We start from the raw sequence: 137,157 nt of genomic DNA, 5'->3' as shown, positions 1-137,157 counted from the left end.
TCCGCACACTGCTGCCAAGCTGGATCCTCTGCCCTCCCCCCATCCTGTGCTTGTGCCTCTGACTTCATGTTTGTCTCTGGTGAATTGCCATCTTGTTGGTTATGGGTCCACTGGGAGAGCCTGCCAGGATCCTTTTGTGTCCTAATTCAGCCTTCCACAGTGCTAGCTGTAGCCCCCAGCTTGGTGTCAGCTGCAGATTTGATTTAATGTTCCCCTCCCCCACCCCTCTTTCAGGTCATTTAAAGATGTGGAACAGCAGCAGGCCGGAGACAGCCCTGCAAGCAGTCTGCTCCAATCCAGGCTGCTGCAGACCCATTTAGTGGCACTTGCTGAGTATGGTTTGAATCCCCTCACAATGGAAACATCGAGCCCACATTTTGCCATCTTATCCACAAGGATGTTATGGAAGACGTTGTCAGATGCTTTGCAGAGGGCCAGGCACACTCTGTCCACGGTGTTCCTATGACTGTGCGGGTCAGATGTTCCATCAGAGGTGGCCATGCGATTGGCCTGGCAGGGCTAGTTCTCCACAAAGCCAGGTTGGCTCCTAGAAATTACCCCATTGTTTCATAGATGCTTGCAGGCCTTCCACTTAATGCAGTGGCATAGCTAAGGGGGTTCAGGGGGTAGCTGTTGCACTGGGCAACAAGCTTTAGGGGGGCAACAAGCTGAACTTGACGCTAGTGGCCAAAATTGTGAAAATCTTGGTATGTACGAATAATTCCATCATGTTGTATATCATTGGAAAGGTAATTTAGTGCAGAATGCAATGAAACAAACCACATTAGAATATCTGTATTCTATCAAACATTATGGCCAATTAACCAGAAAATGAAAACACAACTCCCTTAAGGAACAAAAAGTAAATTTCTTTGTAACTCAAAACTGACTTACGAGACTGATTTATGAGAGCCAATGAGATGTTATTATGAATACAGCCTGGAACCAATAAGGTGTTAATATGTGTCCGCTCTCATTTCCATGTATCATAATACAGTTACCCCTGCTAACTGGGTAAAGAGGTGTTTTCAAGTGGTGCTCCTCTTATATTTAGCAGTGGGAGAATAACTGTCCCTCTTCACCCCAGAACAGTGTCTAACCAATAAGGGGGCAACGTTTTATTTATTTAGTTAATTAAATTTAATTTTGTTGTGGGTGGGCTACAAAATCTTCTTTGACCCCAGATAGCAGGTAGATGCCTTAGCTATGCCACTGGCTGGGGGGGGGGAGGCAGCAGAGCAAGTGCGTGGTGAGCTTCTGGGTGGGAGGAGGCAAGTTTTCCCCCAATTTGCACTTTTTAAAAAGCCCGAGCGTGATGTCCCTTCCGTTGTGACATCAGTTCCAGGGCATCATTTTAAACTCTGCATTGGACTATACATTCATTAGCTACACCACTGGCTTAATGATCTTTCTGGATTTTGGCAACAGACTGACCTGTCTGGTTTCCCGGATCCTCCTTTCCCCTTTGGAAAGATGGAGATGATCCAAATTTGCAGTGGGTGGTAGTGCTTTTCCAGAGGGCATTTATTTAGTGCAGGAATGAACAGTCTGCCTTTCTCAAAGTTCAATTTGACCTTCAACAACCAGTACTTTAATAATAAAAAAAGCAAACAAACAACAATCAAAGAAAAGGTGGGGGGGAACCCCAAATGCAAATACAGGCGAGTAGACTGCAGTACAAACGGGGGGGACGGGACAGGAGGTGTTGCCAGCAGAGATGTATTGAAGTCCTGAACCTCAAGTCTCGAGTCCTACCTCAAGTCTCTGAGCCAAATTTAGCAGAACATAAGAACAGCCCCACTGGATCAGGCTATAGGCCCATCTAGTCCAGCTCCCTGTATCTCACAGCGGCCCACCAAACGCCCCAGCGAGCACACCAGATAACAAGAGACCTCATCCTGGTGCCCTCCCTTGCGTCTGACATAGCCTATTTCTAAAATCAGGAGGTTGCACATACACGTCATGGCTTGTAACCTGCGATGGATTTTTCCTCTAGAAATTTGTCCAATCCCCTTTTAAAGGCATCCAGGCCAGATGCTGTCACCACATCCTGTGGCAAGGAGTTCCACAGACCAACCACACACTGAGTAAAGAAATATTTTATTTTGTCCTAACTCTCCCAGAAGGTGGTGGGGGTGGAGTTTTAAACACCTGCAATGTTCCTGTTGGCACCTCACTGAGTGAAGCAGCGCTGAAGGCCTTTCCTTCACTCACGACGCATATAAATGAAGCTGTGCTGTTTGTTGTTTGAGTGTATCAAGACTACACTTGAAAAACGATTTGGAACCTGGCCTGCAGCAGAAAAGCCCACCCTTTCTTGGCCTGAGTAAAGCGAGTCCCACTCCCAGTGTGCTGGAGGCTGCCCTGAACATGCGTGCAGTTCTCGGCCCAGGCAGCGCCTCCCCCCTGCAGGAAAAGAGAGCAGCCCTTCAACTGCACAGACGGAGAAGGTGGCCCACTGTCTGGGGAGGGGATGCAAATGACGGCTAGGCAGGGCAGGCGCCCCCTCACTTTTGGAGGACCCCCCACCAGTGCTGTATTCAAGATGTTGCCTCCTCCCTGGAGTGCATGTCACCCATGAAGCCATAAGCAACCCCTCCCCCCACCCTTGTCTGTTCCTCCAACCAGTGATGTGTGCTGAGTGGGAAGGCAGAGCCTCTCCACCGGAGTCCTTCGTACATGGGTTGTGGATGCTTGGGCGCCTCAGGGCGGCAGCTTTTCAAAGGACTCCAGTGGGGAGGCTCTGCCTCTCCACCCACCACACATCCCTGCCTCCCAAGGCCTTCTTCCCCATGGTTAGCAACCTTCAGTCTCAAAAGACTATAATCCAGGGGTGCCCAAACCCTGGCCCTGGAGCCCACGATGGCCCGGCACAACTGCTCTCAGTGTGAGGGTGATTTTTTGACCTATCACATGAGATGTGGGATGAGGGCTCCCTTCACTGCTTATTGTTTCATGTCTGTGATGCAGTAGCAGGAGCAAAGGAAAGGCCAGCCTTGCTTTGTGCAAGGCCTTTTATAGGCCTTGAGCTATTGCAAGACCTTCATTCATTCATACAAGTTCATCTTTAATATATTCATGTATGTAAACTTATGCAAATTTATTCAAATTTTAAATGTAAATTAATTCTTTTTTCCCCTGGCCCCCGACGCAGTGTCAGAGAGACAATGTGGCCCTCCTGCCAAAAACTTTGGAAACCCCTGGTGTAAGCCTACAGCACCTGTATTCCCAGGCGGTCTCCCATCCAAGTACTAACCAGGCCTGACCCTGCCTAGCTTCTGAGATCAGACGAGATCAGGCATGTCCCCACCTCCTTGAAGCGACTCACTGCTTCTGCTGCCCTCCATCAAAGCTGCCTCCATGGAGATGCTGCTTCTGGATCACCCAGCAGGTCTCATGGCACAGCACAGACACTCAGTGCCTTGGATACAGCCTTTGAGTCCCACGTCATTTGGGACAGATGCTCACTGGCATACCTGAAGGGGGCAGAAGCAGTAGCCTGCAGGCAGCACGCCTGGACCATCGTCCCCATGATTATTGCCCCCTGCATCCTCCTGCCCCCCTCCCAGCTACTTTCTGGCCCACTTTCACTTTGGGAAAAAAAAGCAAAAGAAGCAGGCAGCCACTCAGAGCGGTGCAGAACTGCTCCAAGTGGCTGTGAGGAGGTTTGACCTGCTCCTTGGTAAGCCAGGTGAGGCACTGGTCACTCCGCCACTGCCCAGCCTGCTCCTAAGGCCAGCCCCCCCTGCAGACGACAACGGGCTAGTTCCCAGGCCGTCACTGCCTGGCATGAAGGGCCTGCAAGGGGGGCTTCAGCGGAGGCTCCGTGGTGGAGGCAACAGGCCTGGGAAGGCTCCAGTGCCTGCTTGCTGAGCCTGTAGGGCGGCCCAGCCTCAGGCCAGCACAGGTCACGGCCTCATGGCAGTCAGCAAGGGAATGTGCACCCTAACTTGCTGGGACCCCCCTTCTCCCTCTGCAAAGGGGATGTGGTGACAGCAACAGGCGGCCTCTGAGCAGAAGCTGCTCCGGAACAGGCAGGCCTTGCCAAGTGAGCTGTGTCAGTGGCGTCCAGAAGGGGAAGTCTCCCTGCTTTCACCTTCCCCCTTGCCCCGGGGACTGGAGCAGGTGTGCTGCTCACCCCACCCCCGGCACTGCAAGGCTTCAGCCCGCTGGGCTCTCTGCCTTTCCCTTTTGAAGCGCAGGCGGCTGACAGTTCAAACCAATCTTAAAATACAGTCACAACGAAGTCCTGCAAATGAACCACAGTCTTCGGAAACAGCCCAAGCAGGTCTCTGGCTGCAGGCAGCACAGACCAGGCAGGGGAAGGGGCCCTGCTGCACCCTGCCAGTCCAGGAGGAACAGAAATTATTAGCCTGACACCACAGATGTGCTGAGAGGCTGGGTGTGATTCTTGAAACCTTCAGCATCACCTGGCGGTGGACTTCACTCCCCCCTCTGCGTAGCTTAGTTTAAAGTTGGCAAGTGCCTGCCACTTGAATACATGTCACCCAACTGTAAGGATACTGCCCAGAGTAGCTTCACGAGGATTTTGAGAGACTAAGGCTCCAATCCTATTCAATTTTCCAGTGCCAGTGCAGCTGTGCCGATGAGGTGTGCACTGCATCCGGGGGGGGGGGGAGGCAGTCACAAAGGCCTCCTCAAAGTAGGGGAACATCTATTCCCTTACTTCAGGGCTGCATTGCGGCTCCCCCGGAGCTCCCCCGGAGTTGGATAGGATTGGGCCCTAAGAGGCTCTGGGGGAGGAAGGGAAGAAGTTGGGGGCACAACTGAAGCTTTCACTGTTCTTGTTGCAAGAGGAGGCAGGGTACTGGCAAGTGAACAGCTTGGCCACAGAGTGGGCAGCACCAGAAACACTTTGGCATCTTGGATTGTGGCCCTCACTATGTAGGACTCCTGGCAAGAGTGGAGTGCACCTCACGAGGAGGACTGGAGACAAGACAGTGAGAGACAAAGGAAGACAGTGGCTTGCAGAGGGGTGATCAGAGACTTGCCAGAAACTGAATCAGGGAAGACAACAGAAGGCAATGCTCTTCGAACAGGACAAACTTGAAATCCAAATCTAGAAAGCCAAATCCTACCTGAGAGGCATCAGGGAAACCCAGTGGGGTAAGACTCACAAGGGAATTGGCACATGGAAGCTGGACAGACAGAAGGTGTCTGTGAGGAATGGGAAGAGAGAGCATAAGAACATAAGAATATAAGAACAGCCCCACTGGATCAGGCCATAGGCCCATCTAGCCCAGCTTCCTGTATCTCACAGCGGCCCACCAAATGCCCCAGGGAGAACACAAGGCAACAAGAGACCTCATCCTGGTGCCCTCCCCTGCATCTGACATAGCCCATTTCTAAAATCAGGAGGTTGCACATACACATCATGGCTTGTAACCCGTAATGGATTTTTCCTCCAGAAACTTGCCCAGTCCCCTTTTAATGGCATCCAGGCCAGATGCCGTCACCACATCCTATGGCAAGGAGTTCCACAGGCCAACCACATGCTGAGTAAAGAAATATTTTCTTTTGTCTGTACTAACCCGCCCAACACTCAATTTTAGTGGATGTCCCCTGGTTCTGGTGTTATGTGAGAGTGTAAAGAGCACCTCTCTAGCCACTTTATCCTTCCCATGCATAATTTTGTATGACTCAATCATGTCCCTCCTCAGGCGTCTCTTTTCTAGGCTGAAAAGACCCAAACGCTATAGCCTTTCCTCATAAGGAAGGTGCCCCAGCCCCGTAATCATCTTCGTCGCTCTCTTTTGCACCTTTTCCATCTCCACTATGTCTTTTTTGAGATGTGGTGACCAGAACTGTACACAATACTCCAGGTGTGGCCTTACCATAGATTTGTACAACAGCATTATAATACTAGCCATCTTATTTTCAATACCTTTTCTAATGATCCCAAGCGTAGAATTGGCCTTCTTCACTGCCGCCGCACATTGGGTCAAATCTTTCATCGACTTGTCCACCACCACCCCAAGATCTCTCTCCTGATCTGTCACAGACAGTTCAGAACCCATCAGCCTATATGTGAAGTTTTGATTTTTTGCCCCAATGTGCATGACTTTGCACTTGCTTACATTGAAACGCATCTGGCATTTTGCTGCCCATTCTGCCAGTCTGGAGAGATCCTTCTGGAGCTCCTCACAATCACTTCTGGTCTTCACCACTCGGAAAAGTTTGGTGTCATCTGCAAACTTTGCCACCTCACTGCTCAACCCTGTCTCCAGGTCATTTATGAAGAGGTTGAAAAGCACCGGTCCCAGGACAGATCCTTGGGGCACACCGCTTTTCACTTCTCTCCATTGTGAAAATTGCCCATTGACATCCACTCTCTGTTTCCTGGTCTTCAACCAGGTCTCAATCCAGGAGACAACCTGCCCTCTAATTCCCTGACTGTGGAGTTTTTTCAGTAGCCTTTGGTGAGGGACCGTGTCAAACGACTTCTGAACGTCCAGATATATAATGTCCATGGGTTCTCCCGCGTCCACATGCCTGTTGACCTTTTCAAAGAATTCTGAAAGGTTTGTGAGGCAAGACTTACCCTTACAGAATCCAGGCTGGTTCTCCCTCAGCAAGGCTTGTTCGTCTATGTGTTTTGAGATCCTATCTCTGATGAGGCATTTCACCATCTTACCTGGTACAGATGTTAGGCTAACCAGCCTATAGTTTCCCGGGTCCCCCCTCTTTCCCTTTTTAAAAATCGGTGTGACATTTGCTGTCCTCCAATCCTCTGGCACTGTGGCCACTCTGGCACAAGTTGCATATTTTAGTCAAGAGATCAGCAACTTCATTCTTCAGTTCCTTAATAACTCTTGGGTGGATGCCATCAGGGCCCGGTGACTTATTGATCTTTAATTTATCAATTAGGACTAAACATCTTCTCTTTTAACCTCTATCTGACATAATTCCTTGGTCAGGAGGGGCAGCGGTATCTGCCCGAGGTCTTCTGCCGTGAAGACAGATGCAAAGAACTCATTTAATTTCTCTGCCATCTCCAAGTCTCCTTTTATCTCCCCTTTCCCTCCCTCACCATCCAGAGGGCCAACCGCTTCTCTGGCGGGTTTCCTGCTTCTAACATATTTGAAGAAGCTTTTATTATTCCCCTTAATGTTGCCGGCCATGCATTCCTCATAGTCTCGCTTGGCCTCCCGTATCACCTTCTTACATTTCTTTTGCCACAGTTTATGTTCCTTTTTATTCTTCTCATTAGGGCAAGACTTCCATTGACGGAAGGAAGCTTCCTTGCCCTTCACAGCCTCTCTAACTTGGCTGCTTAGCCATGCGGGCACCCTCCTGGATTTAGAAAGAACCCTTCTTTCTTTGCGGTATACACTTCCGCTGGGCCTCTATTACTGTTGTTTTAAGCAGCCTCCATGCACTCTGGAGAGATTGGAGTCTTCTTACCTTCCCTTTCAACCTCCTTCTAAACAGCCTCCTCATTTGAGGGAAGTTCACCCTTCAGAAGCCAAGGGTTTTTGTGAGAGATTTGCCTGGTATTCTTCCCCCAACCTGCATGTCGAAACGGATTGCAGCCTGGTCACTGTTCCTCAATGGCTCAGTAACATTGACATCTCTGACCAGGTCCTGAGTACTGCACAATATTAAATCCAGAGTTACCTGTCCTCTGGTGGGCTCCATGACTAGCTGCTCTAAGGCACAGTCATTTAACCTGTCAAAACGATGAGGAAGAGGAAAGAGGAAGAGTAAGGGGAGCAATGCCAGCCTGGGAGTCCAGACCTCTGGCCAAGCAGCAGTGGTGCTTGTCTGAAGCAGATGACCAAGTACTCTGTGAGACTGGCCATGGAGAACTTGAGAATCCTGGCTTCCGCCAGCAGTCTCCCTAGGTGGGTGCTAGTGGGTGCTCCACTCCTCCTCCTCTGACGTTTGGACAGTGTCATCACCTAGAACAGTGATAGCAAACCTTTCAGAGACCGAGTGCCCAAACCGCAACCCAAAACCCACTTTTTAATGGCAAAGTGCCAACACGGCAATTTAACCTGAATACTGAGGTTTTAGTTTAGAAAAAACAACTCATACATTAACATCTTTTACCTACTATTACTTGTAACCCATAATGAACTTTTCCTCTAGAAATGTGTCCAATCCCTTCTTAAAGGCATCCAGGCAAGTTGTCATCACTGCTTCCTGTGGCAAAGAGTTCCACAGACTAATTACATGCTGGGTAAAGAAATAGTGGCAGGGAGGGGGTGGCTGCAAGACCTTGCCACTGCTCATTTTCTCAAACAAGGAATTTTTTTTTTTTTTAAAGCCCCACCCACAGAAGTGGGCTCTAAGGCTGCAATCCCAGCCACTCTTTCCTGGGAGTAAGCCTCATCCACTGTAATGGGGCTTACTTCTGAGTAGACACGCAGGATTTGTCTCTGGCTGCGCTGCTCACCCCCAGCTGCGCCTGTGCTGTGGAGGAAAAGCCTCTCCTGGCGCTGAGTGGGGAGCTGCTCAGGGAAAGGCGGGCTGCAAAGGCTGAGGAGGAGGGCGGCTCAGGATTGGCTGGTCTGCAGCCAGTGAAGGGCCCTGAGCCATTCCAACAGAAAAAGCCAGGAGCCTGCTGGATGCTGATTGGCTGAGCCTGCTGGAGAGTTGGGGAAAGGAAAACAGGGACCTTAAGCCTTCAGAGCGGGCAAAACCGAAAAGGGAAACAAATGTGGGGCAGGTGGGGGTGAAGGGAGAGGAGGGCAGTGAGCTCAGGGGGTGGAGGGAAGCAGCCCGCCCTCCCCACATAGGGAGTCTTGAAGAGAGCCTCCGTTTTCTTTAGAGCGACAGCAGCTTCAGTGCCCCTCTCCAGGCTGCCTGGCTCAGCGTGCGTGCCCACAGAGACGGCTCGGAGTGCCCTCTCTGGCATGTGTGCCGCAGGTTCACCAACATTGGCCTAGAAGGTGGGCGGGGAGGGAGCAAGGGGGCCACCTTCTCGGGTCACAGGTGATGTTCCCTTCTCTCTCAGTAGAGAGGAAGCAGAGCTGCTCTGGTCTCAGTCTGCGCCTCTCTCTTCCCTCAAGGAGGAAGCTGGCCCACCCTAACCACAGCTGCATTCAGGAGGGAGGGGAAGTCACTGCCTTGGCTAGGGAGAGAGGTGATTAGGGACCTCCTCGTTATTTCAGGGAATGCAAATCCCCAGGGCCAGACCATTGGAGGAGCTTGTGTGAGCTCAGAGCTTGTTGCCTTTCAGATCTCCTGGAGTTCAAGGGAGGTGCCAGAAGCCTGGAGACCAGCAAATGCAGCCCCCATCGTTTTAAAAAGAGAAGAAGGGCAATCTGGGAAACCACAGATGGCTCTCAGCCTGATGTCAATTCCTGGGACCAAAGATTAAGTGGTGAGTTAGAGCCGGCCTGAGGTCAGGTTCCACCTGTGGCACATCAAATTCACCGCCAGCCCCCACCATCACCTTGTCCACCCCATACCCTTACCTCCAAGGGAGGGTGATGGTGGCACTCCCACCACCCCCAAAAATGAACAGACTGGGACAAACAACTTCTACCTGTCACCAAAGGTATCACTGGGTTGTTGTGAGGATAAAGGGGGGGGGGGAGAGAGAGAGAGAATAATCTCTACCAGTTGGAGATCCTTACTCAAATTACTCAAACAGACCTTTATTGCCATATAATACAGATACAACAACAGCAGCTGCAGCAAATGCGGACCTAAGGTAATTAACATTAATAAACAGGCTGTATGATGATCAGGGAGGTTCAGAGTATTTACCTCAGAAAGATATACTGTCAGGTGTTAAGTTGGAGCTCCTTAGGAAAGAGCCTGGCTGCAAATGCCACAGCATCAAGTAATCACAGTCACCCACAATAACATTGGTGCCCACCTGTCCTCCCGGGGGAAGACATGGGGCTCTTTGGGAAGGGAGGCAAGTGGCCAATAGGCCCAGAGGCCTGGTCAGTATTCCTGGGCAATGGCAGATGTCCAATGCCTGCTTTGAAGCGTGGAAAGTCCGCCAGGGCTCTGGTGCCACCTCAAGGGCAGGGCGGATGTACAGAAAAAACCGGTTGCAGTTTTGGGGCGAGGCTGAGGGCAGAAGTTCCTTTGTGGTGTGCCTGGCTGGCCTTCCTCTGGGGTTGTGATATGGCCTTGGAGGGCGCACTTTGCCCTACCCAACGCTTCACTTGCATGTCTGTCAATGTTGGTCAGTGATGCACCAGAAAGACGCTGAGGCACCCCTGCCTGTCGCAAGCCAGGAGAGTGACCCGTCTTGCTGAGGGTGGGATGGATGGCTGCAGAGGTGAGAAAGCAGGTGGCCGACTGTGGTGGAGGCAGGAATGCCTGAGCATGGAGACCCCTTTTGGTTCCCATCTGCACGGGAAGGGCAGGGAGAAGGGCTGAGCACTGCGTCAGTCTTGGGGCTGGACTGCAGGAAGGGACCACCTGCCCCACCTTCCAGAGCAGCCTGGCCTGTTCTCCCCTCACCACTTACCTGGGCATCTCTGTCCAACTGCCTACTGATGGGGGCTGGGCGCGGCTGCTGCCTCACAGATGTATCGATGCTGTGCGCTACAGTAACTCAGTTCCAGGGCTCCTTGGCTCATCATCCCACAGTACTTCCGTGTGTTCTGAGAAGTTGCCGTCACTCTGGAAAGGAAATGAGAGAGCCTCCTAGGAGAGGCAGGCCCCGCATGCTTACATAAGAACATAAGAACAGCCTCACTGGATCAGGCCATAGGCCCATCTAGTCCAGCTTCCTGTATCTCACAGCGGCCCACCAAATGCCCAGGGAGCACACCAGATAACAAGAGACCTCATCCTGGTGCCCTCCCTTGCATCTGGCATTCTGACATAACCCATTTCTAAAATCAGGAGGTTGTGCATACACATCATGGCTTGTACCCCATAATGGATTTTTCCTCCAGAAACTTGTCCAATCCCCTTTTAAAGGCATCTAAGCTAGACGCCAGCACCATATCCTGTGGCAAGGAGTTCCACAGACCAACCACACGCTGAGTAAAGAAATATTTTCTTTTGTTTGTCCTAACCCGCCCAACACTCAATTTTAGTGGATGTCCCCTGGTTCTGGTGTTATGTGAGAGTGTAAAGAGCATCTCCCTATCCACTCTGTCCATTCCCTGCATAATTTTGTAAGTCTCAATCATGTCCCCCCTCAGGCGCCTCTTTTCTAGACTGAAGAGGCCCAAACACTGTAGCCTTTCCACATAAGGGAGGCACCCCAGCCCAGTAATCATCCTTTCTGAGATCTGGCTAGCAGAACTGGACGCAATACTCCAGGTGTGGCCTTACCATAGATTTGTACAACGGCATTATAATACTAGCCGTTTTGTTCTCAATACCTTTTCTAATGATCCCAAGCATAGAATTGGCCTTCTTCACTGCCGCTGCACATTGGGTCGACACTTTCATCGACCTGTCCACCACCACCCCAAGATCTCTCTCCTGATCGGTCATAGACAGCTCAGAACCCATCAGCCTATATCTAAAGTTTTGATTTACCATTTTGATGCTTCCCCCCAGCTGCCCATTCCCCAGTTACTCCACCCAGGATCAGTGATTCTGGAGCAGCCACGTGTGTGACACACACAGAGCTGTAGGTGAGGAGGAAACCTGGGTCTCTGGACTGGGGATGTGGCAGCTGAATGTTCTGTGTGTGCCTGCAAAGGGTGGGGGAGGCAACACTGTTCACTGCCAGCTGCTCTGCCCACGCTCGGTACTATCTTCAGACCATTAAAGATGCGCTTGTGGTGGAAACAGCTGGACTCCTGGCTGGTTTTGCACTCTGAGGTGCCAGTCAGCAGGTATTGTTAGCAAGTAGTGTGGCGAGAACAGAGTCTGCAGCCTGAGTGGCCCTGAGAAGGAAGGCCCTTCGACCTCACAAGGCACTGGATGTGAGAGTTCGGCCGGGAAGCGTGTGTGGGCATCCATTTTGTAAATTACCTGACTGAAGTAATCTGCAGCTGACCCAAAGCTGTGGGGCAGTTACCGCCCCAAAGAGCAAATCAGGATTCAACGTTATTCTGAAGGGCTCCACCAGTGGGCCCCAAACAACACAATGAATTTCAGTGCCGACAAATGGAAAGTTCTGCATCTTGGCCCAAAAAACCCAGAGGCACAAGTGCAGGATGAGGGAAACCTGGCTTGGCAGCGGCACGTGTGGAAGAGCCCTGGGGGTCTCGCAGTGGCCCATAGGCCGAGCATGAGCCAGCAGGGTGCGGCAGCTGCAGAAAGTGCAAGTGCATAGCTGGGCTGTGTCAGCAGAGACAAAGGATCCAAACTGCGAAGCCTCAGTTCCCTTCTGTTCTGCGCCTTACTTGGAACATTGCGCCCAGTTCTGGACACCGCCTTTTAAGAAGGACATGGACAAGCTAGAGCAGGTTCAGAGGCTGCAGACAAAATGGTGAGGGACCTAGGAAGAATGGTGTGAAGAATGTGGCTTATTTAACCAAAAGGATGCTAAGGGGATATATGAGAGCCATCCGCAAGGACTTGGGGAGGATGGAGGGGAGGACTTGCTCTCTGTGGCTCCTGAGGGCAGGACTAGAACCCAGGGCTTGAAACTGCAGGGAAGTCAAGTTAGGCTAGACATCAGAAAGAGTTGCCTAGCCATCAGCAAGAACTGTTTGGCATTGGCTGCCTTGTGCACTGGGGGGCTCCACCTCACTGGAGTTTTCCAAGCAGAGGCGGATGTATCAGCTACCTCTGCTGAGCAGTGGTTGGCCCAGATGACCTCCAAGTTCCCTTCCAAGTCTCACAGTCTATGAAAAGAGTGCAGGACAAGGCAGCGGATTTAATGGGTGGAAGAACTTACTCAGCATGGGAGCCATCAGCCCAAAACCACTTTAAATGTCTTCCGGACACACTTTCCTTTTTCAGTCCAATCCAGTATGTATTTGAGTCAAGATAATTCTAGAGTCAAAAATAAAGTGTTGGATAAATTGCATAAGAACATAAGAAGAGCCCCCTAGATCAGGCCAAAGGTCCATCTAGTCCAGTTTCCTGTATCTCACAGTGACTCACCAAATGCCCTAGGGAGCACACCTGATAACAAGAGACCTCATCCTGGTGCCCTCCCTTGCATCTGACTTAGTCCATTTCTAAAATATTGAGATTGCAAATAAAACATCATGGCTTGTAACCCAAAATAGATTTTTCCTCCAGAAACTTGTCCAATCCCCTTTTAAAGGTGTCCAGGCCAGATGCCATCACCACATCCTGTGGCAGGGAGTTCCACAGACTAACTACACACTGAGTAAGGGAATATGTTCTTTTGTCTGTTCTAACTCTTCCAACACTCAATTTTAGTAGATGTCTCCTGGTTCTGGTTAGAGCGGAAAGAGCATCTCTCAATCTATCCATATTCTGCATAATTTTGTAGGTCTCAATCATGTCCTCCCTCTGGCACCTCTTTTCTAGACTGAAGAGCCCCAAACACTGCAGCCTTTCCTCATAGGGGGAATGTGCCCCAGCCCAGTAATCATTTTGGTTGCTCTCTTTTGCACCTTTTCCATTTCCACTATGTCCTTTTTGAGATGTGTCAACCAGAACTGAACACAATACTCCAGGTGTGGCCTTACCGTCAGTTTGTACAATGGCATTATAATATTAGCCGTTTTGTTCTCAATACCTTTTCTAATGATCCCAAGCATAGAATTGGCCTTCTTCAATGCCGCTGTGCATTGGGTCGACACTTTCATCGACCTGTCCACCACTACCCCAAAATCTCTCTCCTGATCTGTCACAGACAGCTCAGAACACATTAGCCTATATGTGTAGTTTTGATTTTTTGCCCCAATGTGCATGACTTTACATTACTTTACTACATTACACTTTCTTACTCCTCATTCCTCCCAAGCACTCCTCATTGACCATGTCACCCCGCCTTTACAGAGCAAGCTTCGTGTTCTCTTCCCCACCACCTGTTTTCCCCAAGTTCAGCCTGTCGCCAAATTCTGCCTTCTCGCAGTGTCTCTCCTTCTTGGCATAGGGATGGGAATGCAAGTCAGGTGACTCGAGTCCGAGTTGTGGAGAGTTTTCTGTTGACTTGTGTCCACTTGAAACAGCTGTGCCAGTGACTAGGGAATCGACTCGAGTCTAAGGCCACTGACTTGGCACTCAGTCCCAAGCATGTAGATTCGAGTCTGTCTGGATGTGCTTGCTGACTTTTTTTGCAGTGCAAAAAAACCTTATGGGACCATCATTCACTTCAGGTGATTAGCAGGGTAGTTCCAGCCAGGAGGCAGGGAAGGGTTAATGTTTGCTTTTGCACCCAAGGAGGAGGGGAGGAGTAGCTCTCTTGCCCATCTCTGAGGGAACAGATGATCATTGATTGAAGTCTGATTTTTCCCTTTGGATGAGGGAGGGCAGGAGGAGGAGCCCAAGGGGGTTCTTGCCTTGGAATTGGCTGGAGAAGCCCAGCAGAAAAGGAGGTGGAAAAGCGGGGGGGGGGAGGTTTATAGAGATCATGCCTTCCAATTGCAGGGCTACTGTGAGCTGCGTTGTTACTTGGGAGGAGGAAGCCTCATTGAATGAGTGGTGCAAATGGGACCACTTCTGAGTAGAATTGCAAAGAATCGGGTCGTCCTGGTCAGCCTCGCAGCTGCTGCACGTGCCCCTCCTGCCTCTTGCCACTTCTGTGCCTGCTTTCCGCCTTATTTACAGATGGGACGGGCAGCAGGGGAATGTTTAAAGAGAACCCTACAAAACCCGGCAGCAGCCCTTTTTTTCCTGCATCCAATTTTTGTATCAAAAAGACTTGTGACTTGAGTCACAAAATGCTCCAGGTGACTCGGAAAACTTCCCTGTTATGACTCATTCTGAGTCGAGTCGTGGGGGGCGGAAACGAGTCAAGCGGCACCTGCTTCGGCCCATCGACAGTTCCAGGCACTTGGACCAGGACTTATTTCGTGGCCTCTCTGCAGCCTAAGGAGATGCCACAGCCCTCACGCGTGGTTTTCCTCAAGAAACTGAGGCCACACCTCGGTACTTGCTTACCTGAACCCAGTGGGACTTACTTTGGAGTAGTGGTGCCTAGGCTTGCACTGAGACCCTGTTCTCCTGTTTGGTAAGGCCTCTTGCAGCTGCCCTGGCACCTGGCACTTTTGCTTGGGGGAGGCGTATTAGGGCATTTTAACATTCTTATTGTTGACTGCTTTGATTTTTTAGAAAAGCGGCATTAAAATATCAAGTCAGTCCTTCCCAGGCCACCTGCCAGACACCTCTCTCCATGCTAATCTACCCTCAGGGCCCCCCTTTTTTCCTCTCTTGTGCCTCTTGGTTTGTTTCTAGATTGTGACCCCCCAGGGAAGGGACCTGCCCCCTGACCCCTAATAAGGCGCCATGTGCATGGGTGGCGTAATAGCATTCTCTGTTGCTCCTTCAGGCCACTGAAAATCAGTGACGTGCTTGGAGAAATCTGCCTGCAATGGGAGCAGCTCTTGGGGGGGGGGAGGCGCACCACAGCATCTCTTTCCTTGCTAAAGGGCTCCCTGTGGTGCCTCTGCAGCAGGAGAGCCTGGCTGGAGACAGATCCTGACTGACCAAGAAGATGCAGCGGTTCTCTACCAGGTCTACAGCAGCACGCCAGCCACCCCTTGCGGCCCTGGGGCCAACTCCTGTTGCCTTCCCCTTTGCTTTTAGTGTGGGGGCAGCTGGAAAAGAACCCTTGTCATCATCTCCTCCCCCCAACTTGTTCCTTGGGTAGCCAACAAAGTAAGATTGTGGCGTCCCCTCCCCAGCCACACCTCAGCCTCCCCACCGTGGACAGCCAGCTCTCATTACCTGCACAGCACCCCTTAGGACTAGAGCGCTGTGTAGTTCTTCTGCAGTCCAGTACTTCAGAGTGGCCAGCTGAGACTCTTGCTCTTTGCACTGCTTGCTGCTGCTGTCCCAAGAATGCTGGTCTGTGGAGATCCAGAAGCATTTCCACCTGAAGAGGCGCCATCCCTTGGGGCAGCAGCCTGGAGAGGGCGACACAAGGGTGAGAGAACGGCTCAGCACAGCCTGCTCTTCCTGTCCCACGCCCAGGGCATGTCCCATGGACTCCAGAGACGTCCCCAGGCACAGGTGTTCCAGAGAACAGCAAGGCCAAGAGACAATCTGTGTCCAGGCCAGGACAGACACCTCGGTGCGCTCGGGGGCCAGGCCAGCAAGTCTCATGGCTGCTTGCATCTGCCACTGTGCACAGGACACAGCAGGGGTTGGCTGGTGAATGGAGGGGAAGGACAGACGGACAGGCAGGCAGGCAGGCAGGCAGTTCTCCTGGACTTCCAAAGGGGCTCTGGGTGAGAGGTTGAGCAGCCCTGCTGGTGCCCGCTTGGGAGAACCGCCTTCCCAGGACTGGGTAAGGGCAGAACCAGAACGAGCCAGAACAGGCCACTGAAAAATGAAACAGACTGACCCACATGGCAGGATCTGTGAGAGACACCTGAGCCCCGCCCCACCCCAATATGGTGCTTTGAGTAACCGACCCCTCCCAGCCAAGACTCACTCGGAAGGGAGAACATTTTATATCACATTATCGGACAAAGCACGATATGCTGAGAGAAGGAGAAGAACAATACTTTGGGAACGGCACCCATGCAGTTCTGAAGCAGCATTGCCCCTTCTCGGCCTTGGCGGGGATTATATATATAGTGAGCCACAAAATTCCCCTGTGGACCCATCCCAGTACCTGCTCCAGGTTTGAAAAGGTTCTCAAAAAAAGGAACTAGCCACTGACTTACGAAATAGGTGGACCAACCACAATCGCAGGTCCTACTGGCCTGACTGCAAGTTCGCTGAATTTGGAAGGCATATCCCTCAGTGCCCTGGCGACCAGCAACACCCTATGAGGGTGCAGGCATGTTATATATCATTAGAAAGGTAATTTAATGCAGAATGCAATGCAACAAACAGTACTGGAATATCCGCATTCTATCAAAAGTTATGGCCAATTAACCAGAAAATGAAAACACAACTGCCTTGTGGAACAAAAAGTGGATTTGCTTAGCTCCAAACCGACCTATGAGACTGTTGTGAGTGCCAATGAGATGTTTTTATGATACAGCATGGAACCAATAACTTTTTATTTATTTAATTAACTAAATTTGATTTTGTCATGCAAGGTGGGGGCTACAAAATGTTCTTTGACCCCCAGGTTGTAGATAGATGCAATAAAATGGTTGGCAGCCTTCAGTCTTGAAAGACTATGGTATAAGCCTACAGCCCCCGGTATTCCCAGGCGGTCTCCCATCCAAGTACTAACCAGGCCTGACCCTGCTTAGCTTCCGAGATCAGACAAGATCAGGTCTGTGCAGGGTAACAGTTGCTGCAGGACTGTATCAAACACCTTCTGAAAAATCTGGATATATAAAACCACAGGTGAGCCCACATGACATGCCAGGCAACAACATGTGGTTTGGCCTGGGTTGATGGTCAGTGTGAAGAATTTGTGCTGCTTCTGCTTGGAGAGGCCACAGGTTCAGGTTGGACAAGGACAGCTCCACCTGCACAGTCAGACCCCTGAGAGCAACGGACAGTGAGGACGTACCAATCTCCTGGCAGGATGTGGCCTGCACCAGTCGCCGCTCCGCCTCCTCCCACTGCTGCTGCAGGCGTGCCAGGCTTGTGTTTGCCTGCGCCAGCTCCAGGGCCAGCCTCCTCTGGGTTCTGTTCTCGGCTTCCCAGCTCTCCCGAAGAGCTGACCTTGTCGAGCTGAGTTCCATCCTGCCCTCCTGCAGCAGCTGCTGGCAGTGGGCCAGGCTCCCCTCCTTGGCGCCAAGTCTCTGTGCCAGGGCACCACTCTCCACTGCGTGGTCTTGGGATGCCTGCTGGAGTTGCTGGAAGACCTGCCAGTCTGCAGAGGAGAGTCAGGGGAGTTGCGACCAGCATGTGTCTCTGGACTGCCTGGGGAAGAGCGGCCCAGGCACTCAGCTCCTCCCCCCCCCCCGTGTGGGCTCAGCTCTGTCTTGAAGTGTTCTCCAGGGTTGCCTGCTGCCAACAGGCTGTGCCCCTAGTTGAGCCTTGCAGCATCCATAGGAGGGCATCTGCTGCCACGTGGCTGCCACTGCCTCCTCCTTCCCCATCCAGCTGCTTGGGGAACTGACCGGCTAAGCAGGGGGAAGGGGCAGGCAAGGAGGCAGGCAGTGAGGTGCAGTGACCCTCACATGAGGTGGCCCAACAAGAGGCCATCATGTGGAGTGGCAAACAAATGAGCCCCCTCCACCCATCTGCCCACCGCCCTTCCCAGCCCACTGCTCCACTGGGTGCTCTACTCCTCTCCCGACTTGCTGGGAAAGGCCCACCTGCCCCATCCCGGCACTGACAAAGATGGCTGCCTGTGACTTCTCCCCCCCCATCCCAGCATCTCTTGTGCCTATGCACTTCCAACAGAAGAGGCGCAGACATGGGCCACATGGCGCACACATGGAGAATGAAGGGAAGGGGGACTGAAGGGTGTTCCCTTGTGCACCCACCTGCTCTCCAGGAGGGGCGCATGGGGGTATAGAGGCTGCAGCTGGCAGCAGCATCTGTTGGCACAGAGGCACGCGCAACCCCTCCCCGCAGGTCTCCTTTCTCTGCCCTCCCGCTCTGTCACCACCTTCCCATCTTGCTCCCACCACCCTGCCTGAAACAAACCAGACCCTGTGTCCACGGGCCTGGGCGGCACAAGCAGGAGAAGACCCTGATGGGCCTGCAGCTAAGAGACGCACTGAGGGATGCTTTCCACCTTTGCTTCGCCCCCGATCTTCCTGATGAGTGGAAAAGGAGAGGGAAGTGACACCAACTGGCCTGACCACTCAAGAAAGCAGGTGGTCAGGCCAGGGCCAAGCCAATAGTGGCCAGAGAAGGAGATGCCACCCCCACCCTGGCCCTTTTCCTGCTCGCTCCCAGTAGCCGAGAAGGTGACAGCCAACCAAAGCTGCTTGGTGGCAGACGGCAGAAGGGGGTTTGGGACACCCCAGATTGCTGCTGCTCCCCAACTTGCCATTTCCATTGGCCCCACGCTGGGCTAGCACAACAACTGGGTGCTGTTTCCAACCCCTGCCCACCTTGGATCAGTTTTCCCAGGGGGTGGGGGAGGAATGGGCTTGGGGTGGGTCACCTGGTACTCACATCTGACCCCGAGTCCTATGGCAGTGGCCAGGAGAAAGAGGCTGGAGCCCAGCAATATCCAGGTTGCAGACCAGACCTGATGGTTCCATTCTGCAAGAGAGACACACCAGGGGGGTAGCTGGTTGTGGGGGGACCCAGTGGGGTGATTCCAGGCCCTTAACACAGCCTGGCCGGGGATGAACCAAGGACAAGCACTGCAACCCAGAACACTGGAAAAAAGCTTCTTAACCTGAGGCTGTGAAGGACACGCACAGATACAAACCCTGCATTCCTGCGAGGAACGTGGCCTGCCTGGCTAGCTGGCCTCTGCAAAGTTTCCGGGTCCTCTCTCCAGCTGGTGGGGAGGGCCATGCTGAGAGGGGCCCAAGGAGGCCCTGCTTGGGCCTGGAGAAGTGAATGCTCTCGGACAAGCGACTACAGCCAGGCAGAGGGCTAGAGACCAGCCTGCCACTGGGCCACACTTCCAGCTCTGCCCCCCTTCCCTCCCTGACAGTATCAGTTGGCTGGGACAGCACCAGGCACTCACCGCTGCTGCCTGAGGGGTTGGGGGGGGCCTGGTCTTCCTGGGGCTTGTCCACCTGGACGTTCTCGTAAGCGAGGTCTTCTTCACTCATCTCTGGAAGAGGAGATGGGATGAGGCACAAGTGTGGATGTAGAGGAGAAACCTGTTAGGGGGGGGGGACTGTACCAGCCGGCTCTCTCTACCTTCCTGCTGGATCTGGGAGGGCCTGCTGTCCTCCAGAGGGGTCTTTGCAAACCGCAGGTCTGCATAGGTCACTCCCTGAGACATCCTGGGAGAGAGACTGCTGTGCCCACCAGAGATGCGTGTGCCTCTGCAGTGAGAAGGAGGAAGAGGGACGCAATGGGCTCTCTGCAGAAGGGGTGACGCTGAATGGCAGTGAAAGCAGAAGTGGGTCAGGAGCAGCTGAGGGCAGTCAGGCACAAGCCCAGGGCTTCCCCTACCAACCACCACATCCGTACGAGACTAGAAACAAAACTCTCCGCCTTCCCCTTCTGAGAAGTTGACCCCTTGTTTCTCTTGCAGAATGGCACACCAGCCCCGTGCTCCTGGAGGGGCAGAGTGTGCCTCCTCAGACCCCAGGGCCAGGCTCACTCACCGACATCTCAGGAGCAGGGCTCGGAAAGGTTTCTGCCTGGGGAGTTGCTGTCATCTCCAGCAGACAGCCCAGGGTGCGGCAGGCAGATGTGCCAGCAGCCCCGGTGATCAGCCTGTTGAGGAGCTTTGGGTGAACTGCCAGTCTCGTCTCCAGGCTGCTGGAGCGAGGACCCTGCTCAGTGCAGCTGACTATTCTGGCTAAAAACCTTTGCACATTGCCAGGGTTGTCAGTAATTGCCTTCTGATGGCCAGTGCAGATGAACGGCCACCAGCGGTGAATGGACTCCACTCCGGAGGGAAAGGAAGGGATCAAGTCAGTAGCCACTTTTTTCTCTGGGAGCAAGAGAGGTGCTCTTTTTTTTCTGGGAGCAAGGAGGTGCTCCCAGCCTCTAGGCAAGTTCACAGGGAAGGAGCAGGGCGAGCAGCACCCTAGCCTTCCTGAGAAGTGGTGCTTCCCATTGTCATCCCCACGAGCTGGGTCAGAAGTAGAGAGGTTGGCGCAGTCAGTCTCTAAGTGGGCTCAGACCTGGGCAGGAATCAGAACCAGGTTCTCCCCAGTTCAGCTTTGAAACTCTTGTCCACAAGACAAGGGGGCACTGGGAAATGTTGCTGTCCTCGGTGAAGTGAGAGTATATTATAAAGCAAACGGAATGAAATGTATTCTGACATGAGACATTGTACAGACCCCATCATGAACTTTAGTAAGTGCTGAAACTGCCAAAAGAACAAAGGGCTGGGAAGCAGGATAATCCCTTGATCCTTTGTCTTCCAGAGAAGGGTAAATAAGTAAATTCAGGAATGACTCCTGCTGCCTCAGCAGCAAACACAGACAGCGAGTAGACAAGGGAAACTTCAGGGAAGAGCTTTGTGTTGCAAGAAGATAAGGGGCCACAAGAAGGAACACGCTCAGTCCATCAAACAGTTAAGTGGGGGCATCGACTGACTGTACATAGGTATCCTTCCTGGGAGACCTCAGAAGGACCTCAGGTAACAGAGAAATGGAGATATTATTAGTATACCAAGGAAAAGACAGAAGATAACCTATAATCCCTCCTCCTAGAAGGAGGTAAAATAGTTAATAATTTATTTACTAGTCATAAGCAGCTATGTACAAACAACATGTTAAGAACGTGCTGCATGGACCTCCTGAATGTACGAAAAGCTGGTGAAAGAGATGGTTGGCAGGCAAGCTTTTTAGGCGCATGCCGACTTGCGTCCTTATATTGCAAGATAAGATTTTAAAACCCGGCGCTGGTGTTTTTATTTCTTCCCTCACACCTTTCTGCTCGGTTGCCCCAGCAGACCCGTTTTTCACAGCATAGATATCAGCCAGCAGAAGTGTGGCTGGGGAGGGGAGGGGTGGGGGAGGGGAGAAGGGAGCAGCAGGGGGGGGCCGAGCCGAGGCAGGAGGGAGCTGCCTCTAGCGCATGGGTTCCCAACCCGTGGTCCAGGAACCACAGATGGTACTCAGGACCCTACCAGGTGGTCTGCGAGGTCTCCTGAAGAAAGGGGGGGAAACTCCCAGTGCATCCCAGGAGGGGGGAAAACTTTGCAGCCCCAGCCACTGACCAGAGCTCGCCAGGGCCTTCTCATGGCTCCCCCCTCGCTGCTCTGCATCCGATTGGCTGGCTTGTCTCCAGTTCCAGGAGGATCAGCGGGCTTCTCTTCCACACGGTTCGGGCACACACTGACTTCTCACTCACACTCAGGCACAGCTGAGGCTGTGTTGGAGGCAGCGAGGTACTTGGTAGCTTACAGACTTGGCTGAGGCCAGGGGGATTGGTGAAGCAAGGGACAAAGAGCAGCCAGGGACTGTGTTCACCATCACTGCCTCCCCAAAGGAAAACTTTTTTCTGTCATGCCCCCCCCCCCGTTCTGTGACCCTCCCCCTGGTCACTCTCCACCCCATCCTCCACAGCTTGGGGGCTTGGAGGAGTGAGCTGGAGGGGGCAAGTGCAGTCCAAATCAGCCACTTGCAGCCCAGGAGAGGGGAAGAAAAGATCAGCCCCTGGAGCTAGTGGCGTAGCTCAGAATGATGCCCCAGAAGTGATGTCACATTCGGAAGTGACATCACAGCCTGGCTTTTAAAAAGTGCAAATTGGGGAAAACCTGTCTCCTCCACCCAGAAGTTCACCACCCACTTGCTCTGTTGCCTCCCCACCCCCAGCCACTGGCATAGCTAAGGCATCTATCTGCTACCTGGGGTCAAAGAAGATTTTCCAGCCCCCCCTCCCCCCCACACAACTAAATCAAATCTAATTAAGTAAATAAATAAAACGTTTGCCCCTTATTGGTTAGACACTGTTCTGGGGTGAAGAGGGACAGTTATTCTCCTGCTGCTAAATATAAGAGGACCACCACTAGAAAGCACCTCTTTACCCAGTTAACAGGGGTAATTGTATTATGATGCAGGGAAATGAGAACTGACACATATTAACACCTTATTGGTTCCAGGCTGTATTCATAATAACATCTCATTGGCTCTCATAAATCAGCCTCATAAGCCAGTTCTGAGTTAAAGAAATCCACTTTTTGTTCCTTAAGGGAGTTGTGTTTTCATTTTCTGGTTAATTGGTCATTCCTTTTAATAGAATACAGATATTCTAACATGGTTTGTTTCACTGCATTCTGCATTAAATTACCTTTCCAGTGATATATAACATGATGTAATTATTCGTACATACCAAGATTTTCACAATTTTGGCCACTAGTGTCAAGCTCAGCTTGTTGTCCCCCTAAAGCTTGTTGCCCGGTGCAACTGCTACCCCTGCACCCCCTTAGCTACGCCACTGCCCTGGAGAAGGGTCAGAACAGGGTCTGTCACAAGCACCAGGTGCTGCATTGGGGAGGGCAGGCTGCTTGGCTGGAGGACATGTGCCTCCCATTCTGCCTGGGAGTGGCAGGATCCACTTGGGTCCTTTGCAAGGAGCCCTTCCTCGAAGCCGGCAGGCACTCTGGTGGCTAAAAAAAGCAGCTCCAGATTCTTAGAAGGGCAAATGGGAGTGGGTGGGTGGGAGAGGGGTGAGTGGGGAAGCCACCTCTTGCTCCACCTGCTGCTTTGTCTCCGCCACCCACTTGTGTCAGGTCTTCATCTCTCTGTTGAGTGCAAAGCCTGTTGGGGGTGAAAGTGCAGAGGATAGAAAAGAATTCAGGGGTGTGGGGAAAGGAGCTCCTAGGTGGTGAGGGAAGACCAGGCTCACAGCCCAGCCAGCGAAGGGGGCTGAGAAGGCAAACTGCAACTGCCCCCCACCCCTGCATGTTAAACTGGTGTGCCTGCTGCTTGTCACCTGGAAAGACTCTTAAAGGGTCAGCAGCCACAGAAGGCAAGCAGAGCAAATTCCTGCTTGCTCAACCAGAGAGGAATGAAGCTAGGCAGCCTGGCCAGCCCAAGCAACAGCCGTTCTCTGCCCCATACCCTTCCTGGCAGCCAATGGGCTGTTTTGTTGCTGCTGCCACCACCACTTCTGCCCTTAAGAGCTTAAGAAGAACTCCGCTGGATCAGGCCAAAGGCCCTTCTAGTCCAGCTTCCTGAGCACTCAAGACAATAAGAGACCTGTATCCTGTTTCCACAACATCTGGCATTCTGAGGTAGCCTACTTCTAAAATCAGGAGCTTGCACATACCTATCGTGACTCGTAACCCGAGATAGGCTTTTCCTCCAGAAATTAGTCCAGTTCCCTTTTAAAGGCTTGGGCCAGACACCATCACCACATCCTGTGGCAAAGGGTTCAACAGACTAATGACAGAGGGGAGAGCAGGTGGCTTGGAATATGTTGGACACCAGTGAAGACATGTGCATAGCTTTGAGCAGCAGTATAAACCCAGGAATTTCACAGCTAGTGAAGCAAATGCAAGCACAACCACCACATTAATTCTAAATCATCTTCTCCATGTATTACAAATTTAATTGTGTTTTGTGTGCGGGTTGCATGTGGTCCTCGGCGTCTCCAAATTTTGCCTTAGCGGTCCCTGAGCTCCGAAAGGTTGGGAACCACTGCTCTAGTGGGACCTGGGCTTGTGGACCTCTCAGCCTTCACAGCAGGGCTCACTGCTGCCTCCACCCCCACTGTTCCAGGACTTTCTCTACTGTGTCAATAAAGGGGTCGATTCCACAAAACGCAGCCAGAGCAAACAGCCGCTTTTGCAAAACAGGAGAGGAGACAGCACTTTGCACATTTGAAGGCTCATCTGAATATTTTATGCAAAAATCCAAGAAGGGGACAGCAGTGGGAAATTCCTCCTTCCCTGGAACTTCCACTACTGGAACAAGCAGAAATAACCAGCCAGCCAATCATAAAATCATCTAATTTACATTTTATGCTGAAGGACTTTAGAAAGGAAGTTGGGGGCTGGATTAGCAAATACCTTTAAAGAATCCACTTTCTGCCCATGGTTTTGCTTGTCTCGGACCTCTTTTGTCACACATCAGAGCAACCATCACTAGTGAGATACCAAAGTCCAGAGTTATGCACTAGCTGAGCTATGAACTAGCTGAAGTCCCTGGTCTTGGTTAACCCATTTTTGTCCAGCCCACAAGTGTTCACATTTGGTCCCTGTCACGTATATGGGAAGAAATGGCTTTAAAAGTGACTGCTTTCTACCCTGTCTACTCTAAGCAAGAATTGCACAGCTATACTCAGTAGAGTACCAAGGAGCGGGTGAGGGGTGGTCCACGCTGGGTGTCAAGGGTGCCTCTGTGTCAGTGACTGGTAGACCTGGCCTTCCCCAAATCTTTGAGCAGCTGCTCAAACCCAAGGCGAGACCTAGCCTCCGCAAGGGGATCTTGAGGCAGAGGCCAGATTTACCTGTGACTTCAGAAGGCTGACCCTGGAGGTCCAATGCCCCAGGTATGCTACTGGCTACATGGCTAGTGCTACTCAGCCCAGCACATTTGCAGTTTTACTCTCCAGCACGAATGTCACTGACACTCCTGACTCTTGAACCAGCCTCCTAAAACTGCCCCTGAGAGAAGCCATCTTACCCAACCTCAAAGCCAGCCTGTTCTGAGGACGGTTCCTGGGATTTGCTCGTAGTCATCACCAAGCAGCACACTTGGAGTGGGAATTGCAGGCTCTTCCACTTGAGAGGGTGGTCTGGCAGGGCGATTGGGATGTGTGGAATAAAGGCAGTTCCCTTTCTGCATGTCCTGCAAAAACTGCAGCCTCGATGACTTGGTGCCTGTGGACCTCAATTTGGAGCCTGGTGCCACTGCAAGGTTTCAGGGGTTTGAAATACATTGCAACATCACAGGTGCACCCCCCTTCAAAGTAAGACGGTGGGGTGGCCTTCTGGAGAGATTCCTAGGATTGAACAAGGTAGTTAATTTGCATTTATCACTGTATCAACTGCACACTGCACAGGCAGCTCTACTGCCTTCTGCAAAAAACGCACTCCCTCACAAGGTTTTTATTGCCAATCCATAAACAACCACCCTGCCACATGACAGGGACTGGGAGATCCACTGATGAGTCCTTTCACTTTTATTTCTCCAGACTTGAGAACACTCTCTCTGGGGTTGATGTTGCTGTTGCCAGCGGTGCACCTAGCACTACGGGTACCCGGGGTGAACTGCTCCCCCCACCCCACCCTTGGCCACTGGAAGCAAAGGGCAGACCAGGCCTCTGCAGCGAGATCCCCTGGTGGAGGCCAGGTCTCCCTTGCATTTGAAGCAGGAGGAAGACCAGGCCTCCACCTGGAGATTCCTGACTCTCAGCCTAGCAGGTTTCCTGCTTCCGATGTGTTCAAACCATTTCTGGCCAGGGTTGCATATACGTAGCAGGGATCAAAGGTGCGCAGCTGTGGGCTGGGCAGAAATGGGCTGAACAAGTTTTGTTGACCACCTTGATATCAGCCCTGCACTCCTCATGTTCTCTGGCGGACCCTGCGAGCTGCAGGAAGTTGGAACGGATGGGCTTCTTCTGGCCTGAGCCAGCAGCCAGGCTCTTGCGAGGTCCTCTTTCTGCAGGTCTTCTTGCCCAGCCTTCCCTGCTGGGAAGGAGAGTTTGGCCCATGCCTGGACTGGCCCTGCCGGAGCTGCTCCAACGTTCCTCAGGGACTCCGCCCAGGCTCCGCCACTGGCCCCTCCACTGGGCGCAGGCCCTGCCTGTCCCTGGTGCTGAGACCAGGAGGGCCAACTCTTCCTACTCCTAATGCTGAGCAGGGACGTGCGGGGGGCGGGGGGCAGGGGAAGCAGGGCCTCCCCACCAGCCCTCTGAAAAGCTGCCAGCACCGTGTCCTTGAGAAGCGCCCCGCCCGCGGCAACGCGCAGGGGTTGAGCGGGCTTGTGGGGAGGCTCTGCCTCACCCGCCCACCGCACACCCAGACAGGGCAGAGGCGCACCCCGGGTGGAGCCTGAGGGCACGCCTGCGGCAGCCGCTTCGGTTCTCCCTAGAGGCGCTGGCGACTCCGGAGGCACCCGCGGGAGAAGGAAGTGACAGCACGATGCCGTGTGACGTCAGTGCCACACGTGACGTCACTGCCCGGCATCCTGCGCCCCCGCGGCAGCTGCGCGTTCCGGAGGAAGCCCTGCCGGAGCTGCGCCGGAGCGGGGCGGGGCCTTCGCGGCCACTGGGGGCGGGGCGGGGCGGGCTGCGCAGGAGCTCCCCCACTCGGCGAGCGCGCCGCCCCCTCCGGCCGAGCCCGCGCCCTGCCCGCTCGGGGGCGGCACCGCAGAGGCCTTCCGGGAGCAGCGCGGGGCAGGGAGCGCGATGGGGCTCCGGGCGGCGGCGCTGGGGCTGGTCGTGGCGCTGGCCCTGGCGGGCGCCTCCGGCCAGGCGGGCGGCCGGTACTCGCGGGCGGCCAACGAGGAAGCGCCTCCGCCGCCCTCCGAGTTCCGCCTGGTGCGGCTGGAGCAGGTCTGGGAAAAGGCGCGGCGGGTGAGTCGCGGGGCGCCCTCCTGGGGCCGGGGCGGGCCGGGGCGGGGGGCGAGGCGCCCCCTCCCGGCTGACGCCGCCCTCCCTCCCTCCGTGTCTCCAGCAGCCGCAGCTGTCGCCGGGGCGCCTGGCCGAGCTGCACAGCGACCTGCGCCTGCAGGAGAGGGACGAGCTCGCCTGGAAGAAGCTGAAGGCCGCCGGGCTGGACGAGGACGGCGAGCACGAGGCGCGGCTGCGGCGCCGCCTGGACGGTGGGGAGCCGCGCGGGAGGCCCTGCGGGGGGGCGAGGCGGGGCTGGGGAAGCGGCTGCGCGAGGGGCTCCGGCGCGCCCGGGCGGCGCCTGCATGTCCGCCTCGCTCCGTGTGCCCGCAGTGATCCTGGCCAAGTACGGAATGGGCGGCAAGAAGGAGCCCTTCCCGGGGGACGCCAACCGCCTGCAGGACGCCTGGGAGGAGGACGTCCTGGACGACCCGCGGCTGCTGAAGCTGTGGAGCAAGGTGGGCAGCGCCTGGCCCTGCGCGGCGGAGCGGAGCGGAAGCCTCTCCTTGCGGGGCTGCTGGCTGCGCGGGCTGCACCAGGCTCCCTCTCCAGGCAGCGCAGCTGAGCCTGCAGGCCCTGCCCGGCTCCACGCACCAAGGCCGGCTTTCCTTCCTGCAGCGACTCCCTGCTGAGCTTGTCACTGTTCCTGCCAGCAGTGCTTTTGCAGGTCCAGCTCGTTATGGGGGGAGGGGGTGTGCACTGAAGCAAGTCAATTGAAAAACTCAGTCTGCTCTGGTGATTTAAAGCAGCCTTGATGACCTTTGAAATGCTCACAGAGGCCATCAGCCTCTCTCCAGGCGCTGAGGCTTCACTAGGAGACAGCAATCCCTCCCTTCACCAAGAGCCCCAGCAAGGGGGAAAGAATGGAGAAGGTGATAATCGCTGCCATTGAGCCTTCTTTCAGTGCTCAGGGGGAGGGAGGAGTGAAGCCTGCAGAGAATGACTGATGGATTGTCAGCCGGCTGCCCTCTCTGGCATTATTAAATGACTTAATTTAAAGGGCCCTTCTCATCACTTGGAGACAGAAAGAACTATGGATACTTAGGTTATACCTGTAATCACTTGCATGACTGTCTCTTTGCAACAGTAAGAAACAGTTTTTAAACTGTGATTTTAAAAGGGTGCATTTTTCCCTTTCTCCAGGAATCAGCACATTCCTTCTCATTTTCAGGGACCATTCGTGTTGAGTCAAATCCGTGTAGGCTGGACCTGTACTGCTTTTCAACAAAAAGTTCACAAATCAGTTTGCAGAGAAAATCAAATAACTAAAAGCTCTACTCTGTGCACTGCTGCAAGCATAGTCGGTGGTAGGAACCGAAATAATGCAAGACAGCAATCCCAGTTAAAATGGATGCAGGGGTTGAATAGAGTGATGCTCTTTTCCCACACACACCAGAACCAGGGACATCTGCTAAAATTGAGTGTTGGGAGAGTTAGGACAGACAAAAGAAAATATTTCTTTACCTACCGTGTAATTAGCATGTGGAACTCCTTGCCATAGGATGTGGTGATGGAGTCTGACTTAGATGCCTTTAAGAGGGAACTGGACAAATTTCTGAAGGAAAAGTCCATTACAGGTTGCAAGTCATGATAGGTATGTGCAAGCTCCTGTTTTTAGAAGTAGGCTACCTCAGAATGCCAGATGTAAGGGAGGGCACCAGGGCACAGGTTGTGCCTGTTGTCTTGTGTGCTCCCTGAAGCATTTGGTGAACCACTGTGAGATACGGGAAGCTGGCCTAGATGGGCCTATGGCCTGATCCAGTGGGGCTGTTCTTACAATACTGAGAATGTTGTGCCCAAACTGGGTTTTCTTGTAAGAAGGAGAAGGGTTGAGGAGCAATGGTGTGGCTTCCAGGAGACCTGGAGCCTGCGGTAGTCAGTGTCTTCCCACAACATAGGATAGTCATGTGTGGTGTTTTGGTAGAATAACCTATGCTTTTGCTTCTGTGTGGATTTTTCTTCTAGGCCAAAACCTCAGGAAAGTTCTCTGAGGAAGAGCTGGATAAGCTCTGGCGGGAGTTCAAGCACCACAGGGAAAAAGTCCATGAATACAATATCCTGCTAGAGACCATAAGTCGGACAGAAGGTACTGGATTTCGTGTGTACTTGATGGGGTTTTGGGCCTAGAGTGGTGGGAAAGTCGAGGCATGTGTGCCCAAGAGGATGGGGCCCATTTTGGTTTGGAACAAACAGCCCAGGCACCTGTTTCAGGCCTCTGTGGTCTTGTTAGCAGTGAAATCTGAACACTCTGCATGAGCAAGAGTGCTGCGTAAGCCCAGATGGCCCTGCCAGCCAGCATCCGATCACTTTGTGTTGCAAGGACAGCTCTACTCCCCTGTGATCTCCTTCAAGCTGAGCGCAGTTGGAACAACCAGCCACATGGGTGTGACAGGCATGCAAACCGCGTGGGAAAGACTTTGGTCCCACTTCAGAGTCTCTTAAAGAGCTGTGTTGTCACACACCTGTGCTTCGCACCCCACTTGGTGTTCTTACCTGGACTGAATTCTTTCCAAAGTCTAAACTGGGCCTCTTAATTTGCCTCTTCAAATGAATTCAGGGTTTCTTTTTTTGGGGGGGGGGGTTACATTTCTCTCTCATCATCAGAGCCTCTTTGCCTGTTAAAGCGCCCATATCTCAGTGCAGCATAATTCAAGCCGCCTCCAGCTGACCTGTGCAGGTCTACCCTGAATTCAGTAGTGTGTGGTGGCCACACTTTGGAAATCTCATTGCTCAGAGCAGGCTTTAGAGTGGTGGGGGAGGGAGCGCACAAGGTGACTTGCTGCCTCGGCTACCATACCTACTGTGGCTATGCCAGGAGCCAACTGGTGCGGGCCATGGAAACCAGAGCTCCTGGTGGTGCTGGGATTGAGAGTGGGCCTGTGTGCAAGTGCTCCTTCCATGTTTGGGGGGGGGCAGGGAAAGCAGGAGCTGAAGGGGGAAAGTTCATACTTTAAGCAAGAGTTGGGGGAGATGGAAATGGAGGCAAAAGAAGATGGAGATGGGGGCTGATGGAGGAAGAGTGAAGGGGGTGGAAGCCTTGCCCAACCGGGGGGAAGAGGGGCCTGCTGTGGGGTCCTGGATAGAAGATCCAGAAGATCCCGCATGGCTTTGTGGGCTGCTTAGTGGGAAGTGCTTGTGTCCATGTGCTTCTGCATGTGTGGTCTGGGCCTTAGCCTTGCTTGCGCCCCTCGACTAGGCATTTCCACAGCGTTGCCTGAGTGGATCTGTGCTGCAAGGCCCAGCCAGAGAAGTGCCAACATGGGGCTTGTGTGTGCCTTGCAGACAGCCACAAGAATACTATCAGCTCGGCGGAAGAGGGTCCCTTCAAAGAAGAGCTGCTGCCCAAGAAGCACTCTGAGCTCCGAGAGAAGCTCCACAGCATCAACCACGGCTTTGAGCGCCTGCGCAGAGTTGCCCACCAGGGCTACGACTCCACCAGTGGTGAGGCTTCCTTCCTTCCTTGCCCACCTGCAGGTGGAGTGGGGGGGCTTCCTTGGGGGAGAGCTGGGGAGTGTTGCCTTTGTGCAGCATTCATCTGGTTTTGGCCAGGATGTGCATTTGCGTGTCCCATCTGACTCTGGAGGCAAAGGTATGTCTTCAGTCTGGAAAAGGCCAGTTACTGTCCTCTGGGGTGGGAGGTGGCAAAGAGCTGTGCCAAGATGGGGGGGGGGGAGCGTGCAACATGAGCTGGTACCAGACTGTGGAGAAGGGGAGCTACTGGTGGCCACAGTGGTGCTGGCGCAAGGTTTGTCCAGCAGGGGTCAGGAGCCACATGCCACTTTCTGGTCCAAGGAGACCTAGCTCCCAGGCTGCGGAAGATCTGGCTTGCGGCCTGGAGTCTGATGGGGTGGGGGTGGGCTGCCTTAACCCCCTTCTCTCTTGATCAGAAGCCTTACCCCGGGGCAATGCAGCCATATGGCCCTGGACTGCAGCATAAGGAACATGGCAGGTAGCATCCCAGGCAGGTGGCCCACCCGGCTGCTGCTTGAGAACCGCCAGTGAGGAGAGCCCACTGCTGCTCAGGGAGACTCTCCCAGTGCCCACTAGTTCTCTCCCCCCTCTAGTTTCAGCCCAGTGGTTCTGGCCCTCCTCTCAGGAGCTGCGGAGAGCAAGTCCCCCCTTCCGCTGATAGCCCTTTGGATACCGGGGTTAGTCCCGTCCCACCCGCCCCCCGCTTTCTCTTCCCCAGGCTGAAGCACACCAAGCGCTTCTGACTGGGCTAAGTTTCTGGATCCCTCCCTTTCCTGGCTGCTGTTCTCTGAACCTGCTCCGGCTTATCAATGTCCTGCTTGGAAGATGGTGCTGAAACCGGGATTGAGAGAATTCTGAGGGAGGTCTTCCTCTGGCAGTGTGGAAAGGACCCTGCTGCTGGCCGCTGAGGGCTCTTCACGCGGTGTATTGAACCAGGGGGAACAGCTGTCCCTCTTCACCCCAGCACTGCACAGTGCCCTTCTCAGTGGCTGCTGCTGGTGTCTCTGCTGCATCTCTTTTTAAACTCGGCTGTTTGGGGACAGGGAGCCACTGGGTGCTTTTGTTATCTAAACTACTTTGTGAGCTGCCTTTTGTTAAAGAGTGGAAGATAAATTAGGTGGAGACCCATCTCTGTCAGGACCCGATGGGAACGGGGATTCAGCCAGCCTTAAACTCGCCTGTGTTTTGCTCCTTGATCCAAAGGGAGACGTGGTGAGATGCTTGGCTGCGGGCCAGTCCCACGGTCTGTCGCAGGAGCTGAGATGCACCTGACACGGCTTTCTCTGGACAAGGCCAGGCTAGCTCCTAGGAAGTGCTTGGATCACTTCCAGAGTGCTCCCAGTGGTTCTACTTGAGGATCTGGGGCCTTGACTTCATTTAGACTGACCAGGGGTTTGCTGGCCCAGGTGAACCTGCAGCCAGCAGTACTCTCTCCTTGACCCGGGGGTGGGGGAGGCCTTTGGGCTTCTGAGGCTGGAGGAGAAAAGCACAGAGGCAGTGGTGAGATGCGGGGGGGAGGGGTCGTGGAAGGCTCTGGAGCAGGGCTGTCCAAACTTTTTGGCAGGAGGGCCACATCATCTCTCTGACACTAGTGGGGACCAGGAATAAAATTTGAATAAATTTACATAAATGAATATATTAGAGATGGAACTTATATGAATGAATGAATGAAGGTCTTGCAATAGCTCAAGGCCTATAAAACACCTTGCACAAAACAAAGCAGGTGTTTCCTTCGCTGCTGCTACTGCATCACAGATGTCAAACAGCAAGCAGCCCTTGTCGCACAGCTCACATGAGAGGTCGAACAGCCACCCTCACACTGAGAGCAGTTGCATCCGGCCAGCATGGGCTCCAGCAAATCTCTGGAGGGCCAGAGGCTCATTGGAGACTGGGGACTCCCTGCGGGCCGGATTGGGAGTCCCTGAGGGCCACAAGTGGCCCCCGGGCCGGGGTTTGGGCACCCCTGCTCTGGAGGTTCGGAGGAGACTGTGCTGGATCAGGAAGATGGTGGAAGCTCAGGCATGGAGGGAGTTGAGTGAGAGTGGCCTATCCCACCCTGTCCTGGCACCTAAGCCTTGGCTAAAACAGAACCAGAAGGCATCATCTCTGTGGACTGCATACCTGAGTTCTATACGTTAGCCGAGGAAATTCTCCCCCTTCCCCCTGCAGAGTTTGAAGAGCCCCGCGTGATCGATTTGTGGGACTTGGCTAAGTCAACCAATTTCACTGAGGAAGAGCTGGATTCCCTCCGAGTAAGTTGGGTGCTGCCTTTTTGCCTAAAAATCTTAGGCTGGTACCGAGAGTACTTCTGGGTGGGGATCGAGCCCTGTTGTTTCCTTCTCCACTTTTTCAAAGCCTGGTGTGGTAGGACCTGGGTTTCTTGCTGGACCTTCATGCAGTGTTGCAGGAAAGGGGTTTTCCTTGTGTGGCTGATGTTTTCAGACTGTTCTGTGACACTTGCCCTCCCAAGGGGGTCTGAACGGCTGGCTTCGGGAAGGGGGTGCAGCAGCTTCCCTTCTTGTATTCCGGGTATCTTGGCCTGCTATGTGGATCTAGCACGCAACGGGTGGTGAGTACAGACGAGAGGTGTTTGCTTGAAGATGTGTCCAGGAGATTTTACTATTGATCTAATGCAGCACCTCCTTCTGGGAGCTGTTTGCTAGTGCGTGTGAAGGCCAGTCCTGTACCTTCCGGTCTCAGCTCTGCCAACTGCTCCAGAAGGACATTGTGGACAACAGTGCTAAAAGCCACTGAGAGGTTCAGCTGGACCAGTGAGAACACAGCCCCCCCCCCCAATCTAGTCTCCTGTGCAGGCCCTCCACCAGGGTCATCTCCATCCTGAAGCTGGACTGAAAGGAATCTGGACAATCTGTTTTGTCCAGGAATGAGCCCCACCTCCTACTTGGTCAGAAAAGGGAGGCTTGAAACTGACCAGAAATTGTTCTGTGCAGTGGAGGGTGGGGGGCATCTTCAGGAAGGAGTGTGCTACCATTGTGTTCAATGCCCCCAGCAGCAGCCTATCCTCCAGGGATGCACTAACTACCCTTCTCAGCCAGACCTCCCCCCCCCCCCCCGCACAGATCTTACAAGGCTTATGCTTCAAAGGCCCCTGCCCGCGTATTCTGTTGTGCAGGCTACCTGAGGGGGGCTTGATCTGCAGAGTGCTGAGGAGCCACACATTCCTCCTGCAACCCTGTCAGGGTCTGGCAGAGCAGGCCAGCAGTTCAGTTTAGTGGAGTTCAGCGGGTGCCTCTTTGCCACTGCAGGAAGAGCTAAAACACTTTGAGGCCAAAGTGGAGAAGCACCATCATTACCAGAAGCAACTGGAGCTCTCCCACCAGAAGCTGAAGCACGTGGAGGGGATGGGCGACAAGGAGCACCTGAGCAGGAACAAGGAGAAGTATGCCCAGCTGGAGGAGAAAACAAAGGAGCTGGGCTACAAGGTGAGTGGCAGGAGGCCTGCGGGGGCCAGGGAGTCTGCATTCGTGCCTGGGAAAGCTTTACATAAGAACATAAGAACAGCCCCACTGGATCAGGCCATAGGCCCATCTAGTCCAGCTTCCTGTATCTCACAGCAGCCCACCAAATGCCCCAGGGAGCACACCAGATAACAAGAGACCTCATCCTGGTGCCCTCCCCTACATCTGGCATTCTGACTTAACCCATTTCTAAAATCAGGAGGTTGCGCATACACATCATGGCTTGTACCCCATAATGGATTTTTCCTCCAGAAACTTGTCCAATCCCCTTTTAAAGGCGTCTAGGCTAGACGCCAGCACCACATCCTGTGGCAAGGAGTTCCACAGACCAACCACACGCTGAGTAAAGAAATATTTTCTTTTGTTTGTCCTAACCCGCCCAACACTCAATTTTAGTGGATGTCCCCTGGTTCTGGTATTATGTGAGAGTGTAAAGAGCATCTCCCTATCCACTCTGTCCATTCCCTGCATAATTTTGTATGTCTCAATCATGTCCCCCCTCAGGCGTCTCTTTTCTAGGCTGAAGAGGCCCAAACGCCGTAGCCTTTCCACATAAGGAAGGTGCCCCAGCCCCGTAATCATCTTAGTCGCTCTCTTTTGCACCTTTTCCATTTCCACTATGTCTTTTTTGAGATGCGGCGACCAGAACTGGACACAATACTCCAGGTGTGGCCTTACCATCGATTTGTACAACGGCATTATAATACTAGCCGTTTTGTTCTCAATACCCTTCCTAATGATCCCAAGCATAGAATTGGCCTTCTTCACTGCCGCCACACATTGGGTCGACACTTTCATCGACCTGTCCACCACCACCCCAAGATCTCTCTCCTGTCACAGACAGCTCAGAACCCATCAGCCTATATCTAAAGTTTTGATTTTTTGTCCCAATGTGCATGACTTTACACTTACTGACATTGAAGCGCATCTGCCATTTTGCTGCCCATTCTGCCAGTCTGGAGAGATCCTTCTGGAGCTCCTCACAATCACTTCTGGTCTTTACCACTCGGAAAAGTTTGGTGTCGTCTGCAAACTTAGCCACTTCACTGCTCAACCCTGTCTCCAGGTCATTTATGAAGAGGTTGAAAAGCACCGGTCCCAGGACAGATCCTTGGGGCACACCGCTTTTCACCTCTCTCCATTGTGAAAATTGCCCATTGACACCCACTCTCTGCTTCCTGGCCTCCAACCAGTTCTCAATCCACGAGAGGACCTGTCCTCTAATTCCCTGACTGTGGAGCTTTTTCAGTAGCCTTTGGTGAGGGACCGTGTCAAACGCCTTCTGAAAGTCCAGATATATAATGTCCACGGGTTCTCCCGCATCCACATGCCTGTTGACCTTTTCAAAGAATTCTATAAGGTTCATGAGGCAAGACTTACCCTTACAGAAGCCATGCTGACTCTCCCTCAGCAAGGCCTGTTCGTCTATGTGTTTTGAGATCCTATCTTTGATTAGGCATTCCACCATCTTACCCGGTATGGATGTTAGGCTGACCGGCCTATAGTTTCCCGGGTCCCCCCTCTTTCCCTTTTTAAAAATAGGCGTGACATTTGCTATCCTCCAATCTTCTGGCACCATGGCCGTTTTGAGGGACAAGTTACATACCTTAGTCAAGAGATCTGCAACTTCATTCTTCAATTCCTTAATAACCCTTGGGTGGATGCCATCAGGGCCCGGTGACTTATTGATCTTTAATTTATCAATGAGGTCTGAAACATCTTCTCTTTTAACCTCTATCTGACTTAACTCCTCGGTCAGGAGGGGCCGTTCGGGCAGCGGTATCTGCCCGAGGTCTTCTGCCGTGAAGACAGATGCAAAGAACTCATTTAATTTCTCTGCCATCTCCAAGTCTCCTTTTATCTCCCCTTTCCCTCCCTCACCATCCAGAGGGCCAATCGCTTCTCTGGTGGGTTTCCTGCTTCTAACATATTTGAAAAAGCTTTTATTATTCCCCTTAATGTTGCTGGCCATGCGTTCCTCATAGTCTCGCTTGGCCTCCAGTATCACCTTCTTACATTTCTTTTGCCACAGTTTATGTTCCTTTTTATTCTCCTCATTAGGGCAAGACTTCCATTTACGGAAGGAAGCTTCCTTGCCCTTCACAGCCTCTCTAACTTGGCTGGTTAGCCATGCGGGCACCCTCCTGGATTTAGTGGAACCCTTCTTTCTTTGCGGTATACACCTCTGCTGGGCCTCTATTACTGTTGTTTTAAGCATCCTCCATGCACTCTGGAGAGACTGGACTCTTTTTACCCTCCCTTTCAACCTCCTTCTAACCAGCCTCCTCATTTGAGGGAAGTCCGCCCGTCGGAAGTTAAGGGTTTTTGTTAGAGACTTGCCTGGTATTCTTCCCCCAACGTGCACGTCAAAACGGATCGCAGCATGATCACTGTTCCCCAATGGCTCAGTAACATTTACATCTCTAACCAGGTCCTGCGTACCGCACAATATTAAATCCAGAGTCACCTGTCCTCTGGTGGGCTCCGTGACTAGCTGATCTAAGCCACAGTCATTTAGCACGTCAAGAAATCCGGTTTCCTTATCGTGACCAGAACACAAATTGACCCAGTCAATATGAGGATAATTGAAGTCCCCCACGATTACAACCCTGTCCCTCCTTGTCACCTCCCTGATCTGTTTCCTCATTTCAAGGTCCCCATCCGATTTCTGGTCTGGAGGACGATAGCACGCCCCCAGTATTACATCGCTGCACAAGCCTGGTAATTTAACCCACAGAGATTCTACGGTGGAGTCGGACCCACCTTCAATCTCTACTTTGCTGGATTCTATCCCTTCCTTAACATAAAGGGCCACCCCACCTCCAACACGCCCCTGCCTGTCCCTCCTGTAGAGTTTATAGCCCGGGATTGCGGTATCCCACTGATTCTCCGCATTCCACCAGGTTTCCGTTATGCCCACTATGTCAATATTTTCCCTTGTCACCAGACATTCCAGTTCTCCCACCTTTGCTCGTAGACTTCGGGCATTCGCATAAAAGCATTTGTACACAGAATGCCCCAGGATGGGCTGCTTTTTCGCTCCTTTGTCCCCGCATCCTCTCTGCAGGGGACAAGCTTTGCAGGGCTTCACGTCCGCATGGCAGGGCATCTCCTGCCCTTCCCTGAGGGGCGCAGGGTGGCACCACCGGCTCTCTGCTTACCCTTTTTCTTCTGGTGCCCGCCCTGTGGACGCAAGTGACGGCAGCCAGGCCGCATCGTGGCTGAGCAGGGAATGGGGACTCCTGGCCCTCATCAGATGTGTGAGCTGCTGCACCACACTGGCTTTCTGAGGATTGGAGCAGTGCTCTTCGGGGGGGGGGGCGAGCATGCAGGGGCCCTGAGTGGTGCCTCTGCAGCAGTCTGCTTGTCTGCAGGTGTCCTGGCAAAGAGGGTCCTTGGCAGGCTGTGGGGTCTTGGGGCAGCAACCTTCCAGCCCCCCAAGCTGCTGTGTCTCCTGCCAACTCCTTCTTTAGCAGCTGTGCCCTCCCCAGCACCAGACTAAACTGTCCCTGTGCAGCCACTGTGCACACCTGCCTCCTCCTCAAATCACATTTCAGATAAGCTTTCAGTCTCGTCCCCCCCGGGCCACCTGTCCCATTCCAGGAGGGCCCCATCCAGGAAGGCCTGTTGTAGCAAAACCGGCCAAGCATTTTGTGGTGCCTGGCAGTCTGTCGAGCGGAGTGTGGCGGAAGTGTCTGTGCGCCACACGTCTGGACGAGGACAGCGGGAGACCCAGGGAAGCAGTAGGTGTTCCTGGGCGAGTCTACCGGCAGGACACGAGGGCGAGAGCTCCCTCCTGTGCTGCTTGGCCTTGGGCGACTGCTACCAGAGACCACAGCCTCTTGAGCTCCTGTGGCAACTGCAGGGCCAGACCCCTGCAGAAGGAGAATGGTTTGCAGAGAGAAGGCAACAATGCTGTGTGTGTGTCCCTAGCACGCCTTGGGGCACAAACATGGCAGGGTTCTGCCTGGTACTCAGTGGTGGGTCGGGGAGGCCCCCTCCTGGCTCACAGCTGCTGGTGATTGATGGACACTGCTGGGAAGTCTTTCAGTGAGGGTCCTCCACACCTGGGGCTGGGGAGGGGGGTTGGCTTCTTTGTTGAGGGAGCTGCTTCCAGGAGTAGGGGGTGGGCTACTTGTCAGATGGTTGGGCTTCCAGCCGGAGTTCATGCCAGGACTGAGCTCTGTAGGGTTGCTGTGTTGTGTTGCTGAGGCTGCCAGTTGTGCATGGGGTTGCTGCCTCCTCTGCCCCCACTTGGATTTCCCAGGATCCTCCCTCGTGAGGGAAGGCTTAATGGGTGCATTGTGGTGGTCTGTCTGAGAGAACGGCAGTGGCTGCCGGCTGCAACCCTTCCTACCCCCCAGGACTGCCCAGATGTGTTCCTCTCCTCCCCATCGCCCCAGGCATTTTGCCTGCAGCTGAAGCCGTGAAACTCGGGGAGGGGGCACTGAAGCCCAGCAGCTGATGCCTAGCCAGTGTTTCTCAGTGTCTGCAGAGCCCGTCCTCTTTGGCCTCAGCAGGGGCTTTCTGCCAGGAAGTCTTTTTTGTCTAGCTCCAGCCCTGCTAGTGGAGAGGGCTGGAGCCTGCCTCGCTGGGAGTATCTTGTCCAGCGGTGCTCCTCCCTGTGTCTGGAGAGCAGCGGGCACCACTTCTCCTCGCATGGAATGCCTGGGCTTTGGGCTAGGTCCTTTGCCTTCCTGGGGAGAGCAGTCCTTTTCCTTGGCACGTGGGCCTTGTTTCTCCCGGCATTAGCAGCTGGGCAAGGAGGTGAGGGAAGGAGTTTGGCTGTAGCTGCTCCTGGTCCTCTTGTGCTGCCTGTGCAGGCCTCTCCACCCTTCAGGGCTCGTGTGCAGGAAGGAGAGCTCCAGCTAAGGGGCAAAGGGATGGGGGGCCAGGAGCACAGCTGATCTCGGTTTGCCCTCCTAGGTCAAGAAGCACCTGCAGGACTTGTCTGGCCGCATCTCCAGGGGCCTGCAGCACAATGAACTGTGAGGTGGCTTTTGTCCTGCTGCACTCTGCTCACAGCGCAGCTTGGAACCTACCCTGAGATATCTCTGGTAGAAAGTGGTTTGGGCCAGGAGCCCTCTGCTCTTCTCAAGGTGCCTGCCCACTGAGCCTGCAGTTCCTCTTTCGCCCTCCCTGTACGCCTGTCAGTCCTGCTTCTGTTCTCTGGGCCTCCTGTCGTCTTGCTGTCTTGGAGAAGCGTAAGCACAAGGGACCTTCCCTTGGGGTCCCATAGGGGAGGCTGGTTGGAGGCTTCTTAGGACTGTGAGCGTGTGCTGTTGAAGGACGAGTGACACCGCCCATCTTCTCCTTTTGGCTGTCCTGCTCCTTCCCCCAAGCAAGGGGCTGGCAACCCCTTCTGAAGCTGGTTTGACTCTAGGGAAGAGAGGGGGCCAGTGGACGGTACTGAGTGAGAGTTGCCTAACTAACAGGACCCCTGGCTCCCACAGAATTCCAGCCAAGGGTCTGGTAAGCATTCGGGGAGGGATTGCAGGAAGTTGTCACAGCACCAGGTACCATCCAGAAGAGCTCTCCCACACACCACTTCTTGCCTTCATGATTGAAGACTGGGGTGAGGAAGTAGGCTGTATTCCGCCTTCACTTCTCAGGTCTCCTGTGTTGTGGGGTGGGACTAAAGCAGGAGTGCTGCTCTACTCAGCAGCACAGGCCTGGCCCCACTCCCCCTCCCAACCCCTGCAGCTTTTGGCCCTGCTGGACAGCCTGGCTCCAGCTTCCCTTCATAAGAGTGGGAGTAGAGAGGGTTTTTTTTTGGGGGGGGGGCTCCTGTTCCCTCCAAAGTGGTCCTGGGCAAGCCCCATTGCATTGGATGTGAGAGGAATGCTGTGTGGCGCCACAAGCGGGCCTGGTGCTCGGCTTTCGTCCTTCCCATGGGGGAGAGAGGGCTGGGGCCAGAGGAGGACCTTCCTGTGTGTTTTGGACCTCTTTGGGTCTGAGCTGTTCTTTGGGGAAAAAGAAAATGCGTCGTGGAGGGGGTGTTCCTCTTGTCAGCCAATCTTCTGTTCTTTTCATATCAAGACTTTGATTAATTGTTGTGCAAATAGAAAAATAAAGACACAAGGGGGGTGTGTTCCTCCTGCTCTGTGCAAGCTGCAGTTCTGGTACCACTCCCCTGAGAATGGCTGTGCTCTGTTTTTTTTCTGGTGATTCGAAAGCACTGGGGCATTGCAGGGCCGAAGAGCGTTGGGGGGGCTGTGCTTTCTGTTCTCTGCTGTAGCGTGAGCTGGCTGGGGCCAGGCTGCCTCCGCCTTCCTTTTTCACAGTAGGGGATACTCGCCTGCTTCATGGGGATGGAGAGGGCAGCATCCCCTTGATACACGTTGAGCATTTTGTGCACTAGGAAAGCACCACCCCCCAGCACAGGTGGCGATGACAGCAGTTGCAGCAGGGAGTCTAGCAGGAGCTTTTCTTGCTGCAGCCTACAGCAGCCAAGTCGGGCCTTTCCTGGGTCAGGTGGGGTAGGCTGTGGGTTGTCACTCCAACACTCAGAGGGCAGATTCCCACTCCTTTTTCTGCCCTTGAAGCAAGCAGCAGTTTCCTCCCAGGGGGCAGCCCTGCTAAACAATCCACACTCTGCTTCTGGAGAGGAAGGGTCCTCGCAGGGAGGAGCGGTGCCTGCCCTTTGAGTGCAGGGCCCTGGGAGGAGCCTGCCCCTGTGGGAGTAGCGAGTCAGGAAGGGCCAGCGTGACACAGCTCTCAGAGGGGAGGCAGGATGGAGACTTTTTCAGAGGGGTCTGGGCATGGGCTGAAGGAGGAAAGTGACAGAAAGAAGGCGTGTTCCACACAGGTGGAGATTTGAAAAATAAATGTGTCTCAGGAAAAGCTGGATTCCAGGACTGCTCCAGTCCACATAATTAGGTGAACAACACACTCACCCAGCTAGCTGGATGATGGTCCCCCTCCCCTCCTGCAGCCAGTAGGTCAGAAATGCCCACCCTGTCTGGCTGCATTCAATGCATCCATCTAGTGACAGACAGTCCACCTTGAACAGGGACGCGCCCCCCACTTGGTGACAAAGAAGGTGGATTTGCCCCTCAGCCCAGCCAATTGGACCACTTGCTTCCAACGGGACCCCAGGCCTAAGCAAGCCCCATGCTAGGGACATCTAGTCTTGTTGAGCACACACAACGGCACTCATAGGCCTGCCAGTGTCTGCCTCAGTGGTCCAGACTCCTGAAGGTTGGAAGCGTTGCTCCTGTCACTCACCAGACATGCGCTTACTATGGTGTTGCCAGAGCTCATGTTCCCAGACCTGTGCCCTCCCACTGGACAGCTATGTTGCTTAGAAGCCAACTTGCTCATGCTGGTGTGGGGGAGGGGGTCTGCTCACCTGTCTGCAGTGCAGGGGAGGCCAGGCTGGACTTTTCTGCCAAGCCTGGTCGGGCTGAGAGGTGGCATGCTTGGTCTCGGCGTGCAGGGCTTGGTGGTGACCGCAGCTGCTCAGTCCTTCAGCTGACAAGAGAGTCTCCATGCAGGGCCTGGTGCACCAAGGTGGTCCCAGGAGTTCTGCTTTGCCTAAGTGCTCCAATGCCCCAGTTCGCCCGTCCATCCATTTCTCCATCCTATTAGGGCAGGGTCAAGTGCTTGGGGCCCTTGGACTGCCCCTCTCTGGCCATGTAGCCCAGCAGCTGCCCAGCCTCTCTGCTCAGCCTCCTTGGAAAGATGCCACCCTGTGTCCAGTCGTTGCCCTGAAAGGAGGTTACCCTCTGGTGTTCTTGGCCCCCCCCCCCCGTTTGAAGATGAGCTGACAGAAGAGGAGCTCGGAAGGTGGTGGCAGCAGCAGCTGAAAAACACAGAAGGGGCGGAATTGGGCTGGCTCAGGAAGTGATGGAGCTTCTACCTGTGGTCAGCTTTACGCATTTGGGCACCTGGAGAAATCTCACCCAAACCAATCTCCTGGAGTTTATTGGCTGTTTTATTCCATTAGTTTCAGTGTGTGGGTTACAAATCTAAACTGGAAATAAAAAACAGCCCCCACCGGTCTCCTCCCCCACTCCTGCCTGTGCTTGGGGAAGGACAACCAGACCCTGGGGGCAGGGAGGCCTCGCGGGCTCTTGCGTGGCGCTGCGCTGCTTCCCCGTCCCTTGGTGCTGCTGGAGAGGGACATGGCCGTGATGACAGCATGGTGGCTGCCCTCCGCAGCCCACCCACGGAGACCGTGTGTGCCGCTTCTCTGCTGCAAGGGGGAGGTGGTCTCTTGGGGGCTGAGAAGGTCCACTTCCCTCTGCCTGAGGCGTCGGAGCAGGTGAGCTTCTTGGGAGTGAGTGGAGGACAGCCTGACTGGCGTGCCTTGGAGTTACAGTGTGAATTCAAATTTCAATGTGAGTTAGACTGCCAACCTTAAGGACAGCGCTTTTTGGAGCCACAAAGTGAGACCCCCCCGAACCCCATCAGAAATGAAAGGAGTTTCTCCCTAAGGAGGGGAAGGTGGAATCCAACCCCCTACCGTCATTCTTGTCTCTTTTGCTCTCAGACTTCCCTTGGTTCAAAGTGAGCCTCAGTAGCTGTCAGGTGAGTGACTGCTACCGCATACTGAGGCAGGGAGTTCCACAGGCTGATAATGGGTTGTGTGGAGACTCCCCTTTGCCTGTCCTGCCCCTCATCCTCACTGGATGATGTAGCTTCATGCTGGAGCTGTGGGAGCGGGAGAGACACTCTGCTCCTATCGCCACGCTGTGCAATGCTTGAGAAGCTTCAGTCCAGCCCTGCCTCCATTCCAGGCACACCTCTTTTCTTAACTAAAGCATAAGAAGAGCCCTGTCAGGTCAGGCCCCAGCAGGGGTGGGGTGGGGGCTCCCAGCCCAGCAGCCTGCTTGCTGCATTGGCTGACTAGTGACCCAGCGGGGAAGCCCACCAGCAGGACAGGCAGGCATAGCCCCCCCCCCCCACAGGGCTCCTCTGCAGCTACAGCTCCCTGTTGCTGAGAATGGGGGCCGCAGGTCTCCTCCCCCACCAGCAGCCAGGGCCTGCCAGTCAGGGAAGCAGATGCCCTGCAGGGCTCCTTCCTTCCAGAGAAGCAGCCTTGCACCGCCCTGGCCTGGGAAGGTCTCTGCAGTCTTGCAGGGAGCCCCTCCTGAAGGAGGTGGCACCAGGGGCTGGTGGTTGTGCATCCAAAATACTTGAGACACCCTTGAGAGACCCTTCTGGCCTCTGCCTCACTGGTAGGACCATCTGCTTGCAGGGCGAGGGGTGCATGGCCTTGGTGCCCACCTTCAGATCACAAATTCATCACACTTCATCATCCCTGCTTGTTTGTGGCCCCCCCCCCAGGCCCTTGCACCAATATTCTGCTAGACTTAGCCCTGCCCCCAGTGAGCCCTGCACTGGCTCAGTCCCCTGCAGCTTCCCTCCCCCGTTCAACCCTGACTGGAGCACTCCCCCCCCCCCCCCACAAAAGCCTAGCCTCCACAGACACCTGGCTCAGCTCTGTCTCCAGCAGTGGCACGGGATGGGAAGAGGGTGCCGGAGTGATACCCACCTCTGCTTGGCCCCCCCCAGCACCTGGGAGGCAGCAGGTACAGGCCCTGCCACCATGTGGAGGAGGCACTTCTCACTGCCAAGTGGTGAGCGACAGGAGCGTCGCTGGGCCCACCAGCAGGGACCTCACAGATCTTGGTGAGTGGAAGAGGAAACTCACACAGCATCCCCTCCCTGGCTGTCTTTCACTGGCACATTGTGAGGTTCACTGCATAGCACCAGCACTAGCACTGGGATGGGTGGCGCCCTGGAGCACTTGCTCACGTGCAGGAGGGCTGCTGTTGAACGCTATGACACACACACACACACACACACACACACACACACACACACACACACACACACACACACACACACACAGGCTGCTTTGACAGCAGCTCTGCCAGGCAGATCCTCATCTCTGCATGGGAAAAACGCCACTATCCTGCTAGGCCTCATAAGAACATAAGAAAAGACCCGCTGGATCAGGCCAAGGGCCCATCCAGTCCAGCTTCCTGTAACAGCGGCCCACCAAATGCCTCAGGGAGCACACCAGATCACAAGAGACCTGAATCCTGGTGCCCTCCCGTGCATCTGGCATTCTGACATAGCCCATTTCTAAAATCAGGAGGTTGCACATACACATCCACTCTGTACATCCCGTGCATAATTTTGTATGTCTCAATCATGTCCCCCCTCAGGTGCCTCTTTTCTAGACTGAAGAGGCCCAAACTTTGTAGCCTTTCCTCATAAGGAAGGTGCCCCAGCCCAGTAATCATCTTGGTCGCTCTCTTTTGCACCTTTTCCATTTCCAGGATGTCCTTTTCGAGATGCGGCGACCAGAACTGGACGCAACACTCCAGGTGTGGCCTTACCATAGATTTGTACAACAGCATTATAATATTAGCTGTTTTGTTCTCAATACCTTTTCTAATGTTGGGGAAACCTCCAAGTTGGCTGGCTTCAAAGACCCTGGTGGAGGGTCTGTGCAGGTGCCCCATTGGGTTTGTGACACCCCAGCCCTCCTGCCTGGCCTTCCTCAGCCCACACCTCCCATCTCGGGCTGAAACCTCAATTACAGGAGAAAATCCTCGCCAGCAGCTGCCCTCTGGGTTGTGCCTGCACCTTGCAAAAGCCACCCTACGCAGCAGAATTTGGCAGCTGTTGGTGGGGGTGGCTGCTCCACGAAGCTTGTCCCACCTCTAGGGGTAACTCCACTTCCCTCAAGGTCAGGAGGAAGCTGAGGGGGGGCCTGGCAGCTGCCCATCTCCGCGGCTTCCTAGAGAGGTGCTCTAGGAAGGTGCTCAAACCATGGGATTCAAAGGAGCATTTTGCCCTCAGTGTCCAAGTCGCAAATCGGGCTCGTTTCTGCCGCCCCAGAATCTGTCCACACAGTGGGCTAACTCTGTTCCACTGTCCCCCGTCTCGGCCAATGGAGGAGGGGGAATGACAAGCAGCAGACCCCTGGAACCGACGGGAGCAGGAAGCGGGCACCCCCAACTCAGCAGAGATTGTGCCGTGGGGACCGCGGCCTTGCACAAGGATGTGGGGGGCTCCATAACGGGCAGCACAGGGTCTTGGAGGCTGGCCAGAATTCTTCTGCTGCACCCCTTGGGCTCCCAGTCCAGAGTGCCAGCCCCCAGAGAGCCCGGGCTGGGACGGTGTGCACCCAGGCCCGCTCTTCCTCTGCTCCTCCCGCACCAGTCCAGGCTTTCTTTGGGGCCCTTCCCAGCACAGCTTGCATATTGGAAAGGGAGCAGTGCTTGGGGAGGAGGGCTTGTGAGCAGGTCTCCCCCAGCAGAACCCTGAAGGCCTCTCTGCTGCCTGGCACAGAGGCGGGCAGTGCACATGGGCCGGGGGCCCTCAGAGGCCACTTGGGAAACGAAGCACAAGGGGGGGGGGTTGGCACAATGTCCCAGTGGTGGGTGCTTGGCTATAGGACTGCCCCCCCCAAGAGAAAAGAGCCCCAGTCTGTCCAAAGTCCCCACAAAGCAGTGCCCGCCTATCAGCTGGTGCAGACGCTGGTGACAGACGCCCCTGCCCCGGGGTCTACCAGGCCCAGCTCTTCCTGCTCGTTGATGCAGAGCTGGTAGCCGCAGCCCTTCCGGCGAGGCAGGGGGCTGGCCAGGCTGGCATCGGGCTTGGCGCGGGGGGGCAACAAGAAGCCCACGCTGCCCGCAATCAGCATGTGCCAGATGCTGTGGATGTAGAAGTAGTTCTCCTCGGTCTCCACGAAGGCGTAGAGCAGCACTGCGGAGGCTGCGATCAGCGCTCCAGGCAGAAGGCAGAACGTCCAGCGCTGCCACGTCGGCGGGTAGCAGTGTCGCCGGCGGATGCTGCGGGCGGCCTGTGGGCAGAGGGAGGAAGAGTGTTGGGGCCAGGAAGGATAGGGACCCTTCTCGAACTCCCTTCCGGGGCTGCATGTCCCAGACCCCTATCACCAGGCAGGGGGCCACGCCCTTCAACTCCCTTGCAAAGCTCTTTCTGTGCTCACTGCAGCCAACGGCCTCGTGACTGCCGACAGGGCCACTGAGGCACCACATAGGAGTTCTGTGACTGAAAACCCAGGAGACACTGAACACCCCCGCCCAATTCTTGAAGAAAGGGGTCAGAAGCCTCCACCCTCACCCTGGAACGGTGTCTCTTTCCTGAACTGCAGCTGCAGTTCCCGTCCTTGGACAGGCAAACGGACCAGAGGTCAGGGTTCAGCCAGTCGCTCAACTGGACTGCCTTCCACAGGCTGCTTTGCCCGCTCCTTCTGTGGGGGGGGGGGGCAGGGAGCCGAGACTGGACCCAGTGCCCTTACCCAAGCCACGGCCATGATCCCCAGAGCGAAGAGGCTGGGGCCCAGCAGGTTCCAGAGGCCGTGGCGATCCAGCTGCAGCGCCATGGAGAGCAGCATCGCACCCAGGAGGTACAGCACCTGCCCAAGGAAGCAGAGGAGATGGCAGGGTGAGCCCCCAGGGGTTCCTCCCTGGGGGAAGGTCTAGGCCTCAGGGGTGACCTGCGGGGTTGGAGCAGACAAGACCCTGGGCCAGTCCCTGCCTCTCGGGGGAGGGGCAGAATCCCAGGCCGCAGTGCTAATAGGGAGACTGACGCCCTTGGAACTGCAGGAGAGCAGAGCTGGCAGGCCGGACTCTCCCCTGCGCTCTCTTCCTGCCCTGGCTGGTGGCAGCCCAGCAACTCTCACTTCCTCGTCTCTCGGGCCTTCTTTTTTTGGACTCCAAAAGCACCTGCCACCTTCCTGGTTTCTGGCCCTGGGGTGCCCGAGGCCAAGGTCAGGTCTGAGGCGCCGCCCTGGGTTCAAATCTTCACTTGGTCACCAAGCTTCCTGGGTCAGGTACAGCCCTCTCGGCCACATTTTCCTTGGAGGTTAATGAGAAGGCCGAAGTGTCAGGGGACAGCCGCACAGGCTGGCTGGAGCTCCTCGGAGGAAGGATCGGATCTGAGCCACACACACAGAAACAGGCCAGCAGGCAGTGGAGGCCTGACCCCCACAAGAGCGTCCCGCCCCCACCCCTGACCTCCCAGGGGAGAGTTGCAGCAGAAGGCCAGAGCCGAGGAGACTCCTCTGCAGGGCTGGCTGCTGCAGCACAAGGGCCTGCCTAGTCCAGACTCCTCCAACTTCCGTGGTCCTGAAGCTGCACCTGCCAAGCTGCACTGCTGCACGCCCCCTCAGCTGAAGGCACACGTCATAGCCCCACTCCTCTGCAGGCTACAGGAGGTGCCGAGGAGCTGCAGCCCAGGACAGCAGCACTGCCTGTCCCCTGCCACCCCCACCCCATGTGTATGCTGACCGTTGGCCTTGTTCTCTGTGCTCCTGACTTCCCACCAGCTCCTCCTGCCTTGGCTTCCACCCCCATTTTGGGGAGGCTCCAGGTTCATCCTTGGCAGAACCCCAGGGGTGCTGGAAAAGGCTCTGCTTGGAGTCCACGTCCAGGACACTGCACCAGCCCCCTCCGCGCCTTGCCCAGGTCCTACATGGGCTTGCCAGTCAGCTCGGTGGGGCAGCACATGACTGGTGAGGCAACTCAGAGCTCAGTGGGGGGGGGGGGAGGATTATTCCTAACTGCCTTGGGAAACTTGGCTTTTAAGAGGAAAGGCAGCAAGAGCAGCTTTTTTGCTCATTACTCCTACTCCTACTACTATTTAAAAGATTTATATACCACCTGACCGATGCTCAAGACAATGTACAACAAATAATAATACAAAAAATAAAAACATTTTAAAAATACAAGATTGAACAACACGGATAAAACTATAAAAAACAGCTACAACAGCATAAAAGCCAAAAGCAGCAACTGGAGATGAAAAGCGTCCCCGGGAGGTTCCTCCCCAGAAGACAAGTTTAATAAGCAAGTTTTTAGACCCTGCCGGAAACCAAGAAAGAGGAGGCTGTCCTCAGATGTTCTGGCAGTTGGCTTCAGAGATAAGGTGCCACATCAGAGAAGGCCCTGCACCTCCCCACCAGCTCCTTGTAGCCCAAGCAGGGCCCTCTCTGATAACTGCACTTGATGAGCCAGATTATAAGGCCGTCTTTGGGGTATCCCAGCCCTATGCCGCAGAGGGCTTTGCAGGTCTTCACCAACACCCTGAATTGGGCTCAGCGGGTGTGGCTGCCGGAGCAACAGTGGGGCAAGCTCTGCCCACAGAGTCCAGCGACCAGCCGGGCAGCTCCCTCCGCCCCGCCTGGTTCCCTGACAGCTCCTGCTGGCCACAAGGCACATGCGTGTCTGACTGCACTGTTGTGCGGCTGATTGCGTCCCGCTGCCCCAAGCCTCACCTGCTTGACCACTGGCTGGAGTCGGGCCATGGCAATGACAGTGACCCAGACGGACATGAGGGACCCAAGGAAGTCGCAGAACTGCAGCACGTCGTAGTCCATGATGCAGAAGACCACGATGCCCGGCTGGTCGCAGGCGTGGTAGAACTGGTGGGGGAAGGCAGGGGTCAGCCTCCTGCTCAGCATGCCCAAGCCCCCAGTGCAGACTCCCAGGCAGGCCGCCCTGTGGATCCAGGGGAGACTGCGGAGCTCGTGCCAGGCCCGGCCAGCCTGCTCTCCAGGGTGCGGACTCTCAGCCTGACGTGGTGCCTTCTCTGGGCACAGGCAGGAGCTGTGAGGGTCCTCCCCCAGCCCACCCCTGCCCCACCACAGCTCCATTTCTAAAGGACCACTTTGCACAGCAGAGAGCAACAAAAAGCCCTCCAAGGACTGGTGCCGTTTGACTTGTTGGTCAATGATCTGAAATGGGGCAAGCAGTGGGGTGGCCTGCCAGCAGCCCACACGGAAACATTCAGGGGGTTGACACCCAGCGCAGATGGCGGAGGGCTCCAGAAGCACCCCTTCGACTGGGGCCCAATCCTACCCAGCTTTCCAGAACCGATGCAGCCGAGCCAATGGGGTGTGCACTGCATCATGCAATAGGGATAGCATTTGACTCTAAGTGCCCCCTGGGCCAACCTGCCCCATTCTCCAGTGGTTCCCCAGGATGGCTCTGCCTTTGCATGTGGAAGCCCCTCCATCTGGTAGCGGGCAGGATCACATGACTGAAGCACACCCTGGGGAGGGGCTCCCCCACCCCCAGACCACCCTTGCCTTGGTAGCCAGCATGAGGGAGCCCATGGCCGGGTTCCAGTTGAGTTGCTCCTCCCCTTCCCTGCCCATGGGTTGGGCTGTGGGGAGAGGAGCCTCTGTGGACCCACTTCAGGGAGAGGCCCAAACCACCTTTCCCAGAGAGGGGCAAAGAAGGCATACCAGACTCTGGTCCCCTAACCTGGCTGTTTCTGCCTCACCAGCAGCAGGAGAGACCACTGAGCTGCAAGGAGTGGCCTGTAAACCTCAGACCTTGCAAAGGCTCCAGGCAGCAGAAAACAGCAGAGGGCATTGCAGCCCAGCACCCAAAAAAGCACTCAAGAAAGGCTAGTGAGGAGGGGAGGAGCAAACCGCCCCTCTGCCTAGAACTCCCCCAGGAATCGGCAGAGGAAGCCCTGACCCCAGGTCTGAGGGCTCCCAGGAAGCCTACCTCCAAGCCCCCCCCCCAACAACCACCATGACCCCTTTGTCAACATGTTCTTATGCTTTGGGAAGCTGGTGGACTCCAGGGCCCAACCTGCAAGTCCCAAAAGCTCTTACCCAAGGACATGGCAAAACTGAAGACACCCCACCCCGCCCGTGAGCTCCCAGGAAAGCTCTCCCCCTCCCAACACAAGAACCAGGCTGGGTCATCCAATGAAATGGATGGGCAGGTGATTTATGATGGACAAGAGGGACTCCTTTGCCCATCACATTATTGAACATAAGAACAGCCCCACTGGATCAGGCCAGAGGCCCATCTAGTCCAGCTTCCTGTATCTCACAGCGGCCCACCAAATGCCCCAGAGAGCACACCAGATAACTAGAGACCTGCAAGGCTTCCTGGGAATTGTAGTTAAGAACATAAGAACAGCCCCACTGGATCAGGCCATAGAACCATCTGGTCCAGCTTCCTGTGTCTCACAGCAGCCCACCAAATGCCCCAGGGAGCACACCAGATAACAAGAGACCTGCATCCTGGTGCCCTCCCTTGCATCTGGCATTCTGACATAGCCCATTTCTAAAATCAGGAGGTTGCGCATACACATCATGGCTTGTAACCCGTACTATGCTGGGGAGGGCTTTGGCCCTGTCCCAGGCCTTGACTTAGGTGCACAGACTGTGGTGCCAGCCTGAAAGGATAGCAGAGGCCAAGCAGCACAGCAGATGGCACTTTTCGGGGGGGGGGGGGAGACCGCGCCTGGCCGAGTCCTGTGCAAGAGCAAAGGCTTGGCCCTGGGGTGTGTGAGCTCTTCCTTGAGACCTGCTTCTCCCTGCTCTTTCTGCCTCTGGGCTCCCCCAAAATGCTGACAGGTGTGGTGGGGAGAACTGCCATTGGATCCCCTCCCACCACCACTCACAGTGGAGAAGAACATTGTGAAGATGTAGACGGCGGCCTCCAGGAGATAGTTGCTGCGCATGGCGATCACCACTGGCGGGATGAACATGAGATTGCTCAGGCAGAGGAGGAGTGTGGAGAGCAGCTGGAACCCGTAGGAGAAGGCGGCTGCATTGTCGGTGCAGCCCCAGCCACTCCAGCCTGTGCGGGGGGGGGGGGAGAGGAAGTTGGAGGCTGACATCTGGGGGCCCTCGTTCTGCGCCCACGCATGGAACTGCCCCTCCCTCATAAGTGCTGCTCTGGCTTCACAGGTCCTCCTGGAGCAGGTGCTTGGGTGGGCCACACCTCTGAGCAACTCTGAAAAGGGGCCAGGATGCTCTCCTTACGGGGATGCAGGCCCACTGAAGAACCATCTGCAAGAAAGGCCTGCACAGGGCTCAGTTGGGACCCACTCTGGCCCCTGGAATGCACGAAGGAATGGTGCGTGCCTGTGAGCATGTGCAGAGCGCACCTTCCTCGTGGCTATCTAATAGAAACCAGCTCCTGCACATCTGGAAAAAGAAGGCCCGGCAGATGTGTGCTGAGACTTGGTGGGTCGGCCAGTGTGGCCGCAAGGGAGTGCGTGGCAGGGCAGGCGTCCGCTGCACTCACCAGCTTTGCATTCGCAGGCGGCGTACAGGTAGTTGTTGGTGCGCAGCAGCTTGCACTGGCCGTAAGGGCCACAGTCGTTGATGCAGGGCGAGAGGTACGTTCGAAGGTAGACCTCAGCTGTCATGTTCCCACATGGTTCTAGCCTGGAGGGGGGAAGACCGGCGGTCAGCGCCAGGCCAGGCAGGCGATCGCTGCACAGACAGGAACTTGGGCAGAGGCGAGTGCTTCTCTGCAGGCATCTGAATGTGAGGAAGGGCAGGTGCGGAGAAGTGCTGGTGATCCTGCTGTGTCCTCTGCCCCCACCTTCTGTCAACCCTCCCAAATCACTGTGCGCCCGCAGCAGCTCCCCATGTCCTCCCCGTGGCTCATGAAGATGCCCAGCTGGCACCTGGGCCAAGACTGGGTCCCTCCGCCCAGGACTTGGATCCCTGTGTTTTTGTGCCTGTGTGCAGACAGGACTTCCTATGTGCCTCCACTGACCATCTTGTTGATTTGCACCCACTGATCGCGAAGCCTGTCCAGATCCTTCGGAACCCTGACTCGGTCTTCCAAGGCGCCAGGTATTTCCCTCGCCCAGCCCCAGCTGCGCGTGATCTGCAAATGTCATGCGCAGCGGCTCTGCCTCCTCCTCAAGGGGTCTTTTATAAAGGCATTGAGCTGCGCAGGGCATGCAGCTGCTGAAGTAGGCTGCAGGCCCTGAAGGCTCGAGTCCTTGCTGCTTTGTAGACCTTGAACATTTCTCCTTGGCAGGGAACCCTCTGAGGAAGGAGGGCGAGCTGGTCCTGGCCTGGAATGGTGCCTCTGGCTTGGTTTGGTTGTGCTGCAAGCCAGGCCGGATGGGCCTCTGAGAGTCTCTCTTTGGGCCTTGCTGAGCTCCGGGGCTCCTGCAGTCCTCTAGAGAGGACTACATTCCGTGGGCATCCCTGCCCAGCCAGCAAGACTAGGGAGTACAGCCAGAAACGCAGTGTCCCCCACCCCTCTGTGCCTTCCCCCGCCTCTTTTTATGCTGCCTGGGACTCCTGTTTGTTTGATTGTGTCGGGTGGGGGCTCTCTCGACACCTGGCCCACCCTGTGCATGGAGACACCTCTGGCCAGAGAGTTTTGCAGGAGTATCCAGCTCACTCTGGGCAGCATCCAAGGGTGACACAAGCACACACCCGCCCCAGCACACCTGGAATGCTTTCCTCCAGGATCAGGCCCACCTCATTTCTGCCTGCAAGTGATGGGGGAGTGTACCCGGGTGATGAGGACGGCCTGAGGCAGGTCCTCAAGGGCACCCCTTTGCAGTGGTGGTGAGGGGGTGAATGGGCACAGAAGGAGCCAGGCTGGGTAGTTGGAGAAGGGACTCTTCAGAAGCTGGAAGCAAACAGCCAGGAGAGGTGGCCCAGCATCCCCAGTGACTGGTGTGGGGGCGCAGGGGGAGTCTTCCTTGTCCATTCCCATCCCTAACCACCTCAGTATCAACCAGGCAAACATAGAGAGCTGTGTCATGTGGGCTGCAGACTTCAGTGGGTTCTTTTCAACTGGGGAGGGGGCTGGGGGAGAGCCCTCCTTCCAGTGAGTGCCTGGTGGAGGGGAGGAGGAAGAGCCCAGGAGTAGCTGGCCTTACCCGCGGTCCGTGGTGCAGAGGGAACGAAGACTCAGGTACCAGTTGCCAGTCTGCGGGTAGGGAATCCGCAGCCGGTTGAGGGGGGCTGAGGCGTTGAGGGACAGAAGGAAACCAGCCAGCAGCTCTGCCAAGAAAAGGCAGAAGCTGGGTCGGGGGCTCAGGTCACCAGTGTCCCACCCACCACTTCACTCTCGGCACAGCCAGCAGCTCAAAAGTGAGACGCTCCCTCCTCTCTCGCCTGGCCTCACCTGTTTTGCAGGTGACAAAGGTGCGCTCCCCTGAGGCCAGAGGCACCTCGTGGTTCAGACAGGCGAAGACAGTGGCGTTCTCCCCGCGCAGAGAGGACTGCAGAGGCAACAGGGACCGGGTGTCAGGGGGCTGCTGCAAGGGTCACCCAGGACTGGCATGTGTGTGTGATGTCCCCCAGAGGGACCCTGCCTGCCTCCAGCCCCCCATCTTCATCCAACTATGAGGGCTGAACGCAAGCAGCCACTGCCTGCTGAGGAGCCAGCCCCGGCGCGCCTTGCCCAGCCCGGACAGACCACCGCCCTCTGAGGACGTGTCGGCACAGAGTGGCACCGCACACCGCCCTTCGTCCCCACAGCTGCTCTGCTGCCCCGGGATCCCCACCCACACTGGCCCACGGGACTCACCACGTTCAGCCGGAGCTCCAGGTTGAGGACCCCGCCGCTGTCCAGCACAGGCAAGAGGTGGACGGCGAAGACGGCTGGCCGGTCAGGGGGCACTGAGACGTTGGGGCCAAAGAAGATGTAGAAGTGCACTGAGAAGGTATCCAATTCGTTGCGCAGGGTGGGCCGGATGGGGGGCCAGCAGAGCTCCCCGGTCCCAGGAGGGGGGGTGGAGGGGGGCTCAGGGCTGTGGGGTGGGGTGCTGTTTGGGGGAGGGGGGGCTGGGCTGTCCGCCAGGGCCAGCCCCCCTGGGGCACCAAAGGAGTGCGGCATATTCAGACTGGAGCCAGGCAGCTGGAAGGGGGCACGGGTCAGGCCTGTCCGGGTGCAGTCTGTGGGCAGGAAGGAGCAGTCAGGCAGCAACCACTTCCCAGCAGCCCCGCACCACAACCACCCCCTCCAGTGGCGCAGCTCATCTGCATGCCATTCTGGGGCACAACTCGCACTGCCCCCAACCCGGAAGTGACTTAATGACATCTCCTCCAGCTGCGCAGAATCACAGCCAGTCTGAGTGGGACTGTGCGCCTCGCGCTGCCCACAGCTGTGCCGCCTGCTTGCTCAGAAGCGGGTCACGTTGCTGCAAGACCCAGGCGGGTTGCAGCCACTGCAGCCTGTCTGGGCAGGACAGTCACGCCGCCCACCTCTGAGAAAGTGGGCAGCATCACCCCCAGCGGCCACAGCCAGTCTCAGCACGGCCGCACAAGTGCAGAGTGGCACTCCTGCCAACCGTGGGTCCTGCGACCCCCGCAGCTGTGCAACTGTCCCCACGCACCCTCAGGGAGAAGGGCCTGCATTCCTGGAAGCGTGGCCCCCCACTCTTCACTGCCCTGCCAGAAGACCCGCCTCCATCCTCACCGCTGCCTCCAGCTCCCCTCTGCCTGCCTCCCCAGTAGATCCACTCCTAGACCTGGAAGACATGGAGGCTCAGCGGGGCTCCTGCAAGGCAGGGCCTCCCCCCCCAGGCCAGGGGTCTTCCCCTGGACCCCTGCTCTGGGATTGTCCATTGCCTGGGACTGGCTGGTATTTGCCAACAGTTGCATCTTCTGGGCACAGTCCCTGCCTGGCGCGGTGGCCAAGGAGAGACAGCCAGCGCCTGTCGGCAGACAAGCCACCCCTTCTTCATCCTGATAGCGGCCACCTCCCTGACAGCCCAGGCATCCGTTTCTAGGGCGTGAGAGTATGGAAGGGCTGTGGCCAGCCCTGCTGGGGGGTGTCTGGCACCAGCTATGCCAGCCTTGGCCTGGTCCACAAGGGCTGCTCCTCACGTTTTTCCCTGTTGTGTCCCTGATGGGTATTTTTGGCCTCTGCAGCGCCCTTGAGTGCCATTTGAACAGAAAAGTGGCCTGAGCAGGAGAGTCTCAAAAGCCCTCCCAGGGTCTCTGTCCTGCCTGGGCCTTCCTTCTCCGTGTATCTGCATTAACAGAAAACGAAACCCCCCCCCCATGGTCTGCTCTTTCTTGGGCTGAGTTTCCAGTTTGGGGGGACATCTCTAGATTCCCATGTGACACCCCGAGGCCCATGTGCCTGAAGCCTTGTGCCTCTTGGCTCTGCAGGCCCCCTACTCACCCTTCAGCTGAACCAGCAGCTGGAAGCCAACGTGGCTGGCCACCCCCGGGTGCTTCTCCACCAGCACGTAGTACCAGTTCTGCCAGAAGGGGAGCTCGAGGGCCAGGCGGCAGGCTGCACGTTCCCGGCAGTCCAGGGCAGTGGAGTTGTGCAGAGGGGGGGCCTTGCCCCTCACCTTCAACCACAGGGGGCAACCCTCCCCACTCCGGTTGGCACTCTGGCAGTTCCAAAGCTGCAGCAGCATCCGGGAGGTGTAGCTGGGGACGAAGACCCTGGTGGCAGAAAGAAAGGTGCGGGTCACGGGGGGCCACCAGCCCTGATGTTCCCCCAAGAGCTGAAGAGTCTGTCCCCAGAGCAGTGCTTGTGTGGGGAACCCACAGTTGACTGCACTGAGGGCCAGGGCAGAATTCTGCAACCGCAACATCTCAGCATTCTGTTGGCTTTTTCTTTTTCAAAAAGGGAGACCTTTCTGGCCCTCCGGGCTGCTACTTAGGTTGGGAAAGCCGAGCAAAGGTCAGGGGCCGGGAAGCTGAGGCTCCTGCAGCCTACCAAGGACGGAAGTGGGGGCGCACTACTTGCTACTGCGCCTCAGTGCCAGTGTTCCCGCTCCCATTCTGTGAACTCCTCGGCCTGCACTCCTCCTACCGGAGCCTCTCCGCCACTGGAGCTGCAGCGGCACAGGAGACCACAAGAAGTGGGAGCCTTTGCAGTCCTGTTCCCCCCCTTCCCACCTGTGCAGCACTCACTTGTACAACAGGGACCGGTTGTGGGGAGAGAGCACATGGTCAGTCACAAAGCCAGGATACAGCACCCCGATGCCCACCAGCCGCTGGACAATGAGTTGGGGCTGGAAGAGATACTGGCAGTCTTCAGCAAGGCCCTGTTAGTGGGAGAGAGGCAGACACAGTGAGAGCGATGCTCTGGCAAGCGACCAGGTCCACTGCCAGGCCTTTCCGTGCCATGCCCGGCCAGGGCCTGCTGGCATCCAGGTTTCTAGGCACGCTCTTCAACAATGCACACTGTTGTCTGGTGACAAGCCACCCAGGACCTCTCTGGGCAGTAAACAAGACAATTGCTATTCAGAACGGTGCTTCCCAAACATTTTAGCACTGGGGCCCACTTTTAAAAACAGCCATCTATCGCAATCCACTAGGCAAAAAAAGATCTAGAAAGAAATTATTTATTAATAATAATTAATAATCAATTAACAACCATCAGGGTCCTGTGCTCCTGCGGCTGCTAAAAACCTTACATACTGTATATGTGTGTAGACATTTGCTAGATTCTTCCTAGAAATGGAGTTCAAAGACTGTTCTCCCAAACCTTCACTGTCATTCCAGGACACCCAGCAGGTTGAACAAGATGCAAGATGTGCAATTAAGGACTTCCAGGCCAGAAAAAAGGTTGAAACTGGGTTCACATGTAATCTGTGGCACACCAGTTGCTAGTGAAAATTGGAAAATGTGACATCTTAATTTAGGGGTATGAAGATGACCTCATATCAGCTAACTATTTCCTACTACAAACTGGGTAAGAGTGCTTTTTTTAATGTTTCAAAAACTTTTTGCAACTCACCAAAAATCAGCTCACAACCCATTGGTGGGTCCTGGCCTACAGTTTGGGAAACACTGATTTAGAGGATTTCTATACTGCTTTCCAGCAAAAAGTGTTCACAAAGCAGTTTACAGATAAAATCAAATGGCCAAGTGGCTCCCTGAGCCAAAAGGAATCACACTCTATCCAGAGCAAGAGTCAAGTGTTGTTGTTTTGTTTTTTTTTGGGGGGGGGGGGGCTTTGCTCAGAGATGGCAGTAGAGCCAAGGAACTTCTTGGGGGGGGTGAGGAACTGGGCTGAGGGGGGATCATCACCCCCACAATGGGGAGAGAACACATGGTCAGTCACAAAGCCAGGATACAGTACCCTGATGCCCACAAGGGGCTGGACACCCAAAGTGCAAGGAGTAGCAGTCATGCCAGGGCTGACCTGCCCATGAGACAGACTGTGGTGGACAGTAGAAAGAGGGTCACGGAGCACTCTAGCCCTGCTGTCTGGAAGACAACTGCCTCCCTCGTTTGCCCCACATCTCACAAGTCTCTGACATGAGAACCCCCCCCCCCCCCGGTGCAGGGCTTGTGAATAAGAAAGCAGGAAAAGGAGACACCACCAGCCTCCATGACTCACACCACGGCCCCTGCGATGCCTGCAGTCAGGGGACTCCAGAGCCACCCCTGGGGGCTTTGCCAGGGCCAGGAGGGGTGGACTGCCAGGACTGCCAGCAGCGTCCCTGGCTGTCCCCGCACTCTCCTGGGCTACCATCTGCAGGCCGGAGGTGTGAGCAGCAGAGCCGCTGGCCTTGCACTCCTTTGGTGCCCGAGGGAAGAGGCAGCAGCCTGTCTACCAGTCACAGAAGGGGGAGAGCACCCACGCAGCAAGGAGCCACACCCCCACAAGCGTGGGAAGGGGCTGGGCCAGGACTGGGCTGGGCCACTGGTCCTCAATGGCGGCAGCTCCCCACAGAACGGGGTCCCCCAAACCCCAGGAGCCTTTTGACTCCATCAGTCACTGAGACTGAGATCCTCCCACATGAAGCACATGTTCTTATGACCCCTTCAGGAGGCACAGGGTGATGTGCCTGTACTGGGTCTCACCTCCACTACTTCTGCTCACCAGAAGTGGACATCTCGGAACTCCTTTCCTGTCCCAAAGTGTACCTGCCCCCAACGGCCACCAGCTTAGCCCCACCCACGTGCCGGGACCCAGAGAGCAAAATTACCTTTTCTGCAGCCTCACCTTAACAGAGATCTTGCCCTGCTCCTTGGGCAAGTGAGCAGCCAGGAACCAGTCCCCAGGCAGGGGGCTCGTGATGTTGAAGACCCCTGTGGTCCTGTTTGGCAGGGTCCAGGTGAGAGTGAGGGCAAAAGAGCCCGGCACAGCTGTGTCCCTGGGGAAGTGGCTCTGCAGAGGGCTAACGACAGGCGGTGCTCCAGAGCGGAAATACCTGTCAGGGACAGAGAAGTCAGAGCAGCCATGGGCCAGGTGGCCTGAGTCGGGGCTGTGTGCTGTGCGGTGCTGCTAAAGGGTGTCCCGGCTCCACTGTGGTTCCCAGAGCCCATCTTCCAGCTGTCCCTGGTGCTGCCCCCAAGACCTGCCCACCAAGCCCGCCTGTCCTTCCACAGGGAGAAGGACTGGGACCCCCTTGCTGGAAGGGGCCTGGCAACAGTGACCTCCCTCCTCTGGGTGTCACCAGCAGCAGAGAAGTGGAGTTCCAGGCAGGCCTGCTTGGTTGCCGGCAGGGTGTGAGTTGTTTCATCCTCCAGCACACCTGGAGAGGTGTGGAGGTGCAGGGGGAGGGGGTGGGAGGAGTGTGCTCAGCCCTTGGACGCCTGGCCCTTCCCTCCTCTCACAAGGGCCTTTCTCCTAGAGTGCTGTCACTCCGACGGCTGGCCCCAGGGCCCTGACCTGACAGCAGCACTCCCATGCGCGCTTCCTTGGGAGCCAGTCCCAGCGAACACCGTGGCACTCACTTCCACGAGGGTTTTCGGTGGCCCCGCAGTGTTGTGCCAAACATGCTATTGCACTAGTGTCATGTTTGGCAGGTGGGCCTAATCCTACCCTGCTATGGCGCAGCATGTCGCGCGAACCCGTCTTCTGCTGTCAGCCGCTTTGACTTTGCTAACTGCTTTGTGTACTTCAAATGGATGGGAGAACTTCCAGTTCCTAAGCAGCCCCTGTATTTTGGTAGGAGCCCCTCCCTAAAGAATCTTGTCCAGCTGACTGAGCAGGTTGAGGCCACTGATACCTGATGGGGGGGGGGGCCTAGCAGGGGCCAGACTGTCGCCCAAGGAGCTCCTTTCCGCAGCATACCTGCTCTGTGTCTCAGGCAGAGAAGAGAATGCTCTCTGTTAGCACAGTGGGGGGCTCTGGCGCTCGGAAAGAGCCAGAGCTCCTGGGAAGGAGGAGGGGACCCCTCGAGGAAGCAGCGGGGTGCTATTGCCTGGAGAGGGAGGGGAGCACTGGAGTATCCGGGGATCCACGGCCTCTCAGCCTGCTCAGCCCAGCCAGGCTCCCTGGCCCAGCACTGGCCGGTTTTGGGTGCCTCCTGAGTAGAGAACCCTGCCAGGCAGTTCTGGCCCGGGGGCAAGGAGTCTGGCAGTGTCCTGCACAGAAGCACAGCCCTGAGTCACGCACAAGGCAGCGCATCTCACTGAGGACAGCCTCCTCCCGATTGGGCTGGCACCTGCATTGCTATGGGCTGAACGCGTATTTTGGGGGGGGCGGGTATTCTTGCAAATGTGCACAGGGTGTGACAGGACTGGGGGCAGCACATTTGGCAGCACCTTCTACAAAGCAAAGCATTGGACTGCCCTGGATCTAGTGCTGCCAGGTGGGCGTGGCCACATTCGTGGCTGCCCAAAGCTTCCACTGTGCCAGTTCCTTGTTCTTCCACATGCATCTGATTTCACTGGGCTGGCGGGGGGGGGGGCAATGCAGCTGGCAGCATCCTGCACAATGCCTCTTTGCCACCATGCCTCTTGGGGGTTAGTGGTATCTGAAATGGGGTAGCCTGAGGGCTACTTTGGGGTGGAAACCCCACCCCTTATTTGCAAGGGTTACCTGGGGGCATCCGGTGTCCACTTGGGACTGGACTGACTCCTCATGCCTCTGGCAGAAGACAGTGTTCTAGCAGTGGGGGTGGGAAATACATGGCACCTTAAAGCTTGCTTGGCAGTTCCGTGGCATGAGCAACCCCTTCCTTCTTCCAGTCCTTTGTTTCTGGGAACGGGGAAGCCACCTCAGTGTCATCTGCCTGGGTCTGAGACATGCACCGGAGGCAGAGGACCCCCTCCTCTCCCTCCCAACTCACACAGTAATGCTCCGATCTGGGCACTGGTCCCCAAAGGTACCGCCCTGCTCTTTGAAGGTGATGAGGTTCCAGACGGCCACCACGGTGTCCTCAGGGACACGGAAATGGAAGAGCTCGATGCTGGCGAAGGACCGGAAGGGGTTCAGCTTGCGGGGTGTCCGGGTGAAATAGTCTGTGACAAAGAGCCCATCTAGGAGAGAGAGGAGGGAGGCTCAGCCAATGTCAAGGAGCCTGCCGTGGGCCACAGCCTGCCTTCTCAGAAGAAGAAGAATTTCTTTCCCCCCATCCCCTCCAGTGCAGTTTGTCCACACAGGTGTAACTCCTCCCCCAGCCAGCCACACCATCATTTGACGGTCAGGATCCAGCCAGCACCCAAGAGGAATTAAGCCTGTCACCCTCCCATATGGGGCTGAGAGGACACCTGGGGGGAGCAATATGTAATTAATGTGTGGAACTCCTCGCCACAGAATGTGGTGATGGTGTCTGTCCTAGATGTCTTTTAAAGGGGACTGGACAGACTGATGGAGGAAAATCCAGCACAGGTTACAAGCCATGTTGGGTATGTGCAACCTCCAAGTTTTAGAGGTAGGCGACCTCCGAATGCCAGGTGCAAGGCAGTGGCAACAAGATTTGTTTTATTTATTTATTTGAGAAACTTATATCTCGACTTTCCTAGGCCAAAGCAAATGTCCAGAGCAGCTGACTATGCTCCATACTAAAGTACAAAGTATCATAACAGGTAAGAAGATAATAGCAGGAAATTAAAAACATTAATTTTAACATTAGACAGTGAAACATAAAAACAAAACAAAGCACGTATTGTTGAGCCACTGGGGATACAAATAAGTCCAGAGAGGCTGTCAAGTCCCACCAGCATTTCAGAGGCACAGAAAGCCAAAATCTACTCCAAATGCCAGATGAAATAGGCATGTTCTGAACCCTCTCCAAAAAGCCAGGAGGGAGGGAGTAGTCCTCAGTTCCCCTAGGAGGGCATTCCATAGTTGTGGTGCCTCTACAGAGAAGGCCTGCCCCCGAACTGCCACCCCTCTCACTTGGGACAAAGGCAGCACTTGTAGAAGAGCCTTCTCAGATGACCGAAGAGGGAAGGCTGGGATGTATGGACAGAGGCCATCTTTCAGATAACCTGGGCCCAGATTGTGGAGGGCCTTATAGGTTGGAACTAGGACCCTGAACTGGGACCAGAAGTGAATGGGCTGCCAGTGGAGCTGCTGAAGCAATGATCCAGCAGTCATTTCGTTTAGACCCCGTAACTACCCGAGCCGCAGCATTCTGCACTAATGACAGTTTCCAAACTGTTTCAGACCCATGGAGAGCGCTTTAGGGTTAATCTCGAGGTGACGAAAGCATGGATCACCATGGCCAGGTCTGAACAGCTCAGGTATGGTCTCAGCTACCACACCAGCCTAATCTGGGTAAATGCACTTCTAGCAACTGCTGCCACCTGGTTCTCCAGAGAACTGAGAGTCCAGGAGAACTCCCAAGATGCGCCCCCCTTCTTGCTTTGTAGCCAGCCTGGGTTCCCAAGGCAGCCTTTTCCCTAGGGGTTCCTATCGTCCCGTGCCAGCTGGAAGGCCTGCTCAGGGACCCACTGATGAAAGACAGGAGGTGGCCCCTGTCTGGTGGAATCATTTCCTTTACTTATTTAATGGATTTTTAGATATATTATTTCACATTATGAATATATTATGAATTATTATGAAGTTTCACCCTGCTTTTCTCTCAGTAAGGGCACTAAGGTGGCTTATAATCATCCAAAAACAGAATAAGGCTGCAATCCTAACCACACTTTCCTGAGAGTAAGCCCCATTGAACAAAATAGGACTTACTTCTGAGTAGACCTGGTTAGGATTGTGCCCTTAAAATACTAAATGAGAAATAAAACCATGCCAGGGTCCTCCTGACTTACCTGGGGGAAACCGGCTTGCAGGGCGAGAGGGGGGCTCAAGGCAAGGAGGAGACAGGCTCCGAGGCCAGCTGCAGCACTGCCCTGGGCAGCCAGGAAAGGGAGGAGGAATACCAGGCTCCAGAGAGAGGCCAGTCAGCCTTTTAACCCTCCCATGGAGGAAGGGGCGGGGCCTGGAGGGGCTGGTCAGGAGCATAAGGCCCAGCTGGGCCAAGGACGAAGGCCGCTGGAGGGAGCAGAACCCAGTCTGCCCACCAGCCAAGACTGGCTAGGAGCCAAAAAAGCCCTAGCAGCTGGGGGGGCCTGGCTGAGGCAACCCCCTCCCCCCCACTCTCTGCTGAGGACTCCCTGGCGGCAACTGGGTCCTTGCTCTGAGAGATGGAACCTCCAGTGCCTGCTGCTGCCTCTCGCGAATACGAGGCTCCCCCTCAAAGCAGGTCCCACACCCTGAAACAGTAAAATCAAAAAAATGGATCGTCTTCTGTTGAAACAGTTAAGCAGCAGTTCAGCGCAGTCTGGACATGCCCAATCACTGTGGGCACTCGCCATTTCAGCCACTCTAAGCGAAGATGTCTTGAGGTCACCAGAGAGGGAACAGTTCTTAATTTCAAGGGGAGGGAATTCTGTAGTCGGGGTGCCATCACCAAAAAGGCCCTGTTCCTCACCATCATCCCCTTCACCTTGTAGCCCCAAACCTAAAAGAGCACCCCCCCCCCCCATGATTTCAAAGGTCAGGGGAGATTACATGGAAGGAGGCTTTCCCTCAAATACCTCGGCCCTGAGCAGCAGACTGGACAGCTCAGCCCACCCAAGTCCAGCCTCCACAGCCACTCCACAGACCCAAAGCCTGACCGGCTTTCAGTTAATGCTCTGCACTCTGCCTTTAAGAACATAAGAACAGCCCCACTGGATCAGGCCATAGGCCCATCTAGTCCAGCTTCCTGTATCTCACAGCGGCCCACCAAATGCCCCAGGGAGCACACCAGATAACAAGAGACCTGCAAGGCCTCCTGGGAATTGTAGTTTAAGAACATAAGAACAGCCCCACTGGATCAGGCCACAGGCCCATCTAGTCCAGCTTCCTGTATCTCACAGCGGCCCACCAAATGCCCCAGGGAGCACACCAGATAACAAGAGACCTCATCCTGGTGCCCTCCCTTGCATCTGGCATTCTGACATAGCCCATTTCTAAAATCAGGAGGTTGCGCATACACATCATGGCTTGTACCCCGTAATGGATTTTTCCTCCAGAAACTTGTCCAATCCCCTTTTAAAGGCGTCTAGGCCAGACGCCAGCACCACATCCTGTGGCAAGGAGTTCCACAGACCGACCACACGCTGAGTAAAGAAATTTGAGGGTCTTGGAGCCTTTCCTGCCCCCCCCCCACAGCTGTAGCCACCCCACAGTGTGTGCACTGCGTGCTGCAGGGGCCCCTGAAGGCAAACAGGAGGCAGAAGCCTTTGACTGTGCAAAAGCCATGGGCAGCTGGGGGTCGCCTCGGACAGGGCCATTTTGGGGGTAACGTCTCAGGCCAGGAGCGGCGTATGCCTTCAGCAAGGGTGATGATGTCGTGAGCCAAGAGCCCTCACAAAACTCTGACCAAAGGAACGCCATTTTAACATCAGCTCTGGCCTTAAAGGTGCTTGTTAGCAAGAAGCTGCAAGCCACCCCTCACCCAGCATCTTGTCCAAGAGACAGCGGGGCCTCAAGAGTCGGTCTGCAACAATACCTCAGAGCAAGAACAACCTACGTCAAAGTGCCTGTGGTCTCTTTTCTCTCCAGCAGGGTCCAGCTCACTATGGCAAAGGGTGGTGTGTTCTACCCCAAAGGTAGCGTTCTTGGAAGTGCTACCTGTTCCACACGCAAGGTCAGCTAGGCAGGCAAAAATCAGGGGTCTCAATGCATGGATGAGATGGTGGTATAGGGAGGAGGGGTTTAGATTTGTGAAGAACTGAGGAACATTTTGGGTCAAGCTTCACTTGAACCAGAATGGAACCAGACTGGTGGCACATAACATTAAAAAGGTGGCAGAGCAGCTTTTAAACTGACCTCTGGGGGAAAGCCGACAGGATGCGATAGATGGTTTGGCACAGTGAGAGGATTTAGGGATAAAGGAGCTAATAAGCAGCCAGTCCTGGGGCATTTCATGTCCAAATGCTTCTATGCAAATGCCCGAAGTCTCTGAGTGAAGATGGGAGAACTGGAAAGTCTGCTGACTTGAGAAAGCTTTGATATCGTGGGCATAACAGAAACCTGGTGGAATGCAGAGAATCAGTGGGATACTGGAATCCCCGGCTATAAACTCTACAGGAGGGAAAGGGAGGGGGGTGTTGGAGGTGGGGTGGCCATTTATGATAAAGAAGGGGTAGAATCCAGCAATGCAGAAATTGAAGGCGGGTCCGACTCCGCCTTACAATGTTTGTGGGTTAAATTACCAGGCCTGAGGAGCGATGTAATACTGGGGGCGTAGTATCGTCTTCCGTCTGTAAATGGAAGTCTTGCCCTAATGAGAATAAAAAGGAACATAAACTTTGGCAAAAGAAATGTAAGAAGGTGATACGGGAGGCCAAGAGAGACTATGAGGAACGCACGGCCAGCAACATTAAGGGGAATAATAAAAGCTTCTTCCAATATGTTAAGCAGGAAACCCGCCAGGGAAGCGGTTGGCCCTCTGGATGGTGAGGGAGGGAAAGGGGAGATAAAAGAAGACTTGGAGATGGCAGAGAAATTAAATGAGTTCTTTGTATCTGTCTTCACAGCAGAAGACCTCGGGCAGATACCGCTGCCTAAACGGCCCCTCCTGACTATGGAATTAAGGGCGCAATCCTAACCCCTTATGTCAGTGCTTTCCAGCACTGGCTTAGCAGTGCCAATGGGACATGTGCTGCATCCTGCAGTTGGGTGTCACTCACGGACATCTCCTCAAAGTAAAGGAATGTTTGTTCCCTTATCTCAGAGCTGCTTTGTCCTTATGCCAGCCCTTATGTCAGGGGTTAGGATTGCCCCCTAAATCAAATAGAGGTTAAAAGAGTAGATGTTTCAGACCTAATTGACAAATTAAGGATCAATAAGTCACCAGGCCCTGATGGCCTCTACCCAAGAGTTATTAAGGAACTGAAGAATGAAGTTGCTGATCTCTTGACTCAAATATGCATCTTGTCCCTCAAAACAGCCACGGTGCCAGAAGATTGGAGGATAGCAAATGTCATACCAATCTTTAAAAAGGGAAAGAGGGGGGACCCGGGAAACTATAGGCCAGTCAGCCTAACATCTATACCAGGTAAGATGGTGGAATGCCTCATCAAAGATAGGATCTCAAAACACATAGACGAACAGGCCTTGCTGAGGGAGAGTCAGCATGGCTTCTGTAAGGGTAAGTCTTGCCTCACGAACCTTATATAATTCTTTGAAAAAGTCAATAGGCATGTGGATGCGGGAGAACCCGTAGACATTATATATCTAGACTTTCAGAAGGCATTTGACATGGTCACTCGCCAAAGGCCACTGAAAAAACTCCACAGTCAGGGAATTAGAGGGCAGGTCCTCTCATGGACTGAGAACAGGTTGAAGACAGGGCAGGAGGTCTGGTCTAGAGGGTAGAGCCTCTGTTAGCCTGAAGATAACATTGGAAGATCGCCAGTTCGAGGCCACCAACAGATCCCTGATCAGGAGATCTTGCAGCTGACAAGCTATCAGCTCTTTGGTGAGAGTGAAGAAGCGTCTTGGCTCCCCTCCATGTGAGAGATGAAGGAGCTGCTTGTCAGCCTGCATGGGAGGCAACTGGAGGCCAGAAGTGAGACCAGACCAGGAAGATCCATCTGAAATGTTGTTGGTTCTTGAAAGAGAACCTCTATGATTGTAAAAATCCCCTTGAGGGATTTAGAAATGCCTGCCTATGTAAACCGCCTTGAATAAAGTCAGAGGAGTAATCCAATGACCAGAAAGTCGGTATATAAATAGTCACTTGTTGTTGTTGTTGTTGTTGTTATTGAAGACCAGGAAACAGAAAATGGATGTCAATGGGTAATTTTCACAATGGAGAGAGGTGAAAAGTGGTGTGCCCCAAGGATCTGTCATGGGACTGGTGCTCTTCAACCTCTTCATAAATGACCTGGAGAAACTGAGCAGTGAGGTGGCTAAGTTTGCAGACGACACCAAACTTCCTTCCAAAAATCAAAACTCCACATATAGGCTGATGGGTTCTGAGCTGTCTGTGACAGATCAGGAGAGAGATCTTGGGGTGCTGGTGGACAGCTTGATGAAGGCGTTGACCCAATGTGTGGTGGCAGTGAAGAAGGCCAATTCTATGCTGGGGATCATTGGAAAAGGTATTGAGAATAAAACTAAAATTATAATCCCGTTGTACAAACCGATGGCAAGGCCACACCTGGAGTATTGCGTCCAGTTCTGGTTGTCACATCTCAAAAAGGACATAGTGGAAACGGAAAAGGTGCAAAAGAGAGCGACTAAGGGCCCAATTGTATCCAATTTTCCAGTGCTGGTGCAGCTGTGCCAGTAGGGTTTGTGCTGCTTCCTGTGGTGGAGGGGCAATCACTGGGGCCTTCTCAAGGTATGGAAATGTGTTCCCTTACCACAGGGCTGCATTGTGGCTACACTGGAGCTGTAAAGTTGGATAGGAGTGGGCCCTAAGATGATTACTGGGCTGGGGCACCTTCCTTATGAGGAAAGGCTACAGCGTTTGGGCCTCTCCAGCCTATAAAAGAGATGCCTGAGGGGGGACATGGTTGAGACATACGAAATTATGCATGGGAAGGATTAAGTGGGTAGAGAGATGCTCTTTACACTCTCACATAACACCAGAACCAAGGGACATCCACTAAAACTGAGTGTTGGGAGGGTTAGTACAGACAAAAGAAAATATAGCTTTACTCAGCGTGTGGTTGGTCTGTGTATGTGGTCACATACACAGGTTACAGGTCACAAGCCATGATGTGTATGTGCAACCTCCTGATTTTAGAAATGGGCTATGTCAGAATGCCAGATGCAAGGGAGGGCCACCAGAATGAGGTTTCTTGTTATCTGGTGTGCTCCCTGGGGTATTTGGTGGGCCACTGTGAGATACAGGAAGCTGGACTAGATGGACCTTTGGCCTGATCCAGGGGCTCTTCTTATGTTCTTATGCAATTTATCCAACACTTTAACATAAGAACATAAGAACAGCCCCACTGGATCAGGCCATAGGCCCATCTACTCCAGCTTCCTGTATCTCACAGCGGCCCACCAAATGCCCCAGGGAGCACACCAGATAACAAGAGACCTCATCCTGGTGCCCTCCCTTGCATCTGGCCTTCTGACATAACCCATTTCTAAAATCAGGAGGTTGCGCATACACATCATGGCTTGTACCCTGTAATGGATTTTTCCTCCAGAAACTTGTCCAATCCCCTTTTAAAGGCGTCTAGGCTAGACGCCAGCACCACATCCTGTGGCAAGGAGTTCCACAGACCAACCACATGCTGAGTAAAGAAATATTTTCTTTTGTCTGTCCTAACCCGCCCAACACTCAATTTTAGTGGATGTCCCCTGATTCTGGTATTATGTGAGAGTGTAAAGAGCATCTCCCTATCCACTCTGTCCATCCCCTGCATAATTTTGTATGTCTCAATCATGCCCCCCCTCAGGCGTCTCTTTTCTAGGCTGAAGAGGCCCAAACGCCGTAGCCTTTCCTCATAAGGAAGGTGCCCCAGCCCCGTAATCATCTTAGTCACTCTCTTTTGCACCTTTTCCATTTCCACTATGTCTTTTTTGAGATGCGGCGACCAGAACTGGAAACAATACTCGAGGTGTGGCCTTACCATAGATTTGTACAACGGCATTACAATACTAGCCGTTTTGTTCTCAATACCCTTCCTAATGATCCCAAGCATAGAATTGGCCTTCTTCACTGCCGCCGCACATTGGGTCGACATTTTCATCGACCTGTCCACCACCACCCCAAGCTCTCTCTCCTGATCTGTCACAGACAGCTCAGAACCCATCAGCCTATATCTAAAGTTTTGATTTTTTGCCCCAATGTGCATGACTTTACACTTACTGACATTGAAGCGCATCTGCCATTTTGCTGCCCATTCTGCCAGTCTGGAGAGATCCTTCTGGAGCTCCTCACAATCACTTCTGGTCTTCACCACTCGGAAAAGTTTGGTGTCGTCTGCAAACTTTGCCACCTCACTGCTCAACCCTGTCTCCAGGTCATTTATGAAGAGGCTGAAAAGCACCGGTCCCAGGACAGATCCTTGGGACACACCGCTTTTCACCTCTCCATTGTGAAAATTGCCCATTGACACCCACTCTCTGTTTCCTGGTCTTCAACCAATTCCCAGTGCATGAGAGGACCTGTTCACTAATTCCCTGACTGTGGAGTTTTTTCAGTAGCCTTTGGTGAGGGACTGTGTCGAACGCCTTCTGAAAGTCCAGATATATAATGTCTACGGGTTCTCCCACATCCACATGCCTGTTGACCTTTTCAAAGAATTCTATAAGGTTCGTGAGGCAAGACTTACCCTTACAGAAGCCAGGCTGATTCTCCCTTCCTAACTTGCTTTTTGACTCTAGAATAATCTTGACTCAGATACATACTGGATTGGACTGAAAAAGGAAAGACATTCAAAGTGGTTTTGGGCTGATGGCTCCCATGCTGAGTAAGTTCTTCCACCCATTAAATGCGCTGCCTTGTCCTGCACTCTTTCCATAGACCGTGAGACTTGGAAGGGAACTTGGAGGTCATCTGGGCCAACCGCTGCTCAGCAGAGGTAGCTGGTACATCCGCCTCTGCTTGGAAAACTCCAGTGAGGTGGAGCTGCCCACTGCACAAGGCAGCCAATGCCAAACAGTTCTTGCTGATGGCTGGGAAACTCTTTCTGATGCCTAGCCTAACTTGACTTCCCTGCAGTTTCAATCCCTGGGTTCTAGTCCTGCCTAGTCTTGTGATCTGGTGTGCTCCCTGGGGCATTTGGTGGGCCGCTGTGAGATGCAGGAAGCTGGACTGGATGGGCCTCTGGCCTGATCCAGGGGGGCTGTTGCTATGTTCTTACGGAGGGGTGGGGACTGGGCATGGAGGTGGAGAGTTCCTGGACCCTTGTCCTCCTGGCTTTGCTAGCCGGCCTGTGAGTTGCAGGGAGGATCTTGCGCAGGATCCGAGGCCTTGCTTGGGGCCAGCAACAAACAGCTGCTTTCTGCTGCGCCTTCCCTCCGCGCGCTCAGTGGGGCCTGGCACTCGGGACGCACCTCGCCAGCTGCCTTGGCGGGTCCGGGGGCGAGACCCCCCCCGCTTCCCCGTCCCGCGCCTCCGCCCAGGAAGGCGCTCAGCCCCGCGGGCGACAGCAGCACAAGAGCGGCGCAGAGAGGACCGCGGCTGCCGCGGGGAGGGCGGTCCGGGCACAGAAGTGGAGCGCCGGCCCAGGCGGCGGGCGGGCGGGCGGCACACGCGCCAGCCTCTGCTCCGGAGAGGGGCCTGCGGTGGCTCGGGGCGCGCGCTCGCCGGCCGCCTGGCTCCAGCTGCCCGCGGAGCAGTGCCGGCCTGCCGCGAGGCCCTCCGCAGCGGCCCCGGCAGCGGGTCGCGGCGAGACGGGCGGAGGGCGGCAGGCCGGCGAGTGGCCCCTGGCAGGGAGCCCGCCCTTCCCCTCCCTCGCGGCAGGCTGGCTGGCGGAGGGGGCCCGTGCACAGGCCAGGGAGCGCCCGCCGCCCTTCAGCACCGGCAGCGCGGACAGCTCCGCGGGACCCGCCCCGCCCCGCCCCGCCCCACTCACCGGCCGGGCGCCCCGGGCCGAGCCAGGCCAGCAGCAGCGGCAGCAGCGGCAGCCGGAGCCTCCCGAGCCCGGCGCGGCCCATGCTCAGCCGGCAGCGAGTCTCGCGCGCCGGCTCCGACTGCCCAGCAGCCGTGACGTCAGGCCCGGAGCCGCCGCCCTCTCCGGCGCCGCAGCACGGAGGGGCTGCGAGCTGCGGGGGCTGTCGTTAGTCTATGGAACTCCTCGCCACAGGGATCGGACCGATTTCTGGAGTCACGTGGGTATGTGCACCCTCCTGGCTTTCCAGGCAGGCTGCCTCTGATGCCAGAGGCAGGGAGGGCAGCAGCACTCGGGCTGTGTCTGTGGTCTTGCGTGCGTGGGCCACTGGGAGATACAGGAAGCTGGACTAGGTGGGCCTTCAGCCCGATCCAGCAGGGCTCTTCTTATCTCACTGGGGCAGTTAGTCCAGGTGAAACTGGAAAATGTAAGATCCAAGGACATTTGGGGGCCCCCTTCTTTGGGTCCTGGGCGCCCTTTTTGACCTGGACTCAGGTACAAATTACCCCTTTACCCCCCTCGCATGGTCCCTGGTGAGAGGACTGCCCACCTGCAGCCTTTTCAACAAAACAACACATTATAAAATGTCACAGCAAAGCACTATTTGAAAATCTCTAGACAACCCTTAGCCCAGATACACCTGGAATCACCTCCCACCTGAATGCTGGGAGTGGGGAGGAACTGTGTTTAGCCCCATGCCTGAAAACGGAGAGTGCAGGCACCTGGCACCTCAACATGGCTTTTTCCCTCCAAAGATCAGTGCCCCCCACTGAAAAATCCCCCCTCTGGTCACCATTCCCATTGCCCCTGAAAGTTATATCACCCAGCCTGGGATTCCTCTGGAGCTCCTAACAACTGGGCAGGTGATGCCAGCCAATGAAGCCTGTGCCCCAGCACCTAGCTAGCTGGCAGGGAAAACAGCCCAATGTAAGCTTCCATCTATCCTGGACGAGATGCAGCTTTCCTTGGCATCCCACTGGACAACAGGAGTCTTGACACCACACCACTGTCCTCCTTGACAAGGTCCACACACCAAAGTCAACCATCCTCATCCCTCTTCCTTGTGCAGGTTGCAAGATGGTGGCATAGTGAGAGCCAATGAAAAGAGACTTGTAGTTTGTTGAGAGGACACTTGCCAAGGTGCAACTGCAGTGTTGATGTTGGGAGGGTTAGAACAGACAAAAGAAAATATTTCTTTACTCAGCGTGTGGTTGGTCTGTGGAACTCCTTGACACAGGATGTGGTGCTGGCATCTGACCTGGACGCCTTTAAAAGGGGATTGGACAAGTTTCTGGAGGAAAAATCCATTACGGGTTGCAAGCCATGATGAGTATGCGCAACCTCCTGATTTTAGAAATGGGTTATGTCAGATGCAGGGGAGGGCACCAGGATGAGGTCTCTTGTTATCTGGTGTGCTCCCCGGGGCATTTGGTGGGCCGCTGTTAGATACAGGAAGCTGGACTAGATGGGCCTATGGCCTGATCCAGTGGGACTGTTCTTATGTTCTTAACTACAATTCCCAGGAAGCCTTGCAGGTCTCTTGTTATCTGGTGTGCTCCCTGAGGCATTTGGTGGGCCGCTGTGAGATACAGGAAGCTGACTAGATGGGCCTATGGCCTGATCCAGTAGGGCTGTTCTTACGTTCTTATGTTGGTGGGTTGCGCCCAGGTCTGCTGAAATCGCATACATAATAATAATAATAATAACTTTATTTTTATCCCGCCTTTCTCCCCAAAGGGACTCAAGGCGGCTTACAACATATAAAAACATAATTTAAAAACAAATAAAAACATATTAACACATCATAAAAAACAGCAGTCAGAGTAAAAAATAGGTAAAAAGAGCATAGAGCAGCAGCAAGTCATAAAAGAATCAGGCCTGTAAAAAATATTAAAAGATGTTGAAAAGATGTTAAAAGGCCGAGAACTCAGAAGGCCTGTTTAAACAGAAGGGTCTTCAGGCCTCGCCGAAAGGTCTCAAGAGAGGGAGCCATTCTTAAGTCAGGGGGAAGGGAGTTCCATAGCGTTGGTGCCACTACTGAGAAGGCCCTATTTCTTGCAGCCGCCCCATGTACCTCCTTAGGCGGCGGCACTTGTAAAAAGGCCTTCTCTGATGACCTAAGAGGACAAGCCGGATTGTACGGGAGCAGGTGATCTCTAAGATACCCTGGTCCAGAGCAGTATAGGGCTTTAAAGGTCAATACCAGCACCTTGAATTGGGCCCAGAAACGAATGGGCAGCCAATGCAGCCGCTGGAGAAGCGGACTGACAGAGTCGAACCGCCTACCTCCAGTAACCACACGGGCCGCCGCATTCTGCACTAGTTGCAGTTTCCGAACCGTCTTCAAGGGCAGCCCCACATAGAGCGCGTTACAGTAATCTAATCTCGATGTCACAGAGGCATGGATCACCGTGGCCAGGTCTGCACGATCCAAGTACGGCCGCAGCTGGCGCACCAGCCGAAGCTGAGCGAAGGCCCCCCTAGCCACAGCCGCCACCTGGGAATCCAGGAGCAGCTGCGAGTCCAGGTGGACCCCCAAGCTGCGGACCTGCTCCTTCAGAGGGAGTGCTACCCCATTCAGCGCAAGCCGATAGTCCAGCACCTGCATCGAGCACATACAAAGCACATACAGCACATACATATATGTCCAGCACATACAAAGAGAACAAGTGTGTGTGTGCGTATGTGAAAAAGGAACATAGACAGGGGTGCTAACGTGTCTCCCCCCCCCCCCATGGCTTGCCTTCCTGCATATTTCTTGAAGTACCAGCAACAACAGCACTTAAGAACATAAGAAGAACCCTGCTGGATCAGTCCAAGGACCCATCTAGTCCAACTTCCTGTATCTCATAGTGGCCCACCAAATGCCCCAGGGAGCACACAAGACAACAGGCACAACCTGCGTCCTGGTGCCCTCCCCTGCATCTGGCAATCAGAGGCAGCTTGCCTCTAAAACCAAGAGCTTGCACAAACCTACCATGACTTGTAACCTGTGATGAACTTTTCCTCCAGATATTTGTCCAATCCCCTCTTAAAGGCATCTAGGCAAGATGCCGTCACTACTTCCTGTGGCAAGGAGTTCCACAGACATATTACACACTGAGTAAAGAAATATTTTCTTTTGTCTGTCCTAATTCTCCCAACACTCAATTTTCGTGAATGTCCCCTGGTCCTGGTGTTATGTGAGAGGGAAAAGAGTGTCTCTCTATCCACTCTATCCAGCCCCTGCATGATTTTGTATGTCTCAATCATGTTCCCCCTCAGGCACCTTTTTTCCAGACTGAAGAGTCCCAAACGCTGTAGCCTTTCCTCGTAAGGGAGGTGCCCCAGCCCAGTAATCATTTCGGTTGCTCTCCTTTGCATCTTTTCCATCTCCACTATGTCCTTCTTGAGATGTGACAAACAGTACTGGACACAATACTCCAGGTGTGGCCTTACCATCAAGTTGTACAACGGCATTAAAATATTAGCCGTTTTGTTCTCAATACCTTTTCTAATGACCCCAAGCATGGAATTAGCCTTCTTCACTGCCACCACACATTGGTCGACACTTTCATTGAGCTGTCCACCACCACCTCAAGATCTCTCTCCAGTTCTGTCACTGACAGCTCAGAACCCATTAGCCCAGTGTTCCTCAAACTGGGGGTCAGGAGGCAATTTCAGGTGGGTCCCCGTTCATTTCAGTATTTTATTTTTAATATCTTAGACTTGATCCTTCTGGAGCTCTTCACAATCACTTCTGGTCTTCACCACTCAGAGAAGTTTGGTTTCATCCACAAACTTGGCCATTTCGCTGCTTAGCCCTGCCTCCAGGTCATCTATGAATAGATTGAAAAGTACAGGTCACAGGGGGGCTGTACCCCTGGGGGCTGGGGGATAAGAATAGGCTCTCAGTTTGGCTGTACTTGTTGTAAGAGACTAGATGGGTCTCTAGATGGGATAGGTAGATGGGACTCGTCAGTCTGGGAAGGCAGCTCATCTGAGAGAACTCTGATCCCAAACCTCCACTGCCTTGTGGCTACATCCAGTTACGGAAAAGGCTTCAGGAGTCAACCTCGAGGCAAAATCCAGAGCTGGAGTCCCTGAGGCAGTTTGTGGCTGAACACAGTCACATTCTGGCAACTCCTGCGATGCCGCTGGAACCAACCGTATTGGCTTTTGCCTTTCTATTGGACCATTTCAGCGATGTGGAGGGGGCGGATTTGCTGCATGAGTAACAGTCTATCCTCCATATCTACTTTGCCCAGGCTTCGCGCACTGAAGAGGACACTCTGTTCCAGAACCAGCATTCAGAGCGCGATACCATAGTCTTCCAAGACTGAAGGATGAACAGGTCCCAGGTCAGATCCTTGGAGCACTCCACTTTCCTCCTCTCTCCGTTGTGAAAATTGCCCATTGACACCCACTCTCTGCTTCCTGGTCCTCAACCAGTTCCTAATCCAGGAAAGGATCTGCCCTCTAATTCCTAGACTGACTGTGGAGTTTTTCAGTAGCCTTTGGTGAGGGACTGTATCAAACGGCTTCTGAAAGTCCAGATATATAATGTCCATGGGTTCTCCTGCATCCACAAGCCTGTTGACCTTTTCAAAGAATTCTAAAAGTTTTGTGAGGCAAGACTTACCCTTACAAAAGCCATGCTGATTCTCCCTCAGCAAGGCCTGTTCATCTATGTTTTGAAATTCTATCTTGGATGAGGCATTCCACCATCTTACCTGGAATAGATGTTAGGCTGACTCTCCTATAGTTTCCCGGGTCCCCCCTCCTTCCCTTTTTAAACATTGGTGTGACATTTGCTGTCCTCTAATCCTCTGGCACGGTGGCCGTTTTGAGGGACAAGATGCATACCTTAGTGAAGAGATCAGCAACTTCATTCTTCAGTTCCTTAGTAACTCTTGGGTGGAGGCCATCAGGGCCCGGTGATATTGATCTTTAATTTGTCAATTAGGTCTGTAATGTCTTCTCTTTCAACCTGAACCTAGGGCCAAAACCTATCCAACTTCTTATCCCTGGTGTAGTTGTGCCAAAGAGGTATGCACTGCATCTTATGGTGGGAGAGTAGTTATGGAAGTCTCCACAAGGTAAGGGAACATTGGTTCCCTTTTCTCGGGGCTGCACTGGTGTTGGAAAGTTGGATAGGATTGGGCCTTTGGGTGCAATCCTAATCCCTTGTGTCTGTGCTGGAAAGCACTGCAATGCAATGCAGCTCTGAGGTAAGGGAACATTCCCTTACTTTGAGGAGGCCTCTGTGAATGACACTCAACTGCAAGATGCAACACATTTCCCATTGGCACTGCTATGCCAGTGCTGGAAAGCACTGATATAAGGGGTTAGGATTGTGCCCTTAATTTCTATCTGACTTAGGGCACAATCCAAAACTGCACTGGAGCAGGCAAGCCAGGAGGCTTTCGCTGCATCCAACACAGGTTCGTTGAGTGCAGCGGCTCAGCCACGGGCAAGGGGGAGCTCTTCCCCTTACCCCTGGGTAAGGGTGCATGCCCCTATGGATTTCCTCGGACCTGCGCCACCTCTGGAGGTGGCACAAGTCCGAGGAGAGCGGAGCAGCTGGAAGCCGCTCCGTTCTCTCTGGGGACTGGGGTTGGGATCCAGCATAACTGCCAGGTCCCAGCCCTGCCCCCGGCTCCCCATGCGCGCGCCCCCGGGGCCGCCCATCACCCGCCCTCCCCCCCAGAATCTCCCCTCCCACCCCCTCCCCACACCTACCTTTGTTGCTTGCATCCGCACAAGAGCGCTGACACAAGTGGAGGTGCGGGAGCCATTGCGGAGGCTTCTGCCTGCCTGCCTGTTTGCAACCCTCCACAGCCTCCTATGCAGGCATAACTGCTGGTTAGGATTGCGCCCTCAGTCTAACAGGACTTCCACATTAAGGATGCCTGAGCACCCAATGCGCAAGGAGGGGCCTCTGCAGCAGGACCTCTTGGGCACCACAGTGGCCATCCACAGCCTTTGGGCTGGCAGAGGCAGCACAGCTTCCCTGGGTTAACAAAGGGGAGGCTCTGCTTTCTCTGCTGCCTCTGGATGGCCTTTGCCCATGGCAGGCTGCTGATCCCAGACTGTGCCCCATGGCACTCAGACCCCCACTCTTTATGCTCCCTTCCCTCCTTTTGCTATATCCATCTGCAGTGACATGCTGCCTGCTTGCCTCACTTCACCTGCCTGCAGTCCACAAATGCTTCTGCTGCAACAGACAGGTTCTTCTTTGGGGCACTGCAGGCTTTTAGGGTGCTGATCCCTTAGCTGGGAGTTCTGCCTTATCTGGTTTGCGAGCAGCAACACCCTCTGCTGGCTCACCACAGAAACACATCACCGGCACATGAATGTTCCATTAGCTCTCCTGGCTCCCCAAACCCTCAGCCATTCTACCTCTGGCCAATCCCGTTTGGAAGCCACCTCAGCAGGTGCCCAGCATGGAAGATGCAAGCAAACCAAGATGGGTTCAGAGGAGGGCAGCGCAGATCCTCAGGAGACCAGGCTTGTGGGAGAGCCCTGGCTCTGGAGGCCTGGTTCTCGTTTGGCTGCATTTCCTGTTCTGGCGCAGCCACATGGCTTTCCTTCCCACGAAAGACTGTTATCCTGCTGCATTGTGTTGCTGTGGGTCTGCTCACCTGCTTTTGTTGCCACAGTTTCAGAGTAGTTCTCACCCTACTCTCGGGAATATTATTATTCCTGACGGAAAACAAGAAACCAGCCAGCCCCTCAGGACACAGAGGCAAAGGATGGGGGAGGTCCGGATTCCTCATCTCCAGGCGGGCAGAAGAATATTTGGTACTCTCTCGGCGCTGCTGACAGATGGCCTACGTCTCCAGGCACAGTTCTTAGACTTCCTTAAGAATCCCAAAACACAGAACTATGCAGTCCAACAGCCAGGGCTCACCAGTGTTCTGCATGGCATGTCAGAGGTATGACTATATGCCTCTGCGGCATCAGTCATGAGTGTGTCTTCAGAGCAAGGAGCTCCAGGGTCTCAGGGAATGGGTCACTCCCTTGAAGCCTTGGTGCCAACCTGGAGGACCAGAGGTAGGTGGAGAGGGACCCCTGGGCACGTGTAGGCATCATTCCACCCTCAGGGGGCAGCTCCAGGGTAGGATGTCACAGGGCTGCAGAAAGTTACTCTGGAGAGCAGGGAACTGATCCCCTAGGGAGGATCCCTTCTTAAGGGGACAGGTCCATATCCAGTCACAACAAAGATACTCCTAGGCAGGAGGGGGGTCAGGGCTTTCTTGCAGTGGGCAGTTCCATTGTCTGGAACATACAGAGCGGGGTTTGTGACACTGAGGACCACATAGTGCCTTGCCTGGCTGGTGCGTAGGTTGTGGACATCACATCTCATCTAGGCAGGCTAGTGGAGAGTGCTGGGGAGGAGGTAGCTGTTGTGGTGCATGTTGGCATCAACCACAGGGGTAAATGTAGCTGATAGGTCCTGGAGGTCAAATTTAGACTGCTAGCTAGGAAGTTCAAAGCCAGGACCCCAATGTTCTTGGAAGTGCTGTTTCATGTGCAGGGGCAGCTGGGCAGGCAAAGCTCAGTGGTCTCCATGTGTGGATGAGAGGGTGTTGTCAGGAGGAGGGGTTTAGATTTGTTAGGCACTGAGGACATTTTGGGATGAGCCAGGCCTGTCAAAGAGGGATGGGCTTCACTTGAACAAAAATGGAACCAGACTGCTAGCGCACAACATTGAAAAGGTGGCAGAGCAGCTTTTAAACTGATCCCTGGGAGAAAGCCAACAGGAGCCAAGGGGCATTCAGTTCCGGAATCCTCATCCCTATGAAATGAGGATGGGGAGGTTAGAGAACAAGTTGGTAAGAGGGTAGAAACTGGGAGTGGAAGCACGATGGGATGTGAGAGCCTGAATGAGAGGCTGCAGGGATAAAGGAGCAAATAAGCAGCCCATTTATCGGGAACCCAAATACAGGTGCCTTTATGAAAATGCCTGAAGTCTCCAAGCAAAGATGGAAGACCTGGAATGTTTGGTGACTAAGGAAGACATTAAGAACGTAAGAAAAGCCCTGCAGGATCAGGCCAAGGGCCCATCTAGTTCAGCTTCCTGTATCTCACAGTGGCCCACCAGATGCCCCAGGGAGCAAAACAGATAACAAGAAACCTGCATCCTGGTGCCCTTCCTTGCATCTGGCATCCTGACATAGCCCATTTCCAAAATTGGGACGTTGCACATACACATCATGGCTTGTAACCCATGATGAACTTTTCCACCAGAAAGTTGTCTAATCCCCTTTTAAAGGCATCTAGGCAAGATGCCATCATTACTTCCTGTGGCAAGGAGTTCCACAGACTAATTACACAATGGGCAAAGAAATATTTTCTTTTGTCTGTCCTAACTCTCCCAACACTCAATTTTAGTGGATGTCCCCTGGTTCTGGTGTTATGTGAGAAGGAAAAGAGCGTCTCTCTATCCACTCTGTCCATCCCCTGCATAATTTTGTATGTCTCAATCATGTACCCCCTCAGGTGCCTCTTTTCTAGACTGAAGAGCCCCAAATGCTGTAGCTGTTCCTTGTAAAGAGGTGCCCCAGCCCAGTCATCATTTTGGTTGTTCTCTTCTGCACCTTTTCCATTTCCACTATGTCCTTTTTGAGATGTGGTGACCAGAACTGGACACAATACTCCAGGTGTGGCCTTACCATCGATTTGTACAATGGCATTATATTAGCTGTTTTATTCTCAATACCTTTTCCAATGATACCAAGCATAGAATTGGGCTTCTTCACTGCCACCGCACATGGGGTCGACACTTTCATCGACCTGTCCACCACCACCCCAAGATCTCTCTCCTGATCTGTCACAGACAGCTCAGAACCCATCAGCCTATATGTGAAGTTTTGATTTTTTGCCCCAATGTGCATGACTTTACACTTATTTACATTGAAATGCATCTGCCATTTTGCTACCCATTCTGCCAGTCTGGAGAGATCCTTCTGGAGCTCCTCACAATCGCTTCTGGTCTTCACCACTCGGAAAAGTTTGGTGTCGTCTGCAAACTTAGCCACTTCACTGCTCAACCCTGTCTCCAGGTCATTTATGAAGAGGTTGAAAAGCACTGGTCCCAGGACAGATCCTTGGGGCACACCACTTTTCACCTCTCTCCATTGTCATAATTGCCCATTGACACCCACTCTTTGCTTCCTGGTCTTCAACCAATTCCCAATGCCTCCTGGATCCTATGAAACCAGCTCCTCATAATTGTTTCTGGTCTTTATCACTCAAAAAAGTTTGGTTTCGTTTGCAAACTTTGCCAGGTCCAGGATCACAGGTCACTGTGCCAGGTGTGGCCTTACCATCGATTTGTACACCAGCATTATAACAGTAGCTGTTTTATTCTCAATACCTTTTCTAATGATCCCAAGCATAGAATTGGCCTTCTTTACTGCCGCCATGCATTGGGTCGACACTTGAGCTGTCCACCAGCACCCCAAGATTACTCCCCTGATCTGTCACAGACAACTCAAAACCCATTAGGCCAGTGTTTATCAAACTGTGGGTTGGGACCCACTAGGCACGTTGCCAGCCAATTTCTGGTGGGTCCCCATTCATTTCAATATTTTATTTTTAATGTATTATACTTGATGCTACATACATGGTATGTCACTGCATTTGGGGAAATGTTATAGATCTGTACTGTTAACGACCTACTATGTTAAAATAATAAACACTGATAGTACATGGGACTTAGAATCATAAAGTTGAAAGGGGTCTAATAGGTCATCCAGTCCAACCCCCTGCTTTAGGCAAGAAATCCTCTTAGGGCATATCCAACAGGTCCTCCTGGGTGTGGGTAGGATTGTAGCCTAGGATTGTTAAAAATATTCCTGCTTGATGATGACACTTCCAGAAATGACATCACATTGGGTGCGTCCTGACATATTTTCATTCTGAAGTGGATCCCAATGCTAAATGTGTGAGAACCACTGCATTAGCCTATATGTAAAGTTTTAATTCTTTGCCGCAATGTGCATGACTTTACACTTACTTACATTGAAATGCATCTGCCATTTTGCTGCCCAGTCTCCATTTGGAAAGATCCTTCTGGAGCTCTTCACAGTCTCTTCTGGTCTTCACCACTTGGAAAAGTTTGGTATAATCTGCAAATCTGGCCACCTTGCTGCTTAGCCCTGCATCCAGGTCATGTATGAACAAGTTGAAAAGCACCGGTCCCAGGGCAGAACCTTGGGGCACACTGCTTTTCACCTCTCTCCATTGTGAAAATTGCCCATCGACACCCACTCTCTGATTCCTGATCTTCAACCAGTTCTCAATCCAGGAGAGCACCTGCCCTCTAATTCCCTGACTGTGGAGTTTTTTCAGTAGCCTTTGGTGAGGGACTGTGTCGAACACCTTCTGAAAGTCCAGATATATAATGTCTACAGGTTCTCCTGCATCCACATGCCTGTTGACCCTTTCAAAGAATTCTAAAAGGTTTGTGAGGCAAGACGTACCCTTACAGAAGCCAGGCTGGTTCTCCCTCAGCAAGGCTTGTTCGTCTGTGTGTTTTGAGATTCTATATATCTGCCCGAGGTCTTCTGCCATAAAGACAGATGCAAAGAACTCATTTAATTTCTCTGCCATCTCTAAGTCTCCTTTTATAACCACTTTCTCTCCCTCACCATCCAGAGGGCCAACTGCTTCTCTGGCAGGTTTCCTGCTTCTAATATATTTGAAGAAGCTTTTATTATTTCCCTTAATTTTTCTGGCCATGCATTTCTCAAAGTCTTTCTTGGCCTCCCATATCATCTTCTTACATTTCTTTAGCTACAGTTTATGTTCCTTTTTATTCTCCTCCTTAGGGCAAGACTTCCATTTACGGAAGGAAGCTTCCTTGCCCTTCACAGCCTCTCTAACTTGGCTTGTTAGCCATGCTGGCATCCTCCTAGACTTAATTGAACCCTTCCTCCTTTGCGGTACACACTTCCACTGGGCTTCTATGACTGTTGTTTTAAACAGCCTCCATGCACTCTGGAGAGACTGGACTCTTTTAATCTTCCCTTCCGGGTAGATGGGACTCGTCAGTCTGGGAAGGCAGCTCATCTGAGAGAACTCTGATCCCAAACCTCCACTGCCTTGTGGCTACATCCAGTTATGGAAAAGGCTTCAGGAGTCAACCTCGAGGCAAAACCCAGAGCCGGAGTCCCTGAGGCAGTTCATGGCTGAACACAGTCACATTCTGGCAACTCCTGCGATGCCGCTGGAACCAACCGTATTGGTTTCTGCCTTTCCATTGGACCATTTCAGTGACGTGGAGAGGGTGGATTTGCTGCTTGGGTAACAGTCTATCCTCCATATCTACTTTACCCAGGCTTCAAGCACTGGAGAGGACACTGTTCCAGAACACTATTCAGAGCGCGATACCATAGTCTTCAGAGACTGAAGGATGCCAACAAGAATTCTTCCCTTTCAACCTCCTTCTAACCAGCCTCCTCATTTGAGGGAAGTTCGCTTGTCGGAGGTCAAGAGTTTTGGTGTCAGGTTTGCTTGGTACTGTTCCCCCGATCTACACGTCGAAACAGATCGCAGTTCCCCAATGGCTCAGTAACATTTACCTCTCTAACCAGGTCATGAGTACCACGCAATATTAAATCAACTGATCACTGGTGGGCTCCATGATTCATTGCTCTGAAGCACTACCTTACCCACACTGCAAGCCCTCTCCCTGCTCCAGCTGTACGGGACATGTGAAGCAGCAAGACTCCCAGAGGTGGCCCCCGAAAGAAAGGCAAGCATCCCAAAGAATCATCACAAGTGGGTCTTGCTGCAGCCATTTATTATGTGATGGGTGAGTCTCCTCGCAGCCCTGCCACCTCCGGCACAGCTGGGGTCAGGAACTCAGCCAGGTGGCCAGCCTAGCTGGCGCCCGCCCAGCACGTGGAGATGCAGATGATAGACAGACTGGGCTCCGTGCTGCCCATCGTTGATCACTGAAAGAGAAAGGAGGGCTCCTGCAGGGCAGTGCCTGGGCGGAGAGCGAGGCTCCCAGCCCAGCACCACGCGCCAAGGGCATCCCTGCCAGCCTTAGGGTTGGGGAGGTTGTGCGGCCAGTGAGCCTCCACACAGCCCTGGAACAAAATGACCACACCCTAGTAGCAGAGTTACTGGGGTGTGCACTGTCTACAGGTCCACTTTACAGTGGTGTGCAGAAGACCCTGCCTGGTGAGGGAAGTCCAGAAAAAGGGGCAGCTTCCCTGCTGCAGTTCGCAAGAGAGGCCACTCTGACACACTCCTCCGATTGGGAGCCCCCCCTCCGCCTGGCGCCAACCTTGTGGAATCTTCAGCTCTGCCAGAGCTCTGATCCCAGATGGGAGGGAAGTGCCACTGCAGCCACCCATGGTCCACCAACTCAGGGGTGCAGCTCCGTGGCCATGGGCGACTCAAAACACTCCAAGGAGGGAGAGGGATGGGCTGCTACTCACCCACCCGGTAGCCTTCAGAGAGGCCCTGCGCCTTTGCCGTCTGACTTGCAACCACCAACAAGTGCCCCAGGAGCTGGAGATGGGGATAGGCCACGTCAAGGGACAACCCTGCTCAGAGCCCTGCAGAGCTGGTGGGGTGAGGCGCATGGACTTGCTCCCTCTTCCACAGAGACGCCCAAGCCTCTGGGACAAGCAAGACTTCCACAATATGCCATCAAAGTGGGGCTTCACGGAGACTGCTGGAACCCAGGCCTGAGCAAGGTGAGCACCCCCACCCCTTGCTCACCTGGGCATCGCTCTCAGCCACGTGACTGATGCGGGGGATGGGGCGCCTTGGGATCACCAGGAAATGCACAGGGGCCTTTGGGGCCACATCGCGGAAGGCCACGCACTGTGGACCAGGAGAGAGACAGCAGTACCAGTGAGGGAGGGGCTCTGTTCCCCGTGCACGGCTACAGCGGCTCCCTGCTCATGCTCAAGGGCACTCTGGCACCCCGTATTCAGGACGCGGGCCCTGAACACCCAGCGCAGCAGGGATGTGGACGCTACAGAGCCGAGCCCCGAGCCCCTGCTGCAGGCCTGGGCTGCTGGCGCTGCGCCACCGGGCAGGCGACTAGCGAAGAGAAGGAAGGTCACCTGGTCGTCCTGGTAGAGGAAGTCCGCCGGGATGGAGCCGTCCAGGATCCTGCTGAAGATGCTGGGCCCCGGCTCTGCAGCCGCGCGCCGCGCCCGGGCCACCTCCCCGTCGGGCCCCTGAGCCGCCGCAAACGCTCTCTGCAGGACAGACAGACGGGACCGGGTGCCGTCGACCCAAAGGAGGTCTCGGCTTCCGGCTCCGCGCGCGCCGGAGCCCCTCCGAGGGCGCCCCCTGCGGCAGCCGCGCGGCAGGCGCCAGCGCAGCCCGCGGCCTCTTCCCCGCCGAGCAGGGCTGGGGCGCCTCGTGCTTCCCGCCCCAGGCAAGAGACGCCCCCGCCCGGGCCCTGGCGCCAGCCGAGGTCCGCGGGCAAGCCGGAGCTGCCGGCACGCGCGGCCCGCCGCCGGCGCCCGGAGTCAGCGAGGCTTCCCCGCGAGGTGCAGAGGCCGCGCCGGCCCGCCCCCGAGCAGCCCGGAGCTCCGCGCGCGGCAGCGCAGGAGGCCCAGACCCGCAGGGGCGCAGAGACGGGGGCCCGCCGAGCGAGCGGCGCCTACCTGCCCGGCCCGCTGCCAGCCGCGCCGCAGCCCCCGCGCCAGCACCGCCGCCATCGCCCGGCCCCGCCCCCTCCGCGGTCAGCGAGCCAGCGCCGCCGCCTCCCCTCGGAAGGCCGGGCGGGCGGCGCGCAGAGGCTGGTGAACGCTCTGGCCAGCGAGCAGCGCCTGGGGCGCCCCAAGGCTCCGACTGACTGCGCGCGCCAGACCCAGCGCAGAGGCCGGGGGGGCACCCCCCGTGCCAGGGCAGCCCTCAGGGTGCTGCTTGCCCTGCCCGGAAGTGGGAGCGTTCCCAGGACAGCCCCGGCACTGGAGAAGCACCACCGCACCAGGCCCTGCTCCGGAAGGGCAACGCTGCCCCCCCAGGCCCTGCTGCAAACAGCTGTGCTGGCACCAGCCCTACAGCCCCTCCGGAAAGAGCCACTGCGACAAGGCTGGACCTGCACAGGCTTCCAGCCGGGAGGCCTGTTGTTGAAGGGGCACGGGGTGGAGGGTCAGGCGCCTCCTCCCTGCACAGCCACAAGCTAAGCACCAAAGGCCAGAACATTTGTCCTTTATTGCCGTTTCCAGAGCTGAGCTCAAGCACAACCAACAGCCCCAGGGGGCAAAGTCTTCTCCAAGCATGCAGTGCCCCTGCTCCTCTGCCCTCAGAAGCCCATGCGCGCTCGCTTGCGTGGAGGCTGCGAGCCCTGTGAGGACGACACATAGCGCTGGCTACCCAGGCTAGATTGCTGACTGGAAGGCAGGCTGTTCAGCGGCTCGGGGGGCTCATCAAAGATGGCGAGGTAGTTGCGCAGGGTCCGGCGGCGCTCCTTGGGGATGCCCCTGGAGCTGAGAGTCTGGGATGACAGGAACTGCGAAGAGTCCTGGGGGTCTGGCTCAGGGTCTTGGGCTGTGGAAGGAAGGCAGGCAGCAGGGAGGGAGGACTCCTCTGCAGCGCAAGAAGCCAGGGGGCCTTGGCTCATGCTGGAAGAGACCTCACTGGAGACCTGGCTGCTGCTCCTGCCCCCGCCACTCTCAGCCCCACCTGCCAACCCTGAGAAGTCGCTGAGGTCTGACTGGTAGCTGGTGGAAGAGGTGAAGCTCCCCGAGAGGCTGCGAGGGCCCCGGGCCCTCTTCAGGCGGCGGCGCTGTGCCCTCAGTGCCTGCCGCTTCTGTGCCGTTGTCGTGCCCAGCTTCTCCTGCCACCAGGACTGCCAGCTGCCTGCCCAGGAAGCAGCAAGGCGCTCATTCAGGGTGTGAGGCAGGCCCTGGGATTGCAGGGCTGGGGGCAAGGGGGTCCACCCTGACTCCCAGGGGCACAGGAGCCGCTTCTCATGGCTGGCCTCCCGCAGGTGCTGACGGGCCCGTTCATAGACGGCCCCATCTCCAGCCTGCTCCTGGAGTTCATGGTGTGTGAAGAGTCTGTCCTGGCTGAGCACAGAGGCGGGCGGGGGCTGGCCCCGGGTTTGCGCAGGCAGCCGCTTCCAAGTCTGAAAGAAGGCCTTGAGCCACCGCTTGGAGCTGGTGGCAGGGGAGGCCACGTCAGAGGGCCCTTCAGCTGGAGCCTGCGTGGATGGTGAGCTTCCCCAGGCTTCCTCTCTGTGGTCTTCAGCCCGGTGGAGCAGGCGCTGGTAGAAGAGGTCCCCAGTCTCTGAGAGCTGGAAGACCACCAGAGATTCATTCCTGCTGTGCTGGCCAAGGGCAGCAGTGATGCCTGTGGGACGAGAAGCACGTGCAGTGCATGAAGAGCCCTTCCCTGGACCCCCCCCCCCCACAAGCTGCTCTAAGTGCCCAGACACAGGTCTCAGAAAGGCACCAAGGAGGGCAGCTCCAGCTCTACAATCAGGGTGGGAGATCTGGAGCATCATTTAGGACAGAAGAGTTCTCAAAAAAAGGAACAGCGCTGGAGAATGGGAAAACTTTTCTCCTGCAAAGAGGAGAGGATCACCCCCTGAAATTATGAGAGCTGTATAGGCACTTGGCTACATGGCGGCCTAGAGAACTCGTGGCTGGCTGTGCATATTGTAAGAGTATCAGACCTGTTCTCCCTCAAGCTGCCCACTCCCCTTTAAAGGCATCCAGGTCAGGTGCCATAACATATCCTGCGGCAAGTTCTCAAGTCAGAACAATACAACGCTGAACCAAATGCAGATAGTCTGTGAAACTCCTTGCCACGGGATGTGATGATGGCATCTGGTCTGCATGCCTTTAAAAGGAGTTAGGCAGATTGAGGAAGTGTCCATTACAAGTTACAAACCACGATGGGTAAATGCAATCTCCTGGTTTTCGAAGTAGGCTGTCTGAATGCCAGGGACAAGGAAATACGAGATGCAGGTATCTTGCTATCTGTGTGCTCCCAGAGGCATCTAGTGGGTCACTGCAAGATTCAGGAAGCTGGACTAGATGGGCCTTTGGCCTGATCCAGTGGGGCTCTCGCCAGTCCTCTGCCTCGCTCCCTTCTCCAAAGGCCCCCCAGCCACCCTGGGCAGGCATCACAGCCCTCTTCATCTGATGGAGCCCAAGAGTTCCTCCCCCATATGGCCCCTTTGAGAGTTGAGGCCTCCTGGCCTGTAGCCCCCCCCACCTGCACAGGGCAGGGCTGAGTCCAGACTCCCCTCTGTGCACAGGGAGCAGGCACAACATCTCTGGGCAATGTTGTCTGTCAGAGGCACCATCTCTCAGAAAGGCAGAGATCTTTCCACACACCGTAAAGCCATTCCTGAGTTGCAATCTATGCGACACGCCCACCCCGTTTACCTGGGATCCCAATTCACACCCCTGCAAGAGGGATTTGTTAGATTGTGAGCCCTTTTGGGTCAGGGAGCCATTAATTATTTGATTTTTCTTTGTAACCATTTTGTGAACTTTTAGTTGAAAAGTGGAATATAAATATCATTATTAATTTAAATTACGACATGGGGAACTTTTGATTCAACATTAAGGCTTTCCTGCTGATACAAACACTAACCCTTCTGCCTCGGAAGGCGGTGGACTCTGGCACTGGAGATCTTTCGCAGCAGAGGCTGGAGAGCCGTTTACTGGAAACGCTGTAGTTGTGGGCCGCCTGCATGGACGGGCTGAACTAGATGACCTTCCAACTCTACAATTCTAGGGAGACGTATTTCCCAACTTCGTGGCAGGAGTGGGTTGCCTAGATCTGCAGCGTGCAGCAAGTTGGCCAAAGTGCTGTGTTGGGCATTCGCTCGAGTCGGGGGTGGGGGGGAGGGCTGCTCATGAACATCTGGTGAAATCTGACTCTGGCTTACTATCTGCTGCTCTGTGACCAGACCAAGGGCCCAATCCTATCCAATTTTCCAGCACCAGTGTAGCCGCAATGCAGCCCCAAGGTAAGGGAACAACTATTCCCATACCTGAAGGAGGCCTCTGTGACTGCTGCCCCACCACAAGATGCAGCGCATGCCCCATTGGCACAGTTGCACCGGCACTGGAAAATTGGATAGGATTGGGCCCCTAATCCTTCTGCATATGGCAGGCTAGCCAGCTGATTTCAACAAGTGCACAGCCAGTTCATTACCTCGACCACTTCTGGCTCCAACCCTGAAGTGAGGAGCCTCACCCCCCACACCCACCCAGGGAGCCACCTGGACAAGGACTGCTGCAGGAGCAGCTGCACTCATCAGTTCCGCTCTCCTGCCTCTCAGCAAGGTGGCCTGGTGCGTCCAGAGCAGCCCCCCACCTCCCTCCCTTCCACTCTGCTTCACATACCGGCAGTAGGCGCAGAGAGGCGCTGGTGCAGGGCACTGTGGCGGACAGGCACTTGCAGAGGGAAGTGGGGCAGGCTCTGGCTGATGGATGAGAGCTTCTGCGGAGGACCCCAGAGCTGGCAGGGGGTGGTGGTGCCACCTGTGGAAAGCACACATTAGGACAACAAGGACACGCCTCCCCCGGCACTGGTGCAACAGGGTGCCCACTGCCACCCACTGCTCCGCTTTGCACCCCCACCTGCGTACTGCAGCAGCAGCAGCTCCTGCGAGTGGTGGGTGCCCAGGAGAAGCTTGTGGCTGCGCTGCGGAGCCCCAGCTGGCACGAGGTGGGCATAGATGGGGGGCCTCTGCATCATGTGATCCCAGCGGAGGACAGGCACCAGTGGAAAGCGTTCGTCCAGCACATAGAGAGAGAACTAAGGAAAAGAAGACCATGTGGGATGAGGGCCAGAGAGCCCCCAGTTCCCCCACCCCCGGCCTGAGAGAAGGGATGGAACATGTTGCACATTCTGTGGCCAGATGTACAGTGGAGTGGGGAGAGGAGTCTTGCACCAGGCTCTGGCCAGTGCAGAGGACGTCAAGGTTGATATCCCTCACGTGGGCCCCCCCAGAGGGAAAGCAAAGCTCCAGCACTCACCTGTGTGGCGAGAAGGTGGTGAGAGGGCTCGGCTTGGCCCAGGTACTTGCAGAGGACCAGGCGCTCCCCCTGCTGGCACTCTGCTTCAGCCCCCACCTTGAAGAGTTCGAAATGTTGACTGGACGGTGCCTGGGCCACCAAGACAGAATGACAAGTGCTCAGAGAACTTCCCCTCCCAGGAGCTGCCTGGCCTCCCTTGATCACCAAGCACACGGCCGAATCAGTCCCTTGGTGGTGCAAAGGGCTCCGCAGCTTCCCTGGCATCTCTGGGAAAGCAAAGGGTCAAGGGGCACCAGCTGCACTTCTAGAGGGGGTGGCGGCACGAGGGAACAGGAGGCGGAGAGCACTTTCAGTCTCGACCGCAATACCTTCTCGCACCCCTGCGGTCCCCAGGGCCTCACCCTCTGATCGATGCCCTTCAAGCCAGTACGGTCAGCATAACTGAGCACTCGTGGGTGGGCAGTGAACTCGCTCCAGCGCCAAGGGGATGGATCCCGGAAGAACATGGTCTCACTGTCTTGGTACAGTCGCTGAAGTCTGGGGAAAAACACAGTGTGGCGCCTGACAGTCTGAGGAAGCATCCCTGTTCCAGGCCCCCTTGGCTGCCCTGCATGTCCTCTCTCTCAAGCACAGGGAGGGAAGCATCACAACGTAAGAACAGCCCCACTGGATCAGGCCATAGGCCCATCTAGTCTTGCTTCCCGTATCCCACAGCAGCCCACCAAATGCCCCAGGGAGCACACCAGATAACAAGAGACCTCATCCTGGTGCCCTCCCTTGCATCTGGCCTTCTGACATAACCCATTTCTAAAATCAGGAGGTTGCGCATACACATCATGGCTTGTACCCCGTAATGGATTTTTCCTCCAGAAATTTGTCCAATCCCCTTTTAAAGGTGTGCAGGCCCAATACCATCATCAGATTCTGTGGAAAGTGTCACGGGGTGGGGCAAGTCCCTTCCCCTTTAAGATGGGCTGGGTCAGGTGTAGGGTATTAACAACTAAGGAATAAAACCTGGGGTTGGGTGCCTGGAAAGGAGAGTGCAGGGGGAAGGAAGCTTACAGCTTGATAGTGGAAGCAATACTGAGATTTGTAAGTATAGTTTTAGCCTCTTTAAGATCCTTCTTGTTTTTAAAGTTATTGTGTTGCATATGGAAATGTTTTTATGGAGCAATTGAACTCCCTTAAGTTTAATAAAAATCTTTTATGTAAAACATTTGGTGCAGTAATTGACCAGGGCATGTATGATATTGGGACCTGGCTTGGAGTAAGCAAAAAATAAATAAGCATTGCTCTTGAGGGTGGTGGAGGGGGGTTGAGTCCTGGCTGGGTTGGTGTCTCCCCTGGTCCTTCCCTACCCCAAGGGCAATGTTTGTTACAGAAAGGAGTTCCACAGACTAACCACATGCTGAGTAAAGAAATATTTTCTTTTGTCTGTCCTAACTCTCCCAACACTCAATCTTAGCGAATGTCCCCTGGTTCTGGTGTTATGTGAGAATGTAAAGAGCATCTCTCTATTCACTCGATCTCCCGTGCATAATTTCCATAAGGGGGGGGGGGTGTTGCAGGACAGCCCTGCTTCCCCCCTACCTTAAAAGAACAATCAGTTAAGAAGTCTCTATAGAGCCATGCCCTGCCATGCGCAGCCCCCTCACTCGGACCTCGAGACACGAGGGAGCACAAGCGCAGTACCCTCTATAATCCCATGGGCCTCAAACCAGTCACACCTTCCAAGGTGCCACTTTCCTCTTGGCCGGTGCTGGAGTCCTGGGGGAAGCCACTTGCTCACCCCAGTGCTGCTCACCCTGTCTCGACACTCCAGAGATACAAGGATCCATTATGGCTGCACAAGGACAGTTCACCAGGCAGATGGGGGCTGCAAGGGAAAGGCATGTCAGTGTAAGTGGGGGAGGGGCTTCTGGACACATATACCAGCCCCATCCTGCCAGGAACATTCCCTCCCCCCTCCCCGGGCCCAGCCTGGGCCAAGAGGACTCCTGTTTTTTCCAGAAGTCACAAAAGGCTGAACCTATAGGCAGGGGAGGGGGTTTTCTGCCACCCCACCCAAGGCCTTCCTGGACATTGCCAGGCACCGCAACGTTCCTGGCATGGTTCAGCCATCCAGCCGCTTGGAGATGGGGTGGGGAGGGAGAGCGTTGCTGTGCAGATGCAGAAGCAGCACATGCACCGGAGCTTATATGGTGGGCACGCATGGCCTCCAGGCTGCGACAGGGAAGACCCAACACTCAAAGGACTGCAGCAAGATAGTCAGCAACTTGCAAACTGACTTGGGCCCAGATAAAATGTGCAAACCTTGCAGGGAAGGGGGCATTTGCCATAAAATACCTGCACACCTGGGGGTACAACCCACTTGGGCTCCTTCTCTGCAAGCCCACAGATGTAGAAAACTATGTATTCAAAACCCACATGGAAGATATTATTATTATTATTATTATTATTATTATTATTAATAATAATAATAAATAATACAGGTATTTATATACCGCCTTTCATGGTCTTCAGATTTCTCCTCAGACTTTATTTCAAGGCGGTTTACACAGGCAGGCTATACTAAATCCCTATAGGGATTTTTACAATTGACAGAGGTTCTGTCTTTCAAGAACTACAACATTTCAGGTGGATCCTTTTATGATCTGGTATCACATTCTGGCCTCCAGTTTCCTCCAACGCAAGCTGACAATCCTGCATATCTCACTTGAAGGGTGGCCAAAGAGGAGATGGGAAAACTCGGCTCGGCTTGTCAGCTGCTTCAAGGTCTCGCTGTTCACGGTGCCGGTGGCCTCGAACTGGCGACCTTCAGCTGTAACCTTCAGGCAAACGGAGGCTCTACCCTCTAGACCAGACCTCCTGCCCAGTACAGGATACAGTACTCGTGGGTAAGTTGCGCCCACAGGTGTGTGGCTACTCTGGCAAATGCCCTTCTCCATACTGGAAATAAACATGGCTGCTTTAAAAATGGGGCTTCTTCCCCCTCCCCACCCAGAGCTTTCTGCAATGCCATGAGTGGGAGGGGGAGACACAAGCACACTTCAATTGGAGCAGCAGCCTATGAAGCAGGTGGAAGGACAGGGGGCACATCTTGCCTCCAGGACCCCATCAGGATGCCCTCCCCCAGAAAAGTGAGCTGTGAGCAAGGCCAGACCTGGGTGGTGCTGCCATTGAGTTCAATGGGACTTACTCCCAGAAACATGGGTACAGGGGTGCAGGCCACGTTCTTTCCCTAGAGTAGACAGAAATGCCCTTCCGTGCGACAAACCGTGTCTCAACCCACAAACGAGCACAAAGACAAGCGCACAAAGACTTGCACAATTACAAGGGAAAGGACACGTTATGCGGAGGAACTGTCTCCACAGGGCTAAAATGGTTGGGAACCACAACATTCCCCAGGGGAGCTTCCACCCCGGTTTTCTCACCCTCCCCCTGAGCCTGCATGATCAGTGGATGACAGGCTGTCCCTGGATCCCCCCCAACCCTGGCAGATGAACAGCTGCAATTCTAAAGGCTGCGGGTACTGCTGCAGATGAGGGGGGCATTTTTCATCAGGAAACGGCCACCAGCTGCGTGGATGAAAATATTCACAGGTCTTGGGCCAGGTGAAAAGTGGAGCAGCAAGAATGTCAGCCAAGGCTCCAGTAGGCACCAAGTTCAACTCCAGCCCAAAATGGTGTCTAGAGAGCAAATTTGAAAAGGGGCACACAGCTCCCGCCACCCACTCATCACGCTCCACTCCTTCTCAGAAACCAGCTGCTCTTTTCCTGAACAATTCAAAGCAAGAACATGGCCAGACTCACCTGACTGCAATGGAGGAGCTGGGGGAATCTATGCAAAGCACCTGAAGGGGGGAGGGAGCCGCACCGGACTGCTTTCGCCATACTCCACAGTGATAGTCTGAGCGCACCCCGATGAAGTCTGTGCTTGGAGAGGCAAAGGAGAGACTAGGTGAAAATTGTGGCAGGGAGGGATGCTCTCTGGAGTCCCCTTGGGACCCTCCCTGATCCCCTGGTGCAGCAGAACCACAAGAGGAGGCCTGCCAGAACCCCCCCTGCCCCTCACGCACCTGCACCATCCACTCGGGCAGCCTCCACCTGCCGGATCACACCACTGAGCTCAAACTGCACAGGGAGACTCTGGCTGCGAGGCCTCAGGGAGCCGCCCCAGGTGGGCTCCAGAGCCACATCCTGGAAACCTGAAGCAGCAGCAGTCAAGGAAGAGCTGTGGGGGGGGGGGGGGAAAGGTGGAAGAAAAAGCAGAGTGTCCCATCCCACCCCCCACTCCGGAACAAGGCAGGTCAGCAGCTGGGAAGCTCCACCCCAAAAGCGCTCACCATTAGGGGACAGGCCAAGGCCTGGAGCCAAAGAAAGCAGGGATGTTAATAATAGTAATAGTAATGTTGCTAAAGGGGACCAGGGCCAACTGCCCTGGGTTATATGCTGCCGGGGGTGGGGGTGCATCTCGCAGCCTCCCCATGAATCAGAATACCCGCTGGACCCTTTAATGGGAACTTCTGGTTTTCACAGCAAGTCCCTGTTTAAAGGCACCAGAAGCTCCTCTGTGAGAGCCGTACAGTTATGGAGACTATTTTGAAATCTATTTCTACAGTCTTCGAATTTAACTCACAAGAAACAAGTCTACCCTCTTCCTCTGTGGCAGGAAATCATGGCTACAAACAGGCCCTTTACAAGAAATTTTAGTTCCAAGGAAAACAATTAATATTTGATCTTCTCCTCCTCTCATCCCACTCTCCACAGACAGAGCAGCTTCACAAAGCCCACTGGAGGCTTTAAACAGGAACTTGTGTTTTTATTGAATTAATACATTTCATAGAATCAGAGTTGAAAAGTACATAAAAGGCCATCTAGTCCAACCCCCTTCCTACCTGTAGCAGGAAATCTTCCCAGAGCATCTCCTGCAGGTGCTTGTTGAGCCTCTGCTTGAAGATTTCTGGCAAGGGAGAATCCACCACCTCCCTTGGCAACCTGTTCCACAGCTGAACCACCCTTACCATTGTAATTTGATTTTGTCATGGGGGGGGGGCGCCAAAATCGTCTTTGATGCCCAGGTACCAGATGCCTGTGTTATGCCACTGACAGAAAGAGGTGGCCATCAGGCCAAAGCAGAGCAGTGTCACAGTGCCCAGAGGTCACCACCCAGCAGAACATCAGGGTCAACATCAGGGTCAGAAAAAGGGGCTCCCACCCACCCATCCAGAAACAGCCACAAATCGAACTTCCCTTCTCCTGCCCCCCAACCCCGTGTGACTGATAGGCTCTTGCCACCCCTCCCAGGAGGATACAGAGCTGGCTCATGGCCTCGCCTGCTGGGTGCACCAGACAGCCACTGCCCCTGGGTACTACGCTGCCGCTGCTGCTTCCAGGCAACCAGACAAGTGCCCCCCCAGTGGGGACATCATCAAAGCACAGACGCTTGCACTGTTCCACCATGTCGTCATGCAGCCACGCGGCCATCTGCTCCAGGGGCAGCTCGAACATCCAGTCCCGGCACAAGTGGGTGAGCCTGCGCAGGTGCCGCCTGGCCTGGAAAAGGGGGCAGCTGCTGGAGAGAGCAAAGGAAGCATTAGCAACAGAGAGCACTGCGCAGGAAGCCCATGCGGGCCACTCCCCCCCCCATTGCTGCCAGGTGCTCCACCCATCCCAAGGCCAAGCAACTGTCATCAGACTCCCAATCCGGCTTGGACAGGTTGGGTGAATTTCCAGCATCCGTCAGATTTGATGTCTGGCTAAGGATGCAGCAGCCTTGAAATTCTCCATTTTTCATTCAAAAAATAAGCAGCAAACTTTTTGTTTTCCTGAACTAGAGAAATGCTTTAAAACATGCAGTCAGAACCAGGAAATTTCAACAGTGGCTGCCAATAACAGTCTGTGGACTGAGGGCTTTGCAAAAGAAGAGCCTGGCTGCCGGACCAGGACCCAGGCCCACCTGGCCGTGCATCCTGGCCCACGCCAGCCAGCGGGGAAGCTGTCGAGCAGAGAAAAGAAAAGGGGTCCTCATCTGCCATTGCTGCTCCCAGGAAGAGGCCAGAGGCATTCAGTGCAAAGCTGCTAGGATAGTAGCCAGTGATGGGCCTCTGGTCCCCCAGGCCCTTCTCAGGCCACCCAGGCTAGTGACCGTCCCCACAACTGATGGCAACAAAGTCCAAAGGCCAATCAGGCGCTGAGAGAGGAAGTGCCACCTTCTGTCCATCCGAAACCAGTTTCAACCTAGGACCCAACTGGGTTCTGGTGTTTGGAGAGGGGCTTCTCTCCACCAGGCAGACTATCAATTAATTATTATTAACAGTATTTAATAACCCCTGCTAATTGGGTAAGAGGCACTTTTTCAAGTGGGTGTTCCTCTTTTTTTTAGCAGGGGGAGAGTAACTGGCCCATCTCACCCCAGCAGTGCCTGTTCTGGTGGCTGTCTGCTGGTGTTCTTTTGCATCTTTTTAGATTGTGAGCCCTTTTGGGACAGGGAGCCATTTAGTTATTTGATTTTTCTCTGTAAACCGCTTTGTGAACTTTTTGTTGCAAAGTGGTATGTAAATACTGTTAATTAATTAATTAATTAATTAATTACATGCCGCTTTTCATGCCCTAACCCTAACCCTGTCCAAAAGGGCTCACAATCTAAAGAGATGCCAATCTAAAGAACATCTGTGGATGTTTGCATAGATCGGTGTGAGTCTCCTTCTCATGCTCCTGTTGTCATCTTTCTCCGCATGTGGAAAAGCCCAGGCACGAGGAAGGGGGCCAGCGGCCCATTTGGTGCTTTACCTGGCCTGGCAATATCCTTGCAGACATGAGGCCACCAGACCACTTCCAAGGCGGCCGGGCACTGATGTTGCTGTTGCTGAGCGCCTGGCGGGGGCATCACGGCAGCAGCCGGAAGGGCATGTGGACCAGCCGAGACTCCTGCAGAGGCCGGCTTCGTCATAAGAACAGCCCCACTGGATCAGGCCATAGGCCCATCTAGTCCAGCTTCCTGTATTTCACAGCGGCCCACCAAATGCCCCAGGGAGCACACCTGATAACAAGAGACCTGCAAGGCCTCCTGGGAATTGTAGTTTAAGAACATAAGAACAGCCCCACTGGATCAGGCCATAGGCCCATCTAGTCCAGCTTCCTGTATCTCACAGCGGCCCACCAAATGCCCCAGGGAGCACACCAGATAACAAGAGACCTGCAAGGCCTCCTGGGAATTGTAGTTTAAGAACATAAGAACAGCCCCACTGGATCAGGCCACAGGCCCATCCAGTCCAGCTTCCCGTATCTCACAGCGGCCCACCAAATGCCCCAGGGAGCACACCAGATAACAAGAGACCTCATCCTGGTGCCCTCCCCTACATCTGGCATTCTGACTTAACCCATTTCTAAAATCAGGAGGTTGCGCATACACATCATGGCTTGTACCCCATAATGGATTTTTCCTCCAGAAACTTGTCCAATCCCCTTTTAAAGGCGTCTAGGCTAGACGCCAGCACCACATCCTGTGGCAAGGAGTTCCACAGACCGACCACACGCTGAGTAAAGAAATATTTTCTTTTGTCTGTCCTAACTCTCCCAACACTCAATTTTAGTGGATGTCCCCTGGTTCTGGTATTATGTGAGAGTGTAAAGAGCATCTCCCTATCCACTCTGTCCATCCCCTGCATAATTCTGTATGTCTCAATCATGTCCCCCCTCGGGCGTCTCTTTTCTATGCTGAAGAGGCCCAAATGCCGTAGCCTTTCCTCATAAGGAAGGTGCCCCAGCCCCGTAATCATCTTAGTCGCTCTCTTTTGCACCTTTTCCATTTCTACTATGTCTTTTTTGAGATGCGGCGACCAGAACTGGACACAATACTCCAGGTGTGGCCTTACCATCGATTTGTACAACGGCATTATAATACTAGCCGTTTTGTTCTCAATACCCTTCCTAATGATCCCAAGCATAGAATTGGCCTTCTTCACTGCCGCCACACATTGGGTCAACACTTTCATCGACCTGTCCACCACCACCCCAAGATCTCTCTCCTGATCTGTCACAGACAGTTCAGAACCCATCAGCCTATATCTAAAGTTTTGATTTTTTGCCCCAATGTGCATGACTTTACACTTACTGACATTGAAGCGCATCTGCCATTTTGCTGCCCATTCTGCCAGTCTGGAGAGATCCTTCTGGAGCTCCTCACAATCACTTCTGGTCTTCACCACTCGGAAAAGTTTGGCGTCGTCTGCAAACTTAGCCACTTCACTGCTCAACCCTGTCTCCAGGTCATTTATGAAGAGGTTGAAAAGCACCGGTCCCAGGACAGATCCTTGGGGCACACCGCTTTTCACCTCTCTCCATTGTGAAAACTGCCCATTGACACCCACTCTCTGCTTCCTGGCCTCCAACCAGTTCTCAATCCACGAGAGGACCTGTCCTCTAATTCCCTGACTGTGGAGTTTTTTCAGTAGCCTTTGGTGAGGGACCGTGTCAAACGCCTTCTGAAAGTCCAGATATATAATGTCCACGGGTTCTCCCGCATCCACATACCTGCTGACCTTTTCAAAGAATTCTATAAGGTTCGTGAGGCAAGACTTACCCTTACAGAAGCCAGGCTGACTCTCCCTCAGCAAGGCCTGTTCGTCTATGTGTTTTGAGATCCTATCTTTGATGAGGCATTCCACCATCTTACCCGGTATGGATGTTAGACTGACCGGCCTATAGTTTCCCGGGTCCCCCCTCTTTCCCTTTTTAAAAATAGGCGTGACATTTGCTATCCTCCAATCTTCTGGCACCATGGCCGTTTTGAGGGACAAGTTGCATACCTTAGTCAAGAGATCAGCAACTTCACTCTTCAATTCCTTAATAATTGGACAGGCCCGTTTCCGGGCGGCAGCACCAAGACCCCCGAGTCCAGCGCTGCTGCCTGCCCACCCACGGGGGAGGGGGCACTCACCTCTGGGCAGCCTGGGCCTCGAGGTCCTTGAGGAACGTGCTCGCCGGGAAGAGCGTGTCCCGCGCTTTCCCCTGCAGGAGGAGGGCAGGGTCAGGGGCGGGGAAGCCCCGCGCCAGGAGACCGCTTGCCCGGACGCGGCCCGCGGCCACCCCTGCGCGCCCGCCCGCTTGCTCACTCACTCACTCACCCGCAGGCGCGGCGCGGCCAGCCAGAAGTGCTGCTGCAGGAGGCGGCCCAGCGCGCCGAAGGCCACGTCCGGCCGGTCCAGGAAGAGGGCGCTCAGCTGCGGGGAGAAGAGCGCGGATGCGGGCGGGCGCCTGCCTGGCTGCCTGGCTCCGGTCGAGGCTCGCCCGCCCGCCCGCCCGCCTTACCTGCCTGGCGAAGTCCTGGGCGGCGCGGGGCGCTGCCGGGCCGGCGGGGGCGCGGGGCGGCGACAGCGGCAGCGGGGCCGGCGGCAGCGGCGTCCAGCGCTCCCCCCGCGGGCGGCGGCGCGGCAGGAGGGCGGGGGGCTCCGGGCAGAGCTGCCCGCACTGGCCCCAGCCGGCCACCCGCGGCGCGCAGCGGGCGGCCGGGCGGCTCGGAGGCCCTGCGCGGAAGGGCGCGGGGAAGAGCGCGCCGGGGAAGGCCATGGCGCGAGGCGGGGAGCGCGGCAGGAGGGGGCTCCGTCCGCGGGCGGGCGGGCGGGCAGAGGCCGCAGCAGGAGAGGCGGGGGCGGAGCTCCGAGGGGCCGCCTGTCTGCTGCCACCTGACCAGGACGCCGGTCTGCGGCAGGCGGGGGGAGGCACCCTCTCCAGCCGGAGGCCTCTTCCGGGTGTGCGCAGGGCCTATCCAGGGGCTCGCCAGTGTTCTGCATCGAGTGCCACATGTATGATTATATGCCTCTGGGGCATAAGTCATGGGTGTGTCCTCGGTGCAAGGAGCTCCAGGCTCTCAGGGAACGCGTCCGCTCCCTTGAAGCCTTGGTGGCCGACCTGGAGAAGCGCAGGCAGGCAGAGGAGGGCCGTGGGGAGACTTCCGGGACGATCAGGCTTCGTCCCAACCTCAGGCGTGCAGCTCCTCAGGGTTCAGCTGTGGAACAGAGCCAGCGAGGGGGGGCAGGATAAGGACCGGCCGGGACCCAATGCGCCCTGCCAAATGCTACCCCCCTTGCCTGGTGATGCGCCAGCCTCTGCTGCTGGCGCCTCAGAGAAGCTAACCGGCCACTGCCCTCCCGCTTCCGCACCCGCTCTGGCCCTCTTCCCTTTCCGGCTCGGGGAGAGAGAGGAGGAGGGTGGACAGCAGCGGTGGGCTCTCCCACCATCTGCCTGGGGCTTCGTGGACGGGCCGGCGCTGGGTGGAGTCCCTGAGGCACCCCTGACCAATCTGTTTGCTTTCGCAAGAGTCTCCTCCAGGTAGGGTGAGGTGGGGGCCACTCCCCCCCGGGACCTGGGGCAGGGTCTTCCTGCTGTCTAAATCCCTGTGGGGCGCCTCAACAGCGAGCCCGCTCCTGCTTTCAGGCTGTTCTGCTTCTCCCCACCACCACCAGGCCTCACCCCCACCCCGCACACACATGTATTGCTGTTGGCCAGGGACTCTGCTCTGCCCCACAGGAGTCAGCCTTGGCTGGACCCTGGCAGGCTGAGTGTGGGGAGGCTCCTCCAGAGAGCCCAGTGATGGCCTGGGCTGTGGGACGGGCCACTCATTCAGAGTGGGAGGGGGCTGGTGTTTCCGGACAGGAGAGAAATGCCTAGGCCAGCCCTGGCTCTCTAAGGCAGTCCTGACCTTCCACCCCCCCCCACAAGAAAGACCCTCAACCGGCTCCAGGCTGTGCCGCCCCCCAGATGCCGAGGCACCCCCTTCTCCTGGGCCGCCCAAGGCTCTGTGTGTGACGGGACCCTCTGCCAATCTGCCCCAAAGACATGCCGGGACACGTGCCTGGAGCCATGCCTTTTATTGCCGTCCGCCAGCAGCGACACAAGGTCCTGTCGCCATCCACCCTCAGGCCTTTTTGTCATCCTTCTCCAAAATCCTCCGCGGCCCTGAGGGGGGAAGAGGCAGAGCACGTGAGCCAGGTGGGGCAGGCAGGCCCTGGACCAGGAGGGCCTGGTAGGCAGAGTTGTCCTCGGAGCGCCCCGTCAGCACTGCATTGTGCAGCTCAGGCATCTCGGCAAAGGGCAGGTAGGCTTCTCCTGGGGGCGAGAGAGGCAGGTGTGGGAGGCAGCCAGGGTGGAAGGGCCTTCTGGTCTGGGACGGGTGGAGCTTGCTGGGTTCAGGAGGTCTGGTCTAGAGGGGCAGGAGGTCTGGTCTAGAGGGTAGAGCCTCCATTGCCTGAAGATTAACACCCACAAGGTCGCCAGTTCGAGGCCACCGGCTCCGTGCGACCTTGAAGCAGCTGGCAAGCTGCAGCTGAGCTGTTCCATCTGCTCGGAGCGTGGGAGGATGGAGGCCAGAATGTTAAACCAGATCAGAGTGTAACACCTTGAATGTAGTGGTTCTTGAAAGAAAGAACCTTCTTTCAATTTGTAAAAATCCCTGCGTGGATTTAATAAGCCTGCCTATGTAAACTGCCTTGAATAAAGTCTTGAATAAAGACCAAGAAAGGCGGTATATAAATACTGTATATTATTATATTATATATATATATTATATTATTATTATTCAGAGGAGGCAGCTGCCAGCTAGACCCACCCAGGGTGCTGGGCTGGCGACCAGTTCTTTGTGCTCGCCGGCTGGGCTGTGAAGAGCACCCAGGCTCCTTGGCCAGTGGACACAAATGTTGCACGCATTTGCCAGATAATTCGGGGGGGGAGCAGCTGAGGGAAGCAAACATGGGCCCAGACTTGGGGTATGTCTCCCTGGCACTTTGGCTGCCATCTTCCTTCCAGCCCTCTCAGGCGGCCCATGGCATTGGTTGGCTGGCAGGGTGTAGAGCTGAGGCCCAGATCCCTCCCCTGTGTGAGAGGGGGGCTTGCTTGCCAGAGCGTAGGCAGCACAGTTCAGCGCTGGAGGCCCTGCTGTGAGAGCATGCTAGGCAGCTGGCGAGGGACAGAGTCTCTCTGCCTGAGGCCCAGGAGGCAAGGCTGGGCCAAGTGCCTTGGCTGCAAATGAGGCTGCTTCATGGGGACAAAAGGGAGGAAGGTCCCCGAACAGGCAGTGGCCTTTCCTAGAAGGGGCTGCCCCCATCCTGTTTGTGTCATACCTACCGCAGGGCCGGCCACCTTTGCGACGTGTCTCCTCTGACTCAAAGAAGGTCTCGTGCTCCTCCCAGCGCCGGTCGCAGGCTGCGCACAGGAAGTTGGAAGTAAACGCCATGCAGCAGCAGCCTAGAGGGCAAAGGGAGGAGGTGTATTGGTGCTGGGGGGTGGCCAGGTGCAGCTCAGCAGGCCCACATACACAGGGCCAGTGCTGCATTGGAGTCTGGAGGCCTCTGCACACCTCCTCGCCTGAGGAGTCGATGCACTGACTCATGTACAGAGCAGGCCCTTTGGGTTGTAAGAGTAGCTTAGATGGGTTGCTTCCCCACTGCCACCAGACTGGTGGGAATTGGCATCCAGAGCAGGTTGGGAGCTCTGACCAGGGAGACCTGAGCTCAAGTTCCCACTCAATCAGGATGCACATTTGGCAGCCTTGGGCAATTCAGGAACCAGTCTGGCAGGATAGCTGTGCTGTTCCAGGGGGAAGGACCCTGCCCTGAGTGTGTTGGCAGCCTGTCCGTTCCCTGCCTTCTCTGTTTAGATCTCATCCTTGCCAATCCCAGCCTGAGCCCTGGAAGGCCCGAGGAGAGGGTGGGCAGAGGGAGCAAAATTCCTGGGGCCCAGGTATAAAACAAATTTGGGCACCTCAGTTTCACCTATCCAAAGCTGCATTTCTGCTACAGCTTTAAACCACTTTTAATGCACCTCTATTACCCCAATGCATTCTGGGGGTTGTAGTTTGCTAAGGAATCAGCTCTGTTAGACGACAACAGTTACAAGGAACTCCAGTCTCCAGAATGCATTGGGGTAATTGAAGTGCATTGAAAGTGGATTAAAGCTGTAGCAGAAATGCAGCTTTGGATAGGTGAAACTGTCCATGCAGTTTTAAGGGCCCAATCCGATCTAGCTTTCTAGCAGTGATGCAGCCTTGCCAACAGGGCATGCACTGCATCCTGCAGTAGAGGGGCAGTTAACAGAGTCTTCCTCAAGATAAGGGACCATTTGTTCCCTTACTGCATTGCGCCTGCATTGTTGCTGGAAAGTTGGATAGGATTGGGCCCTAAAGCTGTAGTGGAAATGCAGCCCAGGTCTTGTCCATAAGCATCAACATGTATTTGTACAGTTCAAACATGGGAAAGTGCAACTTACACCCACAGACCAGAACTATTGGGCCCCAGTAGCAGATCACCCCCAGTTCAGATCACAGAACTCTCAGGCCCCAATAGTCAGCTCCACCCCTTCTGCTGGTTCAGGCTGTCTCTAGAACTCGTTGCATGGGGTCAGATCTCCCTGTGCTTTGGCTTTGCTTGAAGGTGAAATTAGCAGTCTGGAGTGCAGAAGAGAAAAAATCCCCCAAAGGCCAGGCAAGTTCCTTTCACCTGGGCTTTGTTTCAGAATCATCACCCAGTAAAGGGTGTGTGTGTGTGTGTGTGTGTGAGAAAGCCAGTCCTGGGATTCCCCTGCGTTATTGGAAGGAGCCAATGAGGAGGACTTTGCTGAGGTGTGGGGAAAGTACTGTGGCACCACTCAAGTAAGGAAGGGGTCCCGTTCTGAAAAGTGTTTTTCATTGAGTTTCAATCTTGCTCAAGCTACATTAAAAGTCAATTAAAAACATGTTTTAAAATGTAGTCACATCAGGTTTCTAGGACAATTCAGGAAGGGGGGCCTGCCAAGGCGCCTTGCCCTTGGCCCAATGTCAGCCCTGTGGCCCTGAGCCCTGGTCCATAAGTGCCAGCAAAGTGGTACCCATGCCCCCCCACTCCCCAAAGCACTGCACAGTCCTAAGTGGCACAGCCATTCGGCGAGGCCTGAAGACCTTGTTGTTTACACAAGCCTTCTGACTCTATGGCCTTTTTAACATCTTTTATACATCTTTTAGTTTTTTACAGGCGTGATTCCTCCTTGAACTGCTGTTTTATGCTCTTTTTATTCTGACTTTTATCTGATTACAGTTTTTATGGTTTCTCTTAATGTGTTTTTAATATGTTTTTAGCTGTTAAATTATGTTTTAATCTGTTTTTTTAATTATGTTGTAAGCTGCCCTGGGTCCCTTTGGGGAGAAGGGCGGGATAAAAATAAAGTTGTTTATTATTATTATTATTATTATTATTATTATTATTATTATTATTATTATTATTATTTGAGTGCCTTGCTCCCTCCTCCGTTGGATGCGTGTGGACCAGGCCTCTTCCCCACCACCTGGTGGCAGTTGCAGTGAGGTAGGGAGGAGCCGTTGCTCAGTGCCGCAACTCCAGCTCACTGAGGGTTCCGAGTCCAGTCCCGGGCAGCCTCTCCAGGTTGCAGGGCTGGGGAGGGCAGGCTGCTTACCCGGGACTTGAGTCCCTGTTGGGTGCAGACACACGTGGTGCAGGTCCAGCCTGCACAGAGCCTCTCAGGGAGTTTCCAGCTCTCTCCAGCATGCCGTCTTGGGCGGGGGGACCAACCAGAACTGCATAAGAGGTGGCCCACTGGGTCATTTGGCTGCACAGACAAGCATACAAAGGCCGCAGTTACATGGGAGCAGCCTGCCTTCCTCCTTCGAGTGTGCAGGTACGGGGCGGGGGGGGGATGAGCCAACCTGAGCGGGGAGGTGGTGCGGGTCAATCTCCAGGAAGTTTGCTGCAGCACTGTGTGGCTGAACAAGGCCTCAGCTTCTGCATTGGCAGGCCATCCTGGCGCTTGTGTACGTGGAGATACATTGGCATGCCTTGATTGGGCCGTTGGACATTTGGTTGGCGCGCAAGTTCGCACTGAACACCAATGTTGTGCTTTTTCTTTCTTTCATCATGAGTATTTATTGTGACTATTTATTCCGAAGAGCAAAGTGGCAGTCCTAACCAGGTTATTTTACATCACAAGTACATTTCTCAGGGCGCAATCCTAGCCCACTTTCCAGCACCAACATAAGGGCAATGCAACTCTGACGTAAGGGAACCAACATTCCTTTACCTTGTGGAGGCCCCCCCCATCTGTGACTGCCCCCCATCTGCAGGATGCAGCACTTGCCCCACTGGCACAGCTATGCCAGTGCTGGAAAGTGGGTTGGGATTGCGCTCTCAGGTTGTCCTGAAAAGAACTCTGATTCTGAAATAAAGACCAGGCTTTTTCTGTCTCCCCCAACATGCTCTAATTTTTCCACAGCAGGCCTTTCAACAATTGGGGTGAGAAACCGTGCTCCATTTCCCCCCTGAGGATTCATGCCCCCCATGCATCCTGTACATGATGCAGGCTCTCTCCTCTCTGACTGGAAGATCATCAGAAGAGCCCCACTGGATCAGAGCCAAGGCCCGCCTAGTCCAGCTTCTCACAGTGACCCACCAGATGCCTCTGCGAGCTCACAAGACAGCAGTATCGCGGCAGGCTGTGGCCACTCCCTTGCACCTGGCATTCAGAGACAAGCAACCTCTAAAACCCAGAGGCTGCAAAGGCCCGTCAGGTCTTGCCACTTGTGATGAACGTTTCCTCCATCACAAGAAGAGCCCTGCTGGAGCAGGCCAAAGGCCCGTCTAGTCCAGCTTCCTGTGCCTCATAGTGGCCCACTAGATGACTCAGGGAGCGCTCAAGACAACAAGATCCCTGCATCCTGTGGCCACTCCCCTTGCACCTGACATTCGGAGACAGCCAACTTCTGAAACCAGGAGGTTGCACAAACTCATCATGGCTTGCAAGCTGTGGTGGACTTTTCTTCTAGAAATCTTTCCAATTCCCTTTTCAAGGCATCTAGGCCTTCAGGTGCCATCACCTTATCCTGTGGCAAGGAGTTCCACAGATTAATGACACAGCAGGGGAAGAAATTTATTCTCCCTCCACTCAGTGTGGGTGGATGTCCCCTGGTTCTGCTGTTGTGCAAGAGGGAAAAGAACACACTCTCTATCCCCTGCAGAATTGTATACGTCTCAATCATGACCCCACTCCCCAGGCACCTTTTTCCTAGACTGAAGAGTGCCAAGCGCCTTTCCTCGTAAGGGAGGTGCCCCAGCCCAGTAATCATTTTGGTCACTCTCTTCTGCACCTTTTCCAGTTCCACTGTAACCTTTTGGAGACGTGGCAACCAGAACTGGACAAAGCCACATTTCCACTTCAGTCTGCGCTGGTCAGTGTACAGTGTCCAGTTCTGGTGCCGCAGTTTAAGAAGGATGCAGAGAAACGAGAGCAGGTCCGAGAAGGGCAGCGAAGATGGTGAGGGGTCTGAGGAAGGGTTGAAGAAGGTTGTCTGTGTTTAACCTGAGGAAGAGGAGGCTGAGTGGGGACCTGACAGCAGTCTTCAAACGCCTGCGGGGGGAGCAAAGCTTTGTTCTCTGCTGCCCTGAGAGTAGAACTTGCTTTCATGGGCTTGAGTTGCAAGCGAGCAGGCCCTTGTTGGAGCCTCCTTTCGGTTTCGCAGCCACACCCACCTCGGACACTGCAGGCGCGAGCGCCGGTCGCTGCGTGCTCCTCGTGAGTGTGCTTGCAGCGGCATTTTGCTCGCCAGGCAGCCGGATCGAAGCCTGTCCTCCTCCGCAGCCAGAATTCCCCCACTTCCTCTGGGTGCGATGGGATGAAGGTGAAGCCCTGACACCTGCACTTGGGCAGGGTGCAGGGCACAGTCGCCCGCCTCTCTGAAACACACAGCATGCAGGTCAGGAGAGGGGCTGGTGGGGCAGGGTGCAGTTGGAGTGGGGGCCAATGTGGGTGCATAGAGGTGGGGGGGAGCAGCTGAGAACTGGGACTGAGAGCAGCTGCAGCAGTCGCTGTTTGGGACTGGCTGGAGGCAGAGTGAAGGCACACTCTTCAGAACAGGCCAGAGGTGCATCCAGCTCAGCACTCTGTTTCCCACCCCAGCTGCTCACCAGCTGTCCCAGCAAGGAAGCCCACAAGAGGAGAGGGAGGTGACCGCCATCCCCTGCCATTGCTCTCCTGCAACCGGCAGGTGGCCGCTGAACCCAGAGGCCGTACGCAGCAGCTTTCATGACTAGGAGCCAGTAACAGATCTCTGGGCCTCGGTAATCCTGTCCAAGCTCCTCTGAAAGCCATTCAAGCAAGTGGCCTTTAGCACATCTTGTGGCAATGAATTCCACACACCAGATATGGACTGTAGAGAAGCCGCTCCTTTTATCCACCTTAAATCTCCCACCAATCATCTTCATCCAATGACCCAGCTTGGTTCTGGTTCTGGGGTTGTGAGAGTGAGGGAGAGAAACTTCTCTCTCTCACTCTCCTCGCTGCCAATTATGCCATGCAAAATTCTTTAGATCCCAGTTATGCCCCCTCCCTGATTGCCTTACTGTTAGGCCAAAAAAGCCCCCAATGCTGCAGCCTTACTGGGTTAGGGGCAGGCAAACCATTTTCTTTCATTGCATGTAATTCATCTTGTTGATAGCTGCCTTTCAGCTATCCCAGTCCTTTCAGGCACCCCAGTCTCATGGAAGGAAAGGTAGGATATAAGTACAGCAGTTTCAACCCGCAAAGAAGGAGGCTGCTGCAGCCCAGTCCCTTCATGATGGCTTCAGCTGCATCTGCCCTTCTGTAGGGAAGCAGGATGCCAAGAGAGCATTCAGCTTCTCTGTCTTATCTCCTGGTTATATCAGGGCCCAGCTGCCTCCCTGACAGGTCTCCAAATGTTCCCTTTTGGCATCACTTGTTGGCTTGCATTTATTTTGCCAGAGTTGTGTCCCTTTGCGACATCAAGGGCATTTCTTCTGCATTCCAGTCTCCCACGGTGTCATTTGGCAGTATGAAACTACAAATTGGGGGGGGGGGGGTTGTACAACTGCAGGCTTTGGTGGCAACAGAAGGTCGTGGAAGGGTACATAATAGACCCAGGAAATCTGAAGGTCTTTGAGCGACTAATGGATGTTCTGCAGCAAGGGAGTTAAAACCAAAAAGCAAAAACGTGGGTGGGCGAGTGGGTGATGGGGAATCCTGGCAGGGAGAAGGGGTAGCGGGGCAGGTGGCAATCAGTGGGTTTGGGCCCTGCCATGACATTGTTCAACCACTAGCTAGCTGGCCGCAAGTGTCCCCCAGCCCTTCAGGTCTTTCACTCAGGACCATGCTGGAGGTTTCTGCAGGGTGGCAAATGCACAGGACGGGCAAGTACAGGGCAGGTGCATCCTTCATAGGTGTTCAGCTATGACCATAGGGGAAGCCACTGTGTCTGGTAAAGGTACTCCTGCACTCCAGGTGCCAGGGCAGAATGATGGGGTGGCAGTCAGTCTCATGTGCAGACGAAGAGTGGGACTAGCAGACCTTGGTCTCATCCAGCCTCTATTGGGGGCCACTTATGCTGCCTTGGCAGCACCCTCCCATCCCCCACGACCTACCCACATAAACCTGGTGCTGCTTCAACAGATGGCCGCAGAAACACTTGGACTCATCCCCCACACGGAAGCAGTCCCACAGGTACTCGGGGCAGCGCCACCCAATGTAGAGACCTGTGGGGAGGGAGACACTTCAGCCTGATGTTCTGCAGTGAGCCCAAGAGGAAGAAGAGGCTTGCTTGGTCAGGTGGCAACATGCCTGCCTTCTGCATCGCATTGCGCAGCACACCTTGCATAGGCAGCACCTCTGCAAAGTCCTCCTCAGCCCCGTTTCCTTCCTCACCTGGTCTCTACTGCCTGTTGCTGCTCCCTCACCTTCCCTTTTCCTGCCTGGCCTGTCCGATACGGTCAGCGCAGCCAGAACCTTGGGACGTGGAGCAGCCGCAAGGCACAGCCAGAGTCCGGCAGTCCACGGCTCCACATGGTGAGGATGTGGAAGGAGCGCACAGCTGTTTTGGTAGCATAGCACCCTAAAAGGATGGTTGACCCGCCCAGCTGGTGCCCGGGTTATTCCTGCAGTGGGGTCAGCGCTGCCCCCCCCCATGAACCTGCAACTGTAGAGGTGGAAACACAGCCTCCTGCCACAAAGGCCAGGTAGGTCACCCCAACTGCCAAGGGAAAATTCAGGGAGGCACTTCAGAGGGGCATCCAGGAGTCACATGACCAGAAGCCTTTGTGCCCCACGTCTGGAAAAGCTGCAGCCCTGGTTTTAGGGGGCCAGGTGGAGGCCTCTGCTCCAGGAAGTTGGCTTTGCAGTGCAGGAGAGAGGTGGCAGCATCGCAGGGCAGCTGGTGCAGGGAGGTCAGGCCAAGGAGTGGCTGCTGCCTCCCTCCCTGCTTGCGCCCACCTTCTCACCGCATTTGCCTGGCAAGAAACACCCTTGATGTTCGTGCAACTCACTGCCAAGCATGGGTAAGAGAGCTGCAGTATTTGTGTCACTCTGGGAGGGGCTGTGGCTCAGTGGATGGAGCCATCTTGCCGGCAGAAAATCCTCCCAGGTGCTCCCTGGCAGCAGTGCCTCCAGGGAGGGAAAAGGCCCAGGTCTCAAATCCTGGGGAGCCACCAATGGGCAGGGCAGGTGATGCTGAGCTAGATGGGCCCACCGTGGGCAGCTATGGCCACACACCAAGTCTCAGTGACTGGGATTACCTCCTTGGCAAGTCTAGCCTTTGGTGATAGCTACACTGCGGGGCGTGTCACTGGCACAGCTGGCATCTGTGGGCCTCGTATGCCTTACCTGGGAAAAGAGAAAAGAGGGTCCTGCAGGCTCTGCAGTGGTGGAAACTGGGCCGAGGGTCATGGTCATCCCCAAAGAATCCTGGAAACTGCAGTTCCGTGAGGGTGTTAAGAATTCCTTCCTCTCCCTTTAACTTGACCAGCCAAAGCAAAGGCCCAGCATCTCTCTCTCTCTCTCTCTCTCTCATGCACAAACAGAAGCAGGCACGAGCCCTATGGGAGGGGGAGCCTGGCTGGCCTCCAGGAGGACCACTCGGCTGCATCTCCCTGCCCAGCCTGGTACCCCCCACACCTGTCTCGATGGACTTCATGGCTGCCTCCTTCTCCAGGTGGAAAAGAGCCTTGACATTCTTGGCAAAGTTCTCCCGATGCATCGCTTTGGCCACGGACAGTAGCTCCGCCTTCTCAGCTGGCACCACCGGCCTCACTGTGTAGTCTGAGAGCAGAGAGGCCCAAGGTCAGGAGCCAGTCCATGGGAGCAGGCAGAAAGCCAGGCCCTTGGGCCCAGTGCACCAATCTGTGCCACAAATCACATATAGTTGCAATTATCCAAAGCCACCAGGACCACCCTCCATGTGGTGCTTTCCTGTAAATTCTCATTTGTGCTGCCCTGCTGGATCAGGCCAAAGGGGGCCCACCTAGTCCAGCTTCTTGGATCTCACAATGGCCCCCCAGATGGCTCTGTGAGAAGGCAACAGGTCAACTGAAGATGGGGACAAGGTCCCCTCTGGCAAATCTTCAGTGGCCAATTCTGCCATGCTTCCCCTGCTGGCATACAAAGTATCCTGTTGTTACTCCCTTGCACCTGGCATTCAGAGACCCTCTAAAACTCAGAGCTTGCATATACTCATCATGGCTCGTAGCCTGCAATGGGCTTTTCCTCCATAAGTTTGTCCGATTCCTTTGTAAAGACATCTGGCTGCCACATCCTGGGTTGATGCTTTCATCGAGCTGCCCACCAGCACCCCAAGATCTCTCTCGCCTGATCTGTCACCAACAGCTTGGAACCCATCAGCATATATTAACTTTTGATTTCTTACTCCAATGTGCATCACTTGACATCTGCCATTTTGCCACGCATTCTCCCAGTTTGGAGAGATCCTTCTGGGGCTCTCTACAATCCCTTCTGAAGTTCACCACCCAGAAAAGTTTGCTGTCACCTGCAAACACAGCCACCTCGCTGCTTAGCCCCAACTCCAGGTCATTTAAGCACAAGTGGAAAAGTTCTGGTCCCAAGACCGATCCTGGGACATACACTCTCCACCCTTCTCCATTCTCAAAACTGCCTACTTAGACCCACTCTCTATTTCCTGGCCTTCCACACACAGAGAGCACCTTGTTCCTGCCCCAGCCCAGTGTCCACATTCTCTGTGCCTTGCAGGTGATAGCCAATGTGCAGCCCCAGGATTAAATGGTCTACATCAGTGTTTCTCAATGTTTGTCCTCTTCCCTACCACTTCACATGGCCCACCTAGCTGAGGTACCACCAGAAGTAACTGGCAATAACCTCATCCCCAGCTACTTCTGGGTTGGGAGGCCAGATGTGGATGTATGGGAGAGCTTTTTCAAGAGTGGGAAAGCATGCTTTGGAGTTGTGCCCTGTTCCTGGTCTTGCTTCCAGGCAGCAGGTATCCAGGGGTCCAACAAGCACCAGCAGACACCACCTCAAGTACCACTGGTGGTACCCGTACCACTGGTCCACATGGACTAACAGCCCATCTTCCACAAGGACTCAAGGCCAGTGTTCCTCAATGTTTCTCCCCCACCATACGACTTTGTATGGTCCACTTATTGGAAGTATCATTGGAAGTAACTGGCGATGATGTAATCACCAGTTACTTCTGGATTGGGAGGCCAGACACAATGTAACAAACACTGGTAAGAGGCTTTTCACTGGGAAGGGCTTTTCTGAGCACGAAAAGCATGCACTGGAGCTCTGCCCACCAAGCCAAGCCTCCTATCATGTTATTATCAAATTATTATTAACAGTATTTATATACCGCTTTTCAACTAAAAGTTCACAAAGCGGTTTACAGAGAAAAATCAAATAACTAAATGGCTCCCTGTCCCAAAAGGGCTCACAATCTAAAAAGATGCAAATGAATACCAGCAGACAGCCACTAGAACAGACAGTGCTGGGGTGAGGTGGGCCAGTTACTCTCCCCCTGCTAAAAAAAGGAGCACCCACTTGAAAAAGTGCCTCTTACCCAATTAGCAGGGGTTAGTGTTGCTGGTCTCACTGCCAGGTGGTGGGGTGTGGAGGTCCCATCAGTACCACCAGGCACCATCTCACATACCACTGACTGAGAAACACTGCTCAAGACCATTCATGCAACACAAGATGCTGCAAAATAAGGCACAGTCACAAAGCCACCGGGACAAATATTATGAGAAGGATCTAAAATTTAAATACATGAAAATATACTGCATGACGCAATTGACCTTCATAGTTCTCTTCCCGGCACTGCAATTGCTTTCCTGCACAAGAACAAACTGGGAGACGATCGTCCTTCCATAGTGCTCCAGCCCAGACTCTGCTGAACCTCGGGGGAGACTGAGGGAGGGGCCAGAGCAAGGGAGCGGCCTGGCAGGGCCTGAGACTTACAGACACTGTCCTTCAAAGGGCTTTGTTTGCCTCCTTCACACTCCTTTCCTTTCCATCTGATATCTCTTGAGTACCTTACGCTTAAAGACGACCCTTCCTCCCTATATTGTGCCCCCTTCTTCCCCTCTCCCTCCCTGATTTCTGTCCAGCATGGGACTGGACAGAATTCCACTATCACCCCGAGATCAGGCAGAGTCTCTGGTCTGATCTTGAACATTACAGTGGAACATGCTGGAGGAAGGTGTGCTACTTCCCTCCTGCTCCTTCCTTCTCGCAGACCCTCTGCAAGACAAGCCTCCATGCCCCGCTGCATGGGAGCTGGTGGTCTCAGAGCTCCGGAAGGTCTGCCCTCTGTCCCTGTATCTCCCTACCCCTGCTCCACCTTCTGCTTGGACACAGGGACACTCTACCAGAAGTCCCCCTCCTCCTTGCACTGGGCCTAGCAACCCAAGGGCCCCACTGCTCCCTCCCTCAGGGCAAAGCTGCCCCCTCTGGCCTCTTCTGGGCTCAACATACTTAGAGCTCCTTTCTTAGCCACCGCTTTCTTCTTGGCATTCTTTGGTGCCACCACCAGGCTCCTCTGGGGCTGGGAGCTGGAGCTCTCCCCTGCCAGGCTGGTCTCTTGCCTCGCCTCACTGAGGTCTCCTTCCTCGATGGGCTGCATCCCTTCTTGGGGCATCTTCCAGGAGAGAGGGGATGTTGGCAGAGAGGAGGGCGTGGATGAGGAGAGGTTCTCAGAGCCCTCCAGAGTGGGAGAAGACGTTCCGCTTGGGCTCTCCTCCTGTGGAGCCAGCAGCTCAGAGGTCTCCCACTCTGAGGGTGGGAGGGACGTGTCCTTGAGGTCCTCCTCTCCATCCACAGATGTGGACATTGGCTCGATCGTGTCCTCTTCCCCCTCTGTGGATGTAGGCAGAATCACCTCCTCCTCCTCCACCTCTCGGGCTGTGGAAGAGGTCCTCAAAGCTTCCTCCTCCATGACTGAAGATGGAGACGAGGTCCCCTCTGGCACATCTTCAGTGGCCGATTCTTCCATGATTCCTCAGCTGGAACACAGAGAAGGCACGTCACTGGAAGGCAGTGCATGTTGTCCTTGCTTGGCAACAGGGCTGGAGTTCAGGCAGGGGAGGGCAGAGATAGCAGCTGCCAAAGAGGACAAGAGGAGGGGCGGGCCCCATTTGCTGTGGCACTGCACTCCCATGCCCACAGGAGCAGCATACCCTGAACAGGAAGCCACTGCCTTCTCCAGTGAGTCAGACTACTGCCCCGTCAAGCCCAGGACTGCCTCCTCTGCCGGGGAGGGAGCAAGTGGCTCTCCAAAGCCTCGGGCAGAAGAAGGAGGCTCTCTGCGCCCTCTGCATGGGATCCTCTGAGCTGGAGGTGCAGGCAGATGCATGTGCTGGGCAGCAGGGCAGAGCCACAGCCCCCTGGCAGCAAAGACCATGGCCCTGAGCAGGCACTCCAGACAGAAGTAAGGGGCACTGGATGTGGTGAGACAGGCTGGCATGGAAAGGTCTGTTGGACAGTTGGGGTGGGAAGTCCTGACTCAGAGCTCCCCTACCTGGGCAGGCTGCTCCTCACACAGCAGCCCTGCAGAGCTGGGAAATCCTGCTGCGGTGGCCTCAGGAAGGAAGGAAGGGTTTCCAAGGCAACAAGAGTCTTGTTGGTCGGCATAGTGACCAACCAGCTGTGTTCCAGGTCCTTCTGCACCAGAGCAGGCTGGGGTCTGACACATGGGGTGTGTGGGGTGCCTGCTTCCACAGGGGCATTAAGGATTGACTGAGACCTTTATTGGCATAAAGCAATTGCCAGGAAAGGTGGGCAATGGGCCACATGGAATGCACACAGACACGGGCAAGATGCATAAAAACTTCAAACAAGGCAAAGCAAACAGCCAGGCATAAAAAACAGTCATGCTGAAGTCCAACATACAGGGAGCAAAGCTAGAAAAATTTGCGCGTGGTCAACACAAAATACAAATATCTTGGTCCACAAAGCGCACAGGGCTTGTTTCTCCCGTCCCACAAAGGGTGTCAGTATCAGTTCTGTGAGAATTCTGCAGAAATGGGGATAAAAGTTGGTGGCACAGATCAGTCTAGTGAGGGCAGCAAAGCAGCACCTGAGTCAAGGTTTCAATTGTGGTTAAGTTTCAAGGACAAGCCTGAGAACTCTCTAAAGACCTATTGAATTTGGCACCCAAAACATTCATTGGCATGACATTAAATCTGGCCAATGGAAAGGCTCTGCAAACCTTGAGGAGAAAGGAAAAAAGAAAGGTAGCTTGAACCACAATCAGAGGGACCAGTAAGCCTAAGATGTGAAGGGGAACATGATTTAAGGGCTGCAGCTTGTTGGTTCTTTTTCAGTATCAAATAGACAGGTCTGAATGGGTTTGTAGGCAGCAGGCAAAGAGAACTGTCCCCAAATGCCCAGCTCACAATATTGAAATACCCACAAGGCCCAAATCCTTTGTGTGCCCCTCTCTGACCCTTGTCCAAGAGTGTTACCATCCAGCATCTAATGTCCATCTCAGAAAACAAGCTGGCTGCAGGATAAACCCAGTATAGGCCCCCAAGGTGAAAAGAAAGCAATAAACAGTGGCAATAAACAAATAAGGATGCAGGGTGAAAGAGTTAGGGGAAAGGGGATGTGATAGATTACCAGATCCTCTGTAATGGATATCGAATTGCCCTTCTCAAATCAACATCCTGAACTGATAACAAATGCCAACTTTGTTTTCCTGTCTGTTTATGTGTGTTATTTTTCCCATGGATGTTCTTGTCTGTGTGCTCTTGTACCCCCTCCCCTATCTAGAATGCCCTATAAAACCTGCATCATTGTAACTCTTCGGGGTCCTCCACCTGTGTGTGTGGGGGTTCCGTTTGCACACAAGTAAACGTCAGAAGTCCTCTGAATTCTCCTGTCTGTTGTTTGCCGCTCCAAAATCCAAACTAACAGTGTGCCCATTCGGGATCAGTTTTCTGGTGCCGTGACTTCAGATTGGAAGGCAAGGCTCTGCGAGAATCGAGGCGAAGTACGGCAGAGAACAGCACACCACCAGAAGGTAAAGTGAGTCGGCTCCCACACCCTTTGTTGTGCGTCCTGGTGCTGGGTTGTCCCTGGATCTGACCGTCTCCTTCTGCGCAAGAAAGAGCCCAGGAGGACGGGACTTCACCCGCGGGAAGTACAGTGCACTTAAGTGAGAATTCTCTGTGGGAACCTAGTGTGGGAACCCTGGTTGAAGGGAGGTCCTAGTGTGGGGCCTCAGTGAGGAGGGTGATTGTGTTTAGACTACTGTACATATTGCTGATTGTGCTCATATCATTGTACATATTGCTGTGTTGTGTGTGTGTGTGCCCATCTCCGTGGTTTCAGAGCAAGGCCACATGGGTCTCTGTCTGACTGAGTGTTGTGTGACTGAGACATGAATGAGAACATGAGTGTGCGTGTGTCAAGGCAGCAAACCCCGAGATTTTGAAGGACTGGCCTGAGTGAGTCACTGTTTTGGGCAGCTGGTCCTGCTGAGACCAGACTCCCAGCCTGTGACAATTAAGATGGGGCAGTTAGAGCCTGAGCCTGAAGAAAGAAACCCTTTGAAATGTATTTTGGATAACTTTGAGTCCCTGGGAAGGGGAAACCCTACCATTAAGAAGGGTCTGATTGGGAGGTGTGTTTCTGAATGGGCCAGCTCGGAATTTCAATGGCGGGCAGAAGGTACTCTCAATTTCCATATGTTGTTAACCCTGTCTCAGTCGTTTCAGGAAGTGGGGAAGGCATTTGACATTGAATCTTTGCAATTGTTTATTCCCCTAAGAAATAGATCTGAGCTCTTAAAGAAATGTAGGATTGAATGTTTAAGATGTAGAACCTGTAAGCCTTGTGCTGTGCAGATTTAGTGGCTGAGGCTCCAACCACACCCCCTCCTACCTATCCTGCACCCCCTTCCTTCCAACAAGGCACCCTCCCTTTCCTCCTCCAATGTACTCAGTGTTCTGCTTGCCCACCCCTTCCCATCAGTGTTCCTGCCATCCCTCCCTTCTATCTGCTTGGCAATTTTATATGATGTGTTATGCCTTCCCTTGTCTGGGAGACAAGATACAATTTGCTGTCTTATTCATGGGTGCTCAGGGTCAGACTCATTTGAACTTAGTGTTTTTTGTTTTTAATGCACTTACTTAAGAGCAAACTACACTGCGTGTTTGCTTAGAAACACAGCCTGCAAGACAATATATGTGCCCATTACATAGATCAGCAAAACTGAGTCAATGAGACCCTAGGGGCCAGAATACAAGCTAAAAATGCTTAGGGTGATTTAGGGAGACCCTAAAGTATAGTCTCCAGCTACAATAATAACCATGATTTGCTTCCTACCTATTTAGGTAACTAAAAAAGACTAATTGCAGCTGCAACCAACCTAGACAGTTGTCAAAAGTGTGTTTCTCTTTAAATACAACCTTTAATCATTCTTAATAACTTTTGGATTTCACAGGTATGCAATGCAGGAAGTCTGTGTGTTCCCCCCACCCAAGAGAAAGGAAAGCCAGAGAAACCCTCCTAACCTTTGTGCCTCAAGGCATGCACAGAGTGCAAAATAGTAGCCAACAAAGAAAAGCCTCTAATGCCTAACTTTGCAATGGCTATCTTTTGTTTTAACCCTTTTTTGCTTCAGCAACAAGTAAAGACAAAGAAAAAAGCACTTGCCCTCCAGAGGACAAATTTACTTAATCTCATTTCCTTTACAGGATCTAAGCCCTGACCCCTATATCTGTATATATTTTAGTTTGGTTTAGTTTAGTTCCCTTAATTCTACTTATGTTCTCTGCTTGTATACATACAAATACTATAATGCTCTATATGTTTGTTGTATGTGTGTGTAGTATGAAAGAAGCGCTTTGACTGTCTTTGCTGCTGTTTGTTTTTGACTTATAGTGAAGTCTATCTGAAGCCCACATGGTTGTAGACTTCCTTTTTTTGACAGGCCTGATATTTGTTGCAACATTTTTATTATTTTTGTATATTGAGCTCATTATCATTTTTGGTACCAAGGTTCTTTTTTCCCTGTTTTTAAACATGTAAGAGTACTCGTATCCAATGTGTTTTCTTTTCACACACACCCCCATCATCAAAATGGATATTTTCAAGGGTTACAGTCCCTCAGTAAATAATCTCTTAATGTTAGGATTTTACCCCATTGTAATAACTATTGTGGTGCAATTAATATTTTGCATTCTTTTAATTCTACTTATATGTTAAGGGGGAAAAAAAGGAACAAGCTGTGCAAGTATTAGCAGTATCAACTTGTGTCCCCCTTGAAGGAAAAACCCAGGTTCTCTCCAGCTCCCAGGGAATCAAAAGAGTCGTGAATAAGAAAAGAAACAAAAGCAAAAGTTGAAGAAAAAAATCAGATTTGGCTGACTGTAGTGTGTAAAGTTCATGATTTGTTCCAGTTTTCCTCTGCCTTTATTGTAAGAAATTGCACTCAATCAGAGGTAGCTCTGGACAACCTGTTTACTTTCTCTGTGAAGAATGTTTTAAATGTTATTGCCTCTTCTCTAATTGGTACAGCAAACCAACTAACAAGCAAGCCATGTACAGAGTTCTGTAACAACACCAGCCCTTTAAGGTTGAACAGTCCAAGAAGAGAGAGAGAGAGAGAGAGAGAGAGAGAGAGAGAGAGAGAGAGAGAGAGAGAGAAAATGGAATTAAGAGCCACATGGCCTGACCAAAGGAAGAGTACCAGACATGGCCAAGCAAGTGGCATATCTCTCTCAAAACAATTGACTGTATTTTCTAAAATCTAAAGAGGAATCATACAGTAATATGCTATGAGACAAGCTTGGCCTGTTACCTTCTCAAGAAGAACAATATCTGTACAGAGTGCCTTCATGGCATTTTGGCAGAAGTCACACATAAGAAGCAATCAATTTTACTCCTACCCTTTAGGTAGAGTTAGAACTTTAAGACCAGTTAGAGAAGATGGGAACAGCACTGTTTTGAGGAACAGTGAGAGGGACCAAATCGCGCAATTGTATTTTGAGGAGGTTAGATAAGAATACAGGAAGCCCCCTTCCCCCCAAAAATGTATTATTGTTGTTTATTGTCTGTTGTAAATCAATGTCTGTGTACAGGTTTAAAGCTAGCAAATTGCCTCTATTCCAATATTGCACTGCATGAACTGCTATTCTTACAATGTTTTAAGTTTCCTATGTTTAGTAAATTGTTGCATCTTATCTCTGTTTGAGACCAAAGCAGCTAAAAGAGTCTGAAGTATGTGCAGTATCTGAGTATTGATATCAGCAGGAGTGTCTAGATCAAGGAGGGTGAGAAAACATGGACAGGAGACCTGCATCCTGGTGCCCTCCCTTGCATCTGACATAGCCCATTTCTAAAATCAGGAGGTTGCACGTGCACATCGTGGCTTGTAACCCGTAATGGATTTTTTCCTCCAGAGACTTGTCCAGTCCCCTTTCTGAGGGCATCCGGGCCAGATGCCATCGCCGCTTCCTGTGGCAAGGAGTTCCACAGACCAACCACACATGGAGTGGGGAGGTGTTTTCTTCTGTCTGTCCTGGCTCTTCTAACGCTCAATTTTAAGTAGATGTCCCCTGGTTCTGGTGTTATGTAAGAGTGTAAAGAGCATCTTTCTGTCCACTTTGTCCTCCCCATGCATGATTTTGTGTCTCAATCATGTTCCCCCTCAGGTGTCTCTTTTCTGGGCCGCAGGGGCTCAGGCGCTGTGGACTTTCCTCATAGGGAAGGTGCCCCAGCCCAGCAACCATCTTCGTTGCTCTCTTTTGTACCTTTTCCATTTCCAATACATCCTTTTGAGATGTCTCAAATGTGTTCCAACGCATAGAAGGTGTACCCTGAGATGCACCGCTGAAGAAGAAAATAATTTGCATGAAGATAATGTAAACAGAGTTAAAAGTACTATTTACCACATTGACTCCTTGAGTATGTGTTTTGCTTTGTTTTCTTTTCTGCTTTATACTCAGAAATCATGAATGCTTCAGCATTATCATCTGCAGTGAGCTCCATAGCAGGGTCAGTGTGGCTAACTCCAACCAACACATCCACTGGACAAGCTCACACAAGTCCAGCGCTACATGGACCTAACTTCCAACCAATGCTGGTTCAGACCTGAAGACGGTTCCTGCCTGTGCTCCTCTGAACTGAGACAAATGGTGGAGGCAACTTGGCTGTGAAGGAGACCAAACCTCTTTTCCTCAGCCTGGGTACACTCACTGAAGGAAGAGATGGCAAGATAGAGGATACACCGGTCCCTCGCCACACACCCCCAGATGGACAGATGGAGATTCAACACGGGAGGTACAAGCTTGTCAGGTCACTGACTATACACAAGGTCGCCTAGAAGACAGCTGCTGGAAGATGAAGAAAACCTTGCTTGCCTGATGCTGAAGGATATGTTGGAGTTGGACCTGCTGAGGGGACTCATTGCCGATGAATAATGAGCTGTTATGAGCATGTATGATTTCTTTGGATGAAGTTGTTTTAATGCAGTATTTTTATTTTCTATTCATTCTATTATTTTCCATTGTATCTTCAGTTTGTGTTTGCTTTCCTGAATGCAATTTCAGTAACTTCCATATTTTGTACCAAAACATTGGATTATGCCTGTATTTCACATTAACTTAGGTAAACCTCACTTAAAAGTTGCTAGACAGGCTCTGCTACCAAAGAGCTAATATGCATTCTAGCTGACACTGCTGGCCCTGTTTACCTGCATCCTAGGTGATTAAGAGAATTCCCTCCATTCATACCCTGAGTTACACATTTATCTCCAAACATTCTGCCTACATGTAAGCAACTTTTCAATATCCTTAAAGACTAAGAGGGTGTGGCTAGCAAATAGTTACTCTCCTGACTACCCAAACATAGAGTCACTCCCCCAAGTGCCCTAACACAGAGTCACTCTCCAGGGTGTCCACACTGCTCTCAGACCAGACGCCCAGACAGGTAGCTATGCTTTGCACTTTGAACTCACTCTTTGCCCTTGTGTATTCAGAATGCTCTGCAGAAAGTGAACTAAAACTCCACCACCCTGGTGTACCTCAAAAGTGGTCTTGATTTATGATTCCTATCAAAGTAAGATGTGTGTTGATGGATTTTTTTGTTCAGCCCAATAGAAAATAGTCTCTGAATCAAACTAACCTTACAAATGATCTCAAGGACCTTGCTCACTCATGTCACCCATGGTGTTTCTCCCAACTGGTTAAACTGGCTTGTGGATTGTGGTTAACTTAGATCTCTTTTCGTGTCAATTGGAGCTATTGTTATTCTAATACTTTTGTCTTGTTGCTGTGTTTGCTTGGTTCCATTGTGTTTTCAATATGTTAGGACTCAGCGTCCTACAGTCCCTTCTGTCTCTCATGCCCAAGTGTACCAAGCTGATTTACTAAAATCCCATCCTCTTTCTGTTCACCTTGGTGCCCATCAGGGGGGAAACTGATCTCAAAATGCCCAGCTCACAATATAGAAATACCCCAAAATGCCCAGTTCACAATATGAAATACCCACAAGGCCCTTCGCTGACTAAAAGCCCCTTTCTGACCCTTGTCCAAGAATGTTACCAGCCAGCATCTAATATCCCTCTCAGAGAACAGCCTGGCTGCAAGAAATCTAGTATGGGCCCAAGGGTGAACAGAAAGCAATAAATAATGGCAATAAACTAATAAAGATGAAAGAGTTAGGGCAAAAGGGATGTGCTAGAGTACCAGATCCTCTGTAATGGATATGTCTGTAAACAAATGGTCGATGCGCATAGAATTGCCCTTCTCAAATCAACAAATCAGGCCTATGGCCTGATCCAGTGGGGCTGTTCTTATGTTCTTATGTAACATCCTGAACTGATAACAAATGCCAAATGTTGTTTTCCTGTCTGTTTGTGTGTTATTCTTCCCATGGATGTTTTTCTTTCTTTGTGTGCTCTTGTACCCCTCCCCTATCTAGAATACCCTATAAAACCTGCATCATTGTAATTCTTCGGGGTCCTCCACCTGTGTGTGTGTGGGGGGGTCCTGTTTGCAAACGAGTAAACATTTACTTTTGTCAGAAGTCCTCTGAATTCTCCTGTCATCTGTTGTTTGCCGCTCCAAAATCCAAACTAACAGTGTGCCCATTCAGGATCAATCCCCTTCTCCTGCCAATTGGTACCCTACAACAGACATTCAGAGGCAGGCGACTGCTGGACCCACAGCATCATCGTGGTGAGGAGCTGGTGGTATTCCTGATCTCTGTGGATGTGTCCAACCCCCTTTTAAAGTCACCTAACTTAAGGCGCAATCCAGACCAGCTGATGGGCTGGTGCAAGGCCCTTCCATCGGACCATCATCGTCCTGAAAGTGCCTAAAGCACTTTTGCAACAACATAAAAGGAGATAAGGCAGGGCATGGATGTGCGCTGGTCTCCCCGTGGGCCCCAGGCAGGGTGAATTTGTGCTGGCCAAGCTTGACCCGCCACAGGGGTGGGGGGGGCATGGAGAAGGTGGGTAGGAGGTGGGAGGGAGGCATTCCTGGGTGAGGGAAGGGCAAGCAGTCAGGGAGCAGGAGGCGAGGCCAGGATCCGTCACTTATGCCATCTCCAAGCCCTGTTCCTGGGCAACCCGAGGCAGTCCTGGGCTGCTTGATTTGTGCCACCTTGTCAGGTGGTGCAGATCCAAGTAGCCCCATTGGGGCTGGTGTGGCTCTCTCTGGAGTAAGGGGGAAAGCTTCCCCTTGCCTCAAGCTGAGCCTCAGCCAGCCCAGACTTATGCTCCTCATCTAGATGCACCTGCTAGTAGCCCCTCTCCCTCATGGTGGGAACGTATCTTGCTGGCATCAGCCAGGCCTTGCAGGTATCCTAAAGTCTTTTTAACAATGAGAACTCTTTCAATAGCAACATTAAATCACTTGCCACTTAGCACTGATCAGCTGATAAGGGAGCACCTGGCCTACACAATCTCACACGGACTGGGGTCAGAGGAGAGACCCAGCTATTTGCACCACCACACCATTGCGTTGCTCTGCAAGCCCACTTGCTAGCGCTTCATACATTTGGCTTTGCTTTGTATGCTTTGTCTTAGATCAGTGTTTCTCAAATGGTGGGTCAGGACCCACTAGGTGGGTCGTGAGCCAATTTCAGGTGGGTCCTCATTCAATTCAATATATTTTAAAAATGTATTAGACTTGATGCTACTACGGTATGTGACTGCATTTGGGAAAATGTTACAGACCTGTGCTTTTAACAAGCTACTATGAATATTCTTATAGTTAAAAGAATAGTCAATGGTACTTACTCCTGGGTAAGAGTGGACAGGATTGCAGCTTAGGATTGTTAAAAATTTTCCTGCTTGATGATGTCACTTCCTGTCATGACATCACTTCTGGTAGGTCCTGACAGATTCTCATTCTAAAAAGTGGGTCCCGGTGCTAAATATGTGAGAACCACTGGAAAAATAAAGTACTTTTGCGCCTTGACTGAGCTGGGCATATTCCTTCTTCTGATCCCAAAACAAACCTCCAGCCTGTGGTGAGGGCTGGCAGCTGCAACAGCAAAGCAAGGGTTTTTTGTTTTGTTTTTAAATTGTTGTGCCTGGCCTTGTCCTGGCTGATCTCCTGCTCTGGATGGTTCTTGATTGATTTGCTGTTTCTTGATTTGAATCTCTGCTTCGGTTTTATAGTGGATTTTGCTTCAAGTCGTATCTGTTTGGTATTCATTTATTGTTTTTTGTAATCTACCTTTTCTCCTGGGTTAGGCAAGGTGGGGTACAAATGCTTATAAATAAACAAATGAGACCCTAGAAGAAGGGGCTTCTTGTGGGCTTCCAGTCTGGCTATTAGCCCCCAGTGCTGCTCAGCCCACAGCCACCCACCTTGGTTTAAATGGCAGCTGCCCCAGCGAGTTACTACCTTCTATTTGAAGAGAAAACAACTAACCTCTGGCACTGGACTGCATTCAGATGCCACCTGACCTGTGCTTCTCCTTCCTTGATAAAGGGACCTGAACTGGATGGATCCCATGATCAGGAGAGCATGAAAGCAAGTTGGGACCACCTGCCCAGTGTGGCATGTCTGAGGCTGTGGGGCCAGCTCTGCACAGGCCCTCAGCCTTCTCCTGCCCCTAGGCAGGGCTCCCAGAAAGCGGCAGTGCGTCTCCTGCTCTTGCATAGCAAAGCTGTGCTGGGGAGGTGCTGAAATCCTGGTCTGGGACTTGGCTCAAGGCAGCTTGACTCACGTCCACAAGCAGAGTGACTGGCTGCCAGCCTCCTCTGCCCATTGCAGTATCCAGGCCCCTGCCGACAGAGGCTGTGGGCTGTCTGTGCAAGAGAAGACGGAGCAATGCAATGCGCAGGAAGCCCCTGCCAGCATCTGGTCAAGCAATGTTGACAAAAGCATGCTTTATTACTTGTTAGCAAAGGGCCACTCCCCCCCCCGCCCCGCATGGAGATCTGTTCGCTCCAGCCAGCCAACCAGCCAGCCTTCTTGGTGTGCCTTGCCAGGAGCGGCCACACTTCCTGCAGACTGCTGCGCCTGGGTCACTTGCTGTGGCTGGGAAGCGCATCCCTCTGGGGTCAGAAAGATGGACTGATGCGCAGGAAGTGTCGCTGTCATCACAGGGCTCTTCACAGGGTGTCCAGCTTCCTCTGATACCTTCAGGGTGCTTCTGGAAGTGGGTCTCTGGTGCCCAACTTTCTGGCGCAAAAACACCAACAGGTCAGAAAACAGATCCCCGTCCCAACTGCACTGCCTTGTCCTGGGCCTCTCCGTTCCTTGCTGCTGGGTCTCCATCTCTCCACTGCTGCACGTCTGGACCTACTGCAAGGTCCAAGGCGCAGGCTCCGTGTCCTTCCTGGATCTGAAGCCTGCTTTTGGTGCCCTTCTTTTTGGTGTCTCTTTCATGCTGGAGAGCCATTTCCTGAAGGTTGATCTCTGCTTTCTGCTGCTCGAACTCTGCTCTGTACCACGAGAGCGCCTCTTGCTCGCTCTTGATCTCCGTTCCTTGCTGCTCGACCTGCTGCTCGACCTCCGTTCCCTGCTCCTCGACCTCCTGCTGCTCAGCCTCCGTTTCTTGCTGCTGCAGCCCTGAGCCTTGCCGCTTGGCCTCCATTCTCCATTTGCAGCCTGGCTTTCTTGGAGGACTGCGACTTGCCCGCTTTCCTTTGTCAGGGGCCTTGTGCCTCTGGCCTCAGCCCTCTTTCTACCGCTGCTGGCTCTATGCAGGGCCAAGCAGCCACTTCCCCCCTCCGGGCTTGAAGCGGGAAGGTCTTCCAGTCCAACTCGGGGCTTCATCCTGCCTGCCTGAGACGGCTGTGCTCTCAGGGTGGCCTTCTGACTAGCCGCCGTGACAGAGTCTGCGGCTCGACTGCAACCGCACCGCACTTCCTCCCAACGCACGGTGATGGCTGCCTTTGCAGCAGCAGCAGCAGCTGCCGCCGCCCCCTGGCCGGTCTGGATTCCCTTCCCGTGCGGCACTTCCCCAGCAAGCACTGTCCCTCCCAGGCCTCTGGTCCTGACCTTTTCTCGCTGCTGCTGGTCGTGCAGCCAGCTGTGAAGCCCGTGCTGCAGGGACAGTTTCTTCTCGAGGATTGAGCCAATGATGGACAGTTTCTTGTTGATGGCCTTGTGGGGGCCAGAGGTTGCCAGGCCTTCTCCTCCGGACAGGAATTGAGGCGGGCACACCTGTCCTTCCCTCCCTTCCTTCAGATGAGGCCACAACATCCTCAGATGCTCCTCCTCGTTGAGGGAAGTTGTCTTCTTGCCTGCCCGAGGGGTCCGGCTTCCCTCGGCAGTTCGTTGGGCAGAGGAAGATGGATGTGACATGGCATCTTGCCCAGGAAAGGGTGCCTCCGCCCCGTGCTGGCTGCATCTGCCGCTGGCTGCACTGATGCTGTGCCCAGGTGAGATCCTGCTTGTGCTGGACGGTTCTTCTGTGGGTGCCTTTCCTCCCTGCTGCGGTGGCTCCGATTCAGGCTTCCTGCCCCTTCCTGTCTCCTCAGTCCTGCCTGACACGGCAATTCCAGGCCTGTCCTGGTCAGACGTTTCCTGACTCACGTTCAGGTTCTCTGTGGACACAAAGGGTTTCTGAGGTGAGAGTGGGGATCTCTGTGGCCCGCTCTCCTTTCCCATCACACCCAAGGAACCTGAGGGAAGGAATAACTTCAAGGACTCGAGGACTCTGCCAGGGAGTCCCCACAACCGCTGGAGCTTCATCTTCTGCACATGGAGCTCCAGGGACCTGCAGGTGCCTGGTGAAAAGCAGGCCAGTTCCAGGCGCTGAATGTGGATGGTAGCCCTTGTTGGTGGGCAGGTGGGTCTTGAAGGAGCTCGGTGCATGAAACCCAGCAGTGACCTCTGGACGAGGGCTGGGCAACCCCAGAGGTGCTGGATCCTTTTCTTTCTCACCTGAAGTTCTAATGCATCCCTCTCCTGCCCCGAGAGGAAGGGGGTCTCCTTTCCCAGATAGACAATGGTGGCCTTCCTGCGTCTGAAAGGCTGCAAGCGCACTCTGGGCACCATTCCACCCAGAGCCACCACGTAGCGGGTGCCCAAGCCCCAGAGAGATGCCAGTTTCTTGCGCTGGACAGTCAGCTCCATCTTGTCCAGGTCTTCTGTCCTCTCAAAGGGCAGAAGGCGGCTGCGAGGTTGCAAGGGCCTGTGGCTTGGAGAGATTGGCTTGGGCAGGGGTGGCCGCCGGGGCAGTGATGCACGTTGCCAAGACCGCTTGGCCCAAGCAGGGAAGGTCTGCAGCTGCACCTCCACACACTTCTTCACCAGGTGCAGCTTGATCTTCTCCAGGTCTCTGGGACCCAGTGCAGAAGGTGGAGGCCGCGGGACGGCAGCAGTCCTGGCAATTCTTTTGGCTTTCCTGGTGCCTGGCCCCATGCTCACCGTCCCCACAGGCCAGGACTCTGGGGGGCTGCCATGGCTGGAGTCCACCACTGCAAGGGGAGGCCTGGCCTCTTTCTTTTCAAGCACATGACTTCTTCCGAGCTCTGGGCACAGCAGCCGCAGAGACTCCAGGACTCTCCTGGGCAAGCCCCAGTGCCGATGCAGCTTCAGCTTCTGCACGTGCAGCTCAAGGTGGCTGCAGATGTCTTGGGAAAAGAAGGAGAGCTCCTGCGGCAAGACGCTGACATGGATCTCAGTCTGGAGGGGGGTGGGGAGCCGGGAGAACCCCTGCGTGAAGGCCTTCAGGGACCACTGGACGAGTGCTGGAAAGCCCCACTCATGCTGCAGCCTCTTCTTTCTGACACACAGCTCCAGGGCGTCTCTGGCCTGCCGTGGAAGAAGCAGTGTCTGCACTTCAGAGAACTTCGCAGCCACCCTGGTTCTGGGTGTGAGAGGCGGGGAGGACGGCGCGGGCATCACTGCACCAAGCGCCTCCACATAGCGCATGCCCAGCCCCCAGAGAGAGGACAAGCGTTTCCGACAGACAGACAGTTCAATTCGACCCACATCATCTGCACGCTCAAAAGGCAGGAGAGAGTTGCGAGGCCTCGGAGACCCCTGGCCGGGACAAATCAGCCTGGGGAGGGGCTGCTTCGCGGCCAGCAGTGTGAGCCGCCGAGACCGCCTGGCGATGGGAGGGAGGACCCCCAACTGCGTCTCCACAGATTTCTTGACTAAATGCTGCCTCATCTTCTCCAGCTCCCGGGGCCCAAGCATGGGGGGTGCCTGAGCCTTGCAGGGGGCAGCAGTCACCCCTCTCCTGGCTTGCCTGCCCTCGCTCACTGCTGATGCTCTGGCAAAAGTCCCACAGGTGGAGTCACTGGGACAGACAGTACCAGGCAGTGCCTGCGGAGACCTCACTACGGCCTGCCCAAGGGGGCGAAGCCCCATCTCAGCGCACAGCAGCTTCAGGGATTCACGCAGCACTCTGGGCAGCCCCCAGCGCCGGAGGACAACTCTCTTCCGCACGTTCAGGTCCAGCTTCTGCCGGGTTTCTTGGCTGAGGAAGAGCAGTTTGGCCTGGAGAACCACCACACCCTCCAGTCCAGGCCTGTGATGCAGCTGCAGGGGGGCTGTGGGGAGAAGGCAGCAGAGGGATCTCTGGACCAGGCCTGGCAGGCCCCAGATGTGCTGCAGCCGCTTCCTCTGGATGTGCCACTCCAACTCCTCCTGGATCCTCTCTGCAAGGAACAGGGCTGCCCGTGTTTCAGGGACCCTGACTGCAGTGGCACTCCTGGGCGAGTGGGGGCGTGGAGGCGGTGGGGCCACTCCACGGAAGAGGCAAGCCACAGACTGCTGGTAGAGCGTGGGCAGCCCCCACCTGAAGGCCAGGCTCTTGCGGATGATGTTCAGTTTGATGTGATCCAGAACGGGAGGCTCCATAAAGAGAAGGTCCTGGGACCGTGGCTGCACTGCTCTCAGCCCTGGAGGAAGAGACCTGGGAAGGCTGCGCTCCTCCGCGGGGAGGGAGGTTTTGCGAGAGTCTTGAACCAGAGAGGCAAAGAGCTCCAGCTGGATCTCAAGGGCTTTCCTGACCAAGTGTCTCTGCAAAACCTGCTCGGATTCCCAGCGGCTCTGTGGGGGTGGTTCTTCCAAGGAGGAATCAGCAGGTCTCTCTGAGGGCCCTGCTCCTTTTCCAGGCACAGGCCTCTTGGTTTCCAGGACCCTCCCTTTGGGAAACAGTGGGGCCTTCTTCTCCTTTCCTGCAGGCAGCGGAGAGAACGGCATGAACAGCTGGAGGGACCGCAGCACCATCCTGGGAAGGCCCCACCGCTTCTCTGCAATGGTGGTCTTTATGTGATTGTCCAGCTGTGCCCTGGTCTCCAGCGAGAGGAATGGCAGTTGGCTGATGACTGGGAGGGTTTCCTCTGGCGCTGCTGCGGGGCCAGTTGTGGATGGCAGTGGAACTGGGCTGAACTGGCTTAGGGACTGCTGGATCAGGCTGGGCAGGCCCCACTGGTGCTGGAGCCGCTTCCTGAGGGCATGGGACTCCAGGAACTCCACACCTGCAGACGAAGCGGTGGAATGCATCCAGGAGGGCACTTGGGCCAAGGGCTGGACCACCTGGAAATGGTCCTCCTTCTGGAGGGCAGGCGATGGGCTGGCTGCCAGGCAAGGAGAGACTGGCTGCATGTGCCCGAGAGCTTCCTGTACGCTCAGAGGCAGCCCCCAGTGCCTGAGGTGCACCATCTGATTGAGGTGGTGCTCGAGGGTCCTCCTGACCTCATCACTGAGGAATGAGAGAACTTGAGACCTGGTGACTACTACGACATCGCTGGCAGGTTTCCAAGAAACTGTGTGTGGAGCAAGGGGCATAAAGGCCTGACAGGACCTGAGCGGGACCAAGGGCAGCCCCAGGGCATGCTCAACTTCCTTGGCAGCCACGTGCCTTTCCAAGACTGCCTGCACAGCTCCTGCCAAAAAGGGGGTGTGCCTGGCAGAAAGTGCCGCTTGCGGTGACCTGCTGGCTGCACGTGATGCATGCACACCTCTCCGCCGTCTATGCCCACAGCCTCTACCAGGACTGCGCCCTTGGTGTGAGCCAGGGAGAAGGGCTCTTTTCTTGGGAAAGATGGTCTGCTCTGCCCAAGCAATGCGAGAAAAGTCCAGCTCCCAAGAACGTGTGTGGGCTTCCTGCAGTTCAAGGATGACCTTGTGGGTCTTCCTGCCCTTCTGGCTGTGAGAGGAGGCCCAGGACCAACCAGAGGAGGAGGAGCTGTAGTCTGTCCTGCTGCTGAAGGAGACTTCAGAGGTGCCAGAAAGGGAGTGGCGGAGGCTCCCCATTCGCCTGGTGACGCCAGCAGGGCAAATGCAAGCCGTGGGGATGGAGGGAGCCCCCTGTGCCAAGCAGAACCTCTTCTTCCCCTGCACATCTTGGAGGCTGCCTGCCTGGTGTCCATGATGACTCGCTGGTGGTTCTTTGCTGGATGCAGCAGGCACTGCTGGAGTGAGAGAGCAATGACATAAGAACAGAACAGCCCCACTGGATCAGGCCAAAGGCCCATCTAGTCCAGCTTCCTGTATCTCACAGCGGCCCACCAAATGCCCCAGGGAGCACACCAGATAACAAGTGACCTCATCCTGGTGCCCTCCCTTGCATCTGGCATTCTGACATAACCCATTTCTAAAATCAGGAGGTTGCGCATACACATCATGGCTTGTACCCCATAATGGATTTTTCCTCTAGAAACTTGTCCAATCCCCTTTTAAAGGCATCCAGGCTAGACGCCATCACCACATCCTGTGGCAAGGAGTTCCACAGACCAACCACACGCTGAGTGAAGAAATATTTTCTTTTGTCTGTCCTAACCCTCCCAACACTCAATTTGAGTGGCTGCCCCTGGTTCTGGTGTTATGTGAGAGTGTAAAGAGCATCTCCCTATCCACTCGGTCCATCCCCTGCATAATTTTGTATGTCTCAATCATGTCCCCCCTCAGGCGTCTCTTTCCTAGGCTGAAGAGGCCCAAACGCCGTAGCCTTTCCTCAAAAAGAAGGTGCCCCAGCCCCGTAATCAACTTAGTCGTTCTCTTTTGCACCTTTTCCATTTCCACTGTGTCTTTTTTGAGATGCGGCGACCAGAACTTCGTGTTTTCCTGCCTGTCCCTACAGGCTCTTAAGAGGTGTTCTGCAACTACATCTCTGGCAGTTGGGGGGCGGCAGGGTGAACATGCAGGAATTGAGGCCCTGGAGATGCGTTTGTGGGGGGGGGGTTCATACTGGGAGAGGCACTGGAAAGCTCTTGGAGATGACTGGGCAGTGTGGGAGAGAGGCCTGCTTGTGCCAGAGTGAGGACTGACGCGCTCTTGGGCCAAACCGGCACCTGAAAGGAACCCAGTGGAGAGGACATGGGGACAAAATCAACACGCTACTCTTTCAGGGAGCAGAGCAGATGGCTGCCTGGGGGGAATCCTGGGGGGCTGGTATTACCTTCGCCGTTGTATACATTTGCCTGGGGCTGGTCTCTGCTCTCTGGATGAGCTGCCTGGAAAAGAGGGGGCAGCACATTTACTCCAAAGGGTGCCCCTGAACACCCCCTTCCCTTGGCAGAGTCACAGGCCAAGGGCCCGACATCTCCCTCCTCATCACAACTTGCTCTTCAGGACACCCACGCCTGCCTCTCGTCACAGCCACAGAGACACACATGCCAGGAGTCGCTGTGTCCGGCCCGACACTCCCCACTTGGTGCAGACGCCCTTTTGTGTGCACTGCCTCCAGGCCAGTCTTTGCCAAAAGCAAAAGAGGAAGCAGCAGAGACAGCAAGGAGAGGGGACCGTCACTAACCACTAGGCACGGTGCCTTGGTTTCTCCTCCAGCACAAGCACATGAACTCTTCATGAAAGGCTGTCACAGAAGGTGCTGCAGCTCAATGGAAGAATCTGGCAGTACCAGAGGGGCTGAGAAAGTCCCTGTCAGGCATGCAGCAGCGCTGGAGGCTGCTACTTACATCCACAGGCACCTTTGAAAGGCAGGCCCTGTCTGGATCCCCCTGGGCGAGGCTGGGGCTCAAAGTAGGCATGACCGGGGTCCAGACAAAGGTCACCGGAGGGTACAGGGTTGCCTCTGCACTGGCAGCTTGCTGGAGAAAGGGGCCCTGATCTCCTCTCCCACCCCCTGCGAATACTTGGGGACAGGGCTGGCATTTCAAATCCAGGGTAACCGGTGTGCACAGTAGCCCTGCGCTTTAGGTCTGCTCTGCAGACTCGGGGGACCAGCTGCAAATGGAGACCAGCTACCTACCTGCTGTCTTTCAGGCCAAGACTCTGCAGGTGGCTGAGGCCGTGCCAGACATCTCTGGAGTTCGTTGCCTCTTCTGTCCTCCAGATGAGAACTGTGCAGGATCTTGTGGGCGAGGTAGATGAGCAGGAGCAGAACAATGGAGCCACCCAGGAAGAAACGGGGGTCCCAGCAACTGGCAAAGTAGCAGCTGTTGTTGGACACCTCCATCTTTGGACAACAGACCTGTATGACTCAGCCTGCTGCCTCCCAGGGTCTGCTGAGACCCACAGTCCAGTTCCAGATGGTGTCATAAAGGTCTCCACAGGCAGCCTGGAGACACAGGGCACTGCCAGGGAGCAACAGAGCCCATCAATAGTGTCAGGAGAGGTATAAACAGGTGGGGCAGCTGTAGTGCTTTTCCACGGCATGGACTTTCCATGGACTCTAGCCAATTCCTAGGCAAGAACCTCATTGGGCTCCTCCTCCTGTCTGCCCTTCCTCATCCAAAGAAAAAAACCGGACTGCCCACCCTTCGTCCAATGACCATTGGTTCCTTCAGGGATGGGCAAAAGAGTCCGCTTCCGCCTGATGCAAAAGCAAAACATTAATCCTTCCCTGCCCCCTGGCTGGAACTTCCCTGGCGCTCACCCGGTCTGAATGATGGCCCTATAATGTTTTTCACGCCATGAAACAAATAAGCAAGCACACCCAGACGCAGGCAGACTCCAGTGGGCATGTGTGGGGAATCAGTGCTGAGTCAACTGGCCTCAGACTCGAGTCAATGCCAGAGTCATTGGCACAGGTGACTTGGATCTCCACCAGTCAGTGAAAAACGCTGTGTTCCCATCCCTGCACGCTGGCTTGTACCTTGTGATGGACTTTTCTTCTATATTAGTATTAGTATTGGCAACCTTCAGTCACGAAAGACTATGGTATCGCGCTCTGAAAGGTGGTTCTGGCACAGCGTCTAGTGTGGCTGAAAAGGCCAATTCGGGAGTGACAATCCCTTCCACACCGGGAGCAAGTGCAGTCTGTCCCTGGTCTGTCTCCCTGGCTATGGGCCTTCCTTCTTTGCCTCTTAGCCTCAGACTGTTGGCCAAGTGTCTCTTCAAACTGGGAAAGGCCATGCTGCACAGCCTGCCTCCAAGCGGGCCGCTCAGAGGCCAGGGTTTCCCACTTGTTGAGGTCCATCCCTAAGGCCTTCAGATCCCTCTTGCAGATGTCCTTGTATCGCAGCTGTGGTCTACCTGTAGGGCGCTTTCCTTGCACGAGTTCTCCATAGAGGAGATCCTTTGGGATCCGGCCATCATCCATTCTCACGACATGACCAAGCCAACGTAGGCGTCTCTGTTTCAGCAGTGCATACATGCTAGGGATTCCAGCACGTTCCAGGACTGTGTTGTTTGGAACTTTGTCCTGCCAGGTGATGCCGAGGATGCGTCGGAGGCAGCGCATGTGGAAAGCGCTCAGTTTCCTCTCCTGTTGTGAGCGAAGAGTCCATGACTCGCTGCAGTACAGAAGTGTACTCAGGACGCAAGCTCTGTAGACCTGGATCTTGGTATGTTCCGTCAGCTTCTTGTTGGACCAGTATTGTTGGTCCAAGACAACAAGTCAAGACAACTAGTCACTTGTCAAGTCTGCCAGTAAGTGTCACGGATTCTCATTCCGATCAAGCTGCAAGATTTTGTCACTTTTGATGTTGGAATGGCGAGCACAGAATGCACAAGGTTACTCTGCTGATCTTTTTGGCGAGGAGCGCGAGCTTCACAGGAGTAGAGAGGGGATTTCCATGGCTGCGGCAGTCATAGATGCCTCAAATGTTTTGGTTTAGAGCAGGGTGCTTCAAACTGCAGCCCGTGGGCCAGACCAGCACCTGTCCTTTCCCTCCCCTGCATGCTTACCGTCACGTAGGGAAGGCTGCCATTGTTGTCACCCATCCCCCCCCATATTCACTCCACCCTGCTGCTTCTGTATTCTGCTGCTTCGGCAGGCTATGCACCAGGATTTTCTTGCAGATGCAGCAGGGTTGGAAAAACGTGGGAGGAGATAGGTGGTGACAACTGCAGCCTCCCCGACAGAACAGTAAGCTCCGGTCATGCCAGGGAGGTTGTCTGCAGTGCATAGCAGTCTCCAGTTTGGTGTCCGCTGGTTTAGAGCATGGTATTTTCCCACTTTAATGTACAAGTCTTGGATGTACCCTATTTGGGTTTCCCATGTGCACTATTAAATCTATCTGGTATTTCCACTCTCTTTGAGCCAATGTGAACGTAGCACTCCTGATCTCTTAACCACAGCTGGAGGATTCGGATAGGGCTGTAGGATCTTGTCTTCTTGCAGCATCTTATCTTGACAGAGAATTCTCTTGCCATGCTTAACCCTGGCTGCATCTTACACTGCCATCAGCAGTAATGCTTAACATGAACCAGGGTTTGTTGTGATCAGACCTGGAAGCCAGGCGTGGTTAAGGCTGCCAAAGGGAATGGACTGCAGTAAGGGATTGCAGGATCTCATAACCTGATCCATAAATGATGGCTTAAGGAATCAGGAGTGTTCTCTGCACAAGCCTGCTGTTGCTGCTTCTGGTTTTTCAAGCACAACTGTACTGCACTGATTTGAAATAGTACTCAGAAAACCCAGCGCATGCCATTTTTGCCTTGTCAGAACCTTTTTATTGACTGCATCGCAGCATGTTATTGCCTGGTAAATTACTGCATTATGACAAAGGTTCAGAACCTATTAAGGCAAGAGATGGAATTAGAAAGTAAGTCACAAGGTTTGAATCGCAACACTCAGGCGACTCGAAATAGGTAATTTCCAGCTTTGCATGTTTTGTGTACGTCTCCCGCTCCCAGCGTCTTGATATTATTGTGCTTAATGAAACCAGGGGAGTGTAAGTGGTAATATGTTCAAGGGGGTGTGACAGAGGAGAGGAAAGGACAGCCGCGACTTCCAGGGAAACTGGTACACAGTAAGAAAAACCCAGCGTGGAAAGAGAGTGTCTGTAGGCATCCCTTCAGGACAAAACAGCGATCGCTTTCTCCCACCCCCTCTGGTTTTTCAGTATGCAGTGGGGGGGCATAGTTGGGTGAATCCTTATCTCAGCAGTCCATGGGGGTTCTCTCTGAATCTTCCATAGCTGAATATTGGGACTGTCTCTTCAGTCGTTGGTCTCAGCTGTAGCTATGCTATATTCAAGTGAAGTATATCCTAAACCGTAACCCTACTCAGCCAGGTGTCTCCAGACAGGCGCTTAGTGGGTTTTAAGTTGGATGTGACAACAGTTCAGCATGCAGCTTATGCTGGATGTATTTATTTAACGTCTACCCTGCCCTTCCCTGTTAACAGGTACAAGGCGGCTTGCAATAATACCATGGTTACAAACAGTAACTGTGGAATTAAAAGGCAGCATGAACAAAGTCAGCATATAAACGCAGCAGCCTGAAAGCAGATAAGTTTCGTCCATCAAAAAATTTTGTCTGTGCTCCAGTGGCCTGGCAAAAATAAAACATCTTTAACTACTATTTTAAAAACCGGCCAGTGAGGGAGCCTGCCTGCCTCCCTGGGGAGCATTCCAGAAATATGGCACCACCTTTGGAAGTCCCTGCCACTATTGCTCAACCAGTGTGTCTCACTTAAAAGGTGAGCCCCCTTGCACAACCTCTGAGGCTAATGGAAAGGCTCCGGCAGGTTCATTCAGGAGCAAATCTCACTTTATTATCAGGCAGTCCTGTGGCCTAAACGTATTTGTTTCTAAATGGAGACTGAATGTCTAGTTTAAACTAAATGAGTTCTGGGACTCCATAGAGTGCGGTGTAGCCAAAGCTTGGGAGTGGGGGCACTTGCTGTTGTTCCAGTAGGTTGTAAATAATTGCTGTAGATTCCCCCAAATTTGAACCCCTTCATGTGTGCTCAGTCTCTTAAAGAGGTTGACACTGTAAATGTGTTGTCTGAGATGCTTCCTGTAGCCTGAGCTCCCTCTAGAGGTGAAGTACCAGTTTTGGGTCCACGTGAAGCGAGGGCTGTTTATCACATTCATTTTGGAGATGAAATTGTCACCACGAGAGGACTTTTTCATCAGGCATCCCACACAGTAGAATTGTTTCTGTGAAATTGCTGTTGTGTGTATGTACTAGAAACGCTCTTTTCTCTTTTCTCCCCAGTGGTGTTTCCACAACGATAGACCCGTTCTGGGACATCAGTTTGGACTTGCCAGGGTCCTCTACCCCATTCTGGCCTCTGAGCCCAGGGAGTGACGGCAGTGTGGTGAACAGGGAGAGCCACGTGTCGGGAACCACCATGCTTACAGACTGCTTGCGAAGGTACAGACTTTGCATTTAGCAAAGAGGAATCTTAACTTCCCTCCTGCTGTCCACAGACAAGCAGTTTGCAGGCAGACGGCCAAAGAACAGAGCGGCACCTTGGCTGCTGCGTTCCTGCTGAATCACTCTGCAGAGCAATTCAGTTCAGTTGCCGAAAGAGATCAGGACAAAATTAAGCCTGTAACGTAAGCTGCCAGGAACTGGTAGGTAACTAAGACAAGTGTCCCCACCTGATGACTCTGGGTCAGCCTCGGCACCCACTGGGGTACGTGCACATAGCAGAAAACAGTTTTCATTTGGCATAAAACATTGCCCCTCCTGGTACCCCAGGTTGAAAGGAGAATTTAGAGCTTGATTTCTGTCCATCAAAACATTTCTGCAACGTTTATGTTATTGAACAATATAAAAAGTGTATGTTATACGTGTTGTACCCTGCACCACACTTTTGTGCAAGTTTTCATAGGAAGTAATAACTTTTAAAAACAACCTCCCTATTCTCCCCCCCCTTCCACTCACTCAACTAGGGATTATCTCAAGTTCAAATACTAGAAATTCACCTTGCTCTCACTGTGGATCAAGTAACTCTGAAAAGTGGCTCTGATTCTTCCATGTTATAGAAATCAATCCTGGAACAACCAAGATACACAGCATGACGTGGGGTAGTATTTCTTCTATAAATCTGTCCAATTCCCTTCTAAAGACAACTAGGCCAGGTGCCATCACCACATCCTGTGGCAATGAGTTCCACAGACCAACCACACGCTGGGTAAAGAAATATTTTCTTCTGTCTGCCCTAACGCTCCCAACACTCAACTTTCGTGACTGTCCCCTGGTCCTGGTGTTATGCGAGAGGGAAAAGAGCGTCTCTCTGTCCATCCCTGCATGATTTTGTGTGTCTCAATCATGTCCCCCCTCCGGCGCCTCTTTTCTAGGCTGAAGAGCCCCAAACACTGCAGGCTTTCCTCACAGGGAAGGGGCCCCAGCCCAGTCCTCACCCTTTCTGAGATGTGGCGACAGAACAATACTAGCTGTCTTATTCTCCATGCCTCTCCTGAGGATCCCAGGCACGGAACCGGCCCTCTTCGCACTCTGGGTGGACACTTTCAAGGAGCGCCCAAGGGCCCTCCTGGGTGGACACTTTCAAGGAGCGCCAGCGCCCAAGGGCCCTCTCCTGCTCCGCCACAGGCCCACGCGTGAAGCCTGGCTGTCCTCCGCAGTGCGCAGGACCTGACCCTGCACTGCCGCTCTGCTGCCCCCCCCCCCCGGCCTGGAGAGCTGCTCCTGGGGCTGCCGGTCTCTTCCGGCCGCCGGAGACCTGGCAGGCGCTGCGGTTGCCGCGCGGGGAATGCAGGAGGGCCGCGCGGCCGCCGAGGAGCTCCGGGCAGCTCCGCGCCAACAGCGGGCAGAGGCTCGCGACCGCCCGCCCGCCTGCCGAGCCCGAGGCTGCCCGGAGCTCCGGCCAGGCAGCCGCCCGGGGGCGCTGGCACCCGGCCCGGGCACCGCAGAGGGGCGGGCGGGGCTGCGCAGGCTCCTCCCGCCGCCCGCGCAGAAGGGCCGGAGCGCAGGCGCGGCGCGGCCAGGCGCCCCGCGGGCCTTTCGAAAGCGCGGCGGGCGAGGCGGGCGGTGAGTCGCGGTGGGTCTCCGGGCCCCGCCGGCGCGGCAGCTCCAGCGCCTCCCTCCGCGCGCGCGAGGCCGGAGAGCAGCGGCGCTGGAAGGAGCCGGGCGGGCCCGGGCGATCTGCGGAGGCCTCCCCTCCCCTCCCCGGGGACGATTGGGCTGTCCGCAGGGGCGCAGGAGCACCTGCCGCGAGTGTCCGCAGGGCGGGCCTGGAGGCGGCGGCGAGCGAGGGAGGTCCGGGCGCCAGCAAGACCCTGGCGCTTCTTCGGGCCTGCGCTGGGGCCCCTGCGGCGCCGCCTGTCCTGGCTTGGAGTGGTCAGCCAGTGGAGTGGTCACCTGCCGGGTGTCTGTCCGCCAGGCTGCCCAGGCCCCCTTGGCGCGGAGGGGCTTCCCTGCCTGGCTCTGAGGGGCGCGCGTTGCCTTCTTCTCTTCCAGGGTCCTGCCCCGAGCGGAGCCGCTCGTCATGGAGCTGCCTGGGGTGGGCCGCAACCCTGTGCAGGAGCAGAGGGCCCGCTGGGAGCGGCAGCGCAGCCGCACAGCCAGGGAGCTGGTGGCCACGGAGCAGGAGTACCTGGCGCGGCTGGAGCTGGTGGCCACGGTGAGGGGTCCCCTGAGCTGGGCTCACACAGGCCGGGCGGAGCTGGGCTGGACGGCATCCCGCCTGCAGAGAGGAGCAGGAGCTGCTTTCCTGCGGGCTGGGCTTCCTGTGGGGAGGACCCAAAGCGGAAGGTGACCCACAGCACCGACTGTGTGCGTGGACCGGGCAGCAGCAGAGCAGCGATTCCCCAGAGAGCGCTGGGCCAGGAAGGGAGCTGTAGAGGTTGTTCTAGGAGATGGTGGACTGTAGGCCAGTCAGCCTAACATCTATACTGGGTAAGATGGTGGAATGCCTCATCCAAGTCAGAATCTCAGACCGCGTAGACGAGCGTAGACGAGCAGGCCTCGCTGAGGGAGAACCAGCCTGGCTTCTGTAAGGGGAAGTCTCGCCTCAAGAGCCTTTCAGGATTCTTTGAAAAGGTCAACAGGCAGGTGGATGCGGAAGAACCCGTGGACGTTCAGAAGGTGTTTGACACGGTCCCTCACCAAAGGCTGCTGAGGAAACTCTACAGACAGGGAATTAGAGTGCAGGTCCTCTCATGGATTGGGGACTGTCTGAAGACCAGGAAGCAAAGAGTGGGTGTCAATGGGCAATTTTCACAATGGAGAGGTGAAAAACAGTGTGCCCCAAGGATCTGTCCTGGGACTGGTGCTCTTCAACTTGTTCATAAACGACTTGGAGGCAGGGCTAAGCAGAGAAGTGGCCAAGTTTGCAGATGACGCCAAAGTTTACCGAGTGATGAAGACCAGAAGTGATTGTGAGGAGTTCCAGAAGGATCTCTCCAAACTGGAAGACTGGGCAGCAAAATGGCAGATGCGCACACAAGGCAGCAGGACGCAGGTTGTGTCTGTTGTCTTGTGTGCTCCCTGAAGCACTTGGTAGGCTGCTGTGAGATATAGGAAGCTGGACTGGATGGGCCTTTGGCCTGATCCGGCAGGGCTTTTCTTATGTTTTAATGGAAGTCCAGACCTCTGGGCCGAGCAGCAGTGGTGCTTGCCTGAAGAGATGACCAAGTGCTCTGTGAGGCCAGCCATGGGGAACTCGAGAATCCTGACTTCTGCCGGCAGTCTCCCTGGGCGCTCCAATCCACTCCTCGTCCTTTGCCGTTTGCTCAGAAGATGGGGGAAGGGTCAAGGCTGCAAGGGGGTCGCTTGTCCCGGACCTAATGCTTGCCAGCAAGGGAGAAGGACTGGTCGAGGAGGAAGTGGGAATGGCAGGGGCTGGGGCGAAGCAAGTCCTCTTGCTTTCCTCTTGGCACTTTTGGTATTGGGGGAAGCAAAGGGTGGTCAAGGCTTCTCTCCATTTCTGTCCCTCTGCAAGGGCAGGGCGGAGTGAGTGGGTGCAAACTGGCACAGAGGCGTGGGAGGCTCCTCTGCTGCCAGCAGGGCTCCTGTGTCTTAAGGGGAGGTGGCTGGTGGGTGCCAGGAGGGGCACTCTTGTTCTCGGAATTGCGTGTGTGTCCAGCCTTGCAGGCTCTTGGTGCTTGGAGTTGTTTGGGAGAGTACCTGAGGGAGTTACAGTCTTCTGTGTTTCCTGTTAGTATTTTGTGGCTGTTCTGAAGGCCAAGAGGACCCTGAAACCAGCAGTGCGGGAAGTCATCTTTGGGCCCTTGGAGCCACTCTGCTCTGCCAGTCGGTAAGAGCCTTGGTGAGCATGTGCCTGTAGAAGGGAGGGGGGCATATGGGCACTGTGTCCTGTTCTCCTGCACTGCATTTCTTCCGTTAAAATTCTCTGTCTTTGACCCACAACCATTATCTGGACCCTAACTTGAAATGCCTTGAAGTTCTCTTATAAAAAGCAGCCAAATGTTGTCTGGGTATCTCTTGGTTTGATGCACATGAGTTGTCCCTAGTTATGGAGCCCATAAGTGTGGGGGTGGCACTTGCCTCCCCTTGCCCACCACCCCCATTCCTAGAGGGGACAGTTTTTAATGTCAACAGAGGGCTTGGATGGCCCTCTGTGTGATCATGGTGTTATTAATAATTATTAACAGTATTTATATACCGCTTTTCAACTAAAAGTTCACAAAGCGGTTTACAGAGAAAAATCAAATAACTAAATGGCTCCCTGTCCCCAAAGGGCTCACAATCTAAAAAGATGCAAAAGAACACCAGCAGACAGCCACTAGAACAGACAGTGCTGGGGTGAGGTGGGCCAGTTACTCTCCCCCTGCTAAAAAAAGGAGCACCCACTTG

At 54.3% G+C, this 137,157-nt stretch overlaps 8 protein-coding genes and 1 pseudogene across 11 annotated transcripts in view; 3 read left to right on the top strand and 6 right to left on the bottom strand.

Annotated features, from left to right (window-relative positions):
- TESK1 (testis associated actin remodelling kinase 1) overlaps positions 1 to 931 on the top strand; it is a 25,514-nt gene extending 24,583 nt beyond the window's left edge. For both annotated transcript variants that reach the window (XM_066614132.1, XM_066614133.1), the window contains exon 10: positions 1 to 931. This exon is cut by the window's left edge and continues 4,465 nt beyond it. The gene's annotated coding sequence lies outside the window, so the exon portion shown is untranslated.
- Positions 932 to 9,610: 8,679 nt separating this feature from the next.
- On the bottom strand, positions 9,611 to 19,870 carry CD72 (CD72 molecule). 2 transcript variants are annotated; one of them, XM_066617748.1, is made up of 8 exons: positions 19,786 to 19,870; positions 19,607 to 19,696; positions 19,081 to 19,170; positions 17,516 to 17,821; positions 15,766 to 15,944; positions 12,797 to 12,894; positions 10,457 to 10,635; positions 9,611 to 10,256 (listed from the first exon to the last, which is right to left on the bottom strand). In XM_066617748.1, exons 1-7 carry the CDS (start codon positions 19,868 to 19,870, stop codon positions 10,479 to 10,481), a joined length of 1,005 nt encoding a protein of 334 aa, XP_066473845.1. In that variant the 3' UTR covers positions 9,611 to 10,256; positions 10,457 to 10,478. The 2 variants fall into 2 exon arrangements, with proteins under 2 accessions (XP_066473845.1, XP_066473846.1); XM_066617749.1 differs by lacking the exon at positions 9,611 to 10,256 and adding an exon at positions 10,263 to 10,335.
- On the bottom strand, positions 17,182 to 17,301 carry LOC136643413 (5S ribosomal RNA; annotated as a pseudogene).
- Positions 19,871 to 26,852: 6,982 nt separating the features above from the next.
- On the top strand, positions 26,853 to 40,202 carry LRPAP1 (LDL receptor related protein associated protein 1). Its single transcript, XM_066617711.1, has 8 exons — positions 26,853 to 27,072; positions 27,173 to 27,320; positions 27,442 to 27,566; positions 29,074 to 29,194; positions 30,391 to 30,549; positions 32,749 to 32,831; positions 33,846 to 34,022; positions 38,985 to 40,202. The coding sequence occupies exons 1-8, from the start codon at positions 26,905 to 26,907 to the stop codon at positions 39,048 to 39,050; spliced, it is 1,047 nt and encodes a 348-aa protein (XP_066473808.1). The 5' UTR covers positions 26,853 to 26,904; the 3' UTR covers positions 39,051 to 40,202.
- A 5,338-nt stretch (positions 40,203 to 45,540) lies between these two features.
- Positions 45,541 to 63,432, bottom strand: TMEM8B (transmembrane protein 8B). Its single transcript, XM_066617385.1, has 14 exons — positions 63,426 to 63,432; positions 61,753 to 61,833; positions 59,826 to 60,015; positions 57,752 to 57,959; positions 55,708 to 55,841; positions 54,962 to 55,233; positions 53,360 to 53,727; positions 52,955 to 53,051; positions 52,707 to 52,830; positions 51,098 to 51,240; positions 50,469 to 50,647; positions 48,319 to 48,465; positions 46,342 to 46,458; positions 45,541 to 45,882 (listed from the first exon to the last, which is right to left on the bottom strand). The coding sequence occupies exons 1-14, from the start codon at positions 63,430 to 63,432 to the stop codon at positions 45,541 to 45,543; spliced, it is 2,409 nt and encodes an 802-aa protein (XP_066473482.1).
- Positions 63,433 to 81,326: 17,894 nt separating this feature from the next.
- HINT2 (histidine triad nucleotide binding protein 2) lies at positions 81,327 to 83,490 on the bottom strand. Its single transcript, XM_066615700.1, has 5 exons — positions 83,178 to 83,490; positions 82,626 to 82,763; positions 82,276 to 82,380; positions 81,990 to 82,062; positions 81,327 to 81,497 (listed from the first exon to the last, which is right to left on the bottom strand). The coding sequence occupies exons 1-5, from the start codon at positions 83,229 to 83,231 to the stop codon at positions 81,406 to 81,408; spliced, it is 462 nt and encodes a 153-aa protein (XP_066471797.1). The 5' UTR covers positions 83,232 to 83,490; the 3' UTR covers positions 81,327 to 81,405.
- Positions 83,491 to 83,711: 221 nt separating this feature from the next.
- TAF1C (TATA-box binding protein associated factor, RNA polymerase I subunit C) lies at positions 83,712 to 96,523 on the bottom strand. 2 transcript variants are annotated; one of them, XM_066615699.1, is made up of 10 exons: positions 96,459 to 96,523; positions 92,833 to 93,089; positions 91,597 to 91,725; positions 91,331 to 91,448; positions 89,323 to 89,394; positions 87,920 to 88,055; positions 87,519 to 87,647; positions 87,120 to 87,297; positions 86,883 to 87,020; positions 83,712 to 84,870 (listed from the first exon to the last, which is right to left on the bottom strand). In XM_066615699.1, the coding sequence occupies exons 2-10, from the start codon at positions 93,026 to 93,028 to the stop codon at positions 83,822 to 83,824; spliced, it is 2,145 nt and encodes a 714-aa protein (XP_066471796.1). In that variant the 5' UTR covers positions 93,029 to 93,089; positions 96,459 to 96,523; the 3' UTR covers positions 83,712 to 83,821. The 2 variants fall into 2 exon arrangements, with proteins under 2 accessions (XP_066471796.1, XP_066471795.1); XM_066615698.1 differs by having other exon boundaries at positions 92,833 to 93,092; positions 96,459 to 96,518.
- A 1,912-nt stretch (positions 96,524 to 98,435) lies between these two features.
- FAM221B (family with sequence similarity 221 member B) lies at positions 98,436 to 110,801 on the bottom strand. Its single transcript, XM_066617360.1, has 6 exons — positions 110,285 to 110,801; positions 107,456 to 107,599; positions 105,931 to 106,041; positions 104,026 to 104,229; positions 99,641 to 99,760; positions 98,436 to 98,626 (listed from the first exon to the last, which is right to left on the bottom strand). Exons 1-6 carry the CDS (start codon positions 110,799 to 110,801, stop codon positions 98,436 to 98,438), a joined length of 1,287 nt encoding a protein of 428 aa, XP_066473457.1.
- A 23,504-nt stretch (positions 110,802 to 134,305) lies between these two features.
- ARHGEF39 (Rho guanine nucleotide exchange factor 39) overlaps positions 134,306 to 137,157 on the top strand; it is a 4,779-nt gene continuing 1,927 nt past the window's right edge. Inside the window, exons 1-3 of the mRNA XM_066617520.1 lie at positions 134,306 to 134,370; positions 134,800 to 134,962; positions 136,503 to 136,597. Coding sequence (XP_066473617.1) covers positions 134,828 to 134,962; positions 136,503 to 136,597 — 230 coding nt within the window. The 5' untranslated portion in view covers positions 134,306 to 134,370; positions 134,800 to 134,827. The remainder of the gene's footprint in view (positions 134,371 to 134,799; positions 134,963 to 136,502; positions 136,598 to 137,157) is intronic.

This window comes from Tiliqua scincoides, chromosome 2 (assembly GCF_035046505.1).
Source record: "Tiliqua scincoides isolate rTilSci1 chromosome 2, rTilSci1.hap2, whole genome shotgun sequence".
In the NCBI taxonomy this organism is placed as follows: Eukaryota; Metazoa; Chordata; class Lepidosauria; order Squamata; family Scincidae; genus Tiliqua; species Tiliqua scincoides.
The sequence above is the reverse complement of the archived record's forward strand: the minus strand, read 5'-3'. Positions and strand labels throughout refer to the sequence as shown.

Bases quoted from the DNA above. Each gene is read 5' to 3' on its own strand.
- TAF1C (XM_066615699.1), bottom strand. From the start codon at position 93,028: ATGTTCGAGCTGCCCCTGGAGCAGATGGCCGCGTGGCTGCATGACGAC. The intron at 91,449-91,596 runs GTGCGTGAGGGG...CTCCAAGCACAG, and splicing joins TGCCCGAGTGGATGGTGCAG to ACTTCATCGGGGTGCGCTCA. The intron at 84,871-86,882 runs GTATGTGAAGCA...CTCGTCCCACAG, and splicing joins CCTCTCTGCGCCTACTGCCG to GCATCACTGCTGCCCTTGGC.
- TMEM8B (XM_066617385.1), bottom strand. The intron at 60,016-61,752 runs GTAAGTCAGGAG...TCTCTCTCCTAG, and splicing joins TGCAAGCCGGTTTCCCCCAG to ATGGGCTCTTTGTCACAGAC. The intron at 55,234-55,707 runs GTGAGTGCTGCA...TTCTGCCACCAG, and splicing joins AACCGGTCCCTGTTGTACAA to GGTCTTCGTCCCCAGCTACA.
- LRPAP1 (XM_066617711.1), top strand. From the start codon at position 26,905: ATGGGGCTCCGGGCGGCGGCGCTGGGGCTGGTCGTGGCGCTGGCCCTG. The intron at 27,321-27,441 runs GTGGGGAGCCGC...GTGTGCCCGCAG, and splicing joins GCTGCGGCGCCGCCTGGACG to TGATCCTGGCCAAGTACGGA. The intron at 32,832-33,845 runs GTAAGTTGGGTG...TTGCCACTGCAG, and splicing joins AAGAGCTGGATTCCCTCCGA to GAAGAGCTAAAACACTTTGA.
- HINT2 (XM_066615700.1), bottom strand. From the start codon at position 83,231: ATGGCGGCGGTGCTGGCGCGGGGGCTGCGGCGCGGCTGGCAGCGGGCC. The intron at 82,381-82,625 runs GTGACCTTCCTT...CCTGGTCCACAG, and splicing joins TCCTCTACCAGGACGACCAG to TGCGTGGCCTTCCGCGATGT. The intron at 82,063-82,275 runs GTGAGCAAGGGG...CCCCATCTCCAG, and splicing joins TGGCTGAGAGCGATGCCCAG to CTCCTGGGGCACTTGTTGGT.
- FAM221B (XM_066617360.1), bottom strand. From the start codon at position 110,801: ATGGAAGAATCGGCCACTGAAGATGTGCCAGAGGGGACCTCGTCTCCA. The intron at 106,042-107,455 runs GTGTGGGGGGTA...CCCTCCCCACAG, and splicing joins CATGAAGTCCATCGAGACAG to GTCTCTACATTGGGTGGCGC. The intron at 104,230-105,930 runs GTAGGTCGTGGG...TGTGTGTTTCAG, and splicing joins GCAGCACCAGGTTTATGTGG to AGAGGCGGGCGACTGTGCCC.
- CD72 (XM_066617748.1), bottom strand. From the start codon at position 19,870: ATGTCTCAGGGAGTGACCTATGCAGACCTGCGGTTTGCAAAGACCCCT. The intron at 19,697-19,785 runs GTAGAGAGAGCC...CTCCTCTTCCAG, and splicing joins CTCCCAGATCCAGCAGGAAG to AGATGAGTGAAGAAGACCTC. The intron at 15,945-17,515 runs GTACGTCCTCAC...CGCCCTCTCCAG, and splicing joins CACATCCTGCCAGGAGATTG to GCTGCTGCCCCAAGGGATGG.